Raw genomic sequence first — 116,315 nt, 5'->3', positions numbered from 1 at the left:
AGTGAAATCGGTAGTGGGTGGTGGTGGTCCTTTGCTATCAGGTTGCTCACAAGCTCGTTGGGCTGCTATTGTATAAAATATGCCTTACAATCGTCCCTAAAATTTACATTTCATACCTAGTGTTATCCCATAACATACAATTTGAAGTTAAAAATATCACGTTAATTTCCTCTTTTTTATTCAAAAAGCGCGAAATTTGTAAGAAGTTGCAAGATATGAATTGTCATCTACAATTGGATGACCTTGAAATTTATATTTTACGATCGATTTTCTATCTGTTACATTTTTATTATAATAAAGATCAAGAACGCATGCAACTTTGGCCAGGGGAGGGTTCCATCACAAAAAGTCAATGTCAAATCGCAAGAACTTATAATTTAATTTTGGTAATGATAGAAGTAAAAAAAACATGATATTTTTATAACACAATCATGGAAGAAAAGTAGGTTTTCACGCTCATTAAATATTTAAAACATTATTATTTTTATTTCACTAGTAGCTAGTTTCAAGTTTACAAATATGTAATATAAAAAATATGAAATAAAATACGTTGAACCACATTTTAATTGAGAACTATTACGGTGAGCATCAACTATTCCTTTAGGTAAGGTATAATAATTCAAAATATACTAAAAACACGCTTTAATGATAGAATCGAATTGTATCACTTGCTCATGTAGCGATTATACATAATCCTAAATCAGGATAATAAGATAATCTCATAAATTTTTTTAATTCTCACAGGTTCATGTTAAGTGTACAAAAGGAGTTGGTTTCATACAAACACACGTGAAGCTAATAAAAGCGTGGAAAATAGAAGCTCATTAACATAAAAAGAACCTAATAATCTATATTTCTTATTCAAACTAGCTAATAGTATAGCTGAGAAATAATAAGGCCTAGTAATAATATCTACGATTTTAGCATTCATTACATTGTAAAATAAACATATTATATCGTAAGACTATTTATACTGTTCTCTATTTATTTATACCGTATATTATGTATAAAAACTTATTTGCGCATACATTGCTATAAATTAAGGTTATCAATTGAAATTTATCTCAAATACTAAGGTCGACGCCCTCGTTGCGGTGAAAGACTCTTTAGGATTTTTGACACTCAAGCTGTTCAATATACAGCAAATCATATTCATACCGGATTCAAAACCTATGAATTATACCTACTCTATTGACGTAGAAACGTGAAATTTGACAGAAATGATTTTTTTTTTTTTTTAATGAAGTATGAATTACATATTTCATCCAAATGTAGCTCTAATACATTCAGAAATCAGAGTGCGAATCTTATAAATGCGTTCTGAAACCTGGCTGATAATGTTAGTATTGATTTGACATTCATCCGTATAGATATAAAGTAGTATCTAGGTAGGTACATATAATTAGTTTATTCTCAAGGTAACCCTGATTGTATTACCGTAAGTATACAAGAAATGCACATTGCAAGCGTATATTTAACCGGGAGGATCATGTGTCCATAGGTATACTACTTGAACTAGCGTCTTTTTTTGAAACTCAAAAAATGCTTAGTCGTGTAAAGTCCAGTGGACTCACGAGTCGAGGCTCCAAAGTCGGGTGTGGTAATATTTAAGGTGAATACACAGGTTTACAGGCATGTGGACAAGTTTTTTATTCGCCATGAATATACCTACCTACGGAAATCATTTATTTGAATAGAGGTATCAAATGTCATATCTACTGTTTTTATTGTTCACTTTTGTATGTAGCTAAATATTTTGGTAAAACTCGAAAATTATATTCATATTTCATGAACAACGCCGAGTGTGGCCGATAATTATTATTATGCTCATGACTAAACTAGCTTAATCCCAGGATAGCATCGAGTTGTTGTAGTGTGTGCAATATGCCTACGATAAAAGAATTAGAAACACGAACAAAAACAAAATTTACTCCTTTAATGTTACTATCTACCGAAAATAGGATAGGATAGTCTTATCGAATATTGTTACGACTAAGTACTCCAATTTCTACTTAGAGTTATATATATATTTTACTTAGTAGATAAGATTCTCACCTCAACAACTCCTTAAGCCCATCATTATGTCTTTAATGATTATTTTACCATGTTTTTATTCAAACACCACAAACACGTCTATTATACATAAATGCGGTTAATATTTCTCCAATTTGTTTTATTTTCTGCCGACGTATTGTGTTTTATTGCTATAGAATATCTTAAATTGAATAAAAGCCTAGGTACGAAAACAATTTCAAAATGAACGCGAAATAAATTAAATCACGTAGTTGCATTTTTAATGAGCGTATCATTTGCATAAAAAATGGTGTAGGTGTACCTACGTTCCGTGCGGAGTACCTAACGTCGTGTATGAGTAGCGTCTGCCGCCATCCTTTTTTGTTTTTCACTGCAAACGAGTATGTCCCATTTTCGTGGCAAAACCGCAGATAAAAGGCGTTTAATTTTATACTTTATGTGTCAGTAATAAAGTATACCGAATATTTCATGTGCAGGCTAAAGAAAAAGTTACAACACTTCAGTTCTAAACCTGAAACCTTTTTATTTTTCCACGTACTTTTTTTTCGGAGTGTTGACGGCATACAGAAATCAGAGTACCTACGTGTAATTTATGTATACGCCAAGATAGCTGGATATGCGAATTTCGTCTTCTGAAATTTTAAAATTTCCTGTTTGTTACTGCTTACTTGCCTAGACTGGAAAATAACTGAGTTATGCGTCTAGATTCTTCAATCTAAATTTCCTTAGCAACATACTATAATCCAGACATACAGTTCTTACTCTTATTTTTTCTGGTGTAGAAAGGCAAACGATCAGACATGTCAGCAAATGGTAAATGATGCATGCTACGTAAGATCGAGCGATTTTAAAGAGTCGGATATGAAAATTGGGGATCGAACCAACAAAAGTTTATGATTGTCTGCATTTCTTTAATATGATATAATATTGAATGCAGAATAGAGAAATTTGCAAGACCAAGTGTTCAATTACAAACCGGTATACCTATATAATTCTAAATTAGCAAGAATATAGCTTTATTTTACAAAATTGCATTAATAGCTAATATTCAAGTCTAACATAATAGTAGGTAATTACTGAGTTAATATTAAGGGCAAACTTGTATTAAAAGTGCCTCCAAAATTATGTTTTAATATTAATTGTAAATTTATGTAATTTATCCTCAGGATATTGTATAAAATTAAGTATATTTATGTAATATGCTGAGGACAAAGGGACGGGTATGAAGCAATACACAATTGAATTATCGATAGTTTATTACATAAATTATAGCCAAGCTTACACTTCCATTGTTCGTACCTAATCCGATAAAAAACAAATTAAACTGCCTAATTTTATACTTTAATTATTTCTGTATACTATACAGGGTAAAAACATCGCCTACGTTCCAACAAAAACATAGCATGAAATAAACACGTGATTAAGTATCCACAAAAATATGTAACAACTTATTTTTCATGCAATTTTATTAGACGATGCTCCCTGCTTTCTACATATAAAAAAATCTTATAAATAAATCTAAGCATCACGCTATGAATTACAATTAATTAGGCTATAATTGGTGTTCTACAGTTAACTATTCCATCGTCGTCAATGATATAAATGATATTACATTTAATTCTACACCAGCGCGCACAAGCAATATTAAAACTAAGTACTCAAGGTACGAGTATGGCTTCAAACCTTACAACACGTAAAGTTTAGGACACAAATATACATAATATTATATCAATAACCGGTAAAATGCGTCACGGTCTCCGACTTATTCAATCGTTCCGTGCATGTAACACTTAACAGGTAAATACTTGACCTAAGGACGCATCCCAGGACATCAAAAATGCAATTAAAATTAATCTCGATGATATAATCGTGATGAGAGATTCATACATAATTAATTGGCGTCCGAACGAACGCTGAAGACCGATTAAATGTTATAAAAACCTGCAAAACCAATTTTACAATTAATGAGTGGATGTTTGCTTGGACAATTATTTTCCTCAAAGCTTGTTGAAGCTGGTTTACCAATTTTTTAGTCTTATAGTCTTAACCTTTGTCTAAAATTTTATATACAGACTTTTTATCTTATTCGAGACTTTAAGATTTCTTTGCTTAGTTGAAATATCTTTACACGTTGAATTTATACAAAATTGCTCCACAAATCTTGATAATTATCAAACTTAGAACAGACAAGTCAGAGCAATGTTAAATATTGTTATCTGGACATTAGTAAATATTATACATACATTTATAAATATGAAGTGAATTATTGTATGTTATTAATGTCTTAAAATTGTCTAAGAGGCGTATTTATTGCTTTAGGCGTTAGAATTACAAGAATTAAACATACAATATTAAATTTTATAACGATTTTCTTATAAATACGAACGAAACAATTTAAAAATCGTGTCTGGTAAATTATTCGAATATTCCTAATAAATACATCGCAAAACGTCGAAAACGCCACTCATATTGAACTGAACACTGTTAAATGATTCGATTCTTATGTCTCGTTAAACGTTTACCGGACCTTAACATAATTTGTAATATATATACATTTACCAATTTATCAAAAATCTTTTATTTTACTCATGATCTAGCTAAAACTGTAAAACAATAGAGGCTGTAAATACAATTTGAAAATTTACTATCAAATACGTATTTTTATTATTGCTTATGAACTATAAGAATGAATTTATTGTGTTATATTGCATGGTGTTTCCACGTTACTGTAAACAATGTGCATTTGAGACTAATAAAATGTACATATATATTAACAAAACTGCAATATACGGTTCTATATTGATCTATGAAAAGTTATTGCACTAAATCTGAGAGAATTCTATTATTACATACGACAGCATTATATGTGTACAAAACAGTGAAAGTAAAGGAATACGTGTATATACCTACTAAGTGTTTGAATCAAACATAACTTCAATCCTGAACTGACTGCAGGCACGGTTAATTTAAGCCAAATGAGAAACCAATGGAAGACATCAAATGTTACATATAAAAACGGAAAGTCACAAAATTTTATTGTTTCTTAGGCCTTCAATTCAAAAGCGACCACATGCAGTGCACAAAAAAACTGTGACGTATTCTCTTCACTTTAGTCAAGAGACAAAGTCTCCATCAAAAACTGTGCTATCTCTCCCGAGAAGTTTTTTGAAAACTTCTGGGCATTGTGAAAGGGCCTGTGTTTCATTCAAACATTTATGTTAAGATAAAAGAAACTGCGACATTTAGTTTGGTGTCTATTAGAACTAATCATATATAAAACCAGAATACTTTAGGGTAAGAAACAGAATAGGATTGGGCTCGAATATTTCAATTTAAGAATACCTTTTTATTTCCAATACGTAATTGACACAAAACAAAGCATTATATAAATCATATTTATTTCTAACTATAAACACTGGTATAAAATAAACCCTTGTCACCATAGTATTAAAGAAGGTATACGCAACCCCGAAAACTGTTGTAACTTAGACATGAAGTTTTAGCAAAAAAAAAACATAAAAAATATAAATCAAATTATAAACTAAATAAAGTAAACTGTGCGTCCCAATTTTAATAATGGTATAAACAAACAGTTATGTAAATTAAAAAAAAAATCATCATTTAATTAACTGATTTACACAAATTGTTCTTGTCAGAGTAATTGTCTCACGCAGCAACTTTAAAATATGAAAAAATCCGACCCGTCCCTCACCGTCATATGATTTTAATGCAATAAAATAAACCTATCTGTAATACTTTGATTATATGAAGATGTTTATGAAAATATTTATATAACTGTATCAAAAACGTTAAATATAAGTGCGTTCAAATCGAAATGTAAGGTAAATTGGTAACTAAACAACAAGGACATGAAAATCGATTTGTTCGCGCATCAACCCACATGCGTTCCGTCTTGCAATTGGTTTATGGTTTAAATAACATCTCTTGTGCGAACTGTATTGATTTCAATTTTAAAGTTGCTTCATGTAAAAAAAATAGTAGAAAATAGCAACTTAACCATTACCTGTCATGACTTAAGAGACCCAATTCAAAATAGTATTTATCAACATTCGCTTCGAGCAAAATAAATATAATCGCATAGCTTTCCTTTTAAGTAGACCTTAACTTAAGGTCCCGCAGCACTCAACGTACAAATTAAAGATTATGATACAAATATCAAAATTCAAAAAGCTTTATAGGCGAAGCTCTTAAAACTATATTGGCAGTACAATGATTTTCAATCTATATCTAATTCTCCTCAATAAAAATGATTACAAATATACCTCAAACATTACATTATATAGATCTAATGCTGTCAAAATAAAAGAATTTACATATTACAGCACACTACACTATTGTCTGTCCCTGTGTTGGATCATTCAGAGATCGAATAAGTTTGTTTCTTTTTTTTTTTTTAACATTTACTATATTTATCTGGCACACATATAAGAAATCATATATTTTTGTACTTTAGTTCGAAATAGAATTGTATTAGCTCTAAAACATCAAACACATGAACATTTCGTATAACATATTGCTTGTTGCTTTTGTTGTGTAAAAAACACAGCCATAAAAACGGGCTTACTATAAAATAATAAAGGTCAAAATTCTAAAGTAATTAACGCTAAAAATTTCAGCCTTATATACAAGCGAATTTAAAAATATGGACATTAAAAGTACAACAAAATAAATGCATTGTTGTGGCAAGTAATAAAGTTAATTAAGTACTTTGAATGATCACAATTTTGTAGGACCATGGGCAGGTGTACAAATATAAATAATAAAGTTAAACTTGTTACAGAACTTCAGGCATTTACCAACTGCCATAAGAATGTACCTCTCAAACTCCATCTATAGATACCGAAATGCACATCTGAGCAGTGAAATTAGCTACCTACATTTAATTTATATTCCACAAATGATTGCCATCGGAATGTCAATAGATGGGATACAATAATATCTTTTCTAAACTTATAATTTTCGTAATTAATATCGAAACATTAGAAAATTTTAAATATATATAAATTATACTGGAAGTATAGATAAAAATCTTAAAACATAAATTTATATAAATAAGATCACAAAATAATATTTCAGTCACAAAATAAGTAACAAAAAACAATGTTTGCTTTTGTTTAAATTTTTTAGAAATATCTTAATTTATACATTTTTTTACCTTTCACAAGATAATATATGGATATAAAATCATCATTTAAATTAATTATGGCAATGTGTTCGTTGTTTTAAAAGACGGCAGCTTTAAAAGGCTTGTTGTTATGATTCTTCCTATTAAGAATAATTTTAGGCCTCTGGTTTGTATAACTTAAATATCCCCCATACAGCTGCTCTAATTGATTAAGTAAAACTGTGATTAGAAATATAAACACCATAATGACATTGAAACACCTCCGTGGATGTCCATATAATATAATATAATCTACCCCCTAGGACAGTTTTTTAGAAAAATATACAAAATGCATTATTTTCATTAATTTAAATCACTGTGTTTGAATCACGTTTCAATACAAAACAACACTGCATTTCCCATTCAGTTATTTAAACAAGGAACCCATAAGGGCCACTGACACGGATCTGTGCGCGCATGCTTTGGACACTATTCATGATTTTCTTTTGATGACCGACCAGGGTCACTCCTAAAGAGGCCAATTGGTGCACTGTGAGGTCAACTACAGCATTCATGTCGGTTATGCCAGCTGCTCTGAACTTCTCAATATATCTTGACATTTTTATACACTCCAACCACTCTTCTACAGAAGAGAATTGAATCAGGTCTGGCGTATCTCCAGCTAAAGGATCCGTTGAACGGTTTTGGGCTATTTTCCGCAGAGTGTCAGGGCATCGTATCAGCTTATCAAGAGTTTTTACAATGCTTGCGAATGTAGGCCGGTGAGTGCGCTCTTTTTGCCAACAATCTAACATAAGCTGATACACAGCTTCTGGACAATCCATGGGTGCAGGGAGACGATAACCCTTCTCTATTGATTTAATCACATCTTGATTACTCCAATTCCAGTAAGGCCTTTCACCAAAGCTCATTACCTCCCAGCAAACGATTCCCATGGACCATACATCACTGGCAGAAGTGAATTTTCTGAAAGCAATAGCTTCAGGGGCTGTCCATCGCACTGGTATTTTGCCACCTCGTGTTGTGTATGCTCCATCAGCTGTGGATTCGATTTCTCGCGATAAACCAAAATCAGCTATTTTACACACTAGCTGTGAATTAACGAGCACGTTGCGAGCAGCAAGGTCGCGATGTATGTAATTCATTTCCGAAAGATACTGCATTCCGGTTGCTATTCCACGTAGCATTCCAACCAATTGAAGTACTCGGAATTTACCATCATTAGCCCGCAAGAACGTATCGAGGGATCCATTTTCCATAAATTCAGTGATAATCATAATAGGATTACATTTTGTAACGACACCTTGCAAAAATATAACATTAGGATGTTCAAATTGGCCCATGATAGATGCTTCGGCCAGAAAGTCTCGTCGAGCCCTTTCAGTGGATCCAGGTTTCAGGGTTTTTATGGCAACATCTATTTCTTGACCACAAGCTGGTAATTTAAGTTTTCCTCTGCATACATCGCCAAATTCACCTCCGCCAATAATAGCTTCAATAGTGATACATGAAGCATCTATTTCACGAGCAAATTCCCTTACTGCTTGGTTTGGATCTTCATAAGTGTGTGGATCAATATATGTTCTGGATCCAGTCCCTGCGAAGAGTGGTGTGGTAGCATTACTGCTTGTCTTAGTTGGCCTATCTGGGCCAGTATAAACTTCTCCATTTCTATAATTGAGTGCATTACAGTCACTTGGTTGTTTTTTATCACATTCATCATCAGCCCGAGATCTCAGGAATAAAACTGTTGCAATAATCGCAACAACAGACAAAACAACAACAGCTACCATAACACCTGCTACCAAGGGTACTTGTGCTCCTTCATCTTCACCAACAAATGTGGGTTCCATTCCGGCCCCAGTTCGGGCATATACAATGCCACTCAATTCTCCCCATCCTCTCTTCATTTTAGCTCGTACTCTTATGCCATATTCAGTATCTCTCTTCAATCCTGCAATAATTACATGTGGCTCTTTTGTAATTTTTACAGTAACATTAGCACTTCTCTCATGATTATCCTTAGGGAAGCATTTCACTTCATAGCTTTCAATAGTATCATCTGGGTCGGTCAAATCAGTTGGTGGAGGATTCCAAGCAAGAGATAATTTGTCATTTTCTACAGTAACAATTCTCAGTTTTGATACAACACTGACAACAGAGGCTTCTGTGACAGCGGTAATTTCAATTTTCTTCGGTGGATCCCCAGTCAATTCAGAAACTCCATTCACAGCAAGTACTTGAAATTTATATTCAGTTACTGGATCTAAACCCATCACTGTGACTCTTGTGTGGTTAAGTCCACTAGAAGATGGCCGGTATTCGACATTAGGTCCACAATTAGTACAATGGACTTCATAAGTTACATCACTACGTCCCCCAGTCTTATGAGGAGGTTGCCATGCTAGAGATATCGAAAATTGATCTGCAAATGTCACAGTTAAATTATCTGGGGCAGAGGGTGGTTGAGTACATGGTACATTCTTAGGATCTTTCTTAGCCCTGAAGAATCCAGGGACACATTTACATTCAACTGAAGCAAATGATGTTGATTCTGAATAGTCAGGACATGGCATGCACGCATCATCTCCTGTGTGAGCTTTGAACTTTCCTGGAGCACACTCGTTGCAGACTTGATTAGCTTGGTCTGGTTCATAGCCACCTTTACATTTACATGAACCACTTGGCAGAGTCCATTTTCCATCTCCTTTGCATAAATATACAGGAGGAGATTCCCCAGGGGCTGTTTCAGCATATTCAACGCAAGTGCCATTGGCTTGTTCGATGACAGTCACTTCTCGACCTGTAGGTGTAGCTGGGAATCTAGCAAAATTTATAGTGACTTCTGGACATGTAATATAGTATACCTTTACAGCTAAGATAGAAATGCATGCACCTTGATCTCTGAATGCTATGTAGACACCTCTCTTTGTGACAGCTATGCTTTTTACCTCTGTGTTGATATCAACTTCTGAATTGGTATTAAACCTCCCTTCACCAGCTGCAATTCTGCCAACTAACTTGTAGCTTTCGGGTTCCCAAGGCGGTTGTTCACGGGTAGCCACGTCAAATTCGTAATATAACAAACTAAATGTTTCCTTACAGCTCAAAGCATTACCAGGGAATAATGAACAATCGCGAATCGTGAATTTGATTTCGATGTAAATGCGATTCGCATTCCTCCTTTCTATAAATGGAGTCCATAACCAATTATTTACGTTATGGTGAGCAACATCACACACTACGTAGGATCGCCAATTTATTTGTTTCTCAAAATTTGTGTAAGATTCCTCGAGCCATCCTGGCGTGCTGGCTTGCGGGCCGTAAGGATATCGAGTCCATCCGAGCGTATTTTCAGTTGTAGTATCAAGAAGCATCACTTGATCGCCCTGTACGCTTATAGCGGCGGTCACAGCGGCCGCCACTGCTACGTAAAACCACATCATCTCGACGGCATAACAATAAAAACACCAAGAACAACACTAATCACGACGAATAAAACCAAAATTCCGAAAGTTCAACTACATAATAATAAATAAGTCACTGTTTTAAGAGTTCTCGGTACTTTGAGTTAACACTTCACTTTGTCGGGGATAAAAGGCGAGACGGCCCCGTCATTTCGCCAAAGCAATGTATTGTATGCGATTACGTTTAAACAACGTCCAGGCAATGTATTGAACACCAAAACTCTTGCCTTATGTCTATATTATGTATTTTCAGTTATTCACACGCGATAACAGCATTATTTTATGTGAGAATTCACAATTTAATTTTCTATTGATCCCGTATCACACAGACGAAAACTCACTTTCTTGACATGGACGCGCAGGAATTTAGAATGTTACCATTTTCAATAAAAATAAATACAAAATTAGATCGCCCCGATGTTACCATGTACATGGCAATCCAATTCGCCCTCGCAAGCTTGTTGTTTATGGTAGTATGCTGATTTTCTGCATTTTGTAAATTTATCAACTATTTAATTGCAGCTTTTTGATGTAATTAAATATTTTCTATTATACCTTATAACAATTACACACATGATAATTGTTTTGTCTAGGTACTAGCTCATGCTAGGTACCTACTACTTATTTACTAAATTTACTATAGTAATATGAAACTGAACAGTTTACGCAAATATTAGAAACTACTGAATCGATTTCAAAAATTCTTTCACCGAACATGTTCCAATACCACGAAGCGAGGCCGGTAGATGCAAAAATATTTTCTCCTTAATTCGTTCCTTTATACTGAGGGATAAAAGCCCTGTTAGCTGTTGGCAACACAGACGTAGACGTATGATATGACGTCATAGTTTATATTCCGTCGTCGTTTCTTTTTTAATTATATGGCATATGAATTAATTTATCTATATCAAAGTTTTCAAAAATAATGGATTTCTTTAGTAGTTGGTACTTTATAGAAATAAATTTCTTGATATAGGTTAGTACTTAATAAAGGATATAATTTACCGACACAAATAATTGGATAAAACTAATATATTTCATTATTATTAGAATTGTAAACAAAAATACTTACTCAAGTAAAGAAATAAGTTCAAAGACATACGGCAACGCTTTACGGTAACACAGTATTAGTTACTTAGTACTGTGATCAGAGTAGGTACCAAATGTCGTAAAAATAATATACATTTATAGCCTACAGGGTTTTCAAGCGGTATTTAGTTCGAGAGAGTTGATGATGTCAACATTTGTTGAAGATATAAAAAATAATTACACTTTTTGATTGAAAATATAAGTATTGAACATAAATATGTAATCTTTGTTATGTAGGTATAAATAAAACCAATATTTTACAACACAGTTTAGGCACATGTATTATATTTTTTTTATTATTTTTATAATCGTCCAATAAAGTTAACGAGTTTAAACAGGTTTTCATATATAATAATGATTATAACAAAACAATGTTAAACTTACAAACTAAAAAACTTAATATGTAGTTATAGCAAATGAAGGACTAACTTGTTGTTAAATGAAATATTGAAACCTCTAAAAAAATCTTATAAGTATGCACTGAATTCAAAAATGTTGATTTCATAAAAACATTTTTTCTGAATGAAATCTCCCTTTCAGCTCAATCAGGTTAAGGCACTGATATTTTGGATTTAATTGTTCTAAAGAACTTTTATTATCTCTTACAAGAATACCATGCCAACCTGCTCCTTTGGCCCCTTCAAAATCCTTTTTGAAATCATCACCAATGTGTAAACATTCATGTGGCAAGACTGGTGCAGAGCTAAGCTTCACAGCTGATTCAAAAATTCTTCTATCTGGCTTGCTATAACCTGCTTCGTATGATGTTAAAACAAACTTGAAGTAAGAATGTACACACATTTTATGCAAAATTTCATGTAGGCGTGGATCAAAATTAGAAATAACACCCAAGGTCACTCCATGTTTTTTTAGGTATCTTAAAAGCTCCAGTGATCCTTTTGCATGGCACCAACATTTTGGAGTCTTGTAATCTTCAATGAGTGCAGTAGCTATTCTATTTATGGCAGCAGTATCTCTTATTTGGTCATTAAATGTAGCATGTACTATTCTTCTCCACCAATTATCCCAGTGTATAGTTTCCCTACCAAAATTAGGATATTCCTGTGAGAAAACTCTATAGCTTTTATAAAATTGATCCTTTATTACATCTTCACTGACTTTATAACCATTTTCACTGGCTACTTTTGAATAGTACTCCCATGGAGTTGTACAAAATTTTAATAATGTGTTTGTAGCATCAAAAGTTATCAATTTAATCTTGTTTGGAAACATGTTGCAGATATTTTTGTAATAAATGAATAAAAAAAATGATAATTAGACCAGAATACAACTATTCGTTCATCTTTTAATCAATATTACTATTGCGACTCCCTCGCAATTCATACCGTAAGCTATAACACGCCTTAATGTTTATTTCTTGTATGTCCTCATATTGCTTTATCTGAAAAAAAAGTATCATCCATTAAAAAAATGTATTAAATAACTTGCTATGTGAATAAATTAAATACTATATATCATTATCCTAGTTATTTTTTATTAAGATCTACCGAACAAAATCTTTAGGTTTTACGAGAATAACGTTTCAAATTTCATGCATAACCTTATTTTTTAGAATTTTGTTTTATTATAAGAGGTCAAAAAAGATATAAACATTACCTAAGCACTACGCAGAACTATCAACTGTCAAGTGTCAAGTGTCAACTGGAAAGTGAAGATTGGGAACGGTCGAAAAAAAAATATATTGAAAATACATTGCGAGGTGAATTAATTAATTATAAATAGGCACAACCCTTTTTCAGAGTGTAGTTATAGGAATCAGATTACGAGATTACTGCAAATAGGTAGTGACCTATTTGCAGTAATCTCGTAATCTGTGCATGAAACGATAAACGGGCGATATACGCACAGAATAAGTAATATATCGACCATAAAACCTACCAACACACAATACCATCCGTGTAATTATTAATCAAACTGCTATGATTCTTGCTTTATAAAACTTGAAGTGAACTTGAGATAGGTGCTTAAGACAACGTCTGTATTTGTTTGATATCTGCTAGTGAAATATGACAGATCTTGTCAAAACATGTTTCCCTGATTTGACATTTATGTTCTAGAGTTTTATTCGGTATTTTCGTACGGAATTGCGATTACGCTTAACGAAACCAAACAATACATACAGAGTAAAATATAATTATAAAAGAATCTTTATCTTTGAAATAGCGAGGGAACGTTAATTACATTTTCAAAATGGTGTATGTGAATAAGGGTAAGCACTGGTTTTTTATTTTGATGTCTTCCATACAATCAGAAATTACTGTATCCAAGGATAAAAGCCACGTCAGTCTATCTGTAGGCGTAATTTTTATTATTATGAAGCAATAGCAATGCGAATTTTTGTTATTGAAGCTCACACGCATATTTATATTTCGATATTTTTTTTTTATTATGCTTCTGTACTGCTGCTATGTTTACATTCAAGCGTTGTCTTGAAAATTTAATATGAGTTTTATTATAATTTTAACTGTTTCGATAACTAAAGGGTTCAGTTATTGTTATTCAACATAATATTATGATGACCTATTTTTATGCGAATGTATCTAGTAGGTTTCACCTAACTGTCATATAGCGAATTGATTGTCGTGATTATATTTTTATAACTACTTTTTTTCTCTGTTTCTCTGCAGTCAGATAAGAATAATGACTGTTAATAATTTGGAAATTAGATAACATCTATATCTGAGCTAGAGAGCCTGGGCGAGGAGAAACAGGCTAATTAAAAGTATATATAAAGAGGAAGTTTGAAATATAGTTTTACACATGGTAAAATTTTGATTCCAAGTACTATTGATTTTGTTTGTTTGAAAAAAAAAAGTTTTTTTTGTTCTTTACAATAATTCATTAATTATTTAAGAAATTTAAGATTTCAAGTCACATTTTAAAAAGGAAATTTTGTTAATTTATTTTTACCTATGCTCAACTAGTTTGCAAATTAAAGGGTCTTATGTTTAGGCCACACTGTTTTACTCAGAAAAAATGAAATGTGCGATTTTGATATCTTTTGCTGGTGCATATGAGTTTTTATGTATTGCATTAAGGGTTGTATTATTTAGTCATTCTAGATGCATTGCAAAGACAATTCTTACTAGCTGTTCACCCTCGCTTTGCCTGTGGTTTATATGTCTATATCTCTCAATGAAGTTGCAGCTTTCTAATAGTGAAACAATTTTAAAAATTGGTGCCTTTGTTAATTGCATTATTAATTATATTAGTGTAGATAAATTAACATCCAGCACTTGCGATTGTTTAGGTGTGATAAAGTGCTTATATGTACTGAAAATACATCCTTGATATTTTAGAATATTTATTGCCAACATAAATTTATTATATTTTCTTTCATTTAAAATTGTATGTTGATTTTGCTAATATATTTTAACACTTATTTTCAGATGGTACAGTGGTGCAAAAAGCTCCATTTACATCATTCAAGTGGTTTTGGGGTATAGTGTACTTCTTTTATTATCTGTGAGTAGTTTTTGGTCATGTTTATCTATTATTAAAAATTAAAGGCTTTATAATACTTCATAAAATATATAAGATAGTAACATTACTCATGTTAATTTTATTGTGAATAATTAATATTGTGAGTATATAATTGTAAAACAATCTCAATTTTATTATTAACTATCTGTTGCCCGCATCTTCGTCCGCACAGTTCTAATAAATTTTCATGTATAAACGTTAATTCCCTATTTTATCCCCTTGGGGGTAGAATTTATCAAAATCCTTTCTTAGCAGTGCCTATGTCATTACATCTATATTTATGCCAAATTTCAGTCCGATCTGTTCAGTGGCATAGGTTGTGTTGTCATTGTTAGATCACTATATCAGTCAGTCAACAAGTCAATCAGTCTCCTTTGAGTTTTATGTATATAGATAAAATTATAGTATAGAAGTAACGAAAACTGCCACTTTTGGAAGAAAAGTTGAAAACACAAACATATGCAGTAGATAATAATTCAAAAATATTCCAAAATAGGGATAGTGTAGCGAAATACTATGTTATAAATGTATCAGTGCATATGTAGTTAAAGTATGGTGAGTTAGAAAATCTACACTTATAATAAGGGAAGATTGGAATAAGAGCTGAAGAGTTTGTTTGAGCATGCTGTCTCAGGAACTGTTAATACAATTTGAAAGATTTTCCATTGACCATTTATGGGTGAAGATTGTTGCTCATATAACAGAATGCATTACGTGGATGAAATCAAACCTCTATTCCCTATATGTTTTAATGGATAGATTAATCAGATACATATTTATAAAAATTAAGTGCAGTATCGCTACTTTGTATATTAATGGACGAAACTATGTGCGTGTCTCAAGTATAGGTGACTAGCTGCACTCCGCGGTTTCACCCGCGTAAGTCTGTATCCCGTAGGAATATCGGGATTAAAAGTTGCCTTTATGTTATTCCAGTTGTCCAGCTATCTACTTACCAAATTTCATTGCAATCAGTTCAGTAGTATTTGCATTAAAGAGTAACAAATATACACATACACATATATCCATCCTCACCAACTTTCGCATTTATGATATTAGTAGGACAATATAATAACTTCATGAGTTAATCTCATTAGGATCACCAGGAATGCAAGTTAGACAATTTAGTTGCTTCTATAATTAAAGTGTGTTAATGATGGTATCATATCAAAATTAATACTATATTGGTTCATTAAGGAACATTGTATTGTTATTACCATTTTTCCTTACAGATTTCAGACACTGATCAACCCAAACTTTAATAAGCACGGTGATAAATATGTGACTGATTATCGTCCACCAGGCAGTGGGTAAGTGTCTCTAATATTTTTGTTGTCATCATCATCATCAGCACATAGTCATATGTCGTCGAACTTTTGATTCTTGGACATGCTGATTTCGTCACAATGTTTTCATTCTCCGTTTTTGATCCGTGCTGATATTATCCACATGCGTAAAACTCTAACCCCCGACTTATAGATTTTAAGTCCAAAGTCCTTAACATTTAGCCACCCCTGCTTTTATGTTGTGGTGTTGCACTTTAATTTAGATAGCATTTTAATTTAAAAATAAAAATATTAAATGAAATACAATAATTAAAGTAAATAAATGTAAAACAAAAACCTTAAATACAAGTATTCATTAGAGTGAAAATTTCACTTAATAGTCTAAGGCATCCTGGTCGCCTGCAATTATCATAGTTTCAAGAAAACCCATATAAAAATCCATTGAATTGTTTCTTAATGCATGATGTAATGATTGACAAATTATAACATAATTCTGAACTGCTTTTCTGTCTGAAAAATAAAACAAATACAAAAAAAATTTGATACACAGTAGAAAGTCCCATATATCTATCGGATTTTCTCGAGTTTTGTTAATCTTTAAATTGAAATTAATAAATATTAAATATGGCTCGTAATATTTCAGACCTCCAAAACCACCATCAAGGAAGTTCGGAGGTTTCGGCCCCTCTTCGTCAGGCCCAGCCCCTCCACCAATGGGAGGGTGTGGATGTGGCTAATTTGTGTAAAGCAAAATTTAGAGTACAATAAGTAACATTAAATAATGATTTTCCTGCAACAATCCATTAATGCCTAATTAATTAAACTAAAAACAAAATTTTAACTATTTTTTTATGTTTAAATTTCTTTTGTGATAAGATAACTTGTAATTTAATGCAGTGTTCTCTTAGTGAGTTAAAATTTTTAGGCGTTTAGTTGTATATCATTTACTGAAATATTATACTCTTATAAATTTAATATTTTTACCATACATGTATTTGTGTGGTACATTCCTATATTATATTTAGATGTCTCATAAAACTAAAATGATGGGATGTTAAAAAAATCTAGTTATTTAGTAAAGTTTAATATTAATCTATTAATTATATGTCACAATATATAGATCTGTAAGTCTTTATTGTCTGATGTTTTATTATATTATATCTTCCAGCAATCCTAAATTATTACAATACTCATTTCATTAATGCTTTGATAGAACGAATTCAATTGAGAAAAGAAATAGTAAACATATGAAAGATACAAAACTAACGAATATTTTATAATGGCTGTGTTCATATTACTTTGAAGAAAAATGAAACCCAAAATAAATGCAAATACTTTATTTATCACACATTTGATTATAATAATTATTTGGATTATAATAAATATTCGCGAATAATGTTTGAGGGATATAAGTAAGATTTATGTGATTTTATATGTGGAATATTTAAAATCACATCAAAAACAGATGGATTACAAAATGTTTATGGAATGACCACATTTATTTTTTCTATTCAAATCTGTTTTCTGATCACCTTTTTAGTGTTTATTTTGTATAACATTAAAATATTATAATCTTCCTCAAATATTGCCACAAACTGAATACAAAAAACGAATAATTAAGGCACACTTCTAGCAAACTAACTAGTATAACATTTGATTAATTAATCTATTTTCCTATATTAGTGAATCGTATCGGTAGAATTGCGACTGGTTCAGATGCATTAGGTTTGTTGATGTAAATGTTCCATGTCTTCTCCTTGAGATCGAATACGCCTGAAATTTAAAAAAAGTTTAAATGTTAGTATTAATTAGATGTTTACTAGGATCGAGATATATGAAGACAGTTTTTAACTGTCTTTGAATAATGAGATATTAATATAATTGTAATATTATCTAGCAATCAAAAAATGAGATTTAACACGTTCATTGTCGAATGTCGAACAAAAATGTCACCGATGTATCTCTAGACCATAGATAATCAATAGTTTAGAATTTACACACGTTTTCTAATAATACTCTTTGACTATGGTGTAAACCACTCCTATTTCATATGTAACATCAGAGGGAGATCGCATACGAAATTTAAGGCGAACACTCATTAATTTATGCTATATGAAAACATAATAAAATGATTGTATCATATTCTTATATTTTACATAAATTTTAACCAAACCGTAGCAGCTGTTTGGCAAAAAAGGGGTCGAATCCCGCCTCATGATTAAATTTTTTCTAGAGAATGAACAATGTTGTTTTGCAAGATTTCGCTCACCAGCTGCGATAGTTTTAATGATGGAGTCATCCTTCTCCTGGAACACTTGGAAGTCTTGTCTCGTCGTATCGGACAAAATGTCTTGAAGGTCGTCGCGGGTCTTTGGTGTGGGATGTTTGAAAATGGCTTCTAGGCGAGCGTTGCTGCTGTCTATGATTGGGCCATCTACTTCTTTTAATTGGAGGCGTAAGTACCTGGTGAAGTTTCGGAGTGTAAAGTATAATTTAAGCATTATTGTTTGTTAAAGAACTTAATCACAATAGCATTGTATAAATCTGTAGTATGTGAAATTCTAGGACATAGTGAAATTCTGTTATAATAGACTTTCTAATAACTCAGGAACATACAGAACAATATCTCAGTGATAAAGATGGCCATTGAATACACAGGAAGAAATGGCTTTAGCTTGTATAAGTGCTACTCACTTGTTAGTATGAATCAGTACATCGTTTTCAAATTTTTTGATATTTAGCAGAGACTTGTTGGATGTTAGATCTGGGGCCATCTCGACGTTGTACAAGCTTCGTTCCCCATTTTCGTCAGTCCATATCATGTTGACGGAGCAACCGTTGCCGGCTCCAAGTCCTTCATCGGTCAGGATCTTTGTCGCATCTTCTAAGTTCTTTGCGCTCAGCAAAGCTCGCGTGATGAATGTCCTTGCTGAAATTAAACCATAATTCTATATGCCATTACAATAGGTATATCTAAATATTAATAAGTGAAGCAAAAACTTTGAGCGAGGGGTATAACGAAAACTGGACGTACGGAGAACTTTGAACAAAAATGTGCAAATTTTTAATTAAAAAACAAAAGTAATTATGAGTGGTATTATACTTGTTTACTTTAGGTAATAGACGGTCACTGATAGGCAGTCAACATTCACATTAAAATATTCTTGATAGAAGTGCTAAGTTTAAAATTTTGTTTTATTATAAATGGATGTAGATTGTTTTCGTTTAAGGACACTTACGAGTATTTCCAGGTTTCAATATCATAGGGCTAAGAGTGTTAATGGAGAAGACCAGCCCATTTTCATTATATCCCATTGTGTAACCTGGCATGTGGCCGGCGTAGCATAACGATGCGAATCTCTCTTCAACGGCCTGTTAAATCGTTTATTAATCATTACAATATTTAAGTGTTGCTATGAAGAAGCTCTTATGTTCCTTGAATATTATGTTGCTCTCGAATGGAAAGATGGACCGCCTTCTATGGAATTTGTCACACGTTTATACCTGGTTTAGTGTGTATTTTTTTTTTTTTTTTTTTTTTTATGTCACAGTCGGCAATGGAGCTGGTGAGACGCCTGATAGTAAGCGCTACCACCGCCCATGAACATTTGTAGAGGCTTAAAGTCGATTACAGACCTTACACCTCTACAAATGGATTGCCGACTTTAAATTGGGAAGGGATTAAGGAAGGATTGGCGAGAGGAATAAAGGAAAGGACTGGGAAGGGGAAGGAAAAGGACACGGGCCTCCGGCTCCCCCACTCACCGAACGAAACACAGCAGAATGCTATTTCACGCCGGTCTTCTGTGGGGGTGTGGTACTTCCCCGGTGCGAGCTGACCCAATTCGTGCCGAAGCGTGCTCGACTACCACATATGAAAATAGTGTAGATTATTTTAAGTGCAATCAGATGTATCTGACAACAGCATACATGATTTTCTCATCGGAAGGGTAATTTTGTTTGCTGTTCATCGTTAGGCTCAGTACTAATTCCAGTTTGGGAAAGGGAAAGCGCTAGAGGAACTCTATAGTTCTGTCTCAGTAACACCTCTGTGCTGTTCCAAACTAAATTATGTGAATACTTTCCGAAGACTATCAAATATAATCTGTATTGGTTGTAAGGTAATGCGGTAAACGAGCTAAGAATATAGAATAGGGCATTTTAGAGCACGATATAATATTCAAAACTTACGCCATGATCTCTATCTTCTTGGGTCGGGATAATATGAGCTGACATTATGTAGAAGTGATTTAGGGTTTCGCTGAAAGCATCTTCGGTATGTGCTAATACAGCCTGCAAAATAAAATAATATTAGCTGTACATATTCAGTTCATAGTTTAATTCCATTCAGTCCAGTGGTGATGATGGGGATGGAAAAACAATAATTTATAACTAACTTTCCGTCCATAGCTTCGCCCGATTTGTCAAAGGTAAAAATAGACAGTCACAGGGATTTCCCCCCAAGGTTGCCATCCTGATAAAACCTATCAACGCCCCCGAGTACTTTTTGTGTCTCTTACCTTAGGCGTTCAGCGTCCACAAGGGAGCGTTATCGCCCACTTCGAGAATGAATGGCATAAATTATCAAAACTTGCTAATTTCGTAAAAATATCTAACAAGAATTCGATTCTACTGTACATATTGTAATCTGGGAGAAGTGTAAATCTGTCTACTCTTGTCTGTGTTGTCTTGTCATTTCTGTGAGCGTTTAAATATTTGACTGACTGTTAGGATAAAAAATATTTACTTCGTTGGGGGTCTGTATTCCAAGGGAGCTGCAGCCACCTGTATCATTTCTTGGGATGTGGTTGTCATTGATTGTTCCAATGATATCATCTAATTGCAGGAGGAACAGCTGAAAAGAAATTGTTCAATTTGAGTGTCGTTCAATCCTTGACTCAATATTGAAACCAATTATTAGTTCATACTGACGTTGGTGTCTATTGTACACGGCTTACAGATGAAGTAACAACGTACACTTCTTTCAAACAAACTAACAATGACTTGAAATTCCGTGTAAGATAGTTTTCTAAAATTCAGGTATTGTCTGTTGACAAGGGAGATCTTATACACACTCGGTATGATAAATATTGGTTTCTTAAAATTCGCTTAACTCTCTTTTTCCAATTGCTTAATATGTATTTGCGCTTTTCGCAATTGTATGCACTATGCAGTGATATCTATTTAATAGATCCTACGTAAGAGTGCGAAACATGATGTACTCTATTTTTTGCTTTTCTTTCGAAATTATCAAACAATACACCCAAATAATAAACACCTATCTACATCTCTATAGTTTTACAAATATACAATTATCTACGATATTATATTGCTCAAATTGTCTTGATATAACTAGGAAAATTGAAATCAATGCGTTTTTTGAAACATACCTGATAGAACGGTACTTTAGCACCATCAGCGACACCCTGCATTTCTTTCACATAGTAAGGATACCGCTCCTTCATATTGGCCAGTGTTTTCTCATACGCCTCCTTCCCCGGCTCCGTTTTGTATTCCTTCTCGAAGTCTCTGAGATTTGCGTAAGTAGCAATGAACTCCTTGATGAGTGATGAAAATGTTCTCCCCTGAAAAATTTATTTTTTAAGTGTATGAAGTACTAGCTGCGCCCCGCGGTTTCACCCGCGTAAGTGTTATTACAGTGTCCAGCTATCTACGTACCAAATTTCATTGCAATCGGTTCAGAAGTTTTTGCTTGAAAGATTAACAAACATACACATACATCCATCTTCATAAACTTTCGCAATTATAATATTAGTAGGATAGTTATATTGTTATAGGTAGATACATTATAATTAATTTAACAATAAACTAACCCGCCTTCAAAATGTCAGAATTAGAACAAATTTAATGGGACCACATGGGAGGCACCAGATTTAATTTAAAAAAGAATCATAAATTTTTTACCTCTTCCTTAATTGCAAGCTGGTTGATTGGGATTTGGTTCACCCAGTAAAAAGTTATGAGGTAAGGAACACAAAAAAATACAGTCGAGTTAATAACCTCCTTTTTTGAAGTCGGTTAAATATATTTGCTCCGGGCGAAAAGACAATCTAGATATAGGTACCTATGTACCAAAAAAATTAAATGAATGTCTGCTTCTTAGTAGTATTTAGGTACTTGATAACTTACTTAGGATATGCGAAGAACAAAATTCTAAGCGAAACATACATATAAATTAAGTATCTGAATATACATACGTGAACGGGTATCTAAGTGATTATTTTAATTATTCATATACAAAAGTACATACGAATTTCAGCCTACCTACGTATGAGGCTAGTCTGTTATTTAATTATAAAACTTGTCAAAAGTAAAACATATAATTTATTCAAGATTCATATTTTTTATAGTTTGTTTGAACGCGCTAATCTCAGGAACCACTGGACCGATTTTAACCTTAACCCTTAGATGTCTACGTGTTACAGGCAATACTAAAACGTATATTCCCACATATATATTATAATGTACTTAAAGTTTTTAAAATACAGCGTGTGGTATTTTAAATATTCAGAAAAAAGGTCAATTATTCTATCAAACCAGTTTTTACAAAGCTATTTGCATTTTGTTTTTTTTATCTAACATATTCTACTATAATTTCTTTCTAGTAGCGTATGGTAAACGTCTAAAGAGTATATAACGAGGAGACGGTACGTAATCGAAGAAAAGAGACATCTATACATACATATTCTATGTACCTCATCCGAAAAACTTACCGATGGAGTTTTCTAACTTCTTTCCATCAACCAACGTGCCTATAAACATTTCACGAAGTACATTCCCTTTTGATTACCACAGATTTATAAGGATACCTCCAGCAAAGAGGAAAATGTGTTGTTCTTAATTTTGCCATTTGTTTGGCTTCAAGGCTTTTCTGATTACACACACTTTAACATGGTAAAAAACGATAAGATAAGTATATAATGAATGTGAACGAAGTGCTTCACAAAAGAATGGTAATTGTTTAGGTTTGAATCCCATCGTGAGCATAAATGCGTGATTTACATCAATTTAAAATATTTAGGACTGATCCATTGATCGGTTAAGGTCAGATCTAAGTGGTTAGTAAATCTATTGAACTATGCTACTATGGCAAGCACATTACTAGCTATCTCCAAAAGATTCCAGATATGTCTGAACAAATTTATGATGAACTTTTTGGTATGATACGATTTCCAATGAAGAACTGAATCATTAGCACTGGAAAACTATGCGAAATCATTTACGAATCCTCCTATTTTTTAAGTCGATTAAAAATAATACAAAATAAAAAGACAAAGGTTTTATGTAATTAAATACAACAGTATTTGACCATTATATAGTGTCATTTGTTTAAAAGCAAATAAAAATATATAATTACCTACTATTTTGGTACTTTAATACATAACACTTCCATGTTTAGATTTTTTCTTCCATTATCTATTGAAATTAGCAAAAAGTTAATTTACGTAATTCGTTAGAATGAAACCATATTTCCGTGAACTTATTGTTTACACTTTTTTATAATTACTTGTATCATATCTTCAGGGGGAGGACGAGTAATAAATCTAAATGAATATAAGAAATTATGATATAATATGATAATCATTGCATTGTTTTGTAAGATGGTAATCTGTTAGTGTTTTCTGAATAAACTATTAAGATATTTTTATTTAATTACTGCTTCTTATTCATTTACGAATGTTGTATTCACATAATACATTTTAAGAAAGAAGTGCTTAATTATATTAATTAATACCTAATTATATTTCGTTGTTTCGTATAATTGCTGTTAGTCTTCCATGCTACAGTTTGTATTTTATTGATATTTATTAACTCAATACAAGACTATTTAATGAATGAGAACACGCTATTTGGTATACCTACCTTAACCTTTCGTAACAGAAATCATAAAAGGAAGTTTAGGAACAAAGAGAATTATCTCTTTCTAGTTTCACATTTATATTGATCAAATGAGGATTTATTTATTGACTACACTCTCCTTATATTTAAATTTGTTTTTTATAGCCCAATTGAAAATATTGATACATTAATTGTTGCGAATATTAAATTAGGGACATTCGCTTTCAAAGGTATGTGAACCAAATTTTTGGGCAAGTTAGATCATAATTAAATTCTCTATACCTTATTGGTATACTTGAAGGCTTTCTGAGTTTCTGGTTTGCATCGATAATTTAGGATTAAAGAGGGTTAGGATGTATGGTGAGGTGAAAGCACTAGGCTAGGCTAGGCTGATATAGCTCCTTTAAAATGACTTCAAAATTACACAATGACGTAAAATACACCCTACTAATATAATATCATCTTTGGACCTTTGTATTATTTTTTTTTTTCAATTTTCAAAATCAAAACACGTATACATAACTTATTTTGAATGTCCAAAGTTCTTATGCAATGAAATTAATGTTCTTTGAATTGCACAAGAACTTGTTTTTATTTGTATTAGAGCGGGCATCCGGGCTGGTTGTTCGCTTGATGGTAAGCGATCACCACCGACCATGAACATCGGTAGTGTTAGGGCCTCTGCGAATGTATTATCCTCTTTTAGGGAATATGGGACAAGGAAAGGGTAGATTGATTGATTAACGACAGGAATAAAGGAAGGGACGACTTCCCACTCACCGTACGAAAGACATTGTTAATATTTCATACTTAAAACTGAAAAACAGCACATATAATTGAAAAATTACGAAAATTTCTGCGACTTTAAACCTAGCGCGTTTACCAGTAAATCTGTATGAGCTTATAGTATTACAGTTAGAAGTAACAGCAAAATAAATGGCTCACCACATCATAACCAACTTCATAGTGAGACCCTCTTAGATGGATCACGGGCACTGCCCGACGGCGTCCCACGATTTCACATGTACCTGAAATTAAATATTAATTTAATATAAATATAAATAAAACATATGATCAGCTATATATGCTTAGTGATTTATTTTATTCATTAGCCCAGCACATGTTTGTAGTTCAATCGAAACAAGCTGCACGCCCCGGCGCCGTCCGGATATTTGTAATTAAAATAATAAAAACTATCCTATCTTTTAAATTAGATCAAACTGCACATGGTGTGCAGATTTGATTAAAATCGGTATAGTAGGTTAGGAGTCCATGGCGAACCAACAATAAATAAACACGTTATTTATATTTATAAAGATTATGAAGATGGAACATTTGTATGTTTGTAATGATTTCACACAAAAAGCTATTGGACCGATTTCAAGATGCCTTCACCATCAGAAAGCTCCATGTTCACTGAGTGACAAAGTCGGGGCGAATAGCTAGTTTATATATGATATTATGATATTATAATAAGATATTATTGAAGTAAATGCGAAATTTCTTTAATTTTATTAGAAATCTGAATCAAACCCATAATATTATAAACAACCAAATTAAATTTGTTCAAGGGATCTGCATATAAGGGGGTTGGAAGAGTGGGTACTTTGTTTTCATACTTTTCCACCTCAGGCCTTGCTTTCATTTTGCGTTATCGCGCTACCGCACCCCCTTCATATTTACATTGTCTTTAAACTTCTCGAATATTCTATACTTAAACGAATCTGACGTTTGATTGCGCGTGAAGGGGGCGTGGAAGCCTTTACGGCGCTGGCTGGCTGGCTTCCTTGTGAGTGCTATACAAATGTAATAAAAGGGCTTAACAGCCCTATATAAACTACTACTGACATATATAAAGAAAAAAAAACATATACTAAACCGGTTTTAATGAAACATACACTGATTCTTAAGTTGGAGATCAAACAAAACTAAAAAGAAATAATTTAGTTTTTGACCTATACGTGGAAAAACTAACTTACAAGCAAACATATATGCACATCACATCGATAACCTCCGTTTTTTTAAGTCGGTTAAAAAGCCGTCTATCATGAAAATGTCAGAGAGCCATATATATATTAGAGACTAATTTTCAGTTAAAATATCGTCATATGTGGCTCGTTAAAGCCTCAACGAAGAAAAATCATAATTAATGTAAAAATATATGTATTAAGAATGATTTTCTATTTGTATGTATTACATTATTTTGTTTATGTTTTTAAACAGTAATATGTATGAATATTCGACATCTTTATTAGTCTACTAATATCATAAAAGCGAAAGTTTGTAAGGATGTGTGTGTGTTTGTTGCTTTTTCATGTAAATCTACTGAACCGATTGCAATGAAATTTGGTACGTAGACAGCTGGACAACTGGAATAACATATAGGCAACTTTTTAACCTGATATTCCTACGGGATACGGACTTCCGCGGTTGAAACCGCGGGGCGCAGCTAGTATGTCATAAATGCGAAAGTTTGTAAGGATGTGTGTGTGTTTGTTGCTTTTTCATGCAAATCTACTGAACCGATTGCAATGAAATTTGGTACGTAGACAGTTGAGCAACTGGAATAACATATAGGCAACTTTTTGTCCTGATATTCCTACGGGATACGGACTTCCGCGGTTGAAACCGCGGGGCGCAGCTAGTATGTCATAAATGCGAAAGTTTGTAAGGATGTGTGTGTGTTTGTTGCTTTTTCATGCAAATCTACTGAACCGATTGCAATGAAATTTGGTACGTAGACAGTTGGGCAACTGGAATAACATATAGGCAACTTTTTGTCCTGATATTCCTACGGGATACGGACTGCCGCGGTTGAAACCGCGGGGCGCAGCTAGTTGTAAACAAAGCTAACTTCAACCAGTATAAAAAATCTCTAATGACTAACGAGTAACAATCATTTGGCATAAATAGAACTGTGCCTACGTTTTCCTCGTCATTAAATTGGCTAATTTTGAGGAAAAAAACTTTTGTTTTCAACTGCTGAGCCATTAGATAAACAAAAAAGAATATCGCCTTACAAAGGTTAATGATAATTCGCAGACATCCGGGATACATCATTTAATTTGGTAAACAGTAAGATGTCACTTACATAGTACTAACTCAGATAAAGCAGTATGTTTAATCGAATGTTTACTGAGTCCGATTAAAAAAGTCTATACGTAATTTCTGCATACAAACACTCACGTTCGCTTTCTCCCTGGAGATCGTAAAGCTATGATTTTTAACAAAGCAATTAATTTCAACTTATTCTGTGCCTCTATGTGTTCCTTTTTTACGATACTTTATTTTTATAAGAATTAGTACCCTCTAAAAATACTCGAAATATGTAAAAGTCGGTTATAAACAGGGGCTTATTGTATTAATTTGATAACCTTTATTAAACTTAACGTACTGTACAGTACCGAACTAGGTAGAAGTAGTGGGAGGGAGGTGTTCCTTCGACAGTGTTTCGCCTACATGATCAGTGTGATTTTACTTCTTTATTATATTGTCGTGTTTTAATTTTCTTACTGAATAAATTAAAGACGCAGTAGATGTTTGAAAGTGCCCCTCAATTTCTTATCTCTCTCTCATCAGATGACGAAATGACGTCCATAGTTACATACTTATCAAGTAATAAACGCTAAATATATATATATCAGTCAGTATTAATATTACAGCATTCATATAAGTATGTTATTTTACAAATTAAGTCAATTACGTTTAAAACTCATCTCAGCAATATAAAAAATACTGTAAAGAGAAAATATATTTTCAGTTCAATTGATGCCATAGATATAGGTCCGCGCATAGCTCTCGTTTCCGTGCAATGTTTACGCATATGAACTATCTTATGCCCTTTCTCGGGTCTCCAACTTTCGCTGTACCAAAATTTTATCTAAATCGGTTCGGTGGTTTAGGGGTAAAAAAGATACAAAGTTACTTTCGCATTTATAATATCAGTAGGTTTTTTGATGTGAAACATCTATAGCCGCACGTAAAACCGATTTCTCGCGTGGCGACGCGTCGCCACGCTATACGAATTAAGTAGTCACGATTTGAAATAAATTCGTAAATTTTTGTATTTAATGAAAATAAATGTTTATTCAATAAATAGTCATCGTTATCTGGAAAAAATCGTAATATTTTATTTTATCATTATGACATATTTAGTTCCTATGACAATATGTTCTTTTCTGCATATTACTTTTACAAAATAATGTCTTACTTTTTAAAGATGAGACCACTCGCTTAAACGTTAGTATTGCACAATAATTTCTTTATTGGTCGTTGATGGCAACTTCGATGATTTGGTCAATAGAATGAAGGGTAAAATTTAAATATTTAATTATACACTGTCGGTCAAATCAATCACATTTTGTAGAAACAGGTTTTTATCATAATGTGTACCAAGAAGGTAGGCGCATCATTTTGTAACGAAATTTTAAGTTAATAAAATAAATAAAAACATTTTGATAATTAGTAAGAATTCTCACAATTCACAATTCTTAGAGTTACCTGTCTTATTTATTTAATACAGTATCCATTGAAAACGCGGGTTATTGCACTAACAGTTATAGTCCCCAGAGGTCTCATAAAACAATGAATTATCATTCTTATTGAACCTCAATGCATGATATTTATATCTACAATTGTGTCCCTTGAAACCGATAAAGATAGCCTAAGCATTTGTATTAAATGCAGAATTCCAGGCTTACGAGCATAAAATGTGTAAAGTTTGAATGAGCGCAGCATTAGAGAAATATTATAACAGATAATTGCGAAGAAAATTTAAAATGTATATACTTACAATATATAAATTTAATTTGTTTTTCATCAAGATATATTAATTGCGGTGGTAAGTTTGTTTGCTCAACTCATGTTTAGACTAATATCGTTAAATAGTATCGTCTTTACATACGATGTTTGTTCAATAAGTAAGGTGACTTTACGAGTTATCAATTCGACTATCGATTTTTTGCTGTTTTTGTTTATCTATAATTAATTTCAGATTATTAACAATAAACAATACATCTAAATGACACACTTATTAGAACAGAGTTTTAAATTGTAAAGAATGACTTTTGCAGAACAATGAAATCAACAATTCATTTTTAAATTTTAATATGATTATGTCAAAAAGCAATAAACGTGTAAACATTATTATCACGAAATAAAAATAATCTGCTAAATACATTTCTAGTGGAGTTTTTTATAATGAGAAAAATGTTTTTTTTTAACGACGCAGACGATAAAACGAGGTTACCCTCATTTAACCAACCTACGATTCTTTCTCGATTCATTTTTATTGATGTTGGAAAACTGTTGGCAATATATAGTGCATTATTGGAAATATAATTGTCAATTTAAATATTTAATTATTGGGATGTGTGTCTCACTGACAATTTTGATACAAAAAAGACATGTTTTCATGAAAAAGACAGTTCTTTGGAACCATTATTATGTATGCATATTACAATCAAAATGTAAAATTGACGTGAATGTAAAAGAGCATCTAGAGAATTGCTTTCCGGTTCTTCTCTTCAGAAACTGCCTTCTGAGCCGGTGGTAAATGTTAAAAGTATGTAATGACGATTTGAAGGTGCAGTTTTCATTTGAACAAATTATAAATGTAAATTTAATTTAGTCATAATTGTTTCCATAAAATAAACGTTATTTACGGCGACATTTATAATACTAGGTTAAACAATAAATGATAAGGTATGCAGGAATCGATGGCTATGTATTAATGTATGTTTGTTAACATTTCACGCGATAGCCACTGAACGGATTTTGATTATACTTTGCCGTGATGTAGCTTATATACCGGAACAACATGAACACGTTTTTCTGGTACTGTACTATCCATGTGGGGAAAATATTAACTATTTAAAAAAAAACAGCTTCTATGAAATTCCAGATACGTACGTAAATCCAATAAATAATGGTTTAAACAGACCAATCCTTATCCGTTATTATGTGTGAAATACCGTATTAAAATAACATTTAAGTCTATGTTTTTAAGATTTAGTTTAAAGTTTTATTCGCAAGGATTTATAACTTTTGTTTCTACAACTTATAATTTTTTCCGGTATTTATTAATAAAACAATGATACAAACGTTTGGATACTATATTTAGAGTAAGGTTACTATAAATACTGGACGAGTTTCTGCATTCAAGTTTTATTTACATTCAGATTTAATATTGCTGTCGTATCTACACAGCTTTCGGATTTATATTTTAAAAATATTTAAAATATATTTACCGTTCAAAAATTCTACTTCATAGCTTTTTAAATGCTTTGTAAAATTCACTATTTATAAAGTAGAATTTTTGAATTGAAATAAAACTATTATTTTAACATTTTTATGAAATTGAAAAAAATAAAATATCGTATATAAAATGCATGTTTATAATAAAGCAGTTCAATTGTAACGATATCCTATTGTGCTATTTAAATATCACGGCAAACCACAATAATCTCGTTTTATATACAGCCCGTTGGAGCAACACATTTTCGGCTACATTGTTGTATATATAAACAGAGTCGCTTACCGTTTCGTTCTTTCATGTCAAAACTAAGGTCACACAACGTGCTACAACTATAGGTTGTTTATCGCGGCAAAACGCGTTGGACACTGCTGTGGGTAATTATATTCAGTGTATAATATAGACTAGTAACGTCTACCACGGACAGAAAATTTTTGAAGGCGCCTTTTTGGGTTGAGCAATTTTATATGGCTTCGTTGATGGTTCCATGAACATTTTTAATCGACAATGTATATTCGCTGTGAGGTAATTTCTTATTTATATGGCAATATGAACGTGTACCGATTTGTGATACGGGTATGAGATTTTTAATTTTCTGTGAAGTATGTGTGGAGGTAGGTTGAAGGTATGATGTTTTCACTGGTGGCTATCAAGCCAATATTGTATGTAGTAAAATGCCTGGGACTGTTTATTAATTCATACTTTTTGTAAGCATTTTGTATTCAATTTGTCTACCGTCACTCACATATATACAAATAAGGTATGACACGACCGAACCTTTACGAAGGTACATTGATATAAATGTCTAGAATTATAAAAAATATGTAGATAAGGCCGAGATTTGGCAAAATGACGCGGGTTCGAATTCCGCTTCGTGATCAAATGTTTTCTATTCTTTAAAGAAATTTACAAAGCATATGAATACTATAAAACTAAAAATATAATTTCATGTTATTTTGTTCGAATATGATAAGCACTTCTCCAGAGGAAAAGAAACTGCTTCTTATTGCAAAAATGCAAATGCTTAATGACCCTAATCAGCCCTCATCACTTTTCCTCGCAATCACGTAACCTTTTACATATATTATTTTTCTCATTTTCCTCCACTTGACTGCAGGGTCGTGGTGTGGTTTCAAGAATCATTGCATACATTTCCATTACTACTTTAATCATAGCATTACGGCTGTAATGATAAGTAAAAAAAATCCTATCCTACTAATATTATAAAGGCAAAAGTTTGTAAGGATGTGTATGTGTTTGTTGCTCTGTCATGCAAAAACTACTGAACCGATTGCACTGAAATATGGTACTTACACAACTGGACAACTGGAATAACATAAAGGCAACTTTTTATCCCGATATTCCCACAGGATACGGACTTACGAGGGTTAAACCGCGGGGTGCAGCTAGTTAACAATAAAATCACACTTTAAATTTACACGAATACAAATTATTTCTAACAGTTTATTCTAAGGCCGCATTAATATGTAAATTAACTACGTATTTGTTTACAGATAGATGCATAGAAAGATTAGTAAGATTAGTTAAGACTTGTTTTGGGAAAAATGTGAATATAATATAAGAATAAGAGCAAGAAATAACTAATATCTTATTTAATAATTCAGAATGTACATTAATAGAAAAGCGTAGATGGATCAACATTCTTTATTAAAGCTCTGTGAAGTGTAATGGACCAAGGTCTCAGGATTACGTTTAATGATTACTATAATATAAAAATAGTCTTTAAATTTTAGGAAATGTTCGCTTTTGCTCATATAATCATAATAAATCAGGTGACGGTGAATTTATTAAGGAACGTGCATGCATGTGCAGTGGTGGCTCAATGGTGAGAACCTCGGACTTCAAAATCCATAAGTCGGGGTTCGAGTCTAGGCGGGCGTGCAGGAAATAAATTGATTTTTCCATTAATATGCACAACATCACCACTACTTAAAACGGTGAAAGAAAACATCGTGAGGAATCCAGCATGTCCAAGAACCGCACTTGGTCAGCGTGGAGGATTATGGCTTAAACCCTCAAAGGAGGCCTGTGTCCCAGCAGTGGTAACATATATAGGCTGATGATGATGAAATTTATTAATAAATTAAGCTTCTTGGCGCCGTTTTCTGCACCCGCTTTAAATTTTTTCTTTGCTCTGCAGAGACTATGGTACCTGATGCCACAGTTTCTTAATCCTGCTAGCTAGTTATTCATGTTTTCAACCGATAATGTAATATGTAAAACGTGACAGAATACGTATATTTGCTACATCAGTTCACCGTAACAAATTGACAATTAAATATTTACAATCATGCCTTAATCACTTAATGCCGATTGCTGGATGCGAGAATGAATTAACAATAACCTACGTGGAAAGCGTAGTTATAATAAATTTTTCAAAAGCGCATCGACGCTATCAGGGATTTTCCTATCTGTAAAATAACGAACTTGTCTGATAATATAACATTTTTCACGGACTGTGAATGCAAACGTCAAAGCGAAGGTGCTTCAATTTAAGCCGACTTTCCTCTGCCATCGTACATCATTCGATTTTTTATTAACCATTAAACCTTCTGTGTTTTTGTGCGACTGTAATCCTTGCATGCATTTTCCTCACATTTGGCAAGTCGAAGAGGAAATTGTTTACCTTTTTTATAGAACATTTTGTCCTCTTTGTTTATACACCATTTGAAATTTACATAATTTTCGCATTTTGTGTATATACTAAGAATTGTAAATCGATTATGTACTGCATCGGAGACGGTCATTAGTATAGACGGTAAACGAAACCAGGCGCGAATGCCGTGAGATGGCAGCATCGTCTTAATCGTGAAGTTGGTGGTTGACTCACGGCTTACTTCGCGCTTCATCAGAGTCTAGCCTATGTCTAGCGTGAAGATACCCACCAGAGAGACGACACCAATATATTATATAATGTACTCTGTGGACCACACTTCACATTCGAAAATCGAAGATTTCGTAGCGTCCACTACTAGAAACTTAAACTTTTTCGAAGTCGAAGAAGTTGGAAAGAGATATATTTATTTAGAAGTGCGTTTGAATTAGGATTAATCCACGGATTGAAATAAATATGAATATTTATTAAGGAAGACCAAATTGGTATTTTCTTTTGTATTGGTCTGACCAATCGTTTAAAGACTTATCGCCTTATGTAAAACGAGGGATCACAGAATCTGCCATAGTTAGATTTTTAAACGATAATAATAGTAGAAGTAGTAACCAAAATTATCTGGTAAAATGTGTGGGAAGAGGGGTTAAGCTTTAGTTATATGGGTGTTTGCAATTTATTTATGGTAAGATAAGCGATAGATACACTTATCTTGCAGTAGAATACTCCTGAAAATTTATATATCTTTTAGTATACGTACATACTTTTCAAATTCGCGATCTTTTTAAAGGGACATCTTACAAACATATTTAATACTTACGACAAACACACAAAAGTATCGAAGTAATAAAACATAAAAATTAATTGTCTTTGCAAGTCACTATTTTTTTGCCAAGGTCGTCGTTTTACGTTTATCATTTCGTTTACTTGTACGATACTAATTGTAACACATTTATTGTGAGAATTTTTTTTTAAAGAATAGAAAAAATTCGATCACGAGGCGGAAATTGAAGACGCGTTTTTTTTTTGCTACAAAAATCGAATCCCGCCTCGTGATCATTTTTTTCTATTCTTTTAAAAAAATAATTCTAATTTATAAATCATTTCAATGCTATAAAACTAAAAATGAAACAATTATTGTATTTGATACAGCGATCGATTATATACTTGCACGGATAAAAGACAATTATATCGATTTCAATCTATATATATAAAACTGACTGACTGACTGACTGACACATGACTGTGATAGATGACTCTATCAACGCACAGCCCAACAGATGATGGACGGATCGGGCTGAAATTTGGCATGCGATAGATGTAATAACATAATATCTGCTAAGAAAGAGTTCTGATAAATTCTACCCCCAAGAGGATAAGATAGGAGATGAAAGTTTGTCTCATGAAAATTTATTTAGTTAGTCCTACTAATATTATAAATGCGAAAGTTTGTAAGAATGTGTGTGTGTTTGTTGCTCTTTCACGCAAAAACTACTGAACCGATTGCAATGAAATTTGGTAGATAGCTGGAAAACTGGAATAACATATAAGCAACTATTTATCCCGATATTCTTACGGGATACGGACTTACGTGGGTGAAACCGCGGGGCGCAGCTAGTTTATTCTATAAAATGCAAAACTTCGCCTCAAGGTTGGGTTATTAATTAGGTACACAATATACATTGAGAAGTGGAATTTCTATTAAATTTTGCGGACATACAGCACCTTTCATTTCCGCAGCTGCATAACTGGTTTTATTTAAAGGCATTGTTAAAGACATTTGCATTCTTTATCGAACAATGCTTTTATTTAGTCTCATGTATATGATAATGCAGTGATTAATGTTTAGACATTAGTAAAGAATATGGTAATAAATAACTAAAGAATAGGGGAAAAGCTAAAAAAAATTCGCATATATTATTTATACCTTATATAATTATACCTTCAAACGGCAGTAACGTTTCGCAATATGTAGGTATGCTTATCATTATAATTCTAAAAGGAATACACTAAAAATATATTTATATACTGCGCAACGTAAAAAAAATATCTCAGACTGGTGCAGAATATCGGTTACGTATGTTAAGGTCAATGAAAAATTATTGAAACACATCTACTTATGCCCTTGGACAAATCTCACAGGAATAAAATATATAACAAATAATATGTAATATTACAGTAATAGATGCATGAGAAGTGTTTGAAAAACCTTGAATGTTGTGCTATTTTTTTAAATCATTTGCACACATCCTGTGATAAATTAAAAAACGGACAAAACAGCATCTCAGTCAGCGATGGCGAAATAGTTTCGAAAAATATATAATTAATTCAAGAAATCGATTAATGTGTTTTTGAGGTACCCGAATAGAATTTTATTTATTGACCACTAGATTTTGACCGCTGCTTCTTACGCGTTAAATTCGGAGTAGTTTGATCTTATTATATACATATAAACCTTCCTCTTGAATCACCCTATTTATTAATAAAACCCCATCAAAATCCGTTGCACAGTTGTAAAGATGACATAGGGAAAGAGAAAGCGATTTTGTTTTATAAAATGTAGTGATGACTCTATCGGACTGTCACATGGCAATAATGTTGAAATGTTCACAGATATTTGTGTTGTCGCGTTAATAACAAATACTTAAAATAGAACAATATAAATTATTTTTAAGAGAGCTCATGGAGAGGGCCGAGAGTGATTTTTTCGCCGTTTTCCATAGAATTATGACTTCAAGTATAGCAAATAAAATGATAAAAAGAATAAAAAGGGGCGGGAGGTATTTCCCTAAATTCAAGCAAAGAAAATATTTCAAGCAAAGAAATTATTATTTTATTATGAACAAGAAATGATTATATTTGCAATAATTGACTTCTTAATTAAAATTGTATCGATAGTTAAATAGAAACTCTGAGGGATAAAAAAAAATTAATCAGGAAGATTAGGATTTCATTAACTAAAAAGAATCACTACACATAGAATGCTGGTGATTTTTGGTGGTATCCAGAGCAAGTAATGCAAGTGGCCCTAAGTCTTGACCCATTTTCTAAAGAGTTAACATCCAAATAAATCGAGACTTATAAATAGTGATAACGTATATGTATATGTATCTTATTCAAAACTCATTGTTAGACATAATACAACCATTATAAAATATATTTCATCTACACTGTTATGTAATAATTATTTTTGTAAGCATATGTTTTTAGGATGAATTTATATATAAATAATAACTTCAACACTTTTCTATCGCTATAAACATTCATTTAACATTAAAAAGTATTACATTAATCGAGTATAGGCTATTTTTTATCCCAAATCAATCCGGACAAATTCAGGGCAAGCGATTAGTACGCCACAAAGCCATTGTCTACAATTCAAGGTGTCACACAAAACGAGTTGCTGATTATACAAGTAATTATGATGCTTTAATAAGTAACAATTAAAATGAGAACTAGAAAATTACTTTCTATTACGTTGTTTCAATTGAGGCCATAGTGACGATTAGTTAAGTCAATGACCTATTAATCAGGTTTAGAATGAACGTAATGATCGAAATTATTCATATTCATTAATGAATTAATAAAGCGACTTTTAATTTGATTTTTGTAAGAATAACAAACTAACACTAATCGTTTTTTTGAATCTCTACAGTGCTTTTAAACCCATTTGTATAAACAACGCGGCAGACTAATCAGATTCTGAGAATTATGTTTATTATTTACGCTAATCATGCAGTGCATTTATAATCGCATTATAATTAAGTAATGCATAGTATTATTTTATCTGTAGTTATATAGTAAACCTAACTAAGTCCGAGATCATTGGGACAGCGGCCATTTTGGACAGACCAAAGCGGTCGAAAATTCACACGTGTAAAGTCCTTATCCTGTTAATACATTAATGCAATCTGATTTTTGATATTTTTATCTACATTAATTATTTCGAATGCAGAGGATTTCGTATAAACCTGAGTTAACTGTATTATAATAGTTAGAAAGCTCCCTTTCCTTTCCTTTCTCCCTTGTATATAACTTCGAATTCGCTTTAATTTACAGATGTATAATTTTAAATTTGCATCAAATCTAGAAAGGAAAAATATTGCTTGGGCAAGTTTTGTTTTGATTAAGAAATAATTCCCTTTTTAACTTCAATTGAAGTCTGAAGTAGGTAAGTTTATTTCTGTCAACAAATTTCGATATTTTAATGCACTCTATACTAAAAAAAAACCGTAATACAAAATTAAAAATTTTGTTGCAATTGGACTAATATCTTAAAATGTTAAATAAACGCCATCATATAAACACTTGAACCTTATTATATTTTAATACATTTACAATATCGAAGCAGACTATTAACAACCAACCTACTCATAACCTAATTACCACGCGATTCAATTATCTAAAACGTTAGAACCTGATTATTTAAATAATAACCTTATTTACGACCGCTAAGTATAGCTTAATTCACTACAATATTCACAGCATATTGTTAATTTAAAATTTATCAACTACAATAACGAGTAATTTTAAAGTCTTTAGAATTTCCTACTCCCTACTAATATTATAAATGCGAAAGTCTGTATGGATGTGTGTGTGTTTTGTTGCTCTTTCACGCAAAAACTACTGAACCGTTTGCAATGAAATTTGGTACGTAGATAGCTGGACAACCGGAATAACGTATAGGCAACTTTATATCCCGATTTTCCTACGGGAAACGGACTTACGTGGGTGAAACCGCAGGGCGCAGCTAGTAATATAATGGGGGATTTACTTTTGGAAATTGGAATGAGGCGATGATGGAGATAGCAAATGATCAAGGGAAGTATATTACCAAGCAGCGCCCTATAATATCGACTTGAGAAAAGATTTCTCTATTCGTCTTCATATTTTTAAACTATTCTAAAGATATACAAATAATTTTAACAGAAAATCAAAATGTCTTAAAATAGTAAAAAGTTAAAGCATTTGAAATGAAGCACGAAAAAATTATAAATAAATCGCCTTCAAATTTCGTAACTAGACCAAATTTAAATGGGAGCACACGGAATGTATCAGCTTCCAAATAAAAAAAGAATCATAAAAATCGATTCACCCAGTAAAATTGTAAGAGGTAATAAACATAAAACAATACGGACGAAATGATTACCTCCTCCCTTTATTGACATGGGTTGAAAATCATATTTATTCAGTCCACAACATTGGCAGGTTACAAACACTTAATAAAACAAAAAATACAGTAAAGGATACCGTTCAGAGAGACACGCGCGCTCGCAGATAAGTAAATATAATAGAGAAACGTTAATGAAATATATATATAATATAATGTGGTAGTTGTAGATTTCTAACGATGAAATAATTTTTAACAACAAGCAATAAGCTCGTATTCGCTACTGCTTTTGTGTGAAATGCAAAATACAAAAAAAACAAAACTTTCCTCTTTATTATAGTAGTGTAGCTTTGACACCTTTCCATACTATAAACCAGAGGAAAAATACATTACTTACGAGTTCTATTGTTACGCCCACTTAGTATTAGACACGGTATGGACGTCAAAGGGCCGTAGGGTGTAACATCTAAGCAAAATGTCAATGTCACCATGCCTCCTTGTGAGTCGAACTATACTGCATTCGTGTCTCGTGTCATTGAGGAGGCGCCGAGGGTGTTCTCTCAGTGTTTCAGATTACAATGTCAAAGATAACAACCAATCTTTATCGTGGAAAAATCCTTCTAACAAACTGATGTATTTTATTTAACATTTTATGTGGATTTATAACATCGTGTTATATTTATGACGTTAATTTCATCTCATGTGAAACTTGAGAGACCAATGTGTTCAATTGATTTTCAACCGACTTTAAAACAACGAAGAGAAGTTTTTATCTCAGAGCTTTCACTGGGGTACCGATTTTGATGCTTGTTAGGTATTTGAATGCTGGTACCTCCCGTGTGGTCCCAATTAAAATTCGCTTGGTTCTGACAAATAGAATGTGTTGTAGTGTTTGTTTAAAATAATTACTGTCCTGCACCTTATGTGAAAACAATACCTAATTTTTAAACAATCACTTCGAACCCGAATATACCATAGACCGCTGTCAATTCGGAGTTTTACTTATTTAAAGTTTATTTTAACAACGCATGGATACGTATGAATTGACCATTCGAACGATGTTCTAATGATCCCAATTTTTTTTTTAAGTTGTGGTGTAGTACTCCATTTTAATTAACGTTACAATTAACATTGTATTTTGCTAATGTCGTAATTCTTTACATTTGACTCTACTTGTAATACAAAGCTTGAATAGCTTCATTTAATGGGATTCTATAATCCTATTATTCAACGAGTTGATGTAACAATAGTTGGGTAAATGCTAGTTGACTTTTGATTCTACAGTGCAGTGTAGAATACGAGCATAATGCTTTTAATAGATTGATAACATGTAAAATTGGAAATACTTACTTATAAATCTATGCTTTATAAGCTAGAAGTCTCGGCTCTGCAGAGTAGGTATTTATAAGTTATTACTCTAAACCAAGCGGAGATAATACAACAATTAAAAAAATTATTAAAATCTCTATAGTCGCTCTCATTTGCTTTTTGTGTAACCTGTATTTCAAATGATAGATCGTTTACGATAAACAAGAAAAAAACAAAATGAAACCAAGAAAACAAAAACGTATGAATAGATTATTATTATACAAACATTAATAAACTAGAAAGAGAAAACTGCAGACGGGGACTGACTATAGTTAGTAACCTCGTCTTACATTTATGTTTATACTAGTATAAAGGTAGGACATCTTTTTATATTTAACTATTTAAATTTTGAATCAATTCTAGCTAGATCGATTAATCGCTCGCAAGAACTGATTGTATGTAACAACGATATGTAATAAAGGTGAACAGGGATATAGTGCCACCATTTTATCTCTAAAATGAAGGGTGTTGTCATAGTCGTTTATTTGTAACATTAAGAATAATATTTAATACCTTTAGAATAATATTCTGGATTTCACTTTTACAGTTTTCGGAATATTTGACAATCCTATACCTTTAAACGAGCAATTCTTGTATATATATATATAATTGGAATCTCGGAATCGGCTCCAACGATTTTCATGAAATTAAGTATATAGGGGGTTTCGGGGGCGATAAATCGATCTAGCTAGGAATCTTATTTAGAAAATGTCATATTCGTGTTTTATTCGTGTTTTTTTTCCTGACATCTATTGGTGAATAATAATACTATTTTGCTTCGTAGATAGCTGGACAACTGAAATAACACATAGGCACTTTTTATACCGATATTCCTACGGGATACGGACTTACGCGGTTTCGACCGCGGGTCACAGCTAGTTAAAATTTAAAATAATAGCAATGAAATCAATTATTTTTACATTGCAGCTGAGGACATCATAATTTTGTTTATTATGTTATGATTATTACATTTTTTTCAATTATTGTACAAGCGTTTTAACAAAAGCAATTACTATTTAAACATATTACGTCCACGTATTCAAAGTCGCTGTTCCCGTAAGATTTCCTGGAACCATCCTATGTCCTTTCTCAGGTCTTAAACTACCTTACTAGGCGTTGAGAAGAGACAGATGAATAGAGCGACAGAGAGTTACTTTCGCATTTATAATATTCGTAAGGTTTGCTTTTACTTGGCAGGGCCTTGGGTTGGCCTAAATGATGAAAAGAGAAAATACAAACTTCAAAGAGCAAAAGTACATCTCCAAATCCATAAAATATCTCGATTTTAAAACTCCCAGAAAAGTGTCCCTATTGTAACGAAAATACTAGACTTAAAATTTCACTATTATAACTCAAGAATTACTGAAGCGATTTTAATGAAACTTATTTATTTATATATAATACTGTATTGCACAAACTTAGACAGAAACAAGCAAGAAAACAATAAACAGAAAATAGGCATCGTTTGTACAAGAGGCGGCCTTATTGCTTAACAGCAATCTCTGCCACACACCCTGGTAGGAAAGGGACTGTACGAATTTATTCCTGAGATAATTTAAAATTCGAAACTAATGTGGGAAAAACCCCGTCTATCTATTTTTATTTTACTTAGCGGACGAAGCCGCGGGCGGAGAGCTAGTTAATAACTCAATAAGTGGGTATTTATAAGCACAATTACGTTATTGACCTCTTGTAAGAATAAAATTGATTATATTGCTAGTTGATCAATGTTATTAAAATGTATACTCGTGTAAATAGAAATCGTATTATACATACTGCATCAATTATTTGCAGTAACATTACATAACTGTTATGATATAACATTAGTCGCCATTAACCCATATATGTTCCCACTGCTGGGTCACATGTCTTCTTTGAGAGTTCAGGCCATAAGCCACGCTGGCGAAGTGCGGGTTGGCAGTTGTCACATGTCGTCGAACTTGTTGATTCTGGTTGGTCGGTTTCCTCACGATATAACGGTGAAGGACACCGTTTCGAGCAGTGCTGATGTTATCAGATAAATTGAAAAATCAATTTATTTCCTGCGCCCCTGATTTATTGATTTTGAGTCCGAGGTCGCACTAATGCTTAGATATATAACTTTGATACGTTATTGAAAATTAAAATCAATTGTATCTCAATCACACTAATATTATAAATGTGAAAGTTTGTTTGTTTGGTTGTTTGTCTGTCAATCACGCTGAATCCACTGAGCGGATTTTGATGAAATTTGGTATACGGACAGGGTATGAGCAGACTTGGGTGATAGGATACTTTTTATCCCGATTAAATGCTCTTTTGGGATAAAAGAGGAAAAGACAGTCACTCCGCTGGCAAAGCCGGAAGCTAGTTTCGATGAGGTAGCAAATCTGGGAATTCCGAAATGTTCAAACAAAGAGGATGTATTAAGATTAAAAAAATCTCTGATGAGGTTCTGCGTATGTTCCCTTTAATTCATAACATTTAATAATTATTTTTGCCGAAAAACCAGAACCGATTTAATAAAAGTACTGCCGAATTCTTCACCTCCTCCTTTTGAAGCGGTTGAAAAATCGTATCGAAAGAAACTTTTTTGAATTACGAACATCGCCAAACCCTTGTCAATATAAGACTCACAAATAATATAAAAAAAACAATACAATATCAATCCCATCTGTAATTTGCCAGAGAATTTTCGCATACTATTTCTTCTTATTCTTGTTTGAGCCTTTTACACTGATGTCAGTGTTCTGATTAAAAAAATTAATGTAATGAATTTGGTTCGGATTTTCCATGGCAATATGCTGACTCATACGATATAAATAGAATTTAGAAATTAAAAACTTTTTAACGGATTTTAAACGCGATTTATTCATTATATTACACGTCACGGTCACGGGGAGACCACGCTCGCTGTAAAGTGTTCGAAACGTCGGGTTAAAAATATAATTATATAACTTTTGGACAAAATATTTCAACACCGATCCTAAACTTGCCTATAAGAATATATATGTATGAAAATCAAAATCGGTTCAGTAGCTTAGGCGTGAAAGCGTAACAGACGGACAGAGTTACTTTGCGTTTATAATATTAGTAGGGATTTTACTCTGTCATGCAATAACAACTGATCGGATAAATTTAATCGATATTTTAATCGGATGAAATTTAGCCGAGAAACGTGTACAAAATATTGTTTGGAATACGTTTTTTAATATGACGATATGTGAATATTGGGCTCAGCGTACCGTGATATGAATTTAACCACGGAAAGCGTAGTCCGCTATGCGGTACCGCAAGGAATACAAATAGATTCTCGTCCAAGAACTCGATGCAATTACTTAGATGAGAGTTATAATCGTAAATATAACAGTAAAATTTATACAAAGATATGAACCGGCCCTCGTACCTGTTTTTACCCTTTTCTCACTACCAAGTTTCAGATACAAAAAGCCCCAGTGACGTCCCGTGTCTTATAGTGGGCTATGGATGATATGCATCCGTTTTACTAATCATAAAAAAGAAAATAAGATCAGTCCTCTGTGTTCTGCGAGACCGAGACATTTCTTTTGTGAGTCTCCGGGATTGAATCTAGGACCACTCATTTCTTCACTCACGTTTTAACCACTGTACCAAGGAGGCGGTCAAAAACCAACCCAGAGACAAAATTCTATCGAATAGAACACATTAACTAAATGTGTTCTATTCGAAATTTACAAAACACTGTTTGATACCCCACATTTCGTTAATTACTGAATTCGTAAAGGACAAATTGTGGACAAACTTTTCGTATAGTCTGTCCGCACTGACCCTTATCTACCAGCTGATATAATTTTGAAGTTTCCTCTCGTGTTAATGTTTTACAAATATAAAAAAATAAAAATACGATCAATGAGGCAGGGAAACGTTTGAAATATAAATGGATATGTCTTATAAATACGATTTAACGCGTGTTATTGGAACCTTGAGTTTAGCGTGATCTCTATGTAACTAATATAATCATTCTTATGCAATACTGTGAAATAATTCGTGCAACTAGATTTTTATACATAATCAGCATGCTTGTATTGCATATCACTGAAACCTTCTTTTAACTCAACAGATATAACGATTTATCATTTATTCAATGGGATTAATAAAACTAGATAAATAATATGTTATGAAATAAGAACGAACGAATTGCATTTTTTAACTTGCAATCTACAGATTTAAAATAGAAAACAAAAATACTTTTTTATAAGCCCCATTATAAGAGCTCAGAAAGATACAATGTACTATTTATTCAAACCTCGATTGAGCAGATATTATATGTACGCAGCAGGTACTTTTATAATTAGCTAATATAACTAACACGTGTAGTATCTATAGAGACTTTAAATTGACTTGTTTATTACACGAAGAGTTAATTCGATCCTTATTAGTGGATATAATAATTTTGCTATTTCTAAACCAATACTTTAAACGCCCCCTTCGTATTTTGTTTGAATAGTGGGTTCGATTCCTGGTTTGGAAAAATGTCTCAAGTTTATAGGACCCACGGACAGGACACATAAAAGAATCGATTAGTGAAACTAACGTTATCTAATACACCTATCCCATACGCCCCAGGACGCCATTGTCCTTTTTTATATTGCTGTATGTAACAATTCATATATATATAGTATGGTATATTCTTGGGATTAGCTGGACTTGATTTTTCAATTTATTTGCGCATTATACATCTAAAGAAAAATAAATTATCGCGAGTAAACTGTTCGACAATCCGAAGTTCGATATTTCATCTGCTAATGCTGGCCAGTGGGCTGGATTATGGCCTGAAGCCTTACATTTGTGGTCGGTGTGTCTGTGGGATCAGTGAGTTTTGTTACCTATATACATTGTGTAGAAACGAAAATTTATAAGAATTATAACATTCTAAAGTTTTAACAATGTAATTAAAACCTTATTGTTTTGTACTAACTTATATTAGCTTATTTTCTATTAACGTAGATAAAAAATACGCCTTGAAGTTAACATTTGTATTAAAACATTTAAATATGTATGAAGTATATAGATTTTTAAACTCAAACATTATTTATAGTGCTTACGATATTACTGTTTCAGAATAATCAATTGTTTTGGTGTTTTCAAACATATTTATCATAGTAACATCTGGGCCATTATTAAATTACTACCAAAGATAACATATTATACTATTACTACTAGCAAATGTCTCAAACTCCAAAATCTCTTATCTCAATTCCGAGAACACTTCAAATATAGTTATCTACACTAACACTCTTCTAATTAGAACACCTGTCGTCTGACTAAATTTAGCCATGAAAAAGAGGAACAAATATTGATAAAAAGATAATAATAATGTTGTTTTAATTCATAGACAGGCTTTAAAAATCCTCCAAAAGGTTTATATCATTTAAATATTTGAATTAATTATAATATAGGTTTGTAAATAACATATTTATTACGAGCTTGTGTTAGAGTGTTTTCAAGGTAGGATACGGTATAACCGCGTTTCATACTATTCCATACATCTACGACCTATTATTTGCGTGTATAGGTTAATAAGAAAAAAAAAATCTGAAGATGCAGCTTCGAATGGCGAAAGAATTTTTTAAATCGGTCCAGTAGATTTTGTGTGAAAACATTACAAACATTACATACAAACCTTTCCACTTTAAATTAATATACACACTTCCTACTAATATTATAAATGCGAAAGTTTGTGAGGATGTGTGTGTGTTTGTTACTCTTTCACGCAAAATCTACAGAACCGATTGCAATGAAATTTGGTACGTAGATAGCTGGACAACTGGAATAACATATAGGCAATTTATCCCGATTTTCGTATGGGATACGGACTTACGGGTGAAACTGCGGAGCGCCGCATTATTATAGAGATATTATAAATGTGAAGGTTTGCTTGTTTGGATGTTTGTCCGTCAATCACGCTGAAACTACTGAGCAGATCTTGATGAAAATTCGTATACAGACAGGGTATAAGCTAACTTGCGTGATAGGATACTTTTTATCCCGATTAAATGCTCTCTTGGAATAAAACAGGACTGTTATCTCTATATCTCTAGTAAGTAATAAAAAAATAGTCGTTTTTGAATCCCACATGATTAATGAAATATACCATTTATTTCCGCACCAAAATTAGAAGCATCTTGCTTCTAACCACACTAACATCAACATCAAAATTCCTCTTTCAAAGAGGCAGCTTTGAAACATAGATGAGCTGTTTGAAAGTTAGGTATTCAAAATGCTTGCTAGACCATCATCTTCAAATTCTATTAATGTAATAAGTTTAACCATCAAAGAGGAAAGCAAAACATATCTAACCGCCAGTACCACTGACTCTGAGTCTTTTTCATCCTCATCTGAGTGAGTAATTACAAGAATCATCACTTAAGCATCCACAAACTACCTTTTTATATTACCCTGCCTTCAGTAATTACAGAAAATTACCTTTTTTTCTAACTCAATGTCGATTGCGGTAGAATTTACGCATTACAATGAATACCGTGCTATTTATTTGGATAAGATCTTAGAAAAAAGAACGATTTCCCTGTATTGTGACGGTGAAAATGAGCTATATGGAGATGTAGAAAACTTGTAGTAAAGTTTTATGGCTGGGTAGGCATTTCCTAAACAATTAAGCTAATCATTTTTTACAAAAATATGAAGTGCCTTCAAATTGTCATAACTATACTAAACTAGCTGTTCGCCCCGTTTTCACCCGTGGTACATATATAGCCTATGTCACACAGTGTAATTGTAGCTTTGTAATGGTGAAAGAATCTTTGAAATCGGTCCAGCCGTTCACGTGTGATGGCCTGACCAAGGGAAATAGGGATTCATTTTTATACATATAGATTTAAATGAGAGCACCTAACGAGTTTTGAATGTAAAGATAATCATCGAAAACGGTTCACCCAGTAAAAAGTTTTGATGTACAAACACAAAAAATACACTCGAAATGAGCCTCCTTGTTTTTTTTTAAGTCGGTTAAGAAGCGTGGAATATGTCATAGATTTTCCCTTGCTCATTTATCAGAACTCACACAGCTGAAAATAGTGGGGGCGGGGATAGGAATAACCCACATAACATGATTACATTATAAGCGAGATAACTAAAAAATGGGCTAAAGAAATAAGATGGTTTTGTGGTGGGCAAAATTGAAAGACCTTTGATTCGATCATCGAAAAATATTGTTATAAGTAAGTTTACTTTAATATTCCTCAATAAGGAAAAAAAATGTAAAGAAGTTTTTTTATATTTTAAAGTTAAAAATCAAAACGCGTTTCGAAGTAACTCAATGATAACGCGAAAAGTGCTTGGATTTATTATGAACGTATTTTATTGATCTATATTAATATTCAGTATGAGTTTTAAGATATTCATAACAGAATGAACTTTAACAAAAAAATAATAATAATAAAAAAAAAACAAATATAATAATGCCAAAGCAAGAACGTTTTCTGACTATTCTTACGAGACAATATGCGTAATGTTTCAAAATTTACAAGCATAAAAAGGTCCACGGATTTAGTGCTAGACTATAAATATTGTTCCATATTTAAACAAAATTAACCTCGCTCCGCTGAATTATCTGGTTATGACATTGTAAAAGGAATTGTTTTATACAGTCCGGAGGCTTTTCATAATTCACTAGCAAAGGCAATACTTGTAATAGATGTACATTTTATATACTGCTATGCATTATTTCGCTGAAACTCTGTATCCAATTTAATACATTGTTGGGTGTTGTGATTTGAATGTTTCTGCCTAATAATACAAAACAGAATAGTTTGAATTCACATTTGGATGATGTAACTATACTATTGACTAGCGGTTCGACCAGGCTTCACTCGTGAGGCGTTCATTCTCTCTATCTTCCTTAAAGTTATGAGAAAAATAGCGAATTGGTCGAGCCATTCTCGTCTTACGCTTAGAAAAACATTTGAAGATTCATTTTTAATTGCTATAGATATCATTCCAGTTTAAATAAAACAATGATTTTTACTTGTGTATAAACTAAGAAGCGTGAAATATTAGCTCATGAGTTATTACATGTTGGATTTCTGTAATTAAACATGTTTAATTTTGGATTTACATAATCAAGTATCCCGATTCCATATTCAACCTTGAATATTAAACACAGCGTTATTTAATTACCTTACTGAGTTATTAACAAAATCTTATATAGGTTGTCTATGTTCATTCAACATTAAAAACACTCGCGTATTAATTTGTATGGTTTTTTATATTCCATAAATTTAAATTGCGTGCATTGCAAATAAAAAGATCGCATAAATACACGCTGTAAAAAAAAAAAAACAAAAAAAAAAAATAAAATCGCTCACCTGATAAGGCGAACACCACAACAACAAACAATAATCGGAACATTGCACTAAAAAATAACAATGAAATAAAAATCGCGTGTATGTCTTATAGTTCGTGCTCAGAAATGAAACTGGAAATCGGCGCGAAGCAAAACATCCGTAAAATAATGATGTATATTCCACTACGTACGTACGTATACGATGACGTTACGCGAGCATTCGGCGAGCACTGCACTGAATCTGTTCTATTTACTTTTATAGTCACTATAGATATGCGGGTGCCTTATATATTGCGATAGATACGATGAAATGATTAGGTCCATAACCCAAATAGATATCGCCACCTACCGCCACCCTCATAAAATTTTAACCAGGTTCATAACAAAGGTTAGAAACCAGCGTCCAATGTCTTCATTTCTTTTTGAAGACTTAATTACTATCCATTATATTAATGAGTTTTACTTAAAATGTAAAGCAGTGCAGTTGGATAACGTTAAGTTTTAACGATAAGTTAAAATGTTTGTTCTGAATTTTAGTTCTCAATCCAAATTTAGTTATAAATAAAAAAAAAAGACAGAATCACAGTTTCGGTGTCTAACTTCACGAACCTTCCTAAAGCACCACTTTTTGCTAGCTATTATACCTTAGGATACTCTGTGTCTTTTGGTTAAGATTTTGCCGTGTATACTTTATTACTAGCAGAATAATTTTCTCCTTCCGTACCTAAAGTACCTCTCTATATTATTATTAAGTCACTCTTTGATATTCTTTCCGAGACTTAATACAGAATTCCTACTGCAGAAAATGGATAAAGGCAAAACTCTCGAAGAAGTTCGCAATCTCAGTATCCTAGTGTGTACGACCATTATTGTGCCCAGTGCCATACCGGATTTTCGTGTGATTGTTATGTAAAAGATTTTAAACAAGAATCTCTTTTATTATGCGGAGGTCATTGTAACTGTGTTTCGATATGGAATAATCATCTCTACTAATGTTTTGAATAGTTGAAAACAATGATATAAGAGTTAGAGTTGTTCTCTAAAACAGTTCTTTTTAAATATTACAAAGGAGGTTCTCATGGAGTGTAAATTGTCAAAAATCTTAAAAGTAAGTAATAATACCTCCCAAATGCGTTTTTTTAATAACATAACGGTCTTCATTATGAGGATACTTTAGTAGAAAGGTGATGTAGGAGTAGGAGACCTTTTTTGTCAGTAAATAAGGAAAAAACAAATGTAGATATATGCCGCGTACCTAATGTCGCCGCCATTAGCTAATCATATGTGATTAGATCTCAAAACCGGTCGTTTAGAAGATACAAGTGTTATTATTAATAATAGTGTAGCATAATAGGTTTAAGCAATTAAAAATATTGTAATGGGATTGAAAGACAAGGTCTCCTTCACGATTTTTATTCGAAGGCTGGAGCAAGCAGGCCCCTGTGGTATACCATATATAAATACAAACATATACATGTATATATATATATATATATATATATATATATATATATATATATATATATATATATATATATATATATATATATATATATATAAACAAACATATATAAATTTTATGGAAAGTTTTTTAAAGGACACAAGCACATACAATGTCAAAATAGATAGACTTGAAAGTTGCGATAGAGGCGATACGTTTGGAATGCCACAGGGATGTGTCCTGGGACCAAGAAGATATTTCAGAATTTAAATCTGCATACTCTCTCATTCCATCCAGTGCTTCTATGGCTAATAAGACCAAATTTCACTTTACATAAGTCAAAATAGTCTATAATTTTTTTGTAACTTCATGCATTATATATCAAAATCGGCCGTTCTTGATTTGTTATCCATGTGTAGTTTACCAGAATATTAATGAGGATTAACCTTTGACACACCACAAAAAAACGAACATATCAATTGAGTGATAGACTCAAACGAATGAGGTTAATCAATTTAATCGCTCCAATTTATAACATCAATTTTGGGCAATAACGTAACATATCACCTAATTAGTTAATTAATACCCGATTAATACGTAAATTGGTAAATTTAATAATTATATTCAATAGGTAGGTAATATGATGTGGGGAGCCGGAGGCCAATATCCTTTTCTTATAGTATTATAAATGCGAAATTGCGTCTCTTCTTCACACCTAACCCACTAAACCGATTGTACTGTAACTTAGTACAAAAATATTATGATACCTGACAAAGGAAATCCCATGGAACGGTATCTATGCACTTCCTTTTTTAAATTAAAAGCGCCTTTAGTAGACTTGTCGTTCACTTGATTTCTTCAAAATGAATTCTTGATTGCATTGACTAATTCAATGTCTACAAACTCATGAAATTTTTAAGTGAATAATTATGTTGTATACGAGCTAAATATACATGAGAACCAAACCTGTGTAAAATTATTAATTTACTCACATGTGCAATAGTGATACATTATCTGGATTTTTACTAAAGATGAGATGGGAAAAACGTGTGTCATGCCTTACTATTAGACACTTCCCTATTTTTTGTTTTTTATGCTTTAAACTGATCTATAGTGAAGTAGCACGGATTTTTACAGCCTGGGGCCGACTGGAAACACGGCACCCCTTGTTAGTCCTCCGTACTCAAAGGGTGAAATAGGACCGTGCTTCGACTTCGCTGTCCGTCTTTTAGTCACCTGAGTCACCAGACTGTATCTCAAAACTTTCGCGCTATTTTGAAAATCTAAGTCTAGGTAATTGTGAGTTTCAAATAATAACAAGAGATAACACATGTATTTTCATTAGGTGTATCTAGTTTATGATATCTAGATGTTATCACATTTGTTTAATCGTGTAATAAATTACGATTAATGTATGCGGGTATTTGATTTCCTAGTGTTGGTGATAATGTAACAATGGGGCTATATATACTGTACTCATTACAGTCTGTAATGAGTAGTGTATATAAAGTCATTGAAATATATGTGTTCAGTAGGCGAGAGAACGCCTGGAAGTGGGCTTGTGAAGGGCTGCCCAATCGCGTTATGTCATATTCTTTTTTGATGTTTGTAGATATAGTCTAAGATCCGGCCGCGTGATTTATACGTTCATATGTTTGATTAATAATATATAATTTTTATCAATATTTATAACTAAACCAATGCCGATCCGCAAAGGTGCCCATCCAAATTTGGCCGCAATTAATTTCAATTAAAATGTAATTAATTATTTATTTTTGAACTATTACGTTCACTTGTAATTGTTAAAAGATATATTTCATTAGAAAGATATTTACCTGAGATACCGAAAAAGTTCAAGGTGCCATCTCTCACTTGGCCGCAACCTAATGTCAGCCAGGTGTAAACAGGTATACTTTTGTGAAATATATACGTTCATAATGTATTATCATGTGATACATACCAAATCGAAGATTAATTTTTTCTCTACATGATGAGATATAGGTGCCTATGCAAAAATGCCCGCAAATAGTGGTTGCCAGCGATTAAAGATAAATAAAAGCGAGAGAAACTTACGATAAACACTGTTTGTCAAATAAAGATAGAGCATGCCAGCTGCTTGTCATTTTTATGCTACTGCGCATGCGTCTATAGATAAGGTGCTCAACTAGTACCTCGGGTATTTGCTTGGAGTTTAAAATTCTCCAAAAATTGAGCAGTAAAAATAATATGTCTATGTAATAATAATAATATAATCAGGTATTATGAATAATAATAGAGTTCAATTTGAAAAATATGTCACTTTGCGTAAAGCACAATTTTCAAGTGCGTTTTTGTACGACTTGAATCTAATAATAGTTGTAACGAAGTATGAGAGTATCTCAGAAAATACTTTTATTGAAGAACTGGATAAAAAATTGTGTTCACAAGTTCTATTTAATAAAAATACGTCAACTTAGAGTCGACGTAAGAAGTTAAGAGTAAACCAAGTGAACAAGATAATAACTTACCAGACTGAGCTGCACCGTGAAAACAAAAAACTTTAGATATTGATGTACTGAGTCATACAGGAGAACATTTACAAATAACCTTACATTGTAATTGCTCATGGGCTATGCTCATTACCTCCAAGTCTTTGCACTTTTGCAGATTCCATTTAAAAATTTTTTCAAAAGTAGAAAGACAAATGTACTGCCTATAAGCATTTACAATGTTAAGTCCTCTTTAAATATTTTTCAGGCATTAGAAAAAGGGAGGACATTATCATTTTATGGATATCCAGAAAATAACTGGAACAAATAGGAAATGAGGCTACAGCTTCGAAATTTATCTTAATTTGCCTAAACTGCATATCGTTTTAAATACTCTATGCAGCTGTTAGTACTTCATTAGTAAAATTCTTAGTAAGAAACATTAAACCTTAGTTGGCTTTAATTTGTGTTAAACAAATACATTTCTACAACAAAATTCATATGAAATCGATTCATATGACACATTCGCTAGGCTTATCTAGGAAATTCATTAATTAAATAATAAATAACTCACCTTCTGCCATTTTCACGTATAGTTCTGAACGAATGCCGTCACCAACTATCTACAGCTCACGGAAACCATATATATGCCACTAATTGCATTATGCTTATCTATTTTTATATTCAACTAAGATTACCTACAATGTGATATACAAAATACGATATATTAAGTACAACATGATCAATATACTGCTAATATGGAAATATAAGTTTATTTGTCAAAAATTAATACTATATTTGAAAACTATTAGATTTGAAATATACATCAGGCAATTTTTTAAAATTTAATAAGAAATAATAACTTAAATTCAAAACAGATATAGAGAATACTTGCCCTGTATAACTCACTAGAAAATTAATAAGAAAGACCTCATCTATATAATTTTCACTATGTCCCTGTAATTAAAGGATATTATGAATAAGGTATTTATGCGAGCAATCCTTTATGACTTCGTATAATTCATAAACTTCATATAATTGGAGCCAGTGTCAGTACCAATTAGCTTCACTGTCCATGATAATGGTGTGCAGCCTTCAGTTTCAAAACATGTATCAACTAACTAATGTCGGTCATTATATAAATTTTGTTCTGGTGACATATTTCGTTGCGGTATTGCCTGGTGAAGAAACTACATGTCTGTCAAGCGTCTTTATTATATAATGAACAATTATTTATGGAAGTAATTGAAGATATTAAACGTAAGTTTTAAGATCAAACTCAAACATTTATTTATTTAATTAGATTTCCACTAGAAGCACTTAGGAATCATCATAGCATAGTAGTACCATGTAGAAATTCTGAAAGCAGCTTCTACAGTGAACAGCTTAAAAAATCATTTAAATTTTTATACTTCACGCCCCAGCTACGTCCGTGGAGGCATATATATTAATTGAAATAATATAAACTATCCTATTTATTAAGTTGGTTTAAACTACACATGCTGTGCGGTGTGTAATAAAAGAAATACAGTTCTATAAAGAACTGAAACTTTATGTACAAACAGTAATGACAATTGACACAATATATATTTTCCTAGTGACCATTTGTAGCATTACAGAACTAAGGAACGATTTACTTCAACCACAGAATGTCTTTCACCGATTATAAAAGCCACATTAATACTAGTACGTCTTCTTTTATAATCTTTAGTGATTATTTATCCATAATTAGTTTAGTATTCATACCAACCTGTTAGTAGCAAACGAATATTTACAAAGTAATGTTTTGGTTACACGAAGGTGATCCCATCACCATTAAATAATGTACCTGAATAATTCATGTCATCGCACTGCGGTGGATATCTGGAGTTCAATGCAAATAACATTCGAAAATCGGTTGATTATTTATGATGAGGACGTGCTAATGAATATCGTATATAATGGTTTGTGGCTTCGATATCCAGAGGTATAATCACATATATAGATAAAATTGTTTGACACTAGGTAACTGCAAGCATGTGAAAATGCGATTTTTTAAAGGTAAGGACAGAACATTTTCCCCCTTGAGATTTCTTGCTTTAAATTATGTTATATTTAACAGAATGTATCGCTCTTTTCTCTAATACAAATATGGTTTCCATATCTGCTACTCTACTGCACAGAAGAATTTCATAGGACATGATATTAGGAATCTATTGATACTTTGATGATGATGATACCTTACAATCTTTTAATTCTTTTTACGTCATTGCTGGCGAATGATCTAGTCGTTCACCTGATAGTAAGCGATTACCATCGCCCATGAACTTTCGCAGAGGTGGTGCCGCTGCGAATGCGACGCGCAAAAGAAATCGATCGGGAAGGATGAGAGAAAGGAATCCGCCCTCTGGCTCCCCCATTTTCCGTACGAAACAAAATTTTATTGCACAATTTTTAAGATAAAGTTAATTACTTCAATAATTGTATTATTGACAAAGGAAGTCTAAGTATTAATAAATTGAATGCGATGAAACATATTGTCCTGGGAACACTATTATTTCATGTACATAGCACAAAATAGGTAGGTAATTAATATACTAAGAGCAAAAAGGGACCTAAAATAGATCCCTGTGGAACTCCAATTCTTCCGTTGTATTCCAATAGCTAGCAGAAATTTGGCTGTAATACAAGTTTTATGATTATAGTACACTTATGTGTTAATTATTACGCATATGTAAATATACATTTTAAGAATATTGGTTTTATGAATTAAATTTGAGGTGCTTCAAGGTTGTAAATCATGTTAACAAGATGTTATAGTAAGTAGATGCCACAGTGAGTTCACGATAATTCATAATTAGGTTTTGTGTGAGGTTTACAAAGTTGTTTTAATAGATGTTAATAGTTGTTTTAGTAGATGTAGTGATGACCACTACGGAAAGAGACTTTGAATGTTTTAAGATATAATGATTATATTGAATATAGTTTTATATGTTAAGAATTCAAAACTCAGCAAGAGGTAACCCTTTCCATAGTTCTATACCGCTTTCCAAATCAACCTTACTATCATATATGTAGGGTCCTCAATACCTATTAAAAATAAATAAAATAAAAAAATAATTAAAGGGAATCGTTACAATATCTGTATAGAAACTATAATTTAGAATACAGTTCAATTTAATGTGCGTATCATTTTAATTCAAGAAAGAATTTAGCTTTATATGTATCTCTTATACATTCTTTTTTGTACTATATTTTGAAGTAACACTGGCTGCCAATGTTATTAAAAAGAAAAATTGTTGTCCGGTGTCTTTACATAATAAATGTCAAAATAGAGTTTGCTATAAATATTTGGTGCTATTTTTCTGTTTTGTATATTTTGTTTATGGGAACATAATTATGCTATGAAGGTAATATTTGAATTACATATTGACTCAATGCGATATGAGTTCGAACGAAAACGTTCTAATGAAAAGTTATTTTAAATAGTTAAAGCTGTAATGTTTTCTGTTTCGTGTCCAGTCTCTTTCGATCATTTATAATAACAACATACACAATCTTGTTCCAAAATATATAAATATTTTTAATTATTAATGTGAATGCTAAAGTTTTAGAAATAACGAAAGTTTCTTACTTTAAGGTTTAGGTAGGGCATAGGCAAATAATTAATAAATAACATACAATTATCAGAGTAAATATACAAAAGTAACGGCGTAAGGAATCTGTTAATAACACCAAATAAATTTAATCCTATCCGAATGAGTTAAAATCGCATTTACAAAGTATTTTAGTGACATATTTGTATAATTTATAGTAGTTATGCAACACCCCGTATGACAACGCATAGAGATTATTATTCTTATATATAGACATAGACATGAATATAGCTATGCTAGGTTAACTTCATGTAGGAACTAAATATTATAATATATCAATTGATAGTCTAGCAGATACTCTTGCCTCGTTAGCTTTAATATTTTTGAAGAATAGTACCTATAATCACGAAATTTTTCGAGAATCAGTGGATGAAAATTACGTAATCAGTTAGGCAGAAACAGCTGTTCTAAAACGTATAAAACATCGCTCAGAGATAAATTATTAAAGTCTGGATTTGTACACAGACTACATTATATCCAGATACCAAAACAAAGGGCAAAACTGAAGCTATTTTAATTGAGAGTAAGTTTAAATGTTGTGTTTGGAGCCGAGAACGTGAAGTTGAGAATAATTAATATAGAAGCGATTACAGTTTTGTTTTAACATCACTATAAATAACAACCTACTATACAACTAAATTGACCGCCTCCTCGGTACAGTGGTTAACGCGTGAGCGTAGAACCGAGGGGTCGTGGTTTCTATTCCCAGTGGGAACGCACAAAAAAAAAACGACTCGGTCTGGCAGGAGACATAAGGCTGATCACCTACCTGTCCATAAAAAAATCAATCAGTGAAACAGATGGATATCGTCTGCCCCATACCCCAGTAGGGGACACGGGACTTAACTTATACAACATCTTGATTGTAAATAGAGAAAGCATTGGATAATTAATTGAATAGGAAAATATTTGTGCAAATCGAAATACAGAAAGCTTTCATATAACGAAGATATTGTGTACCTCATTATTATTTAATTACCAGTACTTTTGGAAGTTTTAAACATGAATTTAAATATCAAATTTCAAAAATAAAATTTCTCTGTGGTACATGTATCTAATAATGATTAAAATATTATTCAAAATAGATGTATATGGAAAATCGGCTTACATAGATAAGAGATTTTAGTTTATTCCTATGTTACCTGATTTGTAATCTTTATGGTATATAATCTGTATTGAATCTAGTAGGCCCAAACACATTTCCATAATATCCATCACCATAATGTAATTGAATTATTTCAGAGTTCAAAGAAAGTTCGATCAAGCCGCGGTGGCTCGCCCCAAGTCTGTGGTCCGCTGGATCAAACTATTAGCAGTCCAGAGTTTCAGGTATTGCCGAAACTTTGGGGTAATCTCAAGAAAAAGCACCGTCTAAGTGGCCACAACATCGAAAAAACACCTAGAGACGGTTGTTCGGCGTCTGAATCGAATTTGGTATAAGTTTTCCTTTGTGCTTCATGTTCTTTGTACACTGTAGTTTTGTTTACATAACAATGGATGGAAAATAGACATGTAGGATTTCGATTTATAGAATAGCTAATGTAAGTAACACATGATGAATGATGAATGAAACCTTAAAATGATTTTAAGCACACGAAAAATTATCCCTATAAATGCTTAATATGTCACTATTATTTGAGTAAGTGTTCAAGACCCTATAGATATTTTGAATTTACCTACTCATATTTTTAAAAGTAATTTTCGTCCGTCTGACGTGCTATTGAGTCTCCCTTACGAGCACAAATAAATAACTTTCAGGTTACTTTGAACGAGTAAGTAATGAAGCAATTTGTTATTCGATATCAAGCTATAGAAAACAAGATTACATTTTACTCCCATGGATATGCATATATGCAATTGCGATGCCTTTAGGGAAATTATTGGAATTGCAATGATCTTCAAATTGCATAATCTAAAACATAAATTAGATATGAGAAAATAAACTGAACCTCACCGTATCTATTTCATACATATTATTGCCCTTTGAGGTTATGTTGATGTGAAATGAGATTTCCATTTCGATTACATATTGCAATATATGTTACTAGCTGCGCCCCGCGGTTTCACCCGCGTAGGTCCGTATCCCGTAGGAATATCGGGATAAAAAGTTGCCTATATGTTATTCCAGTTGTCCAGCTATCTACGTACCAAATTTCATTGCAATCGGTTCATTAGTTTTTGCGTGGAAGAGTAACAAACATCCATACATCCATACTTACAAACTTTCACGTTTATAATATTAGTAGGATATGTCAATAATAATAATATGTGTGTTTACGTTAACGTAATGAAATGCAGGTTTTCAGTGTGCACACAAAACGAAGTGCTCATTAATTTTAAATGTTCAAATACAAATCTTTGTAATTGCATATTTTGCTTTTAAATTAAACATCATATTAAATTCAAATTTAAAATATTTATCGCTTTCGTTCAAATAAGCGTGTATTTGTGTATTCTGTAATTAAATATATTATAAAAATATTTTTACTGCCTTCAAAAAGGACAATACATATCATATAATACAATGATAATGTATACAATAAAAATAGGTGAAAGCCTCTATAAATAGTTTTATTTCATTCCACCACGGCAAAGGCCAAAGCATTAATTGCCCTTTTATTAAAGATTTATGTATCTAAACGTAGGAAATACATTTAAAGGTAATAGAAACATTATTCCATTTTAATCTTGCCAAATAGTTTATTTTGATAAGGAGTCTCTCAACAATGTCTCTCCATAATGAGTAATGTACAGTTTAATATTAAAATAGAAAAAATAATAGCTTGCTTTTGTTTATAAGTTATGAAATGTTTTCAGCCCAGCAAACGCGACGAACAACTTCATCTAGAAGAACAAGCTGGCCAGGGTGACGACAAAGCTTCTGACGGATCGACCACCATGCGAGAGCCATCCAGCCCCGAAAAAGAGAATATGACGCGCGATAACGCACACGCGCGCCAACGGTCTCAGGGGCTGTGGAAGAATGATAGGGAGGGAAAAACCTATCCCAGAAGCGTTGCGTCTAAAGTTAGTGTTGCCATATCGCATATGGAAAAATGATATCTAAACGACTGTAATTTGATTTAATTCAATATATATAAAAGATAATTATATTGATAGATATTATTATTCCACCTCTTCATGACCTTCTTTTTCATATATTATCCAAGAATAGGGAGAGGAATACTACGTACGTACGTACGTACCTAAAGTCTTGATTCTGTTTAACGCGACTTAATATAATAGATAGAGTTTGTTTAAATAAATATAACTGATGATAATATCTTATTATTAAATTACGTTGCATTCTTTTTTAAACAGGCGCGATGCTATAGAAAAACATGGCATTTCAATTAACAATTGCATTTTGTTTTTCAGAAGTCTCGATCATGTGAGTATGAAATATATTTTTTTAATTAAGTTAAAAATCTATGCTTTTTAATCTATGTAACTATAAGGGATAAACAAAGCTTGGTCAGATTAGACATGTAGCAATTAGGTTTGGTTGTTGAAAAGTATCATCAAAGATTCGTAAAGAATTAATAGTGCATTGATACGATACATGTGCTATATGCAGCGCATACATACAGCCCATTCATGTGCCCACTGCTGCGATACAGGTTTCCTATGAGGGTTCAGGACGTAATCCACCACGCTGGCCAAGTGCGGGTTGGCATGTCGTCGAACTTTTTCATTCTTGGTCATACCTGGTTCCTCACTATATTTTCCATCGCCGGATTTTCCATGTGAATTGAAAAATTAATTTATTTCCATCACGCTCACCTGGTCTTGAACCCACGACGATTTTAAGTCCGAAGTCCTCACCACAGAGCCACGAGCGCTTTTGTTTAATGATCGAATATAAGAATATATGAAAACAAATTGCAGGTTCTCCGTCTGTCATGGACTTGGACGATCCACTAACAAGACAAATACGCGACATACACAATAATACTCGTAAAAGTGCGAGGATTATACGCGACTCGAGGGCGCGACTGCTTCAAATACAAAAGGTGAAAGATTCATTAGTATGTAGACGTTTATAGCAGACATTAAGATAACGTACGGCTCACGGTACATACGGTATATAGTCGTTATGCGAGAGATGTTGAAATTTGTATATTTTTTTATCAACTGACTTTATAGATGGTGGAAGTTAACCTCAAAACTCATAACCAATTATTGGGTAAGCCGATTTTTTGGATTATTTATTATTTGAAAGCTGGTGCATCTCATGTGGTAGTGTCATTTAAATTTGGTCCAGTTCTGACAATTTGGCTGCAATAGGCGGTGTAGTTATTTTTATTTCAATAATTATTTTTATTTGTATAAAATATGTAACCGACTCCTGTAGCGTTTTCGTTGTTTGTGTTATAAAAGCCCTAGGTATTTTATTGTTAATTAACGGTGAAGTTAAATTGAGGTCACTGACATGTAATTCTTATTTTTCATAAATTAATCCCTAATAATGTTCCCCTAATATTGGCTTATTCACAAATAAAATATTGATAATTCGATGACGAAAAAAGTAGGTGATGATGATGATGATGATTCAGCTGTAATATAAATTAAAGAATAAAAAAGGTTTCACGTTTCATAATGTATATAAAAAAGGTTTCATGATTTTGTTTTGTCTAAAATAAGAATGTTAGATACTTAGGATGATAACAATCTTCATTTCATGTTAATAAGTCTATTAATTTTGATTAATTCAAATCTATATTGAATATAAATACCTCCCAAGTTCATGTATAGTAAGTAGTTAATACAAATGTATAAATATTTTTATTGTGGGAGCCGAGCACGCTTCGGCACGAATTGGGCCAGCTCGCACCGGGGAAGTACCACACCTCCACAGAAAACCGGCGTGAAATAGTGGCATGCCACTGTGTTTCGTACGGTGAGTGGGGGAGCCGGAGGCCCGTTTCCTTTTTCTCACCCGTTCCAGTCCATTCCTTCTTTCCAGTCGTTAATCCATTCCTTTTCCCTTACCCCAAAAAAGCGTGCAGCGCATTCGCAGAGGCCCTACCTTTGCGAATGTTCATGGGCGGTGGTGATCGCTTACCATCAGGCGAACCACCAGCTCAGTTGACATAAAAAAAAAATGTATTTGGTAGTCTGCAGAACTTTAGTTATTTGATATTTTTGTTCTATATTATCAACTTCGTTCAAAATCGTTCAGTTTCATTATTATGAAATAATCCATTCTATTGTTTATAAAAAACAGAATAATTTTGTGGATTCGTGATCATTCGTCCTCGTACTGAATCACGCTATAAATATTTTTCGCAGTATCTAATAAACTCTGCAATTACACTAAATTTTATACGAGTATTCGTGATTTTTCAACAATTATATTGTTATCAACTAATCACTGACTTCGTGAAAGCATTAATGACTTATTTTAATACAGACTACAGCTGTGCAGTCACTGCGATTTCTCTTATAAGATATTACGAAAAACTGAATTTGTACCAAAAAAATTAAATTTATATACTCACTAGCTTTCTGTCCCCTATGTTGTCTATAATTCATGACGCTTACTAAAAACTCCGGCGTGAAAATTAAAAAAAAAAAAAAAAACGTTTAAATTCAAATTTCGAATCTCATAGAAATCAACGCTAACAGAAGCCGAAGTGAAAGAGCTAGGTGAACGAAATGAACTGCTGCTCAGAGAAATGGAGAGGTTCGATCGTCTCACGAGGAACATACAGAAGCTGGTTGGCGCTGAGGTCGTACAGATGCGAAAAACAAAGGAGGACAGCCCGCCCTCGGACCAAATACCCATGAGCGTATATGGTATTTACTTTAAGAATTATTTTAAATTACTTCACGCGAGTACCACACCCACACAGAAGATCGGCGAGAAACAGTAACAAGCGAATGTTATGCGAATATAAAGTGTGTTTCGTATGATAAGTAGGGAAGCCGGAGATATATCTCCTTTTCCTTACCTTTCATTCATATAAATATTACTATTTTATAAGGTTAGCGGGTCGGAATGATCTACTATAAATTGGTTCAATGCGGTTATGAGCTATTTTGTCGTAAAATATGGGATGCACTTTTCACGATCAAACCGTCAAATAATATAAAACACATTCCATTGACCAATCGTCTCATATAATACTTCATGATGTTTGAAATATTCACCGTCATACGAACGTAGATAATCTCTCTATGATGGTTTGGTCACAATCCACAACGCTGACCACATGCGGATTTGAAAAAAAATAATTAAAAAAAGGTAAAAAGTAGGTAAAAAAAATTAGGTAAAAGACGACTTAAAAATGTCGTCAAACTTTTTGGTGTTAAGTAAGTTACATCACGATGTTTTTTACCAACTAGAGTTGTGGTTATCTGAACAATGTGTAGATAAATCATTCTTATAGAAAATACAAGGATTTTCAAAGGATTGCTTAGAGTTGAATAAGTTTATCCTTTCAACAGAGCCAGCGGTGTACCATGAAATGAAAATGAATCATCCAACGGTCGTCTTGGGGACTGGTAATCCGTTCGGCATAGAAAAACCGACTCGAAGCAAATCTGTATGTCGTTGTGTTGTTTATAAGATGCAATAGTTAACAAATTAAAGGTAAACGTTGTATTAAAATTGTGTTTTCGTTAAGGAAATCGATCTGACACGGAAATTGAGTGAAAGTTATGATATGCAAGAGAAACTCGTCGCTGATAACGCGGACTTAGAGGTGAAAAGGTTAGAGTTGTTTTTCGTTTTGTGTATTTTCATTGTGCGTAAGAGATAACGCTTATGAATTAGTATTCTCAATGGTTATATGGAAGGATTTGTAAGATTTGCCGGGCTATTCTAAAGTGTGATTGATGATTACGAACGATGTGATTTAAAATCTTAAAAGAGTGATTGGTAACTAATTATTTGTATAAGTAAAAAACAAAAACAAATTCGTCGTGAAAAACGTGGCACGCTTTCTTCGCTAGCCCACTGGTAATCGGCTACTGCGTCTTATGTCATACGATACTCAATACGTCGCTATTATAATTACATCCATAAATGTTTTACTTTAGTCCTTTATACAATTTTAAAGTCACATTCTCCACTATATTACTCTACAACTAGACTACCGTATAGAAAGGAGTAAATAGCAATGCAGGCATATAAGTTGCAAAAAATCCCATAGAGTTAAGCGATGTCGGTATTGATGTGTCTGTGCGTGAATACGCCAGTAAGCCCAATACAATACAGAGCATTGTGTAGATCCCGCCTTTTGTACTCGACTGTACTGTCATCAATTATTACACCTTTGTGATTGCATTTGGTACTAGTTCGTGACGCGTCAAGCCAAACAAATGGTCAAGTGTGATTCGCGAATTTAAAGGTACCGTAGAAATAAGATAAAGAGCAAATGCAAATAGAAATTGGTCACCCATCCAATTTGTGACCGTCCAAACCGTTGCTTAACGTCGATTTTTTATTTATAGTTGTTAGTTTGAATAGCGATAGCAGAAATACATAAGCTCTAAAAATTGCATATCACGGTTCATAAGATATAGGAGTTACAGCCTGGTTAAAGACGGACGGACAGGCAGACAGATGGACGGACAGCGAAGCCTAATAATTGTATGCTAAGGCGTTTCTTAGCATACAACTACAGATACCATTACCTGTTAATAAAATTTTTGTTAGGCATACAATATTTGTCTTATTGAATGACCAATAATAAGCTAAAATAAACTAGCTGTGACCCGCGGTTGAAACCGCGTAAGTCCGTGTCCCGTAGGAATATCGGTATAAAAAGTGCCTATGTGTTATTTCAGTTGTCCAGCTATCTACGAAGCAAAATAGTATTATTATTCACCAATAGATGTCAGGAAAAAAAACACGAATAAAACACGAATATGAGATTTTCTAAAAAAGATTCCTAGCTAGATCGTTTTATCGCCCCCGAAACCCCCTACATACTAAATGTCATGAAAATCGTTGGAGCCGATTCCGAGATTACAATTATATATATATACAAGAATTGCTCGTTTAAAGGTATTAAGCTAAAATAAATATAAACATAAAAAGTTCTGAAATCCCTTTGAATAATACAAATACGAAAGCTACTACATCTGTCTGTATCTTCGTGACGCTTTAACCGATTTAGAAGAAATTAGATACAAAGATAGTTTGGACCCAAAAAAGAATAGTTTATTATCTCTGAAATCCTTATCTTCTAGAAACGGAATCTATGCGGGGAGAGCCCTGGTACCGTAATTTTTTTTTTGCCCGCGAAGGCGTTATTACGCCTGGTTGGTTATAAATATCATAGTATTCAATAAGCCAAGGCTTAAAAAAAAAAAGAAATAGTTTATTTCATTTCCAACTTTACAAAATATGGAGTAGTAGGGACCTCCTAGTAAGTTTAAGAAAAAACCTGTGTCAGGAGGACCCGCTCTTCCTTAACTTAAGTATTATAACTAGCTATGTGAAAATTTGAATAAACCGATTATAACTAGGTATTAATAGTAAATTGTGAAGTGTACGAATATGTGTGTATGTGTGTGTAAATGCTTCGAACGATTCTACAAAATAGCGATAATTAAAGCTGAAATACACGTAATTATTACTCAAAATCGTGCTCATTAGTGTTACAATTAAGTCGGTGATGTACATACACAGTTTAGATCTGTTATAATGTAATGAGTTATATTGAACGTAATACCCTAAAGGCCTTTTAATGTTGCCAATGATCGGTTTCTATTTAAAAATCATATCGTTTAACAGTTACAATTATGATATATGATTGCCCTGAATTATGTGCTATATATGCATAAATTACGTGAGGTGTTTAAGGGAGGGAGGGGGTCAAGTAAAATCTTTCCAAATCTCACTTGGGGGAGAGGGGGGGTTTTAATAAATATCACGTATTTTTTTTTAACAGAAAACCGTGAAAATATTGTATATATATTCGTATATTAGTATTCGTTATTTATCCTTTTAAATCCCGCGGACGGATATTTTTTCATTTCCTTTCTTAAATCCAATGGGTTCATAGTCAAAATATATTTCAAAAAATCTCACGTGAGTTTTGGGAAGGGGGGGGGAGAGAGTGAAGGAAAATCTCACGAAATCTGACCAAGGAGGGCGGTCCAACCAAGGTCCCGACCAAGGTCTAAAATCCTGAAAAATGTCTCACGTAATTTATGGACGCTCCCAAACAAGAAATGTAAGAATCATAGAAGAGAAAGAGATAGATATTTCAAATCATTACAGACGCAAATAAATCGCTAATTCGTAGATAGTGACATTTACAATCAGAATCGACTTTTTTTGTGAAAATTGTGATGACGTATTTTATTACTAGCTGTTGCCCGCTGCTTCGCCCGCTGGATCAAAATAAATTTTTATAGTATACACTTTTATCTTCTTAGGGGTATCCTTTATAGCGGATGTATACGTTATAACATCTATCTATTATACATATAATGTATGCAAATTTTTATGCCGATCCGTTCAGTGGTCTGGGCTGTGCGTTGCGAGACATATCAATATATTTTATATTTAATATAATTAAATTAACTCGGCCATCGCATGAAGGCACAATATGAATACAAGTCATACATGTTATTACAAATTATACCACCGTTATTATAACATACAAATTAAATACAAGATACTTACAATAATTTCGATATTGTTCGTGAATACGATATATCACTTTAACTTTAATTAATTTTAACAATTTGTAACTACTTTTTTCTCTGGTCTGTTATATATCAATGGACAAAATCTATGACTTTTGCATATGCGCTATGACAAAACATTCGTGTGAGATTAAAAAATAACGTAGGTAAACCTCTCTTGATATATATTTTTTTTAATTTGTTCTCATGACATTACTTTCATTTCATAATAAGAACGGTCCTGTCAATTTGCGTCAATTCAACACCAACAGTCCGGCGGCAACAACAAAAGATGTTTTAATTATATTTTTAAGAAATTCCAAAAAAAAAAAATGGATAAAACAAGGTAAGAATTCCCTTGCAGATATATATTGTACAAAGAGTTGATGACCAAAGATCAACATTTAGAAAATTGTCGGGCGCAAATAAAAAGCTTGCAAGGGGAATTGAAATTATTATACAATGAAAATACTACATTGCAGGAAAAACTCACTAAAAACAACCCTCAGGTACGTTACAGCTCTCCAAGAAAGTTATTCTAATAAATTCATTGTAATTGTGCTATTTTAGTATTATATTATAACTTTGTTATTCCTTCTACTATATGGTTCGCAGAAGAACTTTTATCTCCTTGTGTATCTTCGAATACATGATGATGATAACTAAAGTTTGTTTTTATAAATTATAATATAATTTACGGCCAAAAACGCGACTCTTTCTCGAGTTTATTAATAAATTTCTGACAAAAGTCTAGCTGGCCACGCGTTTTATAAACACGGCATACTACACGAGTTAAAACTCAAGCCTGCCGAAATAAAAAGCGGAAACTCCATTAACACGTGACGCGCCACAAAAGCTTATTGGAGACATCGTAAACATTGAAGATTTAGACTAAAACCGTGACGACATTGTTGTTTACAGCTACGTGACTTTTATTTTGTAGGCACTCATGCCCGTGCTTACTACGTTACGGGAGCATAAAATACAAGCGTCACGATTTCAATGAATATTCCAGTCTATGCCTTCGAACGGCCGCGCGTCTCTCGCTCACCAATGGGAGGGAGGGAATTTATGATAAAGCTTTATAACTGAATTGGAGAGTGATGGACACATGGACGCCGACATATTGCATTATACAATCCATGAAAGTAACATGACAAAATGGAAATAATGTCTAGCCTATTGTACACAGAATGCTCGTAGTCACAATAATAAGATTATTAATTAACAAACACAAAAAGGCTTGTTACAAACCAAGTCACACTCAATACTTAATATTTTCCTCTGAATGTATCATAGAATATTTGAAATGTTTCTAGAACATTCATCTTTTGAAAACCAATAGCTCGTACCGCTTGTAAGACATAGACAGATTTCTCTTTCGTATTTTCTGTATCAGTGTTTGAAATTCATATTTCATTACAGGGCGATGCAACGGCGATGAGCCAAGATAACCAGGATTCACAGAAATTGGACGCCAGTACTAAAGTTAGCAATGAAATACAATATTACAATACTGTTTTGTTATTACTTAATAACGTTTCTAGTTTTCCTATTTGTATTTATCTAACTAATGGCCAAGTTTTTGAAGTGAAACTTCTTTAGAATCGTTGTGATTTCAAACCTGATGCAACGGAAAAACGACAGGTAAGAGACAGAAATACAAAAATGTGTAGAATGAAGCCGGCAAAGAATGAGACAGAAATATACATACTATTTTATTCATTCTTTTGACTATTTATTGAAGTTTCACTTCTATCATGTGTGAATCGCACACACACCTTTTTTTTATTCATTATTAAATATTGTAGAAGCTAGTTCAACGGTAAATGGATAAGAAAATGAAAGATCTGTAGGATTTATACTGTGAAAAATCCTCTTGATTCTGTAGTTGTTGATTTTGCAGATTTAAAATATTGAAAATATATTTCTTACTAATATGATACTATAATCCTACTAATATTATAAATGCGAAAGGTTGTAAGGATGTATGTGAGTTTGTTGCTCTTTTACACAAAATCTACTGAACCGATTGCAATGAAATTTGGTACGTAGACAGCTGGACAATTGGAATAACATATAGGCAACTTTTTATCCCGATATTCCTACGGGATACGGACTTACGCGGGTGAAATCGCGGGGCGCAGCTAGTATTCTATATTTAATTGGTGACGTTTTTATGAAATTGTATTGTTATCGCTATTCTAGAACTCTGTTTATAAGCTCTTTGAAATTGCGTTTTAAAATTTAATGTTTGTTTAATTGAAACGCTTCGAACCAATTATTATTTCAGGACGAAGAAACCGTTTGCGTTAAAAATCCTCAGGAGCTTATATCACAACTTGAACATTACAAAACCTACACAGCTGACATTGTAAGTGTGTACAATCCATGAAATATTACATTCTCCTCATTTGTTTGTTTTGATTTAACACAATTATATTTTACATTTACATTATACTATGGAACATAATAATTTTCAAGCGCACAATTTTATCTTTCCTTGTTTCTTAAGTGAGCAAGAAAAGCATTTCAAAAATCTTGCATTCCAATATGAAAGTAAATCAATGCATTACATATACATACTACATAATGCCTGCTATCATATTGTAAATGCGAAATTTACTTTGCATGTCTCTTCTTCATGCCTAAACCACTGGACCAATTTGTATGATTTGGTATGGAGACAGTGAGATAGGAAATAGGACAGTTTTTGGTCCCGGAACGCCGCGGGTTAAACACGAGACTGTTTTTTTTAAATGGACGTTGTTCCGTCAGGATTAAGCAACCCTCGGCACGACAAGCTCTAAAATATAAACAAGCAATATTTATTAGTGCTTTAATGGTTTTAATGGTTTTAAAAAGTTCATAAGTTAATGTTAGCACCACAACCATCGCCACCTTATATAAAACTTAGGAAAATAATAAGCATATTAGGACATTTGATCTTTGTTTAGAAAGGCTGTGCACGCGTCTCTAAAAATCATAGTTTAATGTTTCATGGCACATCTGTCCGTTCAGTCCGTACAGAACGAAAAAATTGGAATTCTTCTTTTCGCTTAGAGTCCAGCTACCAAAAAGAAAGGCAAAAGGGCAGTGGGAATCAAAAGTGTTTGAATTATCGAAAAATTTTTACTGGACTCATGTATGATCATGACTCATGTATATTTTTATTTATCCACCACAACGTCCTCTACCCGCATTTACCAATTTATCCATTCATACCACAATCTTTATCTACTAAGACACAGTGAGTCTATTCGCCTTTAACATTGATTTACGTACTGTGATTGGCGTATTGTATACAAATGTCCATCGCTGTCTGCTCCTCCAGAAACGCAGGTGTAACATTACAATCTGATCATGATATCTGTTTGCTAAATGTGTTCTATATCAATCAAATTGTTGAACAACGGAGAACGTTGCAGCACTGGTTTCAATTGACACTCTGATGAGCTTCGTGGAATATATCTTATCTGGAGTGTCCGTATGTCAGAATTAAGTGATGGATCGGTAATTAGAACAGTCTGGATGCATGGCATATGGTGGGGGGCTAGAAGCATCGGTGCATGGCGAGTTTTTCAATCCAAACGCAATAATAGGATAGGGTATAATTACAAGTGTGACGTCTGTTTGTATGTGTCTTGCTATCGCAGTTATCAAACGGATGGACGGACTTTTTTTATTTGAAAGACAGGTATATTGTGGCGGGTGTTGATTGAATTTTACATCAATATAGTTTTGTACCAGAGGTACAAGACTAGTGATATGTTATCGGTGCTGAAGGTAAATTAAGATATCCGTAGAAGCCACTATATATTACATGCAAACAGAGTTTGATATACATATAACGCACGTTTTTACTTCAATATTACCTACTTGTTTCAATTAGTGTATAACGTACAGTTCTTCCATTAAATCTCATTCAATAAGTAACGAAAAATTGTATTTTTAAAGTTTATCAGAAATACATTTTATAATTGAATCTTTCATATTCGGTATTGAAAAGTTTTTAATTAATTTTCTGTTACACAAATGAATTTCCCTCCGGGCCAAATGCATGAAAAGTATTTATAGTAAATTTATAAATTGCATTTTAATTAAAGTAGCATGTTTGCTATGATTTAACAATATCTACTGAGAATAATGTGTGCTATAGATCAGAGCTGATGGAAGCGTGATATTTTACACCCATTTTGAGAATGGAATAATTGTATTTCATGATTGACCATTACTCTATTTGAAAGCTATTCTATGTATACTTATACTTGTGTTAATTTGAAAATTGAGTTGATTTCTCAGTTTTAATTGTTTAAATTGTTTATGAGTCGGTTTAGGTTTCAGGTGTTGTTATTTTTAACATTTTTATTTCATTGTTCACAATTCTATCGCAAAATGATATATGCATAACCGAACATGTAAGCAAACAAAAACCAGTGAGAGCGCTACGAAGAGACAGATTACAAATAACACGCTTCAAATGTTTCCAAATTCTACAAAGTTATATCTTTATAGCTTTGAACATAAACTATATATATAAAAGAAAGTCATGTTAGTTACACTATTTATAACTCAATAACGGCTAAACCGACCACGTTGAAATTTGCTACAGTGATAGTTTGAGATACAAGAAAGGACATAGGATAGTTTTTATCCCGGTAATCTAACGGGAACTAGAACTTACCAGGTCTATACATACACAGGCCGGTACATACCAGGTCTATCTTTCCTGCAACTACGCGGGCAAAGCCGCGGGCGAAATGCTAGTTGTACATAAAATTTAGATATGTCCAAGTAAGATATGTAACTCTCTATGAAGGATAAAGAAGTTGGCGAATTGGAGTACGAGGTGCGAAACCTTCGCATAGAGATGGACAGCGTGAAGGCAGGGAGCGCGTGCCGCGGCGGCGGCGGCGCAAACACGTGCTTCGAACAACCGGTAATCCGCTACTTAATTCCTGTTACCACTGGCATATGGTCTTTCGAACCGCGTCCTGGTCACGACGGCCAACCCCCTTAGAACTAGCTAAATGCGCTAGACGGCGTATAAGAGGTTAGGCGCGAGATCGACGACTATTTTCCTAACTTCGGGATTTAAGAAAAGTTTAAATTTAAGAATCGCTCTGGCACCTTTTGAACATAATAACTGCTAATAACCAATAAGGAAGGCGACTATAAGATCACTGGCTATAAAGTGTATATCTATACTAATATTATTATCTTGTTTTCAGCCCGGAGGCCCACCAGTTCCACCGATGACAAGAGCTGTGAGTTAAAAAATTTAAATATTGCTAAATAAATTATAATGCAGTACAAAAAAAAACTTATACAAATTAAAACCTGTGAAAGCCTCTGCTGTCTAACTATGATTTGGCCCGTAATACGGCACGTGACGCCAGAGCCCTACTTACTAACAGTATAATATCATGTATTGTACTTTATGTAAGTGGGGTCATAATGTTATGTTTTATCTTAATATTTAAAAATCCAGTGTTATGATGTATATTCCCAATGAACTCTTCACCAACTCAACCGATTTTGATTAAGTTTGGCATTTTATGTGTAATTTGGTCTAACTTAAGATACAGGATAGTTTTTATTTCGATTAATTATCCCAATAATTTATAATATTAATATTTTTAATTATTACTCAGCCACAGCAACTTGTGGACGGGTATGCTAGTACATTATATTTATTTTTCACAAAACACCTCTAGTAACATAAAATACAATGAAGAATAAGTATCCTTCAGCTAAGTAGCTGCCGATGTATACAATTCCTCAATTTAATGAACTGTCGTACCAACATACATTAGTACTCAAAAACTCACGTAATGACTCACGAAGCCGAATTATGATTTCGAATTACACGTGTATTGGTCTAAGAGCCAACGACGGCGCAACCTTTGTCAAATGATAAAGGCTGAAAGTTTCTCTGTGTATATACACCTTTAAACGAGCAATTTATATATATATATATATATATATATAATTGGAATCTCGGAATCGGCTCCAACGATTTTCATGAAATTTAGTATACAGGGGGTTTCGGGGGCGATAAATCGATCTAGCTAGGAATTTTTTTTAGAAAATGTCATATTCGTGTTTTATTCGTGTTTTTTTTTCCTGACATCTATTGGTGAATAATAATATTATTTTGCTTCGTAGACAGCTGGAAAACTGAAATAACACATAGGCACTTTTTATACCGATATTCCTACGGGATACGGACTTACGCGGTTTCAACCGCGGGTCACAGCTAGTAACATACTATACAGGTAAGAACGATAGCTTCCGAGCTACGAAACTTTGGTGGAGGTAGCTTTGGCAGATATCAGGTAGTAAATGTGTACTTAATTCATTGTGGTATAAAGTTTATTTTGCATATAAATATTATATCAGTGATAGGGAATCCTAGAAATCACCTCGTCCATTGTCAGATTAGTATGGACTACAATGAAGTTTTCAAAAATAGAAACATTGAATTAAACATCGAATAATCAAATAAATTACGTTAGAGTTTTTAGAAAACTTTAGAAAAACACTTTAGTAATGTGATATTTGCCACAGCCATCACGACGAGTTTCATAGTCTCGTTCGCGCCTCTATAGTGGGTATACACATATAAAATTTCAGCTTTTATTATTTGAAGAAGCTCCAACCGTCGCGGGCTCTTACTCTATATTACTATATTGAGTTAACCTACGCTTTTAAATACACGTCAATTCGCATAAAGAGGTTGTCAAAAGGAATATCCAAGCGTTTAATTAACATTCAGTTTTTCCATTATTCCACCGCTGAAACGAACTATTGTACAGGACACGTGACTCAAAGAATCCCATTTTCCAAACACGCGGTGCGGCAACGTCGCGTCACGCATAATATTATTATGATACTTGTTTGTGACGTTATCTATCCCTTTGATGCTCTCCGCCTGTGGTTGTTTTGGCTTATTATATTTCGATTTTTAGTCATTGTAGTGTGTGCACAGGTTATTTTAAAGCATAGGTCTGTATTGCGTGGGTTTTGGTAGCAAAATATTTAGATCGATGATTTTTTTACAAAAACTATTTGGTGTTTCTATTTGTTATTTTTAACAAACTGTAACAATACCTACATACACACTTGCACAAATATTTAAAAAGGTGACCATTATGAATGTTATGTACATGATATAAAAGTGTATTTTATATGCCTTAAAATATATGATCCATCGTATTAAAGATATACGGAAAATGTATGATATACTCCAGGAACTATACTAATTTGATAGTGTATTAAAAATGTTGTAAATCGCGTATTCTTTTTTCTGAGAGATTATATGTATCCATGTGTGTGCCCCCTGTATACCGGATAGAGCTGGCCGAAATAGTTCATTAGTTGATTGCAAGAATGTGTGCGTGGGCCATTTTGGCTTTTGCAGGCCCTTTAGGAGTATTTTTTTATATCTGTATTATCCAAGGTAACATCGATACTTGATAGTAATTATGTTTTTTAGTGTGGAGTATGCCCTCCTTGCCCGGCACCATGCAATCCAAACCACCCACCCGTAAGTATATTCGTACAAAAACCTTATATATTTTAATGATACTTTAACAATGGAAAGCGTACCTACTCGTAAAGCTGCTTTAATACAATACAATAACATGTTATGTCTACGCGAATACTCACGTATCAGATTAATTCTCAATTTTATTCTGTCTTCTACCTCCTATATAATACATTTTCAAATTCCTTGATAAGATTCATAACAATTGATGGCAACACACGAGGCGTTTTTTTTTTATTATTTTATATTTTATTATCTGTTAATAGTTTCAGTATTCAGTGTTCATAATATATGAAGTTGGCAATTTGCTAGATAACTTCACGGATTGTCTTTAAAGTTGACTCACATAAATGATGCAATGTTTTTTACATTTTCTAGACGCCTGCCGAGAAGGAAGTGCAAAAGTTGACCATCCAACTTCGACAGACGGAAGAAAACTTTAAAACTAAAGTGACGGAGGTGCATTATTCATTATTCATTGATTAACTGTAGCATCACCACAAAATGGTGGATGTTTTTCTTTAAAAGATTGAATATAAATTATATATCGAAAATATAACGTTATTAAAATTAAAGGCGGTATTTCACGTTCACATCGGGCGTAGGCCAAAAGGTAATTGGTTATTTCAGCTTATACAATTAAATGATAAAGTTGTGACTTACTTTTGAGATAACGCGAACCTGAGTTAATCACGTATTCATTTGTTTTATTAAATAAATGAAACAATTATCAATAATTTGAACAATGAAGACGTAACGGATTACTTTGAGTTTGTTTTTAAAATAAGATACCATGATTTTGTCCAAAAGTGTGCAATGCTCAGAGCGGAATTGCTGAAGAAGAAAGACGAGCTAGAGAAGGAAAGATGCCAACACCGCGAAGTGCAGAACAGATTGAGGGAATTGGAAATGAAGTTCGAAGGATTAACAACGCACACGAACATGATGATGGGAACAAAAGAACAGGCGTTCGAACAAGAGGTCAATGTGAGGGCTCTGAAGCAGTGCTACAGAGAGGCAAGGGAGGAAATTGACGAATTAAGGTTGTTAATGAAGGAACAGAATGATCAGCTACAAGATTATAGGGTTAAGGTAAATGAATAAAATGTACAAATCATGTTGAAGTTTGTTAAGAATAAATTGATATAAGAGACATCTTCGTGAAAATATAGTAAAAGTTTGTATACAGTACCAATTTAGAAAAGTATTTTGACATATACAATTTACTTGTTGAACATTAAAATGTTAGTAATGTTCATGATTTTATGAATTATTTCTCATAGTACCTCCAAGCGCAACAATTGGTGGAGGAACAACGCCGTCAAATGGATATGATGGATATGGACAACTCTAGAATCAGCGAACAGATCAATCTGGAAATACAGAAAGTGAAGGTAAGTTCAACTGAGTTATTAGTATAATGACATTGAAAGTTGTAAGTTTCGCAGCGTTGATAACTATGACGGTTTTGTTATAGCTGAAGTTCCAAGAAAAGTTGCAAGAGTTAGCTCCGATACCAGACCTTCTGAAGGCGACTCAGATGAAACTGAAGGACGCACAGCAATCGCAGGCGATAGCTGAGCACAATGCGGAACAGTTGGCTAGGGAGTTGAATTCAGCGCGGGAGAAGGTTCGAAGTGTTAAATATTTGTAGTACATGTCTTGTATGGAGTAAATCATTTTATTTGGGATAGGTAGCCCACCGGCTACCATTGACATGAACATGATGTTGTTGTCTTAATGTGGCAAGGTTCTTACTCTCTGTCTTTCAGAAGTCACATTGTAAGCATTCGTTTATAATTTAATTCATATTTACACAATCAAATTATTATTGAAATTATCATTCCGAAAGTTATTTATTTATACATTAACAAACTTTATGAATATTTACATTCAATCACCGCTAAAATAAACGATCAATGTTTACATTTATATTCTATGATGAAAAATTAACTTTATTTATTCGGTTAAAAGCACCCGAAAACGACCGGTCGTTCTCACGCGCCAAAAAATATTTTTTATTCATTTGATTATTGCGAGCCACAGAATTCAATTATTTTACACACACGTTTTTCTATTAATCTCTATTGAATTGAATTTTTAACACTCCACTTTGTATTTAAAAGCCGTTTTTATTTAAAGCTGTAACATAGTTTTTTTGAATAGCTCATATGTAACAGATAATTATCGAATTATCTATACGTATGTTTATTTCGTTTATGTTCCTATAGGTCCACGTGCTCTTGCATAATAGCTTGAAACCGCCTGAAAAGCCTCCTGAGAGGGGAGGAGACGAGAAGCAGATGGCGCTGTTGCAGCAGAGGATTTCTCAACTGACGGAGAACAATATGACGCTCAAGAGTGAAATCGAACGACTTAAGTAAGTGCTGAAGTAGCCAGGAAAGATAACAGAAATTAACAGCATTTCAAAATAATAAGCTACGTGTTCCTTTAATTTAATCAAAACTAGATCATATTGCCTATATTTTGTTCGTTTTCTTTTCAAAGGTTTTCGTTTATATTTCTAAGTTTAAAATTATCTCATTCTAAAACATCCAAAACCCTAACGTGTTACTGTCAAATGACGTCATTTATACGGAAAAATACACTTTTCCTAACCCTAAACTACTGGCAAAACTAAAAAAAAGACAAAGTTTAGATTTGATAAAAAAAATTACTTTCTACTTTAGTAAATCCAAACTAAGCTTTTAAATTATAACCAATCATTATTTATATATTATAAATCCCAAGTCTTCTCAGATGTTATTGACTTTCTTAAGTAATATTATACTGAGATTGTTATAACTTTTCTACAGCACGATAACGAAGGTGGTAATAGCTTAGATTTAGACAGTGACATAATTTATAGTTTTCTCAAAATGGGAAATGACGTTTCATAAATGTTAAATATTTAAAGCTCCAAATATTTCTTTATAGGCATACATTCTCATAGTTTTTATTTTTGTTCGAATTATTCCAATAATATAATTTGACTAAATAGACGTCTGCTTGCATACATATATGTTGTAAATTTAATTTTCATTATAGAGAGGTAATGTTACTGACAGTTGTATAGTTTCCATAATGTGTTTAAGCGAAGATGTGGAAACTTCTCTAAACTCAAGTAGACAGCGTACTCTGTAATGTATAATATAATTTAGAGTTGTAATAATTCCATCTGTACAATTTCTCAATAAATTTTACTGTAAACTTTGTAGGTACTACTTATAAATGTTTGATATAAATTTACACTATTATTTGCAATAAGAAGTTGATATAGCACAGATTAAAAAGTATATATTATATTTCTTGATAGATTTTACAGTGCTTAAACCGAAACTTTGCAACGCTTCGTTACTTGTGACTAATGAACTAATGACTAATGACTTTAAATGTTGATATTTATTCGTCTGGCAACTGAATTTTTGTCAGGCCAATTAAATGAAGTGTAATTGTAAAAATTACAACCATTTTTTATATTAAATAGAAGATGAATTTGAAATATAACATTGATTTTATTGATATTTCGGCGTTTCTTTTTGCATCCACTTCTCAAATAATTTACAGCCAAATTATTGTATATTGTCCGCACTCATATTATAAAGAGTATATATATAATATATTTTTTTTAAGTACTGTGCTATATACATAAATAAATGAATAATGCGTCTCGTCGCAGATCGAACGTGATACGCATGGAGGAGTGCGTGCTGGCGAACGAGAAGCGGCTGCAGGAGAAGATGCACGAGTGCGCGCAGCTCGGCGGCGAGCTGGACCGCGCGCGCGACGAGGCGGCGCGCGCGCTGCAGCGGGCCAACGAGCGCACCGACACTATACGCAAGTGGGTTGTTTGCCTTACACACACTACAATAAGAGTAAAAAAAAGTAAATTAATATGCGCCGCAAATAGGGGTTGCCATGACATATGTTTACTTGTGGCACCTATTTCATATTCAAACATAATATGTCATGGCAACATGTGTTTACAACACACATATGAATGTGTGAACAAACAATATCGGGTGATCAGAAATACAGGTTATTCAGTTAGGCACCAGACCCAAACTTGATTTATTGTTAATACAAGATATTCTAATTTTTTAAACTGTTATTTTCTATAATATTTAAATCGTATACTATTCTCAAGGTGTATGCAAACGACCGTGGCTGAGCTGGAGAGGCAGCTGGCTTCGACTCGGGCGCAAGTTAAGAATGCCGAAAAGGATAGGGAAGAGGTACCTGCCGGAAATTTATTTCACCGTGCTATTGTGTTTTGTTTAAAAGTAGAAGTGGTAGTTTCTATATGTTCAACAAATATTTTGGTGACAGAAATTGCTTATCTTTCTCTATACTAATATTTTGAAATATTAAAACCAATCTACAGCGTCCTCTAAATAGCCCAAAGATGCCATTGTTGGATGAGCTATCGGCAAGCTAAACTACTATTTAAGTGTTAATTCTGCAAGGATAACACTTTTTTGTAATTTCCAAATTTGAACGTTAGATACACAAATTTGTCAATATACTTTTTTTTTTTGATCTTATCATTTTCCCAAAATTCCAATTCCACAATGGTATCCAATAAATTTTGTGCTTCTTTCAATTTAAACTTAAGTTTGGAATGCCTTGTTGAATTTTTGTTGTTTCAATATAAAAGCAAGATCCACAGAGTTGCCAGTAACATTTAACACGTTCTCCCCCCGCAAATAAGGTGCAAAGCCGCATGCAGTGCCAGATAAAGCGTCTCAACGAGAACTTCGAGCAGGCGCAACTGCGCATCCTCGGGCTGCAGACGCAGGTGCAGACGCTGCGCCGCACCGCCTCGAGCACCGGTGATGGTGATGGCGATGGTGATGGTGATGACCAGCAGGAGTGCGCGTGCAAGTCGTTCTTTGATAACCCGTGAGGTGGGCTGCACTTATGGCAGACGCGGCTTCTAGACGTGCGTGAAATGTGATTAATAATTTTCATAATGTGTGTCAAATAGCGTAGAGAAAAATTGGTTGTGATAGTTTCGATTAATTTTATCGTATATATTATAATGTTAATGGAATATTTGATAATAATTCGGCATTTGGATAGTTGCTTTTATGTACAATATATATATAGATTGTGTTCTAATTTTCCATAATGAAATAGATGTGTTTAAATATATAATAGTTGATAAAATATCTATCCGTAATTAACGCACACTTTTATATCATTTGTATGAAATATTTAGATATCAAAATGACATTCTAAAAATGTTGACGGGGGCGGTTCTCGGTAATATAGGCGCGCTTGTAAAACCGTTATTGATGACCAATCATTTAAGTTTTACATTACGATATCTACATGTTAACTAAATATTAAAAGCAATTGTCATGTCAGTTCGATTCAGAGAATTCAGCAAGTTTGCTCCGGTAGATTGGTTATCATTTTTTTTTCAAGCTTCGGCTCTTTCATTTTATTATTCAGGTTTCCTGGGAAAATGGCAAGCTTTTGTTAATGTGTGTTTGCATAAAATTTCAAGGGACAATGTCCATGTGAAATTATCTCGAAATTGCGGTTGAAGGGACGGGGATGATGTATGAATATTCGAATTATTGTCGGAATCGGTGGGAAATTGATTTGACGGAAATTTAATAATGAGTTCGTTTATGCTGGAATATTTTCAATTGTAGAATTAAATATTTGGTGTGTTTTGTTTCAGTTAAGATGGTTAACAACGTCATTCTTATATTTTGTTGCTGTTTATGGGAATTTGTTAAAGATTTTTCTGCATAATCAACACGATTAGAACCAACATGGTCATTAATTTATGCATACTATTAAAATCTTTAACAAGGTAGCTATCGCTTACTGGCTGTTATATATAAATTTATTTTTTAATGACATAAAAATAACATTTTTATGTCATTAAAAAATCTAGTGTTAGAAAAATCATACCCAATAACTTGTCTTAGTTTTTTGGCGTTATTTTTTCAAATATGATTGAGTATGTTATAAATCTATTCTAGTGTAAATCTGTGTCTATTATAAAATAATTGCTTCCTCGGTTTATTCAGTAATTCAACGTGGTAGCATCGCCTGTTGTTCCTTTGTTGAAATAAAAAGCATTTCTTTTTTAAATGTATTTATTTGTTTTAATTTGTAATACAATGTATCTTAATTTATTAGACTGATCTATTAGAATATGACAAAATGAGGTTTTATAAAACGAAAATGCAGGGTAAAAAAATTTATAATTTTTTATATACTGATTTAATTTAATTAATGAATAGTAGTTATGATGAGGTATAGCTCGGTAAACAAAGGAAACAAACTGTACCAATCAATAATATTATTTATTAAAATATTTAAACAGCCTTAGTATAATTTCAATGTAACATCGGTCATCAGTTATTACATAAATCTTAAATTATGCCTTCATTTCTGAGGCATAAATCTTAATTATTGTCTTTCAAACTTTGCATTAATAAAACAACCAGTCTTTGGGTGGTTTTCCATCGCAGACACTCGGCTAATTTGTATATACTCTTATTAATACCGATTCATTGTACCGTTCTCTACGCTTACTATAAAACACTTGTCTTTAAGGCAACAATGTAAGAGTAAAATAAAACTTTCAGCTGAAAAATGGAAAAATTTAATTAAAATAGCAATATATTTTTGCTTCAACATTGAATGAAAAATATCGGAAGTAAACTCATCAAGAAAAAACGAATACCGATACTTGAAGTTTCTAAAGTGAACAAAAAAAACGCATAAAGAACGGACACCTTGCAGGAAAATATTGCAGTGTTTTCGAATGCGAAGCGTCCAGTATTGCAGGTACGTTGCATTAAAAATTCCGAAAATGTTTCGCTATTTTCCTGTGTGCAATTTTAATATTTGAGCTTGCAATGTTTATATTGTTTGCGAAGCCTCCGGCTATTTCTCTCTATTGTCGATCATATCCCTATTGTAGCGATGTAACGAAATTTTAACAATGTATGCACAATTTACATATCGACGTATTGGTAACGTTGTTCAGAACTGGGTTAAGCTTTCGAAAAATTTTATGTGCCTTTCATATGAACATACGTTTAAGAATTTGTATTTCAAGTGTAGGTAGACTAACCGTATGAGGGATATTGAATATTGAATAGATAAAACATTTTCTAAAAATTTGCATGAAGGAAATAAACTTGCATTTCACCATCAACATATTACTAATAAATTCAACCCACATGGTCTGCGAATTGGATATCTAGATGAGATTGAATAGTTAGAAATAGCTTCGATGTCGTCTTTCACAACAACATATTGAATTTAATTTTAATCTTGCGGACAAGTAATTCCACTGCGAGTTTGCTAGAAAAGATCGACACAAGTATATGATGTATATATATTGAAATCACGAAAACCTCGGTAGAAGAAGCGTAACATGACCTCAAGAATTCCTGCGTATTGCCTCGTGCGTCGATTCCTCTGCGTGGAAAAAATAAGGTAAAACCATTTACTGTTTCTTTATATCTAGTTTCTGTTTAAAAATGTGCTAAGCGTTTGCTAAAAATGACAACCGAAATGATAATTCTAAGTGGGTTTCCCAGAAACGACGTAGACATTGCCAAAAGTCGCGTAACAGGACCTCAAGGATTCCTGTGCCAGGTGTGTGTCCTTGTGCGGCGGTTTCGCCACTTCGTGGAACAAATCGACGCCTTTGCAAAGCTTCGATATAGCTTCTTGGGGATTCTCTTCGTCCATCAGTTTAGCACCTTCCTAATAAGAAATATATATAATCTCTTAAGAAGTTATGCTGACAAAAATCAATCAATTTAGCAGGATTCTAAATATTATCCATGTAATAGGTGAATCAGTAAAATACGTGGATGTATGTCTGTATTTTCCACATAATAATTTAAATTACATACACTTTTATGTCATTAAAATGATTATTTAATTTATGAAATTATGTGAAAATTCTACTCAAGCTCACCAATATTCAGAAATAATTTCAATTTGAGCCGTAGGTATACTTACTTGGTAAAGAGAAGAGCAATCGTCAATATTGTTTAAATAGATTTTAATTAACTTCGGGTCAATTGGCACCGAACATTTAGAGCATTTGTTTGGAAGACACTTGGGATTCGCTAGAAACTTGCTGTTACAAGCAATATTGGGACATCTGAAATTCATAGTACATCAATTCTGAATAGCTGAGATACTGTGATTATTGAAAGAAAACTCCAATAATTAATTTAAAAACAAAATGAGAATGAATTCAGTTCAATTACAAAAGATAAAAATATTTGTAGCCATGTCGCTTTTAAATTACAGAAAACTAATAATGAAAGGAAATTGAATGTCCGGCTGGTTCCAACAGGTATAAAGCTTAATTAGGGAAAGCGGTTAGCGCTCGTTCTTTCCTCTCTTATGCGTTCAGTACAATTACTTTGTCTGAAATACGTTAAATTAATCTAATTACTGCCTTGGGCCACATCGACGGGAGTCACCGGAAACACTGTTGAACTGGTTCCTAAGTTTACATGTTCTCCTATTTTGTAAAGTGGGAAGTATGAGAATTACAATCGAAAAGACTGTGGTTCGAACCAGTTTAAAGATGCTTATGATCAATTGCCCCAGTAGAAATGAAACCCAATTTTTTTAATAATATGTCATTTTTCACGATATATGTTGAATGATGCATTAAAATTATTGATGTAATTATTTCCTTGTAATAGATGAAATATTAATGAAACAATCACAGTACCACTTGTTACTTACATCTATATATTCTAATAATATAATATATACGAGTATATAAAAGAGGAACACGAGGTAGCTACGTTACTTTAGCATAGAATATTTGTTCCAACCCACCCTTTGTTCGTGAACATTAATTTTTGATGAATGACGAAATGATGAATAATTCAATTGTACCTAATTATATCAATAAGATTATTGTGTGTCTCATATAAACATTTTTATCAAAGATCCAAAAATGCGTCTCGTCTTGAAGTTTTTGTAATGTATATGTCAGTAGGGTTATAGGCACAATACATTTTTTATAAAAACTCCATAACTTCTTACCTCAAATACGTGATATTGTTCATCTGTTTTAACATAGGCCAGTCTTCTTTGCACGCGACACACTGGCAATTAAACCAGTACCTGCAAGCCAAGGACCTGCGCCTTTCCTTGAGGCTTCTTACTAGGAAGTGAGGACCGTAATTTTCAGATACTGTGTCTCCAGGGTTCAAAGGTCTAGTGGCGCGGAGAACTATTTTTCGACCCTCGAAATATCTGTATATGCGGAAAGAATTTTTTTTTTTTAATCCTTGGCGGAGCGATACTAAATGATGAAATTTGTGGATATATTTTTATCCGTATGTCTTTTATCTATATATCGTTTGAACAAAAAGGAATATTGTAGTAAATTTAACAAACCTATGAAAAATAGTTAAATAATTACGTTACAAACAAGCCATGTCAAAATTAATTAAACTCCATTCGGAGACGAAGAGAAGGTTGCTTACATACACAACCGTCTATGAAGAGCACTCAATAAATTTAATTTTATTGAAAATGATTTTTCGTCTCTTCCGAGTTTTGAGAAGTAATCAAGGTGTGGAGAGAGGCACAAGTAACCCCCGTCATATTTATTTTTCTACTTAATTAATTTATTTTCAAATATATGTTAGCGGTATTTAGTAATTTTAATGCTATAAAACAAAAAAAAAACATTTTGTATTTTTTACGCAAAATTACTCCAACTTGATCTAAGCTACTCTATAGCGACGGCACGAACAAAAGCATTCAGGGAATTCGCAAATCAAGCCAAAGCTTACCGAGCCACAGCGGGATAGCACTCGTGATTGAACAAAGCGCCCGTCGGGTAGATTCCAACAGCTATGTACACTGGTTTGGAGCCAGCGAACTGGTGGTCTCCTCGCACCGTCTCGTATATCTCGTGAGCATTGAACTGGAGAAGCTGCAGGTTGTGAAGCAAGAGCTCGCATACTGACGATTCCGCTAGAGTGAAATGGGTAACATTAAAACAATAAAATAATAAAAAATAACGGAAGCATGAATTGAGCATATTCTGTTTATTTTTTGTAACTTTTAAAAAGAGATGGATGGATTTATAACTATTATATATACAACGGATTTACAAAAAGAAAACTCGTTAATGATGATAATGTTGATGCTGTTATAACATCGCCGTGAAATAATAAAGATAACTGATCAAATTAGGACATATAGTTTTGAAATTAAAGACTTTAACGGATTTTAAACGCGATTTTTTTCATTATAATTTATAACCCGACGTTTCGAACACTACAGCGAGCGTGGTCTAAACGTCGGATTAATAATATTATAGTGAAAAATCGCATTTAAAATCCTTTAAAAAGTCTTGTAAATGTATAATACTCGCGTAAAATGAAACACTAGAAAATACTAGGACATATATATACTAGTAAAAACGTCTTTCCATTTCGACCTAAAGCAGAAAATTTTTAATTACTAGATTTTTACTATCATATCTCAGCTGTTAAATAAGGAAATACTAATTTTGCCTAACTATCCGCGCACAATTAAACTTAGAATTTAATATTTCTAAAATGTTTAATATTTCCAATGCCTAAAATTATTTTATTTCCTTAAACACTGTTAAGGTAATACTATATCAATTACGACTCACCTTGGCTCGCAGCCTCTTTATGTAATTTGCTGAAAAATCCTCCTTTCTTCAAGCATTCAGTGAGGAACATCGCCATTACTACTCTTTTAAGATAATCCGAACCTTTCCGCAATTGGGAATGGGTACATAGCGAGTATATTTGACCAGCTGCCAATTCTAATGTATCGTTGCCATTGGTTTTCTCATTAACTTCTTTTGTTTCGTCAATTGCATTTTTATCGTCGAAACTCTTGAGGTATTTTTTTGATCTATTCAGTCTTTCTTTTCTACTTTTTAATCTTGATTTTTTACTCCCTTCAATATCATTTAAAATAGTGCCTTCGACGGATTTTGCCCCATTTTTAATATAAGTTGAGTGGATTTGTAAGCTAGTGTCGAGCCCAGCTTGTGTTACCATTCGCAATGCTATATGACTCAGTATTGACATTCCTGATCCTAAAACAATTATTAATGCATAATTCCTTTAATAGTAAATATTTTCCCACACTAGAGATAGCTCTAGTGTGGGAAAATATTTCTATTTTAATATTGTTTTATTCCCAGATAAAATAAACTTATAACATGGGAAAGTTCGTGAGACTGGGAAAACTTATTTTAACATATATTTTTTGTCATTATGCATGTAAAATTACAAGAAAAAGTAAAAGATAAAAAAGGTTTTCTATATGTCAAAAACATTGCTATTCCGAGTTTGAATTACAAAAACAACAATAATGTACATAAAACCGCTCGAAGTCATTTTTCTTTTCATCCCCAAATTGCAATACTTTATCAGACAGAGACAGAGAATTGGTCTAAAAAGTATAATTTTGTTTGATAAAAAGAATAGATTTGATTATGTAGACTGTAAGAATAGACGTGTATTACATTTTAGAGACAATTCAGCATATAGAACTTAATTTTATCATTTGGAAAAACGTCAAAAATATGAAGGTAAAGATAAATTTTACAAGATAATAGCACATAATTATATATTATGCTTATTTCATAAATAACTTTGAAACTCAACAAGGCAACTTTAATCATTATCTGAAATATTGTAGTGAGTCGAGATTCAAGATAATAAGCTTTGTAACAAAGAAGTGGCTGAACACCGCTGCTAATAATTTATTTCACGTTTAAAAATATGTTTCCTTTAGAAATTTCATAACACGATCCTTATAAAATAATTACTTTCGTTGTTACGTTACATGTTCGTGGGTATTTTGAGAGTAAATATTCTATTTTATTGCGTCGTTAGTTTATCCTCTTTATTTGTAACTAGTTTTTGCCCGCGGTTCCGCATGCGTTGAAATCGGTAGTTTCATAGACGTTATTATATATAAACCTTCCTCTTGAATCACTCAAGAAAGCATTAAAATCTGTTGGGTAGTTTTAATGATATAAGCATATATCATTTCATACAGGCGCGGGAAGGGACTTTGCTTTATACTATGTAGTGATTTTGTGATTGTTGGCTCAGAATTGCTATTTCACACAGTAATCAACACAGATTAAACGCAATTATTATCTTGAAAATCCTCGTAAGTGGGTCTCGTGGGTCAAATATAAAATTATTATTTCCACACACGAAGTGTTAAACTCTGTAAAGTCAACAAATTTAGTGTCTCTTAACAAAAAGCATAAAAGACACGTGTTTTACCTATGAATAGGTCGAGGAACTGACACTCGTGCGGATGGTATGTGGCCACAGCGACATCTCGACACTCCACGCTACAAAAAGTGATGGCAGAACATTTGGGACACCAGATAGGCGCAGAAACTTCGCTATTTTCTAACCTATAAATTGAAACTGTTGTAGTGCGAAACTTTGTTTAGTTGAGGTTTGAGGATTCATTTTTTTGTTATAGTTATGTAGGTACTAAAATATTGTCAAAAAGTTTAATTTTAAGCTTATGCAATGTTTTTACAGTTATTGTTTTATTGTTTGGAAACATCGATATATGTATTTATATTTTATATTATGTAAGTATGTTCTACAGTCGAATTGATTTATTGCAATAGTGCTTGCCCTGACTCCGCTTATAATTTTTTTAACAATAATTATATGTATTAATAATCCAAGCTAAGACAAAATCAACGAAACAAAAAAAATCATGAAAATCCGTTCAATGGTTCTTGAGTTATAAGTAACTTAATTTAACTTCTTTCTAATAATTTCCTATGTTTTATTAAAGCCTTAAAAACACATTATCAACGAATCATCTTTAGAACAAATTAATCCTCACCGTTTGAAACAATGCAAACAATGCGAGCCATAATAATCCGACATCAAGCAAGCCGCGTAAGGGCTGTCCACTAGTAGGACATCGCCCGTTTTTATCAAATCTTTAGCCACCACAAACCGTCCCTGAAATGAGGGCGAAGATATAATATAGTCCGAGGAATGAACGAGAATTTGGTGAAATATGTGTTTTTCAAAAATTTTTTTTTTCAAAGTCAAACATTTATTTATTCAATTAAACATCTTATAGAAGCACTTTTAAATTATCGTAACATAGTTTTATCATTTACCACCGGTTCGGAAAGCAGTTTCTACAGAGAAGAACCGGCAAGATACTCTCTTTCTAATTGCGTTACAAAAGATTCAGAGACAATATTTATTCAACCAATGATGCAAATGTATTAATCATCTGCTTCACTGATCGATTTTCTTTACAGCCAAGTAAGTGTTCAGTCTTTTATGTCCGGAAAATCGGGTATCGAGTCCAGGATCCTTCGGTTAAGTGGTTAATACGTGAACATGTTTTAAACATCTGTGCATAGGAGGTGGTGTATCATTCTGATTATATTTTGAATAATATACAATTATATGTATAATATTATATATAGTATTATTTTTATTCGCAATAACCCCCGATATTATCAGCCGTCTCCCGTACTAAAAAATAACATTCAATGTGTATTGCCTTCCTTACCTTCTCTTCCTCTTCGGTTATTTTCACGAGATTAGATAACGCGGGTATGTTGAGTTTCCCACCACCTGTCAGCTGTACACCTGCTATAATTATTAATATTAAATAACTGTGCAATCACATAATGTATATTTAACACGATTCTATAGGAAATTCAGAAGATAATATCAATGGCATCTATTTAACTTAAATAATTAAGCAAGCACTTCGTTATTTGGTTTTATCAATATTAATTCTGGAGATAAGAAAAAAATGAAATGCATTTGTTTATATTTAAAAAGGAAATTTAGTACCAATTCAATGATTAAACAATATTGCTTTATTTGAATAACGTAACGTAGCAAATTCTGTTTGCAGAAAAGCAATTTCACTTCGTATTCAAAATTAATTTTCAAATGGCGAATTTTAAAATAATTAAAATTTTACAATAGCAATAAATAATAAACAAAGTTTTATTTATCACATTTGTATATATAGGTATCTAGTATTCATCAATTTGATATCGTTTAAGTTCCCTGAATAGGTCAGGCTAAAAATCCATCAGATTCGATCAAACATAGACGTCGTTCTTCTAAACTTTTTTGATTTTTATTATCCAAACTCCATATAAGAAACTAGTGATGGGTCTGATGATATTGAAATGTATGAGTTTATTCTAATTTCTCTTTTATTATGAATGTTTAATTTTTAGGAATAAATTTCTTCCAGATTTTACTTTACTTTTCGCATTATCTTCTTAATTGCAACAATTCAGTTTTACTTAGTGTCGTCCTACAATTAGAACAAAGCTGACTCTTCGTTTTTTTAGTAATCAACGGTTTTCTTATTTAAGATTGTAATTTTGAATACGTATTTCTTTTAGTAAACGTGTTACATACGTTTTTAGTTTATGTATAGCTTTATTAATGAATCAAAATATTCAAATAAACTGTGTAACAAGAAAAGAGGCCTGGAAAATGAATTAAACTTTTTTTTTGCCTTATTTTATATATTCTTTTTTTCCTACTGCTTTAAGGGTTCCCTGGTAGAGATCGCTACCTAGCGATAAGGCCGCCTTTTGCTTACTTTTAATGTTATATTCAGTTCTTCTTTTTTTATAAGCAATAAAGAATTTCATTTCATTTCAATAGATTAAGTAGCTTCTTAGAGAAAATCTACTTTACCCGTTTTGTTTAGTGTTTGACTTGGTTTCATAGTGTAATCTAACGATGCTATATCAGCTTGCAGTTCCTGTTGCGCTGTTGCAGTTTCATTGTTGCCCAACAATCTACCAGCTAACTCGTAGGACACTTTCGCTCTGGTTGGTTCTTTGGCCCCTGAAAATTAATTGAATTGAAAACCTATTGTAATTATTTATATTTCAACTGAGGCAGTTTTTTATATATTGTAATTAGTGAAATGAACTTGAGTGTTACTATTTTACGGTTATTTAGATTTCATGTATTCGCGATGTTTTACTATCTTTCGTCATAAATAGCAACTGCATTGTAGGGATTTACCCAGATGTAGGGCTATGTTGCTTTGGAGGATTTTATATTATGTTAAAATAAAGGAAATATAAATTCTACACTGGTTACTTTTTTGTTAGCCTAGTTCTGTTATATTATGTAAAATAAATTTCTAAATTGTGTTTATGTTATACTTTTTATGGCGAGTAACTGAGTTGGTGGTTCGCCTGTTGGAAAGCGATCACCACCGCCCGTGAATATCTGCAAGTATTGCCTGCTTTTAAGGGACTAGGGTTGAGAAAAAATAGACGATAAGAATAGGGAAATAGACTAGGATAGACTAGGAATATGAATGACGCATGAAACACGCACAGCTATTTATAAATAAAGACTTTCCAAAAAGGATAGAGTTTTTTAAAAGTTCTAATTGAATACAACAAATTAAATCTATAAATTTTTGAAAAAAGAAATGGTTATAAAATTATCGAAGAATAACAATTCATTACCTATTATTAATAACGGTTAAATGAATTAAAGCTAAGAGTGTGTTGACCCAAATATGCCCCTTTTTGATATAAGGTTCGCATCGGGTTAAATGTTTAATAGGTCAAGGTCTTTGAGGGCTTGTAATGACGTCAAATAATTGAATTTATTTACTGTGTACGTATTTTATTTAGGTTTTCTTATACGGACTTCGGTTCAAGAAATTCTTAGAAGATCACTCATTACTTGTTCATCATTCTGATTAATATCGTATAAGTACGGTAATCGTCTGGTAAATTCGTCTCTAAGTTTAAAAAGAAGTGGGTAATTTGAAGATTTATTTTTATTTGATTTTGAATATGTCTGCTTTTGTAAGATTTTGAATGTAGACATCTTCGTAGTATGTAGTTATTTCATGTAACTTCTTTTTAAATATTAAGAGGAAGTGCATGAATAGTGGAAAACATATTGAACTGTTTTTACAATTTTGTAGATCTTTTAGTGATTAGTGATATATTATAAAAACAATCTGTGAAGTCGGTTTACAGACGATTCAGTTACGTGATAATCATAAGAAAACATTGATAAAAATTCGGCAACAACAATTCATTTAATTATTATCATTGATTTAAGAGATACGGATGCAACAAGCCGCACGCTTAAGCCTGTGGTGTTTCTCTATCGCAAGACAATAACACGTCTAATAATGAATTTTTTGACAGCAAACTCAACCCTTCAAATTGTCGGAACTAGAAGTAAATGAGACCACCAGGGAGACACTCACTGTCACATAATAAAGAAACAAAATCTGTTCATCCAGTCGGAACATCTGAACACAAAAATTCTATCGAATTCAGAACATCCTCTTTTTTAATGTCGGTTGAAATTATATGTAATAGTACCTACATCTACATCCAAAACAAAGGTAAAGTACCTTTATAGCAGTGTCCCATGCGCCAATAATACTGGGCTCGCATTTTTGCCGGAAGCCGCTCCTTCAAGGCCAGTTTCAAGTCTTCGAGGGCTGCGAAGTGCTTGTTTGTTTTGAGTAACACTTCTGATCTCACCCATAGAGCCAGAGCGAGGGACACTCCACCGTCAATCACGTCGTCTACTCCTGAAAATTGCAAATTAAGATGTAGTGGAAATCCGTTTCGTATTTCTTATAATTTGCCTACAAAATCATTGGTAGATTAGAGAGTTATATAACTCTTGAGGCAAGCAAAACAAGCAATGATTTGCGTTAACTTAAATAATAGAATAATGGGTATGTTGAATTATGAATTGAGAAATATCTATCAATTTATTTTGTGAATTTAGGTGTCTCAAATGTATATTAGTTGTAACGGATTTTGCGACAGATTTAGGTATTTCTGTTAGTAGTTCTTTATATAAATTAGTAGTACTAAATTATTTGTATCAATTGATATCATCACTCCTATATTTTTGGTGGGATTGGTATTTCTGTTAAACCAAATTTCAAACGATTTTTGTACTCATTTATTTACTCCACATTGGCTGTCATTTTGTGTAAAACCTAGCATTATATTATCTGTGGTAAACTATAAATGGAATTTACAAAAGTTCCCATACGAAGACTTTATAGAAAATAAGTTTTATAACACACAGAAGACAGAAAGAATATGTTTTTTAACTTAATATACCGTTAGGTATTCAATATGTATGCGTTTGTGATCAGATAAACTTCTCTTTAACGCTATTTATAAAATGCCGTCTTTTTAAATATCGTAACTGAAAATTTTATCTGTTTTTTTTTTTCTTGCGACTGCAGAAGCGTTTCGTTCTTCAACAAATTGTCTCAAAACTTCAATTCTGATGCAAAGTAACGCTTGTACGTCTTGTTTTTTCCTACATCTTTAATTCTATTTTAATTAAGGCACGCCTCGTATAACGTAAATTGATTTTCCAGGAGTGCCGCACGAACTTTGCGTGGTTATGCCTTTTAGTTGTTTATTGTCTGCTTTTTGAATTTTGATAAATGTCGCAAACAGAGACCAATTATTTCATTGGCGTTATTTTGTTTTAGCTTGTTTTTGTTCTTAAAGTTGTTGACATGAATAGCTTTGTGATACAACACTATTTCATATTTAAATTGAAAAGTCCATTGAATTAAAATATGAACTAATGTATTGAGATATTAATATATATATATATCAATAAAAAATCAATAATATATCTATTAATAGATATATAATAAAAATATAGATGTATTAATAATTGATCTTGTTTCTATGTATTTAATGTTTTCACACAAAAACCAATTTACCGATTTCAAAGCTGCATCTCTACTGAGTGATATAGAACTATATGTATCACTAGGAAAGCTGGGACGCACCGTCTATATTAAATAAAAATGCCTTGCAGGTTTCCATAGTTAATATGCACCAATTTTTATTATCTATAATTAGTTGATAGACTATTAAAAAAAAAAAATTGAAATGATTTTGGGGCTGCAATCTTTTTTTAAAAGTTATCACATGAGCTGCAGTGGATAAGGATGCACAAAATGTATTGCGTATTATTTGTAGCCTTTGCACTTACCAGTCATAGGCGCTCGCAGCACGGCCTGGCTGGCCATAGCGAACGCTTTGGTCATATCCCCGGATTCGATTGCCGCCTGAGCTGCCAAGCGCTTTTCGTGCGACACCCGCGCATCTTTGCCGCGATGCAGCGGCTGTATTCTTGCGAATACTTCGCGTATCGTGTTCCTTATCTGCGAAGGAATGTTCTAATGTTCTGGATCTTAACTTATAATCTTATATCTTAATATAAGGCGCGTTAGATGCATAAGGTTTCTCTCCTCGATGTTTGTTAAAAATGAATAAATTATAGCTGTTAAATCAGCAATCAACATCGAATAGGTGATCATATTTGCCTGTATGAAAACGTTTATTGAAATCTTTCCAGATATTTCTTTACGGTATCCGAAGAGAACATTATTATTTATTATACTTTTTATTATAATTCAATTGAAGCTCTGTAAGTTTAAGAGCATATAGCAATTTTCTGTACAAATTTATATCATTTTCGTTTTATTAATAAAAAAAAATAGACAACAGCATTATTACCTTCGTAACCTGTTTCGCGATTCCATTTTGTATATATATTCCAATTTGTATTCAGATATTAAAATTTATTCCAATATCTATAGGTTTTGTTCGGGAAATTGAAACAGTTATCTCTATATAATTATTATTAGTATTACACACTATAAAATATTATAATGCCAACTAAAAAGCGACTCCATTCATCAAGTTTATACGAGTAGAATTTATTTAACTATGGATTGAAGATTCTTTAGCACAAACTTCTAACTTCGCTGAAGATTGAATAAAGATAATTAGCTTTTTTTAGATATTTTATAGATTTAAGTCGCAAAAGTTAAAGGCTCATTGTGAATGTTCATTTGAGCACAAAATTGAATTTATATTGAACTGGCATTACTCATTGGTTAGTTTTAATTAACCACTAGGCATTCTACAAAGATCTGCAATCTCTTTAATTTTTCTTCTTTCAGTTATAGTTTTGTCATAACTGACAAAACTATATATGAGAACGCATTCTAACGAATGCGTTCTCAGCGCACGTCAGGGCGCTCATCTAATGCCGCGCTATGGCACCGTCAGTACAATTTGGCGTAATATCGTGGCGTCAGGTTAGCTCTCTGACGCGTGTTAAGGGCACATTTCAAAAAATGGTAAATGTAATGACTTAATATTTTTACAATGATTATCCTTATTACTGGATAAAGTATATAAGAATATAAGTAATAAGAAATCATATCAAATTATATTTTCATCGCGAATTATCTATGAAAACCCTTGGGAAATTTTAACGTATTGTATAACAATGTCTGAGCGGTTATTACGTCGGTATTATTGTGGATTATTTGCTGTTACTAAGGAAAATTTACTTGAGTATCCTGCTTGAGTCAATAATATATCATAGTCCGTGCCTATATATTAAAAAGTGATACTTAGAATAAAAAAATATCGATGAAAAATTCTGACTAGGCAAGCTATCATAGGCTTGTCTATTTATTTCAAATATTTTATAAGAAATTACCTCTCGTTCATCAGAAAGTTTGTAGGTACTCCCATGGGCTAACATAAACTGAATGTAAATTAAAATTGCTATTTATCGACCGAATCCGGTCAGTATCCGAAACAGATCATGTCGAGCCGACCATTCCAGACTACTGTGTTCCATAAAACTGATATATTTTCATAGCATTTACCATGTAATATATTGGTCGATACAATAAATGAAACAAAAGCCATAAAAAAGCGCAAATTCAGAGTAAAATGACTAGACACCAATTCCCGAGCTTGACAATCATAGACGCCTTGAAAAACTCGACAGTAATAATAACAGGATGGTAGTCTAGCATCCTTGCTAAGGGAACAATAAACTGGCTGTACCAGAAAACAATAAAATTAAAAATAATGAGCACTTGCTATACAGCGAGAAGTTCATTCAGCGGTATAAAATATAATGCTGAGCGATCCAAGACAGCACTCGTGCAGCGTAAAATGAACTCGGGTATAGATTGGAGGCTAACCGCATTCTAAATCCTTGCTTGTTTGTTGTACGCTTCCCCGCGATATTGTAAACAAATTAATAAGGTCGTTATGAAGCTGCAGAATTTTCAGTTGAGAAAATGTGCTTGTTTGATGGTAATTTTACTTTATTTCATAATATTCTTGAGTGAATATTTATGGGGTTTGGTAGGTCGATGGTTGTTTGTTAGTATTAAATTCGATTGGAAAAGAATTGTTGCCGATTGTGCCATGTATAAATCGTTTGTATGAAGGAATAAAACGATTTTATCGACTATGATATAATTGATTAAGATGTAATTTATATATTTTTAAACCCTCATAGGAGGCCTATGTCCCAGTAATGGGAACGTGTGGGCTGATGATGATGATCGATTATGCTTATCAGAGGATATCGTTTGAAACTGATAGTTTTGATCGTGTTGCGTTACATGAAAACATATATTGCGTAACACTTTTGAACATAACTGAAAGAGTTTAAAAATATGAAAAAAATGTAAACGGCAGCCTTATCGCGAGATTATGATCTCTACCAGGCAACCCTAATAATAAAAGGAAATTTAACTAACTGATGGGTGAGCAAAATAAGATAATTAATACATGTTAATATTCGAAATATATATAACCAGCATGTTTATTAGTAACAGTACATCAAAGAAGAAAGCAATTATAATTTAAAGGTAATGAAAACTATAATATAATAATGTACAGTTACAAATTAAAATGTGCTTGGTACGTAATTGAGTTTCAGAAATTATGTATTTGAAACGAAATTAAATAGACGTTGTTATTATCAGTTGTAATAAGAACTACAGTGTGGAGGGCATCGTATCATTAAGTAATTATTCTCTACTAGCTGCGCCCCGCGGTTTCACCCGCGTAAGTCCGTATCCCGTAGGAATATCGGGATAAAAAGTTACTTTTATGTTATTCCAGTTGTCCAGCTGTCTGCGTACCAAATTTCATTGCAATTGGTTCAGTAGTTTTTGCTTGAAAGAGCAACACACACACACACATCCTTACAAACTTTCGCATTTATAATATTAGTAGGATTAACTAAAAAGAGATGAAAAACATTCATAAGCCCATGTGATAAGAACTGCAGCTTGGATTAAAACTCTTAATGGATGATATAAATCAGTCAGATAGAGTAAACACAGCGAAATGTATTTTTATATACAGCTTAATGAATAACTAATTAATATTTTAGGATAATCTCAAGTTATGGAGTAAATTAAAGGATTTTTTAAATTAAGAATAAAAGCTCTTGACTCATTGTATTAGGAATTTTGAATAGCAAGTAGCGAATACATACTATATATATGTCATATATCATATGACAATATTTGTTTTACGCCACGTTAGATGACTTAGAGAGGAAAAGAAAAACATGTATTTTGAATTACATCTCTGTTTAAGAAAAACATGCATGCGCCCTTTGAAATTGTGTTTAATATTTGATAGCTCATCTATCCAGGCGTACTATACCCAAATAGATTGATAGTTATTTTTTTATTTGGAGCCTTACCACCAGGAAGAGTGGCAAAGGGTGCAATTGTTTTGAATTTTAGAAAAAGTCATAAAAAAATTATTTCTAACACAATATTATTTTTCTGAACAGCCATAACTTCCTCTACCTGCAGTTAACGTGGTATCTATACTCTACGGCACACTCTGTATACCTATCGTAAACAAAAATTCGAGTATATTAAAACCCACAGCTATGGAAGTTACGAGACAGTGGACGTAAAATACAAATAGCAATATATAAATCACGACCACACCTACGTGACCCCACGTTAACGACCCCAAATGTTGATGACGTTCATTATACGCACACCTAGAGTGTGGTTTTGAAATTTCAACCTCAAAATCAAACATTTTTTTTTTTCAACTTTATCACTTTATATCTACTACGTTCTTAAGGCATTTGAATCCTCAATATATAATTAAAATTTGACATAATATATCATAATAATGATGCCAAAGAACTGTTCTTAAGCATCAACATTTGATGGAATTTATTTCATGTTCCGTTCCTTAATTTATGACAGTGTGTTAAATTTATCTCAATTATTAATTATTAGCTATTCATAAAATGTATAAGCTTCTCTATTATTAATGTCCTGAATGTTTGTTAAAAAGAAAAACTGCACATTCGTCCTTTGAAATAATGGTTTAATATTTGATAGCGTAGTAAAAAACAAACTATCTAATCTACAACCAATACGAACAGACAAATACTAAAACTACATAATTTCCCACAAACGAAATAATTCGATACAAGACATATTTATATTTATTCTCTGACTTCCTCATGGATTTGAAAAAACTTCTAAATATTTTGCACCGATCGTCTTTGGTCGTGTGTGTTCGCCAATTAGTGCCGAACTGTGCTCGACTCCCTCATTAAAAATAAAGTATCTATATGAAGCATAATATAATCACTACACTTATCTGTCATTAGACTTCGTTTGTGTACGCCTATTTATACCCATGAACATATAGTAATGCAATCAAGGCCTGATTGAACGCTGTATGCAAGTAAAATCATATAGTGCCCCGGCAAATACAATTTGCAGTAAATGTACTGAGAATGTTATGTTAATCACAAATTTTGTAGTTATATTCAATTTAGTTATATTTCAAGAAGACATAAAGAATATACTATGTTAAATTAGACTATTATTCTAATTCTCATATTATTTATTTATAATATTTACAAAAGGTGAGTCTTTTATATTAAACATAAATATATCAACTATATCTTTCATCATTATTTATATTACGAACAGTCTGAGCTAATTGTTGTGCTTGAAGCGTACGTCTTCAACCTAACCTTAGCGTTTCTGGTACGACTGAACAGAACCTGAAAATCTTTTAAAACTGTTATGACGTAACATCTACTTTCACTAGACAGACTTGTGGATAATATTTGTAACCCAGGTTTCATGCCTCTACACTGGGAATTAGGCCAATGACAAAGGTGATTATGCTTTAATATTAAAATACCCGTGTTTGTAAACCACCTCCTGTAACACATTCGTTTGTGAAGCGTCAATGTCGTTCAGTATTGCACGACCTGATATACTACTTGCTATTCAAAACATCGTTATAAATTTAATATTGTTATACACCTAGCTTGAAAACTAACGCGCGAAGAATTCAATAACATCGACGTCTAGACGGAACTTTTCTAAGGACTTTTTAAAAGAGAAATACGCTTCAGTTGGCGCGCTGTAATACTTAAATACATTGCACAGGAAATATTATACAAAAATTTTGTTTACGTAATGGACTTTCGTGCTATAATATCGAATACTCTTAGCCTCCATTACCCAAGGCGGACAATTCTGAAGCTACGACAACTGCGTGAGTTCTCTTATACGTATCACTTATTTATTTACATACAGAACTGTGTCCGTGAACGGTCCGCCCTTCCTCAATAAATGGGCTATCGAACACTGAAATAATTTTGCAAATCGGACCAGTTGTTCCTGATATTAGTGCGATCAAACAAACAAACAAACAAACTCTTCAGCTTTATAATATTAGCATAGATTATCCAATGTAGTGACGATTCAGCAAAAGCTTAAATGATTATTAAGGTGAAAATAACTCCGTTTGTTTATCTCTTCTTCATGCCACAACCACATCAGATCCGTGAAGGTAATTAGAATGGTTTATACCATATATTTTCGCGAACGGGTATTTTATTATATCCAAAATACGTTAATAAATACACTGTCACTTTTAATCCTGTTGTGTTTTGTTAACCTAAACTATAGGGATTAGCTTATACCCTTAATCTTATCTTATCTTATCTTATACCTTTAAACGAGCAATTCTTGTATATATATATATATATATATATATATATATATATATATATATATATATAATTGGAATCTAGGAATCGGCTCCAACGATTTTCATGACATTTAGTATATAGGGGGTTTCGGGGGCGATAAATCGATCTAGCTAGGAATTTTTTTTAGAAAATGTCATGTTCGTGTTTTATTCGTGTTTTTTTTTTCCTGACATCTATTGGTGAATAATAATACTATTTTGCTTCGTAGATAGCCGGACAACTGAAATAACACATAGGCACTTTTTATACCGATATTCCTACGGGATATGGACTTACGCGGTTTCAACCGCGGGTCACAGCTAGTTTTAATCTATATGCGCATGAATTTTAAGACACAAATAAGAACATAAAAAAGAAACGACAAAATTAATCAAAATCGAAGTCTGCGTGTCCTCTGAAACAGGTACACATATTCTGATATAGTATTACGGATAAGCATTTCCAGGCTACTTTCCAAGTGGGGATTTATCTTCGCTGAAATTGTGCATTCTAGGACATTCCAATGCTGTATTCGCAGCAGTTTCAATATATACGAAACAGTTATACATTATATCATTTGCTTTATATATTGGATATAAATAATTTGTCAGTTTGTAAGATTGCAATCCCTTGGGATTAGATTTCTAATCACATGTACTCATAATGTTCTTTCTACCAGTTACGATTTATTTCGTTGCTGATATTTCCGTTGGTATCTATATATAAAGCTTATAAAAGATATATATTAACCTAGAAGTTGAATAATATTCTAAGTCTTTAGGAAATTAGGTCGTCCGAAATAAAGATATATTAAAATATGTTTGTATCAGTTGAACAATACTAATCTCTAGAAAATCAGATCGCTAGAACTAAAAAATCCTTTGAAAAATATGTGGTGTTGGGACAAGTGGAAGAAAAAAGGTTCTACCCCATTTATGGAATGACCTTATGGAATCCAGTCTGGTTAAGTGTGCTCGCATCACTATTGATCGTCAGAAATGTTGCATCACATCGTGAGATAGGGAAATAATTAAAAAATAGATGGCAACCTTATGGCAACTTATAGCAGGAATAAAGCAGCATCGCCGTTATTCTAACCAATCTGCCAAGAGTGTACGACCAAGTAGACAGAAAATTAAAATGGCTAATTCGAGGAAATGTGTAACTAAAATTATGGAACGTAAATAAAGTGCTTCAATACCGCTTCATTTTCCATAACCGCTGCAACTTTGTTCCCATCTGCAACTCTTTCAAATGTCTCCAGCCAATCGTTTGATTCAGCTATTGAAACTATTTCTTCGGCGAAGTTTTTGAAGAAGCCCTTCTTGTTACAGCAAAGCGTGACGTCACTGCACGCCTCCGCGTATGTGGAGTCCACGCCATCGTATATTCTGGACATCTGGAAGGTAAAATGTTTACTTTTTAATACAGTGGGTTGCTAATATGCGTAATGTGTATGCCGAGAGGGTCTCGGATGAATAACAACCAGCTTCTGTGGCCCCTTCATTTAAGCGGATCGACGGAATACAGTGGGTTTTGGTCGGTAAGAATCCGACATAACACACGCCTCCTTCCCCGGGGGCCGTGGGTATCTATGCCAGATTTCTGCACAAAAAAAGTGTAATGTGTATATAATAGCAATTAGACTTATACTTAAGAGATGATCCATAAAAACCTCTATGGTATAGCTGTTAGCAAAATGTTAGATAAACGATTACGTATTTAATCTTCCGAGAAGTATGCTCATTATGCCTGATATTCAGTGTATGGTAAAAACGAAAATACAAATATCAATAAGAACCGATAAAAATGTTGCACGGTAATCTTTTACCTGTCTATAAACACTCGTATATTTTATTCTAGTGCTTGTTAGGAATGGAATGGAGTACATATTGCATTGCACAAATCCTCTTAAAGCAGGCAAATGCACTAGATAGGTCACCTTATAACGAGGTTTCAGCTTACAAATAGCAACGTATATCATTTTAATATTTCAAGAGGATATATCTTTAATATTTATGCGTATACAGGTGCAGCAGGTTTGTATTTGGTTGTGAATTTTGTTGGCTTATAATTCTGAGCTTTAATTTCAAATGGTTAGGAATTTTGGAAAGACTACATTTCTTATTTTTGACATTAAAAAGAAATTAAGAATTGACTTTAAGAATTCCTGAAAAGCTAAGAGTTTCGATGCAGGAATGCATTTTTGATAATAAAGTATCGGAATACAATTTCATAGAGCCTTAATCACAATACCAGAGTATTTGAAAGGCGGCGCTGAACGGGATTCTCCTGGTGTTTATCTGACTTCGTCTAACTATACAATAAAATTATCATCATTAGAGAAGAAGCGTTTTTGATGCACTATATATCTGCTTCGTAATCGTAAACGAAATAGATAAGAATGACAGGAACTTCAATAAACTAAAATGTTATTTGTAGTTAAATAATTCCATTCATAGTATTGTACATTAAACAGATCCATTTGAATTTGAAATTTAATTTTGGTAATGCACGTTAAAGTCCCTTTGTGAATACTCTGTCTTCCACTCAGTACAATTTAATTATCAATATTAGTGAGAATGACTAATTTGCGCTCAAAAGTTTACAGCCTCAAAGCATCCTGTACAATGTTAGATAGTAAATCGTTTAGTTAAATTTAGCGTAACTCTGAGTGCAGTAAATGTCAGCAGGCAACATGCATTGGTAATAGTTCATTGCATGCCGATAGGAAAATGTATTCTGTGTGCAGTCAATAAAGTCTCGTTTAGCGAGTTGAAATATCAGACTGTCAACTGTTAACTTTTTAAATGTTTGTACATGAATACTAATATACAAAACAACAAACATGAGCGTGACGAGAATAAATTACATCTCGCACTTTTCCGTATAAATGACTGCTTTTGTACATGATCTATGTGAATGTAAATTTAAATTATGAACTTCATATGTCGAAATTATCATAATAAAGTTACAGCAAAAATTATTTTTCAGACGTCTATGATTAAAGTGTGAGCTTTTCATAATGGGTATAGATACGAAAAACACACACGACAGGACAAAGTCAAGCAGCAAGCTAATTATTTGTAGAGAATATAGTATTAATATATCTAAGAACCTGTCTCGTTTATAAGTTTGCAACGAACAATAAATCTACATTATTTTCTAGTGTCCCAACGAATACATAAATAACAACTTTTTATCCTCATGCTACTTCATTTTATGGACTAACAAACGACCCATATCTTTTTAATTAAAGCAGACTACAAGCGTCATTTATCCGTGGACTGGAAACACCGTGAAAATGAGATGCGATATAAAAAACCCACGAATATTAATGGAGTATCGATTTATTGAACAGTGCAACGTTTATAACGAACTGTGTTTATATTTGTCTATAAAAACCACAAGCACTCCAGTAAGAATATCAAACGATTGCATAAATCATTTACACGATATACATTTTGGTATGGAGAATGACAGGACCAACGGATTCGCAGATGAAAAATTGATTTTCCATACGCATTTAAACCGGCACTTCGATTAAAACGATAGATAATTAAAAAATAATAAACATTTATTACCTTTGAAGTTGATAGTCGCGTGCGGCCAGCCCGAATCGCATTGGACTACCGTTCCTAAAATTAGATTGCCTGCCAAATACTGGAGATCTATTTCTATTGTATAGACTAGGAAATTAGTAGCGACATCTTTTGTCGACTACGAACAAAATACAGATACACTAATTTTAAGTTTAAATATATATTTGAATTAAGTTTCTATATGTAAAAACCTATTGAAATTCACTTGAACGCAAAGAGTTGATAACATACAATTAATAAATAATACTAGACTATTTATTTCCTTATTATTAACCAACACAACTAAATAATTAATTATACTTTATACAATCTAGACTAAAGTAGATATAAAATCTTTAAGTACGGATAAAATTATCTTTGTTATTATTATTATTCAAATAAAATCTTTCTCATTACAAATATGAAAATTTATTAATTTACGATAAATAAATTTTAAGTTCGTTGCTAATAGATTATTAGAGAAAAGACAGCAAATTCATAATATAAGATCTTGCCCAATTTATCACTACTGTGCTTGTATAACAATAAAATATCACATTAATTAATTGTTATTATGAAAACATAACTAATATATATATAGATATAATATAATAAAATTAAAAAGATAAATTGTGTCAAACTCCACATAAAAAGCGCCTGTTAAAATTGTAACAGCAAAGTCGCGTAAATGTTTTTTCTTAACTGTAACATCGCCTGAAATTATTTTAACGACAAAATGACAACTCACTTTTTGAATTCGTGTTTAACGGGACGCAAATAGAAATTAATTATAATTTGAGAACTTGAAAATTTGTTGACATAATCTTGTATGATACTTGTAAAGTGGCAGTTATATAAATATGTGTATACAAACTACACATAGACTTGTGTATCAAATAACAAAGATATTCTCCTAAAAATATTAAAATTATTAATTTTTTATTGTAATAATTATATTGTAAAGACAGATGGATCAAAACTATAAATCATTATACATTACATTATAAATAGTGTTGAATATAAGTTAAATGGAAAGGTTATTAAAGGAATTGAGAGAGTTTCAAAAACATATAATATACCGATAGATATTAGAGATATAATATATTTATTTAATATAGTAAATGAGAGTCAACTTCATTAATTAACATTTCAATAAAGTATTTAAATGGCAAAACAAAATATATGATTTCGTAAATAAGGAAAGAGAAGGAAAACACACTATCTTAGATGTAAACCCTGGTTACATGAATAGTCAGTGAACAATAAATATTGAATATAAATAAAATGATAAGTTATTTAAGACTCCAGGCTTATTACAATGTAGGACTGATAAATGATTATATATGCCTAAGAATTATTCTTTATGAATCATTATCATCATCCGATATTTGTTGCCACTGCAGGGAAATAGGCAGTGCAATTGTGGGTGCGGGTTGGCAGATGTCACATGCCATCGAACTTTTGATTCTAGGATATGCCGGTTTCCTTATAATTTTTTCCCTCACAGTTTTAAGCAGTGGTGATGTGGATAATGCGCAGTAAAATTGAAAAACGTTTCAAATTTGTTTATAAATGTACAAAGTAAATTCGAGCTACTAACAGCTGCATCCCACGCTTTCTGAACAATAAGAATGTGTTAATATAAGTAGCGTCCTTCAGCATGTTGCTACAGTTCGCTTCTATTGCTTTTCATGTAATATTTTCGAAGTTTTATATATTTTATCCATACATCTGGTATTTTCTTAAACTGAGAAGATTGGCTTGTTTTTTTCCGGTTACGAAGAATCCATTATTATAGTTCATTTCCATTTCCATCCATTATTATAGTATTATAGTTTATATTTACAGTTCAACTGATTTCCATCAAATATCTGTAATATTTATAAGATAGCTTTAAATTTCTTATATCTACATACTACAACGAAAACAACAATTAATAAGGAATCTGATATTACTGAAACTGATAACAAATATTTACTTGAGCGAGAGCAGCTGGACCGAAAAACATTTCTTTGGCCTTTTTTGTACAAATGTACAATTTTTCGTCTAGAAAATCAGATGCCCGTCACTGTCTGATCGGAAGGCACATGCCGGAAGGCCCCACAAAACATCATATGGACGTAGGGGACTTTCCGGCACACTTTTATAGACTTACCTTCGCACACACAAGAGTGAGGTGGCGGCCCTAAGTTCGGCCCCACGTACCCGATACAATGGTCAATACATTTACACTGTAACATGAAATAAGTATTTTCCATTATTTTAGGTCAATTTTGATGTTATATTTTTCGGTTAATTTTCACCTCTGAGAGTTAAGTGTATCAAAGAATGAAAAGGAATTTTGTTCGGTTTATATGAAAACTGTCAAGTTCCATGCCCGCCACAGTCAGGCCATAACCACTACGCTATCCAAGTGCGGGTTGGCAGACATATCTTCGAACTTTTTAATCCTTGTACATACCGATTTCCTCACGAAGTTTGTCTTCAACGCATCTTTAACGTTTCGAGTAGCGAAGATGTGTATAAGGTGCAGTTAAGTTAAAGATCTATTTATTTCCTGCACTCTGATCCAGTCTCGAACCTCCGACAGTTCCATTTAAGTCCGATGTCGCAACCGATGAGCCACCACCGATTGTCTAAATAATACTCTTAAACTTACGACCGTAAATATCTAAATGTAGAAAAATCTTTTGAATATATTATAATCGCAAGCTGCGTCATTAGGTAAATAACGTTACCTACTTTTCCCGAACTAATCCGTAGATTAAAATATTAAGGCTACAGCCTGTGATCCCTTTTAATCTGGTTTCTATTTATATTTCGTATCATTTGAGTAATTAAATTGTGATTCTGGACAGGTTTTTGGATGGCTTTATGATTTTATTTTAGTAGCCGTGTATCACGCTTCATTAGCGTCCATTTTTAGAAGATTTCTTTTCTCTCTGTGTTTAAATGCCTGGTCTTCAACAATTTTCATTCGAAATTTCATCATAATGAATGTGCGAACCGGTTATTATTAATTGTTTTATAGGTAAGGGAAATAAATAATTTCTAAAAATATCAATTGGCTAACAATTATGCTTCATGAGACAGACACAGAAAGCCTGGTGAACACAGACGGACAGAAAGAAAATAGCGAAGTCTGTGTAATAGTTTCCCGTTTTTGCCTTTGGATACGGAACTCTAAAAAGTGGCCTATTGAAATATCATAAACACAAACATTTAACATATTAACATAATCTCAACAGAAAAGGGTCTAAAGGAAAATTCTATGCTATCTTGTAATACTTACGTAATAATGTAATTATAATACTCCAGAGCATATTATACAAACCGAATTGAACTCTATTGTGTTTACTTTTGGTATCGTATTGCGAGTTCTATTATTTTAATGTAGACCATAGGCTTTACTTGAACCGATCGATTTGTAAGAGGCGCGCATACTATATGAATTTCATACTATCTGTCGTGTGTATAAGGTACAAAAAAATTTGAAGATTTTTTTTTCTATTAAGGTGGTCACCTAATCCTACTAAAATAAGAGAAGTTTGTAAATGTTGATGGATGTATGGATGTGTGTTTTCTCTTTCACGCGAGAACAGCTTATCGAATCTGTATGTAATTTCGTACAGAGATATATTATAATCTGGATTAGCACATAGGCTACTTTGAACCCGGATATCACACGAGTGACGCCGCGGGTTACAGCTAGTTAATTAATTATACATTCAATAGACTTTACCTACTTATGTGAATAATAAAGATCATATACATGTATAAAATGAAGTCATGTTACTTACACCACTTGTAACTTAAGAATATCTTGACGGATTTAAATGATATATGCAAATAATACTGAAAAAAAGGTACCTTTATTAAAAGTATTGAATAAAGGACTAGCGGAGCCTGGGCGAGTATTTAATATAACTAGAACATTAAATATAATGAGCAAATAATATCTATCTTAAAGTATGAGGACAAAAACGGAGATCGTGCGCTAACATTCTGTATCAATGCAAAAGGGTTCACATGAAAAGAAATTTCACAGCTTTATTGTCCGCGTTTGGGCTGCCTTAGACTAGTTAAAAAGGTGCGAAATAAACGCTTTACGTCATAGAGTCAAGCGCAGTGTCGACTAAAATGACGCCGGTTTTACGTAAAAACTGTTTCATAGACTTAATTTGAGGAAAATCGACTCAATTATTTGTACACTTGTAATAATTCTCAATTCAATGATGCTTGATATCTATCGATCAGATAAACGCAATATCAGAGTAATTTAAAATCAATATGATTTGGAGCATGCTTGAAACTGTTGAGTTGGAGATTTACTGATGATAAGATATACAAATAGTGAAAGCAATAAAAGTCAAGTTTTCGAGGGATTTTTGGTTGATATTTATAAAAATGCCACATAAAGATATGAAGAGATTAATAGAATACTATAATGCGTTTTATTATACCCCGATATACTTTTAACAATGGCTTGTAATTTGGATACAAATGATAGTAAGGCGCGTTTTGTTTTATATTCTTTTCACGACATATGTATATTGTATTAGTATATTTACAATGCTTAAAATAAAAGGATTATATATGGTCTATAGAAACCGTGAACATTCAGCATTTTAATTTAATTTAACCATTCAATTCTCTCACGCAATCACACTGTTGTGTGGAGGAAATCTTATGAATGTTTAATATTTCAGTCTGAAAGGTAAAATATGACGTTATATATTTGCTATATGTAACGTTATTTTGGACACTGTAGTGTCTCTCTTTATTTATGGTACTGGCGTGGCGCCCTATGCGGATGTTAACAATAGGATGCCTTTGAATATAATAATGATACGATAGATAATTACGTAAACGTATATACATATTTTGGTTTTTTACAAAAATAAAAAATTAAGAGTTCAAAGTGAGTTCAACTAAACAAGAGGCTGTATCAGTTTCACGAGTGCGTTCCCATCACTGAATAATACAGAAATAATACTGATCGTGTACGATTTTAGCGGTCACCAGTAGCGAGCTGATGACGCGTCGCTTATCAGGAGTTATCACCTTGCGAGCCTCGACTTCTACGCGCATCAGTTGCGCGTTCTCGCTCTAGCAGGGTGGACTCGTGTTCAACCTTCCAGCGACGGCCCCCGAACGTGGCCCGAACACAACCATTCAAACGCCAAACCTATACTCTAGTGAGTACGTTTCGTAATACGAATTAATTTCCATAACTATTCAACGTCTATCCAATACCCGATGTGCGGCGCGTGAGTGTTTTATAAGTAACAATTTCGAAACAATTTTTCTATATTTTAAGCCTGTTATGAATCACATTGTGTGGAAACATGTGAAGGTCGCGATCTACTCATCCTAAAGCATATTTGTCCTCGCTCTCTTAATGTATCAGGCGGGACATAATGTTTATCTGTTATGTGGTTTTATAAAGAACCTATTTTCTAAGAGGTTGTGAACAATAAGAATGGTATAAAGCTAAAGATTATGGCCGGTATTGTACTTAAATCGTCGTGTTTTCCACATGCTTAGCGAGAGCCTGCGTTGCGACTGAAGCGTCGCTCGGCCGCCAAATTTTCAGCGTTCGTGTTTGATTTACGTAATTCAGACAAGGACCTAAAACATCCGGAGTAAGTGTATTTCTAATTATCTTTTCACAGCTATTACCTCGTGATTACGTACCTATTATAGTTAATCTATAAATAGATATATAATCCGATTGAAATGTAACATCATTTTTCTTGTTTTTCTTGAATGGTTCTCTTAATAATGAAGTGAATGTATTTGAACAGCTGAGAAAAACATTACAGCTATGACAAAAGTATAATCAGCGAGCGAATTGAGACGTTTCCTCTAACACAATCTATGCATATTACTATGGTACATTTTAGGGAGAAACTTTCAAGTTAGGGCTTTGACATACCATTTATATGTATGTCTAGTTGTGTTATAAATAGTAAAAATGTTACGTATGTATTAATCCATAATAAAAAACAGAAAGATAAATATAGATAAACATAAAACAAATGCGGTAGAAAACTTTCCGAATTCTACCAAAGCACCAATTTTTGATAGTGAATGGTATAAATTACAATTTCAAGTCACAAAGTAAGTCTATAAGGCCAACTCTGTCACTGAATCAACGCATTATCTCAAGCAACGGCACACGAGGAGGAATATTATAGCATTATACATGGGTAATATCATTAGAAATTTGTGCATATCAGATATTATTATTAAAATTACTAAGTTTTAAAAGTAAATATTGATAGTCAGCGCTCACAAATTGTGTGCTGTAACCATTATCGCGATAAAACTCGTCTCATTCGCGAAAATACGTCAAAAGTAACGCCTATACTAGCACGTGCAATTCGAAAGACCCTTGAGTTCAGATCTTGGTTGCCGATTATAGCAATGGCAAGACTACGGTCTAGTATGCCATTGCACTAGTCACTAGTCACTATGCAGATTAGGCGCATGAGAGAAATTAGATGCCAATTAAGTGCTTACACCCAGGTTTCTGTGATGTTCACAGAGACTCTGCTAACAACTCAAACCCAAGTTAGTTAATCCATTAGTTTGTTAGACACCTAGAGCACAAATCTCAAGTTCTTAGTTGATGACTACAAAGTTGAGTGTGCTGACTTCTTGACTTTTATTTGTTCTATGTATCCTTCACTGTGTATTGAGTTTCAGAAATCGCACTAATTAATAGATATATGTACTATATATCTTTGTACACTAACCTCAAAGGTCAAAAGAATAGTTTCTAGTCTTACAGAATTCATCACTTTTTTCACAAAATCACTTTAGATCTATGCAAGTCTGAAATGATTTTGGAAAGGTGTTCATATAAGGACTTTTTGAATCATTTTGTCACAGTAACGGTGGTGGTAACTGTGGTCTTAGGAAAAATATATGGATACCTTTTTACATAAACGTTTATAATCGATAATTTCTTTCAAAAGCGATTTTATGATAAATCTTGCCGTTCCGAAAATTCATTTTTTTAATCGTTTGACTTAGAATATTGTTTTTCCAAGTACCGGAATAATTTTATATTTAATTTTAAATTAGGGTTTTACGAATTTTGCAGTTATCATCATGATGGGAATTTTGGTCTAATCTAACTGAATTACGCAAAGCATCATAAGCTTATGTCAATCCCATCCATTGCGGATTCCATTCTACCTGCGTTAGACATAGTGTTTGACACTTTATCTCTTCTTATTCTTCAGTATAACAGTGTAGTGTATAAATTTAATTTTTTTCATATTTTGCTACAGCTTTTATTCCGCGGTTAAGATTTAAAGAAGCTCAGTGAGACCGAAACACAATGTTACCATAATGCGTTCACATTCGCCGTTAAAAGCCAAAGTGCTTCGTAATCTCGTCCCCAGACTGTAGTTAGGTCAACTTGCATTCAGTGCAGTTGGGATTTAGTTCTCTACAGAGCCCACTCTAATTCCCTAATGGGACATGCTTACGGAAACTCAGATATTTTGTAGCTAAACTCTAATTGCAGATTATTGTTTGTACACGATTAATGGATTAGACTGCCCATTATTTCCAAATTTAAAATTAGTAAATAGGGATTCGATACAGTTTATATTTACCTTGAAACTTTGTCGTATTGTCTCGATTATTAAATAGTCTTGTGTTTACAAACTGTTGGTCTTTTGACCTTTAACATACAATAATTGTTAGAAGGGATACATTAAAGGGTAAGATGGAAAATAGGATCAGTAGGTATTGGAAAAGGAATGGGCCTTTCGAGCATCTTGATACCTACAAATACGAATTCTTTACGTGATGTTAATTATTGTCTCGGAATTAGCAGTTAAATAAACATATAAATTATTAGCATAAGTTACATATTAGAAGTTTTATTGATCGCATTGTGTATCTTAGTATCGTATATATTAACGCCATTTTTCAATTTCTTGTAAGATCTAATACTCTCTCAATTTTAAAATAAAATAGTAAGTAAAATAAGTGTAAGTCTTACACAAATACACAATTTTCAAAGTATGAAAATATATCTGTCTATTTAGCGCAATAGAAACTGCTATATTTATAGCAGCAAACTAAAATATGTACACGACTCCACGTTTAAACTGCGCATAGATTTCAAATAGTTCATGAATAAATTCCAACAAAAAACCGTAACCTTGACCCTGACAAGCGAATGCAACACCAGACTGGAGTTAATTCACGCTTGAAGCATCGATCGTCACCTGTAATTTGAAATATTATCCCAGTAATAAGAGCGTAGTCGAGTTAAAGATTCAGTAACAGACGTTCATTATCGGGTGACAATAGTTTAAATGAAGGTGCTAGAAATTGTGTTTCTGTATCTCCATCTGTCTACATTACTTTGTATAAATCACGAAGAATGTGTGTAGCTTTTCAGTTGATGCAAACATTGTCACAAGAGTTTTGTTAAGTCATAATGTATAGAATACTAATAACATTTTACAGCTGCATTACTCGTATTGATTAGCAATAAGCACGAACGAGTACAAACGAATATTCGGCCACTATTTGTCTAAGATCCGATAGAAATTTTAAAACCGATGGACTTTCTAAAGCACTTGTTTTTGTAATCAAATGGTATGAGTATAAACTTGCTATTCAATCTCGTCATCTGTTTCACGTCCGGCCAATTCTTTTATATTAATCTTTTAGTCAAGGTTGCCTGGGAAAGATCACTATTGATAGTGATAAGGCCGTCCAAAAAATTGTACTCTTCTTCATTTAAATTACTTGGTCTCCGGTCTATACAATTTAACTGTGTTATTGTATAGAGTTAAACAAATAATGAAAGACCATTACAGCAAAACGTATATTACACATAATTCTGCTTATTGAATCTACTCCAGAAAAATAACCCCACTTTGACAATAATGTAGATAAACAATATTTGAATTTCAAATGTCCCGAGCGTCAATGGGATCTCGTTGGTACCAGAATTATTTTTATATTTTCAGCTTCACGAAATTTAACGGTCGCAGCCATTGACATTCCCATAGGCAGTCATTTAAATTTCTATTAGATGTCTAGACGTAATACCTATTGTTATGCGAGTTTTAGGGACATTTAAGACAATATAAACGGTCTATCAGAAGCCTTTAATATAATTGTTTTCTACACGATCCCCACGTCCCAGGCGGGTAACACTTCTCAATCTAAAATGGGACTAAATGAGGACAATTTTCTTTCAAACATAAAAATAATTATGTACATCTGTATAAGTCCAAGGCATTATCGAGTAAAAAAACCCAAAAAAACTATACCAAAAATCGCTTTCCTGTCTGACTGTCCATCCGTGTGTCACCAGGCTTTAGAAATTATGTATTTCTGTTTCCATTATAACAATTATAAAAAATCTATGTTTAGCACTGGTTGACGGCGACTACTTTTTGTAGTAGACATATATGGTCTTAACATATTAACTGTAAAAATTTATGTTTAAATCTAATTCAAATTATTCGACTGAGGCATAAGCGTGTATTTTACGGTAGTCGAAAAAGTTTAGACAAAAGATAGCGTTGGTGTTATCAGAGTTCGATGTAGCGCAAGATTTAGATAGGAACGCGATAACTTGTCGCCTGCCATTGTATCATCATTTTAATGAAATGCATTTTATATATTTTTCATATCAGCGCATAACATTTTGTCACTTAAATCCGGACCGACATTGAAATCATTTCATTCATCATTCATTTCATTTTCATTTAATTCGTATTTTCAATTAAATCTGAACGGTTACAAATTTAAAAGGATTACAATGATTTCAATAAATTCATAAAGAGTTTTGCGCTTTCATATTTATCAATTGAAAATAAAATGGTGTTTGTTCAAAGAAATACCTACGCTTTATAGAAGATAGTTATAACAAGAATTTATTATGGAAACTTATACTTACTTAAATGTAAATTCCTTGAAATAGAACAGTGATTAATCCAACATATAAAGAGAAAATACATTATGGCATTTAAGTAAATTTAAAATATTAGAAATTGCCTCATTTTTCAGTCATAGCAGCTTACTTTACTTAGAGAAGTGGTAAATTTTTAAATATTATATACACTCTGTTTGTTATTGCGGTGTATCGAACTATATCTTTATCCTTGTTAGTGAAGTCCTGTGTCCCCTACTGGGGTATGGGGCAGATGATATACATCTGTTTCACTGATCAATTTTCTTTAAGGACAAGTAGGTGATCAGCCTTCTGTGTCCTGCCAAACCGAGACATTTTTTTTGTGTCCCCCATCGGGAATCGAATCCAGGACCCCTCGGTTCTACGCTCAAGCGTTAACCACTGTACCAAGAAGGCGGTCATTACCAAGGAGTTATCGGTTATCCTTGTTAGTTCCGAGTTTTCCAAATAGTTCATCTCCTAATAGTTTTTGTTTGTTTTGTTAAAAGTTAGAATTTATCCAACTAACTATCGTCAGGGCCTTGGCTTTGTAAGAACTACAATAAAGGTTATATCCAAACACCACGTCCGATGTTATTTTGCCGTATTATAATATACATTGCTACGATTGTATGGTGTACTTATACCACGCTTCAGATTTGTCCCTATGTAGGGTTTAATGTAATAAAAAATATAATTTAATGAATAAAAGTCACTTTCCATTTATTACTACACAAACGCGTTATTCATTTCCTTTACGCTACAATGGTTTTTATTATTAGTACGTTATATTATAGTATTTGAGGTTTGACGGTCTCTTGTTATGACATACTTAGCGTCTGTTTTATAATTTTAATGATCTACTTATACTCTATTACCTTTCAAGTGTTTTGGAATACTCATAATATGAACGTTAAATAACTTGATGTAAATCTTATGTACTATACTTGGATCATCTATGATATTACATGTGAAACTGTATCACAGCACGTTGGGCAAACTCAAACACAGTCTTTGCTATTTTGTGGCACGGTGTGTGATAATTTCCTTCTATTTCAATGAATATACATACATACATCTATTTCAATGAACATACATACTAGACATACACCTAGTATATCTAGTCAGTAATATAAATAATGACTGCAAATTCTTTGGTAACAATAGAAGTAAACCAATCAGAACCGTAGCTAAATGGAAGGTACGTACATAATTAACTATTTATAGTTAATTAGTCACATTAATTATTGACTAGATGTTACTGACTTCGCTGATGAAAATCTTATGCTACAATAGTAAACTTATTATGAGTAATGTGTAATTTATTATGTGATTTAAATGTGATTGTGAATTTTATGGTGTTAGTAACTGACGTTTCTAATTTTTATGTGAAAGCAGTCGATGAAGTTGGTGGGTCGTCTTATGGTAAGTATAACCGCTCTTCACAGAAAGGCCTTTGTGAATTTGTTGCCCACTTTTCGTAGTTTAGGAACAAGGTCATTGACATCGGGAATAAATCGCTAAGAAGGGAAAGTATACAGAATTGGGAATCATTACGCCAGCGCATCTGTTCACTTCTTATGATATTACAATGATGTCTTTAGTTTAATATGTAATGTTATTTTTAGACAATTTTATGTTTCGTCGGAATATCTGTGACAAAAGGGTTGTCGCATATTTTACATACAACAATAAGAAATCTAGCCCGGGTAAGAATAATGCCGGGCTATAAAAAATTTACGCAAAGAAAAATACAAAAATGTATGTAACAACAAGCTTATATTGTTTGACAAAGGTCTAAACGTCGCGGGCTCTTAAGCTATGATAGATAAGTACTTTTTGATTCAATTAATATCAAATTTGCATAGTTTCTAATCTTCTCCTTTCAAAGTATGAGTGTGGTTAGTTTCTGTAAGATAGTTGTCCAATACGAAAGATTCACTCGTATAATAGTTAAGATATGTAAGTATATCTTTTTCTGCTTGCTATTTATATGCATCTTTCCAATGAAATGAAAAAAAAAATCGATTTACATTCATAGAATTGTCTGTACTGACTCACTAGAATACTCACTAAAATACCCTATTATAACATTATATACATCTGATTACTAAAAATCAACGTAAAATGATATTTTAGTTTATTTTTGTTTGTTGTATGTCCATAATGGTTTAATCGTGCTTTAATTTCTCCCAATTAATTCCACAATGCGAAAAAATAAAAACGTTTCACAAAATCATAAAATATTTTTGCAACTGTTATAATGTAACATGTTGTTTTAAATCAATAAAATAAAATAGATTAATTAATCAATAATTTGATGTTGTGATATTTAAAAGACTTTAATGTGTGTCTAAAATTGCACATAAGTAAATATTTGATATTGTTACATCTCGTGAAACTGCATTATGACCTGATTTGCACCTGATGATGATGCAATAGAACTGTATTTGTGTGTCAGGCTCATACTATAATTATTGTATTAGGCTGATAGTGCCTTCGTTTTAAATAAAAACCAATAACAGATTCAACTCTTGCAAATAGCTGTTAAATTTAACAATCGTACATTCTATCACGATTAGTACAAACACCTGATACTTTGTTTGAATGCAATAGAAATTCTAGTGAAATTCGCAGAATAGTACTGAGGGTATTTTGGAATTCCGAATATTCGGTATTCGGTAAATGGGAAACGAGAATTACGCTCATAAAACGTGTGCAGATAGTCACAATAGTTTCCTGGACAATATGGTCCAAGATTTTGAGTATACTCGTATGCTGTCATATTATTTTGTAAGCTCTAATAATTGGCTGTTAAGGTATTCTCTATTTGAATACCTTTAGGATGCTTGTATATGTATATCTATATCTATGAATAATACAGTTTTCACGATAAGAAAATTATTTAATCCTGGCCAGGGTAATAAGACAAACTTATGAAATTGTTGAATTATTTCCGATCATAAGATGATAAGTGTACAAAGTTTGTCATCAATAAAGTGGGTAACGAGTCTAAATTCACTTCGCCCGTGGTACATATATAGCCTAAAGCCTTCCTCAAAAAATGGGCTATCTAAAACTGAAAGAATTTTTCAAAACGGACCAGTAGTTCCTAAGATTAGCGCGTTCAAACAAACAAACAAACTCTTCAACTTTATAATATTAGTATAGATACTGAATAAATCACGTTCTAGTTATTAAAACCTACCTAACCGTGTTTTTGGACATCTTAAAGGCAAAACAATATTAGACTGATATTAAAATGACATTTACGGCACAACATCCAAGTTTATTACAGCGCTGATCCCCACAATAGGTACGCGAACATTCGCCGTGCAGTCGCTGTCTCATGTGGAGTGTGTGACAGGCGAACAATATATCACTTGATTATATTTGTGTAATCTCAGATTATACAGACTTGAGAAAAAACTCTTTGAACATATAAACGCATGTCATCAGCAGTATATTTATTTTATTCTAGGGGGACATTATCTTTGAGAATTTTATTAAGAACGAGATTTAAACAATATTATTAATTATTATGCAATGCTAATTCTTTTTAGGTTTAATGATGTATTATTAAATAATTTAGCATTAGAAATTTAGATAAATAGTTAAAGTTGCAATTTATTGTTGATATTCAGGAAATTAAAAAGACAAGAAAATATGAACTTTATTACTGTTATAAATGTTACCTGAAATATAACATGAGTGAGGTATCATCACCTTTGTTGCCAGTGCCATCAACGTCACCCACGATATAGTGAAATCTCTCCGCCAATATATTTGATGCAAATCGTGCGATGCCTACGGCTTTTAAATTGGGTAATATTTTAGCATCATTTTCTAGGATATATGAAACTTTTAAAACTCAGCTTTTACCTCCGGCGCAAAAACGACGGGTTGTTATAAATTTGATCCAAACGGATGAAACGATTGGTTTTTTATCTCAAAGGTAAATTAGTCAGGAGCGTCCTTAGTTTCTTTATGGAAATCTTAAAAAAGATAGAACTACAACATGTTGATTTAGTTTTTTAATATAGGTGTTATATAAAAGTACTTGACTAGTAATATAGTCGTAATATAGTTACTTACATGGATAAATACAGTCACCAATATCCCACACTGAAATTATTATGACTACTTTGAGAGATCATATTAATCTCCTAGGTTACTGAGGCGTAAGGCCTAATAATTCTAGTGTGGAATAGTGATAGCGATGGAGGCAGGATGTCCTATATTTTTAACTAGTTTGCCTACTTTAAAATAAAGGAATGGGAAGTGTAAGGAAAAAGACGAAACACTATATTCATGCCGAAACTCTTCAGGATTCTACTTATACTGAAGCGTGCTCGATCAAACAAGTAGTTTCTACTGAAGAATTCAATTAAAAATCGGTTTGTCAGAGTTTATTATAAATCTATACACGTTTTTAACTGTTTGTATCGGTATAGATTTAATAAAACAATAATACAATTAGTGCGACAGGAAATTGTCTGCATAATAATAATAGATATAACCGTTCAATTTATACTCTTTACCATGCTCAGCCAATTACTGACACAGGATGTACTTATGGAAATCCCTAATAACCATGCGAAATGTAATAACGCTGCGAATGGTGTAAAAATATCTCATTATTATTAATTATGCTCGTTTATGGGATTTGGATGGCTGTACCCAATTATATTTTGATATGCGATATAGCATTAAGCTTGTTGATTTGTGCATCATACGATTAGACATGATTATATCGACAATGATCATTAGCAGAGCGATCATTTTCAACCAACTTCAAAAATGAGAGGAGGATGAAGGATCTAAATTCGACTGTGTTTTTGTGTTTGTCACCTTATAAATTTTTATTGGGTGAAACAATCTTGCTTTTGTTGTTGTTGCAGAAAATGAAAAAGTAAATTATCCTATATTTTTATTACTTCTCTTCATTTTACGTTTTGTTATTTGTAGTCTACTTAGCATATTGCGTATATGCTATGCTAATTAATGAAAAACAGCTTATCAATAAACATCTCAAAATATTGCTCTGTTATTAATTATATAAAGCTTTCATACATTATATTTGATTTAAATACGTAGCTCACTGTTTCTAACTTATACAATACTCAACAATGAGGATGCACTCCAGTCTGCGAAGTTCGTTCAAAACTGACAAATTCAATTTGCTATGTCACCGTTGCTTTAGTTTCAGAAGTAATTATATCAACACTCCTAGGTTCAATCTGTACTTACATGCGAAGTTTCGCGGATTGTGAAAATTGTGAAATTTATTATTATATTAACAATATTTGCTTTTAATGAGAGGTAATAGGAAATTTACCTTATCAAATTATATAGGAGTTTTGAAGTGACACGCGGGAAATTTATACTAGGCGTATAATATATAAATTTTACCTTATAATTAAATGTGTATTACGTTTCCAATAACGTCTGAAGTGTATTGTGAGAGTACATTACCTTTTCCCCCGATTTGTCGCTAGATAGTCCTTACAACTAGCACCTAGTTGTAAGGACGCCTCGTGGTACCGCCGTCAACACCGTGTGAGTGTGTTTGGGAGGTGGAGAGGGGGGCGGGGGACTCACTTCAGTACGCCAACAGAAATTTTCTCATTGGTCGTCTTATAAATGATATGATAGTAATAGCGCAAAAATAACAACAGGACGACGTTACCTGGACTTTTTAAGTCATAGAAACATAATACAAATTCTGTAATAAGGTAAAAGTTTTGTATTATGCTTTTCCTTCGACTATGGATAATATATAATATAGATTATGCTTTTTATTAATCAGAACATTTTTATTTAATGACAATTATTTTTAATGATAAATAAAAAAGAATTCTATATTAGAATTCAGCATTCACTGAATCATTTTGTAACAATTTTCTAAACGTAATCACATGTGGAGTAATTGGTTCCTTTATTAGGCAATTAGCTAATATTACTAACGATTATATTAAAGGCAAAAAACAAATCCTTATAACTGCAAGGGACAAGATTCACTCATAATGGAATATGCTTACAGTTACATAA

At 32.6% G+C, this 116,315-nt stretch overlaps 6 protein-coding genes across 8 annotated transcripts; 2 read left to right on the top strand and 4 right to left on the bottom strand.

Moving 5' to 3' along the window:
* Positions 1-3,272: 3,272 nt before the first annotated feature.
* Positions 3,273-11,001, bottom strand: LOC119835440 (ephrin type-B receptor 1-B). The gene has a single exon (XM_038360257.1). It carries the CDS (start codon positions 10,624-10,626, stop codon positions 7,591-7,593), a length of 3,036 nt encoding a protein of 1,011 aa, XP_038216185.1. The 5' UTR covers positions 10,627-11,001; the 3' UTR covers positions 3,273-7,590.
* Positions 11,002-12,022: 1,021 nt separating this feature from the next.
* Positions 12,023-13,400, bottom strand: LOC119835866 (rhythmically expressed gene 2 protein-like). Of its 2 annotated transcripts, none has more exons than XM_038360922.1 (2): positions 13,354-13,400; positions 12,023-13,138 (listed from the first exon to the last, which is right to left on the bottom strand). In XM_038360922.1, exon 2 carries the CDS (start codon positions 12,967-12,969, stop codon positions 12,238-12,240), a length of 732 nt encoding a protein of 243 aa, XP_038216850.1. In that variant the 5' UTR covers positions 12,970-13,138; positions 13,354-13,400; the 3' UTR covers positions 12,023-12,237. The 2 variants fall into 2 exon arrangements, with proteins under 2 accessions (XP_038216850.1, XP_038216851.1); XM_038360923.1 differs by having other exon boundaries at positions 13,298-13,394.
* Positions 13,401-13,797: 397 nt separating this feature from the next.
* On the top strand, positions 13,798-17,662 carry LOC119835421 (selenoprotein K-like). The gene is made up of 4 exons (XM_038360210.1): positions 13,798-13,966; positions 15,147-15,222; positions 16,473-16,550; positions 17,170-17,662. Exons 1-4 carry the CDS (start codon positions 13,948-13,950, stop codon positions 17,261-17,263), a joined length of 267 nt encoding a protein of 88 aa, XP_038216138.1. The 5' UTR covers positions 13,798-13,947; the 3' UTR covers positions 17,264-17,662.
* A 389-nt stretch (positions 17,663-18,051) lies between these two features.
* LOC119835420 (acyl-coenzyme A:6-aminopenicillanic-acid-acyltransferase 40 kDa form) lies at positions 18,052-52,620 on the bottom strand. 2 transcript variants are annotated; one of them, XM_038360209.1, is made up of 9 exons: positions 52,550-52,620; positions 25,332-25,414; positions 21,917-22,111; positions 21,274-21,381; positions 20,718-20,819; positions 19,766-19,898; positions 19,221-19,455; positions 18,796-18,989; positions 18,052-18,299 (listed from the first exon to the last, which is right to left on the bottom strand). In XM_038360209.1, exons 1-9 carry the CDS (start codon positions 52,557-52,559, stop codon positions 18,193-18,195), a joined length of 1,167 nt encoding a protein of 388 aa, XP_038216137.1. In that variant the 5' UTR covers positions 52,560-52,620; the 3' UTR covers positions 18,052-18,192. The 2 variants fall into 2 exon arrangements, with proteins under 2 accessions (XP_038216137.1, XP_038216136.1); XM_038360208.1 differs by lacking the exon at positions 52,550-52,620 and adding an exon at positions 48,089-48,234.
* A 2,738-nt stretch (positions 52,621-55,358) lies between these two features.
* LOC119835736 (kinectin-like) lies at positions 55,359-77,940 on the top strand. Its single transcript, XM_038360718.1, is given in 21 exon segments — positions 55,359-55,364; positions 56,853-57,044; positions 58,428-58,637; positions 59,441-59,623; positions 61,223-61,409; positions 62,061-62,158; positions 62,240-62,325; positions 65,620-65,764; positions 66,681-66,743; positions 67,549-67,629; positions 70,075-70,194; positions 70,487-70,522; positions 72,754-72,804; positions 73,183-73,263; positions 73,615-73,896; positions 74,088-74,198; positions 74,282-74,434; positions 75,036-75,184; positions 76,484-76,645; positions 76,952-77,039; positions 77,516-77,940. Coding segments are annotated over 21 exon segments (2,679 nt in total). The 3' UTR covers positions 77,711-77,940.
* A 1,324-nt stretch (positions 77,941-79,264) lies between these two features.
* LOC119835611 (SET and MYND domain-containing protein 4-like) lies at positions 79,265-100,364 on the bottom strand. Its single transcript, XM_038360540.1, has 13 exons — positions 100,331-100,364; positions 97,948-98,145; positions 90,879-91,050; positions 89,251-89,433; positions 87,549-87,701; positions 86,389-86,468; positions 85,699-85,820; positions 85,113-85,249; positions 83,471-83,905; positions 82,617-82,800; positions 81,859-82,071; positions 80,809-80,953; positions 79,265-80,547 (listed from the first exon to the last, which is right to left on the bottom strand). Exons 2-13 carry the CDS (start codon positions 98,143-98,145, stop codon positions 80,362-80,364), a joined length of 2,208 nt encoding a protein of 735 aa, XP_038216468.1. The 5' UTR covers positions 100,331-100,364; the 3' UTR covers positions 79,265-80,361.
* Between the last annotated feature and the right edge of the window lie 15,951 nt (positions 100,365-116,315).

The sequence above is a fragment of the Zerene cesonia genome, chromosome Z (assembly GCF_012273895.1).
Source record: "Zerene cesonia ecotype Mississippi chromosome Z, Zerene_cesonia_1.1, whole genome shotgun sequence".
Classification (NCBI taxonomy): domain Eukaryota; kingdom Metazoa; phylum Arthropoda; class Insecta; order Lepidoptera; family Pieridae; genus Zerene; species Zerene cesonia.
Note: the sequence above shows the minus strand (reverse complement) of the source record. Positions and strands in the feature narration are given on the sequence as shown.

Excerpts from the sequence above, each read along its gene's own strand:
- LOC119835440 (XM_038360257.1), bottom strand. The coding sequence starts at position 10,626 with ATGATGTGGTTTTACGTAGCAGTGGCGGCCGCTGTGACCGCCGCTATA.
- LOC119835866 (XM_038360922.1), bottom strand. The coding sequence starts at position 12,969 with ATGTTTCCAAACAAGATTAAATTGATAACTTTTGATGCTACAAACACA.
- LOC119835421 (XM_038360210.1), top strand. Across the intron at positions 15,223-16,472 it reads GTGTACTTCTTTTATTATCT|ATTTCAGACACTGATCAACC; the intron begins GTGAGTAGTTTT and ends TTTTCCTTACAG. Across the intron at positions 16,551-17,169 it reads TATCGTCCACCAGGCAGTGG|ACCTCCAAAACCACCATCAA; the intron begins GTAAGTGTCTCT and ends GTAATATTTCAG.
- LOC119835420 (XM_038360208.1), bottom strand. The coding sequence starts at position 48,131 with ATGTTCCGATTATTGTTTGTTGTTGTGGTGTTCGCCTTATCAG. Across the intron at positions 21,382-21,916 it reads CTAAAGTACCGTTCTATCAG|CTGTTCCTCCTGCAATTAGA; the intron begins GTATGTTTCAAA and ends ATTTCTTTTCAG. Across the intron at positions 19,899-20,717 it reads AAGAAGATAGAGATCATGGC|GCCGTTGAAGAGAGATTCGC; the intron begins GTAAGTTTTGAA and ends ACGATTTAACAG.
- LOC119835611 (XM_038360540.1), bottom strand. The coding sequence starts at position 98,145 with ATGTCCAGAATATACGATGGCGTGGACTCCACATACGCGGAGGCGTGC. Across the intron at positions 89,434-90,878 it reads GCTGCGAGCGCCTATGACTG|GAGTAGACGACGTGATTGAC; the intron begins GTAAGTGCAAAG and ends TGCAATTTTCAG. Across the intron at positions 82,072-82,616 it reads TGCTATCCCGCTGTGGCTCG|ATATTTCGAGGGTCGAAAAA; the intron begins GTAAGCTTTGGC and ends CCGCATATACAG.